This window comes from Medicago sativa, chromosome 7 (assembly GCF_051527215.1).
Source record: "Medicago sativa cultivar Bolivia chromosome 7, Bolivia_mono, whole genome shotgun sequence".
Lineage (NCBI taxonomy): Eukaryota > Viridiplantae > Streptophyta > Magnoliopsida > Fabales > Fabaceae > Medicago > Medicago sativa.
The window spans coordinates 75491504-75625996 of record NC_140755.1 but is presented as its reverse complement, the minus strand read 5'-3'; the positions used below and the strand labels follow the sequence as shown (position 1 = coordinate 75625996).

The 134493-nt window shown below is 33.7% G+C and overlaps 17 protein-coding genes, 1 long non-coding RNA gene and 1 pseudogene across 33 annotated transcripts in view; 6 read left to right on the top strand and 13 right to left on the bottom strand.

Moving 5' to 3' along the window:
- The first annotated feature begins 1279 nt into the window (after window positions 1-1279).
- LOC146908522 (uncharacterized) lies at window positions 1280-3591 on the top strand. Its single transcript, XM_085727858.1, has 3 exons — window positions 1280-1571; window positions 1933-2015; window positions 2163-3591. Exons 1-3 carry the CDS (start codon window positions 1312-1314, stop codon window positions 3485-3487), a joined length of 1668 nt encoding a protein of 555 aa, XP_085583984.1. The 5' UTR covers window positions 1280-1311; the 3' UTR covers window positions 3488-3591.
- A 9522-nt stretch (window positions 3592-13113) lies between these two features.
- Window positions 13114-29071, bottom strand: LOC146908521 (uncharacterized). Of its 7 annotated transcripts, none has more exons than XR_015019946.1 (8): window positions 28893-29071; window positions 28498-28661; window positions 28312-28374; window positions 27885-27920; window positions 14858-14932; window positions 14592-14700; window positions 13990-14381; window positions 13114-13392 (listed from the first exon to the last, which is right to left on the bottom strand). It is a non-coding gene; the product is annotated as an uncharacterized LOC146908521 (long non-coding RNA). The 7 variants fall into 7 exon arrangements; XR_015019943.1 differs by having other exon boundaries at window positions 14637-14700; XR_015019947.1 differs by lacking the exon at window positions 28312-28374 and having other exon boundaries at window positions 13990-14119; window positions 14227-14381; window positions 14637-14700.
- Window positions 29072-50112: 21041 nt separating this feature from the next.
- Window positions 50113-56289, top strand: LOC146908520 (1-(5-phosphoribosyl)-5-[(5-phosphoribosylamino)methylideneamino] imidazole-4-carboxamide isomerase HISN3, chloroplastic-like). 4 transcript variants are annotated; one of them, XR_015019674.1, is made up of 5 exons: window positions 50113-50245; window positions 50362-50725; window positions 54741-54836; window positions 55002-55154; window positions 55924-56289. XR_015019674.1 is itself a non-coding variant. In XM_085727504.1 (5 exons), exons 1-3 carry the CDS (start codon window positions 50206-50208, stop codon window positions 54812-54814), a joined length of 324 nt encoding a protein of 107 aa, XP_085583630.1. In that variant the 5' UTR covers window positions 50119-50205; the 3' UTR covers window positions 54815-54836; window positions 55002-55154; window positions 55924-56289. The 4 variants fall into 4 exon arrangements, 2 of the variants coding, with proteins under 2 accessions (XP_085583630.1, XP_085583631.1); XR_015019675.1 differs by having other exon boundaries at window positions 54989-55154; XM_085727504.1 differs by having other exon boundaries at window positions 50119-50245; window positions 50362-50571.
- A 4385-nt stretch (window positions 56290-60674) lies between these two features.
- LOC146908519 (protein FAR1-RELATED SEQUENCE 5-like) lies at window positions 60675-63589 on the top strand. The gene is made up of 2 exons (XM_085729277.1): window positions 60675-61615; window positions 62070-63589. The coding sequence occupies exons 1-2, from the start codon at window positions 60733-60735 to the stop codon at window positions 63587-63589; spliced, it is 2403 nt and encodes an 800-aa protein (XP_085585403.1). The 5' UTR covers window positions 60675-60732.
- A 2247-nt stretch (window positions 63590-65836) lies between these two features.
- Window positions 65837-67316, bottom strand: LOC146908518 (uncharacterized). The gene is made up of 4 exons (XM_085729276.1): window positions 67153-67316; window positions 66682-66868; window positions 66466-66591; window positions 65837-66373 (listed from the first exon to the last, which is right to left on the bottom strand). The coding sequence occupies exons 1-4, from the start codon at window positions 67197-67199 to the stop codon at window positions 65837-65839; spliced, it is 897 nt and encodes a 298-aa protein (XP_085585402.1). The 5' UTR covers window positions 67200-67316.
- Window positions 67317-67573: 257 nt separating this feature from the next.
- LOC146908517 (uncharacterized) lies at window positions 67574-69521 on the bottom strand. The gene is made up of 3 exons (XM_085730658.1): window positions 68255-69521; window positions 67935-68162; window positions 67574-67827 (listed from the first exon to the last, which is right to left on the bottom strand). The coding sequence occupies exons 1-2, from the start codon at window positions 69401-69403 to the stop codon at window positions 68055-68057; spliced, it is 1257 nt and encodes a 418-aa protein (XP_085586784.1). The 5' UTR covers window positions 69404-69521; the 3' UTR covers window positions 67574-67827; window positions 67935-68054.
- Window positions 69522-70678: 1157 nt separating this feature from the next.
- Window positions 70679-76057, top strand: LOC146908516 (polygalacturonate 4-alpha-galacturonosyltransferase-like). Of its 2 annotated transcripts, none has more exons than XM_085730657.1 (10): window positions 70679-70939; window positions 72516-72550; window positions 72647-72706; window positions 72801-72923; window positions 73021-73084; window positions 73165-73208; window positions 73540-73874; window positions 73950-74307; window positions 74502-75083; window positions 75412-76057. In XM_085730657.1, exons 1-10 carry the CDS (start codon window positions 70819-70821, stop codon window positions 75694-75696), a joined length of 2007 nt encoding a protein of 668 aa, XP_085586783.1. In that variant the 5' UTR covers window positions 70679-70818; the 3' UTR covers window positions 75697-76057. The 2 variants fall into 2 exon arrangements, with proteins under 2 accessions (XP_085586783.1, XP_085586782.1); XM_085730656.1 differs by having other exon boundaries at window positions 73162-73208.
- A 432-nt stretch (window positions 76058-76489) lies between these two features.
- Window positions 76490-77575, bottom strand: LOC146908515 (glyoxylate/hydroxypyruvate reductase HPR3-like; annotated as a pseudogene).
- Window positions 77576-81671: 4096 nt separating this feature from the next.
- Window positions 81672-89881, bottom strand: LOC146908514 (calcium-dependent lipid-binding protein-like). The gene is made up of 11 exons (XM_085725378.1): window positions 89401-89881; window positions 88113-88214; window positions 87825-87875; window positions 86198-86318; window positions 84853-84971; window positions 84670-84768; window positions 84047-84127; window positions 83866-83951; window positions 83362-83587; window positions 82658-82822; window positions 81672-82384 (listed from the first exon to the last, which is right to left on the bottom strand). Exons 1-11 carry the CDS (start codon window positions 89503-89505, stop codon window positions 81962-81964), a joined length of 1578 nt encoding a protein of 525 aa, XP_085581504.1. The 5' UTR covers window positions 89506-89881; the 3' UTR covers window positions 81672-81961.
- Window positions 89882-92205: 2324 nt separating this feature from the next.
- Window positions 92206-93314, bottom strand: LOC146908513 (early nodulin-like protein 18). The gene is made up of 2 exons (XM_085726148.1): window positions 92957-93314; window positions 92206-92851 (listed from the first exon to the last, which is right to left on the bottom strand). The coding sequence occupies exons 1-2, from the start codon at window positions 93222-93224 to the stop codon at window positions 92415-92417; spliced, it is 705 nt and encodes a 234-aa protein (XP_085582274.1). The 5' UTR covers window positions 93225-93314; the 3' UTR covers window positions 92206-92414.
- An 883-nt stretch (window positions 93315-94197) lies between these two features.
- Window positions 94198-95284, bottom strand: LOC146908512 (putative phosphopantothenoylcysteine decarboxylase). Its single transcript, XM_085726147.1, has 2 exons — window positions 94620-95284; window positions 94198-94494 (listed from the first exon to the last, which is right to left on the bottom strand). The coding sequence occupies exons 1-2, from the start codon at window positions 94956-94958 to the stop codon at window positions 94198-94200; spliced, it is 636 nt and encodes a 211-aa protein (XP_085582273.1). The 5' UTR covers window positions 94959-95284.
- Window positions 95285-97074: 1790 nt separating this feature from the next.
- On the bottom strand, window positions 97075-102951 carry LOC146908511 (phosphopantothenoylcysteine decarboxylase HAL3b-like). The gene is made up of 4 exons (XM_085725028.1): window positions 102889-102951; window positions 102675-102747; window positions 97787-98227; window positions 97075-97608 (listed from the first exon to the last, which is right to left on the bottom strand). Exons 3-4 carry the CDS (start codon window positions 98153-98155, stop codon window positions 97324-97326), a joined length of 654 nt encoding a protein of 217 aa, XP_085581154.1. The 5' UTR covers window positions 98156-98227; window positions 102675-102747; window positions 102889-102951; the 3' UTR covers window positions 97075-97323.
- LOC146908510 (uncharacterized) lies at window positions 101198-104208 on the bottom strand. 2 transcript variants are annotated; one of them, XM_085725022.1, is made up of 7 exons: window positions 104097-104208; window positions 103353-103391; window positions 102889-103171; window positions 102675-102747; window positions 101938-102028; window positions 101762-101841; window positions 101198-101606 (listed from the first exon to the last, which is right to left on the bottom strand). In XM_085725022.1, the coding sequence occupies exons 2-7, from the start codon at window positions 103387-103389 to the stop codon at window positions 101472-101474; spliced, it is 699 nt and encodes a 232-aa protein (XP_085581148.1). In that variant the 5' UTR covers window positions 103390-103391; window positions 104097-104208; the 3' UTR covers window positions 101198-101471. The 2 variants fall into 2 exon arrangements, with proteins under 2 accessions (XP_085581148.1, XP_085581147.1); XM_085725021.1 differs by lacking the exon at window positions 104097-104208 and having other exon boundaries at window positions 103353-103491.
- A 2159-nt stretch (window positions 104209-106367) lies between these two features.
- On the bottom strand, window positions 106368-107507 carry LOC146908509 (phosphopantothenoylcysteine decarboxylase HAL3a-like). The gene is made up of 2 exons (XM_085725029.1): window positions 107067-107507; window positions 106368-106921 (listed from the first exon to the last, which is right to left on the bottom strand). Exons 1-2 carry the CDS (start codon window positions 107433-107435, stop codon window positions 106637-106639), a joined length of 654 nt encoding a protein of 217 aa, XP_085581155.1. The 5' UTR covers window positions 107436-107507; the 3' UTR covers window positions 106368-106636.
- Window positions 107508-109149: 1642 nt separating this feature from the next.
- LOC146908508 (uncharacterized) lies at window positions 109150-112491 on the bottom strand. 2 transcript variants are annotated; one of them, XM_085725024.1, is made up of 7 exons: window positions 112369-112491; window positions 111245-111283; window positions 110778-111060; window positions 110565-110637; window positions 109869-109959; window positions 109690-109769; window positions 109150-109534 (listed from the first exon to the last, which is right to left on the bottom strand). In XM_085725024.1, exons 2-7 carry the CDS (start codon window positions 111279-111281, stop codon window positions 109400-109402), a joined length of 699 nt encoding a protein of 232 aa, XP_085581150.1. In that variant the 5' UTR covers window positions 111282-111283; window positions 112369-112491; the 3' UTR covers window positions 109150-109399. The 2 variants fall into 2 exon arrangements, with proteins under 2 accessions (XP_085581150.1, XP_085581151.1); XM_085725025.1 differs by having other exon boundaries at window positions 109358-109494.
- Window positions 112492-122888: 10397 nt separating this feature from the next.
- On the top strand, window positions 122889-124246 carry LOC146908507 (uncharacterized). 3 transcript variants are annotated; one of them, XM_085724961.1, is made up of 3 exons: window positions 122889-123483; window positions 123564-123712; window positions 123873-124246. In XM_085724961.1, the coding sequence occupies exons 1-3, from the start codon at window positions 123030-123032 to the stop codon at window positions 124038-124040; spliced, it is 771 nt and encodes a 256-aa protein (XP_085581087.1). In that variant the 5' UTR covers window positions 122889-123029; the 3' UTR covers window positions 124041-124246. The 3 variants fall into 3 exon arrangements, with proteins under 3 accessions (XP_085581087.1, XP_085581085.1, XP_085581088.1); XM_085724959.1 differs by having other exon boundaries at window positions 123546-123712; XM_085724962.1 differs by having other exon boundaries at window positions 123546-123712; window positions 123859-124246.
- Window positions 124247-124913: 667 nt separating this feature from the next.
- On the top strand, window positions 124914-125273 carry LOC146908506 (secreted RxLR effector protein 78-like). The gene has a single exon (XM_085729275.1). It carries the CDS (start codon window positions 124914-124916, stop codon window positions 125271-125273), a length of 360 nt encoding a protein of 119 aa, XP_085585401.1.
- Window positions 125274-126749: 1476 nt separating this feature from the next.
- LOC146908505 (phosphopantothenoylcysteine decarboxylase HAL3a-like) lies at window positions 126750-127871 on the bottom strand. The gene is made up of 2 exons (XM_085726194.1): window positions 127417-127871; window positions 126750-127235 (listed from the first exon to the last, which is right to left on the bottom strand). Exons 1-2 carry the CDS (start codon window positions 127762-127764, stop codon window positions 126951-126953), a joined length of 633 nt encoding a protein of 210 aa, XP_085582320.1. The 5' UTR covers window positions 127765-127871; the 3' UTR covers window positions 126750-126950.
- Window positions 127872-130504: 2633 nt separating this feature from the next.
- LOC146908504 (uncharacterized) overlaps window positions 130505-134493 on the bottom strand; it is a 4217-nt gene continuing 228 nt past the window's right edge. The window contains exons 2-7 of one of the 2 annotated variants that reach the window (XM_085725027.1): window positions 133248-133286; window positions 132784-133066; window positions 132570-132642; window positions 131671-131761; window positions 131494-131573; window positions 130505-130863 (exon numbers count right to left, since the gene is read on the bottom strand). In XM_085725027.1, coding sequence (XP_085581153.1) covers window positions 130729-130863; window positions 131494-131573; window positions 131671-131761; window positions 132570-132642; window positions 132784-133066; window positions 133248-133284 — 699 coding nt within the window. In that variant the 5' untranslated portion in view covers window positions 133285-133286 and the 3' untranslated portion in view covers window positions 130505-130728. Of the gene's footprint in view, window positions 130864-131493; window positions 131574-131670; window positions 131762-132569; window positions 132643-132783; window positions 133067-133247; window positions 133308-134493 lie in introns of both variants that reach the window. The other variant, XM_085725026.1, reaches the window with a different exon arrangement.

Here is a 134493-nt window from a genome sequence, read left to right as displayed (position 1 = left end):
TGTCCTTGTCCCTTGATTTACTAAGATTCACCTTTTGAGTTAGTCATTGTAATTTGTAAGATGCAACTTTTTCTTTGAACAGTGTTTGCTACTCCATGTGTTTTGCCACTGCCTTGAACACATTGTATGATTGAATGTTTCTTCAAGAAATGTATATAAATTATATTATATAATTCCTTGTGTTTCTTATTTTTATTTTTGTTTTTACGATAAACAAATTTCATTCAATGATGAAAAACAAAGTTTGTACATGACCAAAATGTTAAAATAGCCCACATTATAAATCTAGCACAAATAGCTACGTCAGCCAAGTACATGACAACAATAAACATAGAAGGAATAGAAACTATTATCATACCAAAACATTAATCCTAACAATATTCAAACCAACTTCTTCCTAATATGGCCAAAAAATAAAGAAGGCCGTTTTTTTAGACTTGTACATGCCTTCAGGTATTGATGAAACATAGAGCAACTTTGTTCCATATATCATTTTTACACTACACAAAATCAATCTCAAAAAGGGTCTTGATGTGGTGTATATCAACTATCATGACAAAATAGTATTGTTAAAAATTATGGAGCATTATTTTCATAACACCTTTGTCTCATAACCTCCATGGTAATAATAATTGAAATAATACTTTTTAAGAGAATCATCATAAGAATCTCCCTCCTTGGCATGTGGCTGCAACTTGCACATATTTGTGGTGCCTTGCTTGCAAATCAAAATTGCATTGATCACAATCATCTTTTAATTCCAATTGAAAAAATTTCCAACTCTTGCGGCACTACGAACAAAACAAGCCCTAACAATAAAGATTTACTACAAAGGGTGTTGGAATAGGAAGAGTTGAAAAAGACAAACAAGGGTAAACAAACTGAGTTGTCACATACTCACGTGACAATAAAGTCACTTATATAATATAGTACTCCCTCCGTCCCGGTTTAAGTGACCTACTTTGGTTTTTCACACAGATTAAGAAAAGTGTATAAATGAAAGAGAGAGAAAATATTTGTACCAAATTACCCTTATAAAAGCAATGATTTGTTTCTCTTGTTTCAATAACCTCAACGAGACAAAACCTGCTGTTGCATTTAATTGAAGTCCAATTGCCTAGATAAATATACCATCATTAATGCTATACCATCATTAATGCTATGCATGTGTACAATATTGTCTTGGGCCATTTTTTCCTTAGCCAAATTTGTTATTGCGCCATTTAGCCAAATTTTCATTTTCAAAATAATTTTCCCACCAATTTAATTCTATAAAACCATGAGTTGTAATGGTAACAATACATATCCTATATGCAAAACAAATTCAAAAAAATGTCTCTAAGAGAAATAGATTTAAATGAAAATATTGGCTCTAGTGAAAGCAACCAAGAAAGACAACAATATTACATACCAGATCTGAATGTTAGTATTGAAGAATTAGGTGTTGGTTTTAATCAAAGTCCATCAAAAAATTCTTTACCTTTTGACTTAAACGATGAGCCATTCATTGAAGATGATACACAGATAGAAGAAATATTGCAACAATCAAATTCAAACACCAGTAAGTATATATATATATAGATGAATTCTTGTATTTATGTATGTGTTTGTTATATATAGACACACTTACCGTTTATTTATTATACTCCAGTTGCACCATATTGTTACATATTTTTATTTTTTTAATGTGTAAAATTCAGCTGATTCATTTCCACAAAATTCATCACATTCAATTCCTTGTGACTTCAACAATGAGGTAGATGAGATATCGTCTGCATCAAATTCACATTTGGGTATGTACAAATAAAATTCCTGTAAATGTACACTCAACGTTTTTATTTTTATTTTTAATAGCTGCACCGTAACAAATTTTTTATTATATATTTTATCACTACTAGTAATGTTTATATATAATTCAGATAATTCATTTACACAAAATTCCTCATCGCATTCAATTACTTGTGATTTCTACGATGAGCAAGAAGAGATATTGCCTGCATCAGATTCACATTTGGGTATGTATAAATATATAATTAATTACTAGTAGTATGATTAATTATATAATTTATATGATTAATTAATTTATATGGTATTCGTAAATGACAGCTATAATTATTTGTTTCTTGTTAAAAAAACTAGTATAATTATTTTATTATTTGCAGGAGAAATTAGTGCCAATGATGTGACAAGTTCGCAAGTTTTGGAAGCACCAAGAAGAAGTTCCAGAAATTTGTTGAATGAGAATAGAATGGCAATATTTAATGTTGTTTTAGGTAGGAGTTTTGAGGGAAGACTTATAAAAGGGACACTTGATATGGTGGGGTCACACTTTGGAGTTTCAAGAAGTACTATTCAGCGTATTTGGAAACGAGGAAAAGAGAGTGGTGTTCATGTCAATGTGTCCCATAAAAGAAAAAATTGTGGTCGCAGGAAAACTCAAATTGATTTCGATGGAATTCGTGATATCCCTTTGCATAAAAGGACATCTGTTAGATCTACTTCTTATGCATTGAATGTGAGTAAGAGCACTTTGCATAGGGCTCTAAAGTCGGGTGTTATAAGAAGGCATTCAAATGCTATAAAGCCTTATTTGAAGGAAGAGAACAAAAGAGCTAGATTGCAATTTTGTCTATCAATGCTTGACCCTACTAGTCTGCCACATGATCCAACTTTTGTAGGGATGTATAACATGGTTCATATAGATGAGAAGTGGTTTTATAGGACAAAAAAGTCCGAGAATTACTATTTGCTACCGGATGAAGAAGATCCAATACGCGCTTGTAAAAGTAAAAATTTTATTGAAAAAGTTATGTTCTTAACTGTTGTAGCTCGCCCAAGGTTTGATGCACAGAAACGTGAAATATTTTCTGGAAAAATTGGTGTATTTCCCTTGGTCACACAAGAGCCGGCTAAAAGGAATAGTGTTAATAGAGCATCCGGAACTCTAGAAACCAAACCAATAACTTCCGTTACTAGACCAATTATTAAGTCATTCATGATCGATAAAGTTGTACCTGCCATGAAGGAAATATGGCCAATAGAGGAAAGAGGTTTTCCCATATTTATTCAACAAGATAATGCAAGAACACACATTGATATTAATGATGAGGACTTTCGTCGAGTGGCTTCACAAGATGGATTTGATATACGTTTGATGTGTCAACCGGCAAACTCTCCAGATTTAAATGTTTTAGATCTTGGTTTTTTTAATGCTATTCAATCCTTGCAACATAAGGAGGCGCCTAATTCTATTGATGAACTTGTGAAAGCAGTTGAAAATTCATTTGAAGCATTTTCAACAGTGAAGTCAAATCGAATTTTTCTAACTCTGCAGTCGTGTATGATTGAGATCATGAAGAAAGGAGGTAGCAACAAGTACAAACTCCAGCATTTAAAGAAGAAAAAATTGGAACGTCAAGGAAAGCTTCCTACCCGATTGAAATGTGATGCAACATTAGTGGAGGATGTACTTAAGTATTTAGAGTAATTTTATGTTAATCTTTTCCCTTATTGCTACTTTCCCTTGTCGCTACTGCAACTATGAATGTTTATCTTTTCAAAATTTTATGTTAATCTTCTCATTTACTTGAATTATAAAAATGAATACTCTTGTGCTGCACATTTAATATTCCAATACATAAAGAAAACCATAAACCATACTCCAGTACATGCCTGACAAACTACAAAACAGAACCGTTAACGATAGATTCCAACTCCAGTTACGATTTCAGCATATACTAAGCAAAATAAAAAGCATAAACTTCAACCTTAAAAAAAACTTGGAACGTAAATGTTCAACATGTTCTTCACCTCTTCTTTGATTTCTTCCTCATGCAAGTGAATTTCTTCTAAACCTTCATCTTCTTCCTCATGCAATTGAATTTCTTCTAAACCTTCATCTTCTTCCTCATGCAAGTCTCTTTCTTCTAAACCTTCATCTTCCATCGGCAAATCATTCAAATCAAAATCATGATGTGCAGGCAAATTCAAATCAAAATCATGATGTGCAGGCAACCTTGCTATGTTATTATTCTCAATACCATCATCATCTGTATCACTCTCCATATCTAAAGAGTCTTCTACTCTTTCTACTTCAATACCATCTTCATTTGAATCGCTTTCCATATCTAAAGAGTCTTCTACTCTTTCTACTTCAAGGCCATCTTCATTTGCATCTCTCCCTAAATCTTGAGAGTCTTTCACTTTTTGATCTTCAAAGTCATATTCTTGTGCATCATTCTCCAACTCTACAGAATCTTCCACTCTTTCTACTTCAAAATCATCTTCAACACTATCAATGACTAGTTTAGTAGACATGGTTCTGTAATTAGTTTTTCCTTTTTTTTACAAGTACTCCATAAGCAGGAAATGAGTTACCTTTATTTATTCTATTTTAAACGTCTCTTCATATTTTACAGGTGAAACTTACTCATGTACAGTACTAGTACCTTGTTGTAGTTTCATGTGCCTTTACATTAAATGCTTTACGGCTCCTGTTGGGTGCCCCTACGAAAAGTTTGCATGGGGAGCAACAAATCTAAATTTTTCTTTCCATGTAATGATTGAGTTAAAAGCATTTATAAGGGTTAAAATTGGAAAAATAGTGTTGAAAAGTAAAATGGGTCAGTTATTTTGGGACACTTTTTTTTAGGAAATGGGTCACTTAAACCGGGACGGAGGGAGGAGTATTTATTTTTACTCTTACAAAGTGGGGTCCAAGTTATGCTGAAACAGTGTCCTATTCTAGGTCATAGTGGGGGTCGGGGGATGTTGGAGGTTACCAAATAGAGAAAGTTTTCATGAGTGTCTAAGGTGCATTAATGTCAATTTCCATTTTTGGGTGTGGCCCTCACAGTATACAGTAACTATCAGCCAGTTGAGCCTTTCAAAGCCTCTCATTGTGCATGATCTTGGCTTTATTTCCTTGTAGTGGTGAAGGAACAAAATAGTAGTAATTTTTTGGACTTATAGCTTGTCTCTATTTGAAATTTATTTCATTCTATTTATCATAATTAGAGAAATTTAGACATATTTTATTTTATTAATGATATAAGATAAGTTTGTTTTTGGAAAGAAAAACAAAACATATTTTATGTTATTTTTAAAAATAATTTATTGCTAATTTTTTATATCTTTTAATAGTGTTTAGTTTTTTCCCTTAAACTTAGCAATCATAGAAGTTGTGAAAAAAATGCATAAAGCATGGGTAAGAATGAGATGCATGACATTGACAGTATGCTATCACCATCGTTGAGCGTTGAGCTTTAAAAGATACTCTCATGACACTGCATATATCTCATGTGCAAACCATTATTAATAAACCTGTCATTTTATTTTATTTTATTTTTCTCTTGTAATTGTAAGTTTGAAAAGTCAGTTTTTTTTGGGGGTGGGATTGGAGAATCCTAGAGAATGTGTTTGCCATGGTTATTAGAAAAAAGATGACACCTTGAAGTGGAGTTGAGGGTAAATAAGAAGAACCAATTTGGTGTTGTGTTACTGTTGATTTCTTTCATCACAATTGAATACATGGAATTTGTACATTCAATAGTAAAGATAGAATCATTTTAAATTTAATCCAGACCTTATTACTATAATCAAGACCAAAATCAATATGATATCTCACAACTTGTTAGCGTCTTAATTTAGTCTCTGACAAAAAATAATACACAAATTAATAGGTCTTAAATTTGTCATGAGGACAAAGTAGTCACTCTATTAATTTTGAGTCATATTTGGCCGATTGGTGGCTAACATATTGGTTACTGATGTCACCTTGGAAAAAATTGTTGACGCATAACATTTTTGGGCAAAATTATAGTCCCTCACACTTTTGTTAAAAAAAAAATCAAAATTAGCTACTAAAGAGGCTCAAATTAATCCCTCACTTTTTTAGGTCAAGATAAATCCATGCTTATTTATTTCTACTCTCTCAATCCCCTTTGGCTTCTCATTAGTAAAATAATTTGAAAATTTTACCCTCCACTTCTACATTTGTACCTCTGTCCATACAAACCAGTAAAAATACCAATTTTACTCTTTGTGCAATTTAACTTTTTACACTTTTATTTTTCATACTCATTTTTAACCTTTCCAAACTCTGGATAAGTTTCGGCATGTAAAAAGATTTTCGGTTTGTTTCTGGTGGGTGTTAAAAAACTTTGGAAAACTCAAATTAACTTTACCTTTTTAAAAAAATAAAATAAATCGGAAAAACCCAATTAACAAACTAAAAAAATATTAACAAATTAAAATAAAAAATAAAACAAAAATCAAAACCAGAAACGTTAGTAGGAGTTTTCAGTGTAATTTACAAACTGGAAATGTTAGCATAAGTTTTCAACAATAAATTAGCAAACTAGAAATCTATAAAATTACTATCTGGAAAAAGAAGAAGAAAAAAGGTAAACCGAAAATGTTAGGATGAGTTTCCCGGTACAAATTAGCAAACTGGAAACCTTAAAAGAAGTTGTTCGTTGTGTTTTTCAGACTTACTCTCTCATTCTTTGTTAACAGGAAACCTTTTGAACAAATTTAAACATTTAAATTAGTCAATTTTGAACAAACTTTTGTGTACATACAATAAGTATTGGAAGGGTTACATTAATGTCACTATCATAGGATACAATTTGTTCTTCGATGATTAGAAATGAACACATGTAAGTTACTTTGTGTACATATCACTGCTTACAAACTGTTCCATCTAAATATAATCTAAATTGAATACAAAATACAAATTGTACCATATAAATTGCCCAATTAATGTAATATGCATATGGGGCAGTTTATTCATGCATAGGTAGCTACGATAGTGACATTAATATTAAGTGTTTTAGGATGAATAATACTCCCTCCGTTTCAAAATGAGTGTCGCTTTAGCCAATTGCACACAGATTAAAGAATGAAATGAAATAATCATTAGACATAACACTTTTACTAAACTGCCCTTACTTTATAAGAAAAAAACAAACTTAAAGTTGCATTGAAAATTGTGTGAGAGAGAAATTGGAGAGGGTAAAGTTGGAAGAAAAAAATTAAAGTTGTATTGGAAATGTAAAGTGACATTCATTTTGAAACAAATTTTTTTAGCTAAAATGACACTAATTTTGAAACGGAGGGAGTAATAATAATAATAAATACAATGAGAGCTATATCACATGAGGAGCTTATTTGACCCAGAGTTGTGTGAGATTAATTTGGGTCTTTTTAGTAGTAGCTAATTTCTACATAAAAAAATGAGAGGGAAATTTGGGGCATATGTAATAAACCATCATCAGCTTTATCGGACACGATATCAACTAAAAGGTCAAAATTAATAAAAGAACTAGTTTGTCTCTCTTTGAAAATATTTGTGATTATTCTATAGAAAAAATATAGGTGATTAGTTTGGGTATTTTTTTTTTGTCAATACCGAATGAGTCACTAGTGAATTGGATCTTTAGTCTATATTCAAAGTATAGAAAATCATAACCTTACATAGAATTAATAAGAATTCAATGGTTGATGGATTGATCGAGGTTGAGATGAGTTTCTTCAACTGTGAACCGTTTGCTTCAAACGATTGACTTTGATGGACGAACTTTATCCCTCAATTGTGGGTTCTCTAAATTCTCTAATAGGTAAAATTGTTTTGGGTTTTTTAGCTATACCAAAATATTTATAAAATAATAAAGATAAAAGGATAAGAATGCAAAAATATTGGGACAGAACTAGGTGTAACTAATTTGGGACAACCGCACCCTCAAGTTATAAATATTTATGGTTGCTGGCTTCAGACATACACTCCATGCTCATCTGACTGCTTTTATTAACTGAAACGCGTGTAAATAATAAGCAATGTTTTTTTTTTATGTATAGATGTTTGCGACTTTTAAATAGTAACAAACTATATTTATCTTTTATCAACAATATCACAGGTATAATAAAAATTTCTTATATTTTTCAATAGCGTAAATAATATAACATTTGAAAGCAAATTTGTTTAAGGGTATAATTGGAATAATGAAAAATCCAGCCCAAAAAATTCATGTATTCCCTTTATATTACTATCATTAAGACTGCTCCGCGTGTAAATTATAAATAGGGGAATTAGTCACTTTAGTCTCTGAATGGGAAAGAAATAGTCACTTTAACCCCTGAATGCAGAGAAATTGCAAAACAGTCCCTGAATGTAGACTCTGTTGGTCAACTTCAGGGACTAAAGTGACGAACGGAGTCTACATACTAAATTGACTAACACAGTCTATATTGAAGGACTATTTTGCAATTTATCTGCATTCAGGGACTAAAGTGACGACTCATTTCCTATTCAGTGACTAAAGTGTCTAATCTCTCATTATAAATATATGCCTAGATGTTTATGACTTTTAAATAGTAATAAACTATGTTTCTTATTAAAAAAAAAAAAATTTGGCTATGTTTATCTTTTACCAACAATATAATCTATACTATATATAAAGGGATACTTGATTTTTTTGGGTTGGATTTATAATCTATACTATATCTTAGTTTTAGAAAGCTCATGATTAACATAAGTGATTTGGTCAATGAGTTTGTGATGACAGTCAGTCATACACTGTTTTTAGAGTCTTTTTGATTAAGTTTTTAGTCTATTATTATTAGTTTAGTATTTAATTTAAAGTTATTTTAAATAAATTGTCGTTTTTAATTTATTGAGTCTAGTGGTGTATTATTATTATCATCATTGGTTAGTGGTACATCAAAAGTACATAAGAAACATGTTTTGAATGAAAAGTGGGCAAAGAAACATTTATCATACTGGCATAGGTACACTTTTGGCATTTAAAAATGAAAGAAGGGCAACACATTTAGAGGAGGTGCGCTGGAAATAAAGGGAGTGATGGATGATTAAAAGAAGAATTGGGCTTTGACCAAATGATGGTGTTGACCCGAGAGAAGGAAAACGGCACAAAGAAGGGAGAAATAGCATATAAGCCATGACACATCACTAGAGGATATTATTCACGCTGTGGCACAAAAAGATTGACGTTTTGGAGAAGGCTGGATCACATTTGGAGACGTTTTGGGAAAAAGGTGGAGAACGAGCTACACACATCAGTGGGAAAATAACAATAGGAGAGGAGACCAAGAAATTCATGAGTATTTTCCTTTTGTCTTGTTTGTTTATTCTCATGGATATGATTAGCTAACTTTCTATTGATTAGGTCATATATGATTCTGTTCTAGCTCATGATCATGCAATCTGTAACTCTGAATTATTATGAATGTTATTTCAGTTTATTTAGTATAAATTGTGTGTAATGCTTTTATGATTATGATCCAATATAATTGATCTTAGAGATTATAGGACTGCTGACACCAACTTATAACTCAGACCTATTTATATTGTTCAACTTAACGGATGATCTAGGGATAGAAAATTGTTAGGTTGTGATTGTAAAATTAACGGACATAAAACCTTTGATGATTATAGGTTCACCTAAGGAATTAGGGAATTATAATCAGAGAAGAGGGCTCTGAGTCAAGGGATCGACCTGAGCTATTTTGTTAATTGTCGTAAACTGAATAACATTTGTATGATTTAGGTGCAGATTACTAATGAGTAATGGACAGATGATTCGAAAGATCTAATCCTTTCCCTTAACGTATTTCAAAACCAAGTTTATTTTTCAGTTATTTATTTATCATTGCAACCAAAACCAATTTGTCTAAGGCAACCCCCTATTTACATACATCTTGAATATTAATGAAATTGCCAAGTAGAGATTAGAACAGTCCATGTGGATACGAATTAAATTATTACTTCGATATAAGTTAGTACACTTGCTAAATTTGTAAGCTTGTAAGAAAAACAAGGAGAAAAGCAAGTCCTCCCATCTAAAGTATCTACATAAGATTCCACACATTTACCTTCACTCTATACTTCCAACTTCCAAGTATGAAAGTGTTTGAAAATGTCATTGATGTTAGACCTATGAACCATCTATCCTTCTTCTCAACAAATTGTCTCTCAATCTCAACTACATGATTATGCAACATAAGGTTGAAGCCACCAAAAAGAACAAGATGACTTCTTATGGAATGCCGATCACACTTATCTTCATTGCAAGGTGCCTATGAAAAAAGTAAAATATTATAGAAGGATTATCAAATTTTTGATGACAATAAGGATCTTTGAACCTCAGGAGCTAAAGGAAGCTTGCAAAGTGTTTAAAGGAAAATAAGAAGAAAATAAGAAATAACCTATATGAAGGAAAGTTTTCAAGACTATCATCTTACTGACGATGGAGAAAAGATTGACATTAAAGGTTAATCTAAACAGAAGAAAGAATCAAAAGCTGATGAGATAGTTGCGTCTAAAGATAAAAATTAAACTGATGTTTAGATTGATATTAGAGGAATTTCCAAAAAAAAAAAAATAGGATGAAGTAAGATTAGGGTAAATTTGAATCTCAGATTACTCCTGACTTCTAAGATTGGTGAAGGATCCAATCAACCTCCTACTACTCAAGCAATTGAAAAAGTTAGAGTAGATGTTGCAAATATCATGAGTGAACTCGGGTTTGATGGAAAGGAAATTGTTCCAAGTGATATGGAAAATGACATTAACTATGCCATTAAAGGAGTTAAGTTCAAAAATAAGACTTTTCCAATGACGAGGAGACAAAATCTCTTGTAAAGTAATTAGAAAGGGGAGAAGAAGATAAAGCTACTAATGATCTACCTACTTCAAAAGGTTATGCTTATTTGTGCTTGAAATTCCTCATCGTAAGGGGAAAGAGGTTTCCGAGAAAGAGAAATATGTTTTGTTCATGAATCTCAAAGTAAGGAAACTCGACCAAAAAGTAAATCATTTAAAAACTTTATATTATTTGCAAATATGTAATGTTATGTTATAAATGACTGGATGCTCCTAAAATTACAAATGCATGATAGAATCATTTATAAAAATTTGTGACTTAAAAGTTTAGTTCAATGATCGGTTTTTCTTAATGACTCAGATGAGCTTATGACTCGCTGCATGGTTAAAAGAAATTCATGTGCCAAGTATCTAATTTAGACACTTTTATATTAATGTCCAGTCCATAAAAAAAGCCAACATGTGATTTTGGTGATTATCTTAAATGCATGAAATCTTAGACTTAAGAAAACATATATTATGAATACATATCTTGAGTTCTTTGAATTGCTTGAATAAGGAGCTGCATTGTCAAGGACAATTTCTACACATTATTCCCTCATCTGAACTATCATATTAAAAGTTAAATGAGTTAATGTCATTTTGTGAAAATTTATCTCTTTAGCAGGTGGGGTTTAGTATGGGAAAGGAAAATTGTTTCCCACCATGGGAAAGTAAATTTTAACGATTGGATCAAATGAGGGAACACACTCTTATCATATTCCCTCAATACTAGATTATTTTCTATACTATCTTCCATCCTCTCTCTCTCTCTTTCATGTCCCCACTCGCCCACCGCCATCACCACCAAAACACAGTCTTCTTTAACCTTGCACCGCTGCCCAACTCTCTCTCTCTCTCTCTCTCTCTCTCTCCCTCTCTCTCTCTCTCTCTCTCTCTCTCTCTCTCCTTTGTTAATTCAGAAGTTCTCTACACAGACATGCCAAGTTAATCGCCCTAATGGTTTCAAACAGAGTTCTCACTTCTTCTTTTCGACGTGTTCATCCACGCTTATTTCTACAAACTCATTAAAACACTGTAATTTTCTTTAGTGTTCTCAAGTTCAATTCATTTCAATCCCTATCGGTAAACTTTGTTGATCGCGGATGACTGAAGGATCACAACCTGCAAAACAAGAAAATAAAACGTAAAACCTGAGGCGTGACTATGTCACTGAACTAAGGAATTATCCGCAGAATTGCGCAACTCCCCCAGAGTACAACAGGTTCTTCTCGGCGGTAAGCGTACCGAGGCTATCAAGACACGAGAAAAATACACAGACTCAATGACTCAGGCTCTTAGTATTTTTGTAACACTGAAAGAAGTAGCTTTGAAGAAAATGGTTTGTTACTCAGTACTTCCCGTAGTGAAAATTATGTTCTTATATAATACTGTACTGACAGATTGTTAAGCACGTTTATTTTTTTCACTAAAATGGAAGTGGATGCTATTAATTAGGTAAGTGGGGATTGACCAAAATCAGTTTCTAAAATAATGCCAATGACTCTGAATAATATCCCAATGTTTGTTCAAGGCTTTTTGAATGAAAGCTATTTAATAGCAAGTAAGCAAACAACAATTTTGGACGAATAAAAACGTGTAGCTTGGCTTGAGACAAAACAGGAAGTGGGGTTCATCAGCAAACTCAACAACACGGTTTTAGTTTTAATAAATAACTAGATTGATGACCCGTGCGCCGCACGGGTCTTATGAAATCAAATAAGTATTTAATTATGTAATTTCCCGAAAATGATAAGTGTAAGAGAAAATTAAAGTTTATGGGAAGAAATGGAAAAGTTGGGATAAGAAGTGGAGGGCGGTTTTCGAGGTTTGCTAATAAGGTGTAATTAATTAAAAATTAGTGTCGTGAATATATATTTTAAAAGCGAAATTAATTCAACCAAAACTTTTGTGGCATAATGGCAAAAACAGTAGAGAATGACCATCTGCAACCGGATTCAACTAAAATTACAGTTATGATAAATACGAAACAGTAAGATAATAATTGACATGAATAAAATTATAGGTATGAATTCAACACAAAAACAAAACAAAAATTAATGTGTATTGTTATCATTAAACATTAAAATATTGATCAATATTATCTATTTCAAATTGCAATCATTAAACCTTAAGATATTGATCAATATTATCTATTCAAGCTTTTTCATTTTTTGCAAATTAATAGAAAAGTCAAATGATAAATATGAAACAATGACTTCATGAAAAGAATATTATTACCTTCACCAAATAATCTCTAATAGCCAAAGAAAACAAAGCTAATAAAGTTTTACGAACTACACCTTCAAAAATAAAAGAAAACAAAGCCAATAAAGTTATACGAACTACACCTTCAACGACAGATTGACAAACTCTAAAAAAAAATATTAAAAGTCATCTCTCAAGTTAATTAGCATTTTTTTTTTACTAAAGAAAGTAACTTAACAACCCCGTAAAAATAATGTAACTTATATTTGTTACGTATTCTTCTCTTAATGCAGGTACATATTTCTTTATGGCACAAAAAAAAAATCATATGTAAGTACATAATTCTTTGTGGAAAAACAAAAATAATATTGACACAAAGTTAGGCTAAGTCTCATACTTAGAATCATATTACATCAAAACCACGATATATCAACCAACACTATAATACATCATTTATAAAGCAAAACAACACCCATTCCTTTGACTTGCTCCAGCATTGCTTCTTCTCCTTATGCAACACCCACCTAAAAAGCAAAATATTGCTAATATATTCTGCACAATGTAAAACTTAGTTCCACTAAATGTTCTTCTATACATTTTCATGATACAATCAAAAAGCACAACACAAAAGTACAATTTCAATTTCACTTTTCTCATGTTTTTAGATTCAGCTAAAATCCAAGCTGGCTCAAATAAATTATGCAATCCAAGACACCACCTAGATAATAAAAAAATATATAGTTTTTTTATTCGTCAATGGAATTAGCACTGTTATCTTATTAGAAAAACAAAAATTGAGCTCAATAAAAACCACCTAGATAATAAGAAAAATGAGTTAATTGGCATGCCTCTTGCATTCTAACAATGCTCTTCGAAGTGAAGGTATGACACAAAAATTAGGATTTGAGTTATGTAAAAATAAAAATAAAAAGGTATGAAGTTACAAAGTAAAAAAATTGTCGGAGGAAAATCAAATCAGTGAGTATTTGCCACAAATTTAAAATTAGGTTACTAATCTGCCATATACAACATTGGCAGCAAGTAAGCTACCAATAAACAAATGCAAAACATCAATTGCATGAAAAGATAAACAAAATGTTTGCAGGGAAGTTGTCATATACCACATTGGCCTCTACCAAATCCTCTATTGTCATCATTTTTGTGTTTAGCATATTATTACACATAGAAACAACCATAGTAGAAGAAATTTGGCCAACACCTTGTCTCAATCTAACATCACCACCAAGCATCCTGCAAACGTTATTAAACATCACAGCGCTGTTACGCTAGTTGGTGATTTTATAGTTAGAATGCTGAACAATGGGCATATATGATTAAAATATATAAACTAAGTGTACTTATTCTTATATTCTTCTACTTCGTTTAAAATTCCATTAAAAATCAGCTTTGTAGCAGCACAAATTGAAGATACCACTGAAATACATTGACTGATTGACCTTAAATTTTTGAAGGACTATCAATTTTATGGCCACCAAAATACCTTGAATGAACCCTGAAGATTAGAAAAGAAAAAACAGATTTAGTTCTAACTTTTGGTCCCAAATTGCAATTGAAACAGAAACATAACAATTTTAGAGTTTTCTAGCGTCAGAACTACAATTACGACTGCGCATCAGCCGCAATTTAATAGTTCATAGTGTAACTACGTCACAACCGCATTGTATAACCATGAGTAGAAAGCAATAGGACATAGAATGTTTACATGGAACAGTGAGGGTGATGGCAAAGAAAAGAATCAAGTGGCAACCTTTGATATAACTATTGTAAAGAGCATTCCAATTCATCATGTTTTGACTCCAAAAGAATAGAATCTAGACAAAAAAAAATAACAATAATTATATTGAATGATTCATGTTCATTGTAAATTAATGATAAAAGATATCAAATCCTATCAAACTTATTACCAACACCAAAAATGCAATTCTATCTCTAAATTAAAATGTATATTTGCAAGGTTTGACAACTTACGAAAAATGGCAGAAGAACTTCAGGTGTGGCTACCCCATCTTCAAATGATATGAGAATAGTAGAAGAATAAGATTACTATGGAGGTAAACCAAATAGCAACACAATTAGTATAAGAGATATATCTAAGAAATATATTGCATACTCATTACCAATGATGCAAAAGTTACTAAAGCTAAGTTTCAATCATTGCATAACAGGTGCTACATATGACATAATTCAGTGTTTGAGTTACACATTTTGAAAAAATTCAGTGGTTTTCTCTCTAGTTATAACTTGTTAAGCATAGTGTTTCAAAGCACAAAAGCGAAAATGAAGAAACCATAACATTTAGCAGCAATGAGGATGTTTCTCTACAAACATAGAGTTAACAAATTGAATGCATGGTTTTAAATACATGATCCTCTATGCTATGCATCAGTTATCATTCTTTTCCTTTATCTTCTCCTTATCCCAAATATTGTGATACTGTTGAGGCAAAATCCCTAATTAATTTTAAAGATAATAAACCAATATGATTAAAGAATTAATGGACTTTGATTATTTCCTTGGTATTTAACTTGTGCTCTTGAGTGTTTTACTAAGACAGGAACAAGGTTTAAATCATACCAAGAAACAAGAAATCAAAGGACATTTGAATTCAAGATCTAACACTGAGATCAGAAAGTTAGATCAGAATGTTGCTCAGAGATCAGAATGTTTGCACATAAGATCAGAAGGTTGCTTCTATACAAGCCCAGAATCTCAAGAACATGGATCAAGGTCATGCAAGGCACATATGACATAAATAAATGTCAAGAGAAGTACTTCTGCATGGATCAATCAAGCAATAAAGGCATATACAAGGATTATGTCAAAAAGGATACTTTATGTTCATTTAAGACTATGAACATTAAAGTCCTAGGAATATTCCACAAGGGAATATCATCCTAGATGTTATATTTACTGCTCTTCATTGTGTTTCACTATTAGGATTTGATTACATCAAATGGTAGTCTTACAAATCATCCTAAGTGAAACAAATGGAACATTCTGATGATCAGAATGTTCAGCTCAGCACATGCTTACCTCATGAACAGTACAGTAGGTAAAAAGCAAAAAGCCAAAGCAAATCAAATATGTCTTGCTCAATGAGAGACAGACACGCATGAGAGTTGGTACAGTACAAGGACCACACAATCTCTCAAAGCATGTGTATGAAGATGCAGAATCCCACTATATCCTCCTGCACCAAGTTCCAAGGCAGATCTGGGAAATGAACTTTCTGAAGTATGAAGAAAAGTCCATACTTTGGTTATTGCGCAGAAATTCATATGAAAAGCATATGACACGCCCAGAACTTCATATGTTCATTCATACATGATGAACCCAGATGAAGAACATGATGAACCCAGATGAAGATCATCATGAACGCAACAACATTCTGAAGTTCATCAGAGATCAGAATGTTTGCCCAGAATTTCAAGTAAAAGCTTGTGGGACCCAGGACACGTGGCATAACACCATTGGACACCCCACAACGGCTATATGAGCCCAAGGACTCTATAAATACAGTTCAAAGGCTCAACATTACTTGCACCATTGCAAAGCATACAAGAAAACAACTTTGATTTTGTTTGAAGCTCTTGCAAACTGAAATTGATCAATCTCTAAGGCTTTCATTACTTAGTGCAAATCAATACTCCCTGTTATCTCTAAGATAACTCCTTTCTCTTCTTCCTCCTCTGTTTGATTCACAAACATTCAACTTCCATACAAATTGTAACTAAGTCTCATCTAGCTTTAGGGGTACTAAAGTGTTAGTTTGAGCAAAGGTTGTAAAAGTCTAAGTGGGTAACTTAGCAAGAAGGTGCAAGCCTGCTGAGGCTTAAAGAATACAGGATTGTAATTGTTCAGGTGAACAAAGATTGTAAGGTGCAGGACTTGAGAGGTTATCTCAAGCATCATAGTGGAAACTCTCACAAGATTGTGAGGAGAGGACTAGCCCACATTGGATGAACCTCTATAAATCTCTGTGTGTTCTTTCTTTCTTCCTTATACTCTTTAATTTCAGTATACACAAACACACACTAACACATTTACTTTATCAATCAGTTTCTGTGTATGAACTTCAGAACGTTCTGAGTTCAGAAAGTTAACTTAACCATTCCAAGTAAACTACTTGAGAATAACTTTTAAGTTTCAGGATAATTTTTAAAGGGTCACAATTCAAACCCCCCCTTTCTTGTGACTATTTTATCTACTTCAATTGGCATCAGAGCCCGGTTCTAAGGGTTTGAACACTTTAACAAGTGTTAGAGAAAAGATTCAGGAAGCATGTCTAAAGTCAAGTACATAGCTGAAGGAGGATCATCAAACAGACTACCACTTTTTGATGGCTCAAACTATTACTTCTGGAAAGGCAAAATGGAACTCTTCCTCAGATCTCAAGACAATGATATGTAGCAGGTCATCACAGATGGAGACTTTGTTGCAACAACCAAAGAAGGAGCTGTAAAAGAAAAGAGTTCATGGTCAACAGATGAAAAGGCTCAGGTATTGTTAAACTCTAAAGCTAGACTCTTTTTATCATGTGCAATAACCATGTAAGAAAGTGAAAGAGTTGATGAATGTAAGAATGCTAAAGAAGTATGGGATACTCTGAAAATACATCATGAGGGTACATCTCATGTCAAAGAAACTAGAATTGACATTGGTGTCAGAAAGTTTGAAGTCTTTGAAATGAGTGAAAATGAAACCATTGATGAGATGTATGCTAGATTTACTACAATAGTAAATGAAATGAGATCTCTTGGAAAGGCATATTCCACTCATGATAGAATCAGAAAAATATTAAGATGTCTTCCAAGTGTGTGGAGACCTATGGTCACTGCAATCACTCAGGCCAAAGATTTAAAGTCTATGAACCTGGAAGATCTCATTGGATCACTGAGAGCTCATGAAGTTGTACTTCAAGGAGACAAACCAGTAAAGAAGGTTAAAACACTTGCTTTAAAAGGATCTCAGCAAACCCCATCAGTTGCTGATGATGAGGTACAAGAACCACAAAAATTAGATGAAGTTCATGAAGAAGAAGCTGAAGATGAACTTGCACTAATCTCCAAAAGAATTCAAAGAATGATGTTGAGAAGAAATCAGATCAGAAAGAAGTTTCCAAACAGCAACAATAGCACCAGAACTGAAGCTGACAAAAGCCAAGTCACTTGTTATGGCTGCAACAAAACTGGACACTACAAGAGTGAATGTCCTGACATCAAGAAGGTACAAAGGAAACCTCCCTTCAAGAAGAAGGCAATGATCACTTAGGATGACTTAGAAGAGTCAGAACCTCAAGAAGATGAAGAAGCCAACATGGGATTGATGGCTCAGTCAGATGATGAAGAAGAGGTAATTGTCTATAAAACTGATTCTTTTTATAAAGATCTTGAAAGTAAAATAGATAGTCTCTTATATGACTCAAACTTCTTGACTAATAGATGTCATTCTTTAATCAAGGAACTTTCTGAAATAAAAGCAGAAAAAGAAACACTTCAAAACAAATATGATGAATCTAGAAAAACCATACAAATTTTGCAAGATTCCCATTTTGAAATGTCAGAAAAACAAAAAGAATTAAACAAGAAACAAAAAGGCATTATTTCTATACCTTCTGAGATGAAAAAGGAAAACACACTTTTGAAAAAGGAAGTTGAAACTTTGAAAAATGATCTTACAGGTTTTATAAAATCTACAGAAACATTTCAAAACATCTTAGGATCTCAAAATGAAAGTGCTAAGAAATCTGGCTTAGGTTTTAAGGATCCACACAAAATCATTGAAAGTTTTGTACCTAAAACTAAACCAAGAACTAAATGTTATTTTTGTGATAGGTATGGACATGATGAAAAAATATGCCATGTTAAGAAAAAACTTATCAAAGAAAATAAAATTAATCTTAGTTCAGAACGTTCTCATCTCAATAGATCAGAAAGTTCACAAAAGGCTGAGAAAGCTAAGAAGTCATGTTCCTACTGTAACAAATCTGATCACACAAGACAGAATGTTACAATAAGAAAAGATCTCTTAGAAGAACTAACCCTCAAGGACCCAACATTACATGGGTACCTAAAATTTTTATCTTGTCAAATGTAGGTACTGCCTCAGGGTGCAAGAACAAAGCCATGGTACTTGGATAGTGGCTGTTCTAGGCACATGACAGGTGACAGGAACTGTTTTCTAACCTTTGAAAAGAAGGATGGAGGACTGGTGACATTTGGAAATAATGACAAGGGTAAGATCAGAGGTAAAGGTACTATAGGTAAACCTAACTCTGCTAAGATAGAAAATGTTCAGTATGTAGAAGGTTTAAAACACAATCTACTTAGCATAAGTCAATTGTGTGATAGTGGATTTGAAGTGATCTTTAAACCTAACATATGTGAAATAAGACAAACATCCTCTAACAAACTGTTTTTCTCTGGATCAAGAAGAAAGAACATGTATGTTTTAGAACTAAATGATATGCCTGCAGAATCCTGTTTTATGTCTCTTGAAAAGGACAAATGGATTTGGCACAAAAGGGCTGGTCATATAAGCATGAAAACCATTGCTAAACTTTCTCAACTTAATCTAGTTAGAGGTTTGCCTAAAATCAGCTTTGACAAGGACAAGATCTGTGAAGCATGTGTTAAAGATAAACAAGTGAAAAGTAGTTTTAAAACCATTGAGTTTATTTCAACTCAGAAACCTTTAGAACTTCTTCACATTGATCTTTTTGGTCCAGTTCAAACTGCTAGTCTAACAGGCAAAAGATATGGGTTTGTTATTGTTGATGATTTTTCCAGATTTACATGGGTGCTGTTTTTAAAACATAAAGATGAATCTTTTGAAGCATTTCAACACTTTTGTAAAAGAGTTCAAAATGAAAAAGGTTCTAATATCATTACAGTAAGGAGTGATCATGGAGGAGAATTTGAAAATGCATCTTTCAAAACATTCTTAGATGAAAATGGTATTGAACATAATTTTTCTTGTGTAAGAACTCCACAACAAAATGGAGTTGTTGAAAGAAAAAATAGGACTTTGCAAGAAATGGCTAGAACAATGTTAAATGAATCAAATGTTGAAGATTATTTTTGGGCAGAAGCCATTAACACATCTTGCTACATTTTGAATAGAATTTCAATAAGAAAAGTTCTTAATAAAACTCCATATGAACTCTGGAAAAACATTAAACCTAGCATATCTTATTTTCACATATTTGGTTGTTATTGCTACATTTTGAACAATAAAGAAAAATTGGGTAAGTTTGATCCTAAATCAGATAAAGTTATCTTTTTAGGATACTCTACAACTTCTAAAGGTTATAGAGTGTACAATCTAAAAACCCAGACAGTTGAAATTAGTATGCATGTCATATTTGATGAGTATGATGAACATTCTCAACCAAAAGAAAGTGAAGACACAGAAGTGCCAACACTTCAGAATGTTCCCAGTCAGAACACTGACACTCCAGTTGAGAAAGAAGATGATCAGAATGTTCAGGATCAAACCTTCCAAAGTCCACCAAGAAGTTGGAGAATGGTAGGAGACCATCCTGTAGATCAAATCATTGGAAGCACAACTGATGGTGTAAGAACCAGATTGTCCTTTCAAGATACCAACATGGCAATGATCTCTCAAATGGAACCCAAGTCAATCAATGAAGCTATTATTGATGATTCCTGGATTGAGGCCATGAAGGAGGAACTTTCTCAGTTTGAAAGGAACAAAGTTTGGAACCTGGTTCCAAATAATCAAGAGAAAACCATCATTGGAACAAGATGGGTTTTCAGAAACAAGCTTGATGAAAATGGTAAGGTTGTCAGAAACAAAGCAAGGTTAGTTGCTCAAGGTTACAACCAACAAGAAGGTATTGACTATGATGAGACCTTTGCACCAGTGGCAAGGTTAGAAGCCATCAGAATTCTCCTTGCATATGCTGCACATAAAAGCATTAAACTTTTTCAAATGGATGTTAAAATTGCATTTTTAAATGGTTTTCTAAATGAGGAAGTTTATGTAAGTCAACCTCCTGGTTTCATAAGTAAAGAAAAACCAGATTATGTTTTCAAATTCACTAAAGCACTCTATGGTCTTAAACAAGCTCCTAGAGCTTGGTATGACAGACTTAGCTCATTTTTAATTGAAAATGGTTTTTCAAGAGGAAAAATTGATACCACACTTTTTAGAAAAACACATGATTCTGATTTACTTATTGTTCAAGTTTATGTGGATGATATTATTTTTGGTGCCACCAAAATGAAAATGTGTGAAGAATTTTCCAACCTTATGCAAAGTGAATTTGAGATGAGCATGATGGGTGAACTTGGTTTCTTCCTTGGTTTACAAATCAAACAACATCCAAATGGAATTTTCATAAGTCAAGAAAAATATGTCAAAGACATTCTTAAGAAATATAAAATGAATGAGGCAAAAATCATGGTCACCCCTATGCATCCATCTTCAAGTTTAGATAAGGATGAGAGTGGAAAATCTATTTCTGAAAAAGAATATAGAGGCATGATAGGCTCATTATTATACTTGACTGCTAGCAGACCTGACATTATGTTTGCAGTAGGTTTATGTGCTAGATTTCAAACTTGTGCAAAAGAATCCCATTTAACTGCAGTTAAAAGGATTTTTAGATATCTAGTAGGTACTACTGATCTTGGCCTTTGGTATAGAAAAGGTTCTAGCTTTGATCTTGTAGCATATTGTGATGCTGACTTTGGTGGAGACAAAGTTGAGAGGAAGAGTACAAGTGGATCATGTCAATTCTTGGGACAAGCATTGATTGGATGGTCTTGCAGAAAGCAAAACACCATTGCTCTCTCCACAACTGAAGCTGAGTATGTATCTGCAGCTAGTTGTTGCTCTCAAATTTTATGGGTAAGAAATCAGTTGGAAGACTACTCATTAAGGTACACAAGTGTTCCTATTTTTTTGATAATACAAGTGCAATTAATCTTTCTAAGAATCCTATTCAGCATTCTAGGTCTAAACATATTGAAATAAAGCATCATTTCATTAGAGACCATGTTCAGAAAAAAAATATTGCATTAAGCTTTGTTGATACTGAAAATCAACTAGCTGACATTTTCACAAAACCCTTGTTGAGGATAGATTCAATTTTCTTAAAGAAAAATTGTCAATCATGAAAAATCCCAATAAAGATTGATTACAGATCACTAAGGGCCTTAGACTAAACCCCTTGATGTCATCTGATGCAAATCAGATAGATCTATCTCAATCAGAACATTCATCAGAATGTTCCTGAGCTCAGAATGTTCCTGAGTTCAGAATGTTCATCAGGTCAGAATGTTCATATGATCAGAATGTTCATCCTAACATTCATACAATCAAAACATTCACAAGTTTGTTCATCTATGTTTCATCCTTTCAGGATGTCCACAAAACTCAGTTATGTTCAAAACTTGATTTCTGGGTCAACTATCTCATGCGTGAGATTTTTTGTTGACTTTCTCCAAAAATCCTTCTATAATCTCAAGCATTTAATGTTTGGTTATAAGAAGATGATTTTAAGGTTTAACCACCATGTAAAACCTGAACTATCAAATCAACCAATCCCTTCCATTTCCCACAAACGACTACTTTTCTCTCTCTCTCCTCTGACTGTTACTTTTCTGCAGTTTCCTCCTTCCCAATGCAAACTGCTATCATTTTCTCTCTCTCTCTCTCTCTCTCTCTCTCTCTCTCTCTCTTTCCCTTCTGCATGTTTGGTCTATATAATCAGTAACCACTTCTGATTATTCTACAATCATCTCAATCCAAACTTCTTTCTTCTCAACTCACAAAAATTTACAAACCCTCTGTTTTTCTCTCTCTCGCTTACGAAGAAAATGGCAAGAACAAAAACCACTTCAAAACTCTCTGATAATGAAGTTCCACAAGTGGAATGTTCTCAATCACCACCACTAAACGCTGCTGCTGGTCAATCCTCTGATCAACATCCACTAAGTGAAACCCCTGTTCACACTGTTCTTCCAGATGTAATCTATCCTGCTTTTGATCTACCAAAATCCTCAAAATCAAAAGCCTCTAAGAAACCCATCACCAAACCCAGACCCATTCCTACTAGAAGATCAACTAGGATGAGAAAATCTTCAAAGGAACCTAAGGTCTCACATGTGAATCTCGCCTCTGACGAAGAGAAGAAGACAGATTCAAGTGATGGTGGAAGAGAAGAAGATTCTGAAGAGGATCCAGAAGAAGAAATGGAAGTTCCTGAAAAAGGAAGATGAAGAAAAATTGGAAGAGGACTCTGAAAAAACTCTCTCTGAAATAGTGAAATCCATGAGAGTACACTCAAAGAAAGGTAAGAAAGTTGCCACTCCTTCTCCATCAAAAGGAAGTTCATCTTCTCAGAAAGATGATGATGAGAGTAATGAGGAAGAGTCTGAGGAAAAGACTTCTGAAGAAAAAGAGAAAATTTCTTCTAAGAAGCATGGGAAAGGAAAAGACATTGCCAGAGTTACTGCTGTTCTAAAAGCTCAGAGAGCAGAGAAGATTGCCCTCATACCAATGAGCAGAACTAAGTGTTTTGAGTTTGATAGCTTAAAGACAAAAGGTTGGGATCTGAAGAAATTCACAGATCCACAAGGCTGGACAAACTTTGTGTCTCTACAAGAGCACACCTATGAAGGTTTGGTTAGAGAGTTCTACACTAACTTGATTGTGAAGCAGAACAAAAAGGAAAATGAGAACTTTCTCATCTCTTCTGTAAAAGGAGTACAGATCACTATCACTCAGGATTTCCTCTCTGAAGCCTTGAAAATTCCTAATGAAGGTAACAAATTATTTTCTTGTTCATGGTTTGATGACCTCAAGGTTTGCAAAACTCAACTCATAGCCAACTACACCAAACAAAATCTCACCTTTAACTCCACAAATCTAGTAGATGTTCCAAAAATCCTTCACAACATGATTAGGCACACTCTAGTACCAAAATGTGGATCTTTTGATGTTGTCTCTTATATGGACCTATGCATCATCCACCATCTCATAAGCAAAACCAAAATTAACCTTTGCTTTCTCATCATTCAACACATGATTGACTCATGTTTGGCAATGAAACAAAATGTGGCTGGATTGCCCTATGCAATGCACCTTACTCCTATATTTCAGAAGGCAAAAGTGCCACTTGAGGGAGAACCACGCAAGCTTGACTTCATGAAGTTCACATCAAAGACTTTAGGTCAACTACGCATCACCACCTCAAATATGCCTTCCTTCACAACCTCAGGCACTTCTGGATCTTCTAAAAGGACTTCTAATCAGAATGTTCAGAAAACCAGGAAGAAAAGAAAGGTAGAAGAGATCAGAGATGAATCTCCTAAGAATGCAGAAGTCAGACCTCCCTCTCCACCAGCTTTGGAATTGTTTTCTCAAGTCTCTTAACTTGCCAAGGAGATTGTTCAAGAAGGAAGCTCTCAGTTCAAGGCCTTGATTGGTGAATCAATGACTGAAGATGATGCTCAGAAGGATGATGATGCATCTCTTCAAAGGGAAGCTGAGAATGTTAAGCAAGCAACTGAGACTCATAAAGGTATATCTCAGATGGCTGGTAAGGAAAACTCTATTGATCCAAATCAAAGAGTTGAAGAAAATACTGAGAAGATAGCTCAGAATGTTGATGAAGATACTCAGGAAGTGGCAGAGATTTTAGCTTCAAACATGTCCATGGAGAAAGATGCTCCAGTTGAACAAATGGAGTTCACAACTGGGTTTGATCTCAACATTGAAGATGTCAACACTGACTTCAACAATGAAGTGTTCCAAGATGGTCAGGACACCACTCAACATTTTCAGGAACCAGCTGCAGGTCAGAATGTTGAAGTCTCTGAAGCTCAGAATGTTGAAATTCCTGCTGAAGATGTTCCAGTCAGTCAGAATGTTCAAGTCTCTGCTGGTTTGAATGCATCAAATGAGCCTCTTCTTGCTCAAGTTAGCCAGCTGTCAGCAGATCCAGTGCCTTTGGCCTCAGGATCTTTGCCCTCAGTGGAGGTACAGCTCATGGCTCAACCAGATCAGAATGTTAACATTTCTTCATCCACCATGGGATCTGTTGCTGGTGCAAGCAACTTCTTGGTCTGTGATCTTCCCACTCCCAACATTATTCCCTCATCAACTCCACCACCACCACCAATGAAAACCACCACCACAAGTAAGCTTCCCAACATGGCTGCTCTGTTTGACTCCCTCAATACCTTTGTATCTGCCAATAGAGAGAAGGCTGAAGCTTCTGATGCTGTTCCACCTGCTGCACCTGCCAAGCCTTCAAGGGCTGAGAAGCTGGCCTCAAGGGCACTCAGGGCCTCCACCAAGACACACAAAATTGTTTGTGCTTTGGCTGATTGGACTGTTAAAGTCCATGCTCCTGGATTGGCCATTCCTGGACCAACTTTTGCTGACCAATCCATCTTTGATGCAGAACCATCCTCTGATTCTGGGGATTCTACTCCCTGAATCTTTCTGTGTTATCCTCCCCATCCTTTTTGCAGATGACTAAAGGGGGAGAAGCTTTAGGATTTAAGTCTTAAGTCTTTCTTAGTTTTAGGCCCTAAGTAGGTCTAGTGATCAATAGTTATTGGAGTTTAGAAACTTCATTTTTTGCTTGATCACATGCTTTGAATTTCTTTTTTGTTTTTGAACCATATAATTCATGTAATTGTACTTCATGCTTTACATTAATGAATGATATTGAATTTGGTTCAAATCTGCATATTTTTTTTTATTTTATGCAATGAATTATGAAATTGAGGGGGAGCTTTTTAAAGTTCTTAAAAACTCTGCATAATGGATTATAAAAATGAAGGGGAGCATTAAAATAAATTTTCAAGCTCTGTTACTCTTCATATATAATCAAAATCCTTAATCCTAAATCATAGGTTTATCATCTTCGAAAAGGGGGAGATTGTTGAGGCAAAATCCCTAATTAATTTTAAAGATAATAAACCAATATGATTAAAGAATTAATGGACTTTGATTATTTCCTTGGTATTTAACTTGTGCTCTTGAGTGTTTTACTAAGACAGGAACAAAGTTTAAATCATACCAAGAAACAAGAAATCAAAGGACATTTGAATTCAAGATCTAACACTGAGATTAGAAAGTTAGATCAGAATGTTGCTCAGAGATCAGAATGTTTGCACATGAGATCAGAAGGTTGCTTCTATACAAGCCCAGAATCTCAAGAACATGGATCAAGGTCATGCAAGGCACATATGACATAAATAAATGTCAAGAGAAGTACTTCTGCATGGATCAATCAAGCAATAAAGGCATATACAAGGATTATGTCAAAAAGGATACTTTATGTTCATTTAAGACTATGAACATTAAAGTCCTAGGAATATTCCACAAGGGAATATCATCCTAGATGTTATATTTACTGCTCTTCATTGTGTTTCACTATTATGATTTGATTACATCAAATGGTAGTCTTACAAATCATCCTAAGTGAAACAAATGGAACATTCTGATGATCAGAATGTTCAGCTCAGCACATGCTTACCTCATGAACAGTACAGTAGGTAAAAAGCAAAAAGCCAAAGCAAATCAAATCTGTCTTGCTCAATGAGAGACAGACACGCATGAGAGTTGGTACAGTACAAGGACCACACAATCTCTCAAAGCATGTGTATGAAGATGCAGAATCCCACTATATCCTCCTGCACCAAGTTCCAAGGCAGATCTGGGAAATGAACTTTCTGAAGTATGAAGAAAAGTCCATACTTTGGTTATTGCCCAAAAATTCATATGAAAAGCATATGACACGCCCAAAACTTCATATGTTCATTCATACATGATGAACCCAGAAGAAGAACATGATGAACCCAGATGAAGATCATCATGAACGCAACAACATTCTGAAGTTCATCAGATATCAGAATGTTTGCCCAGAATTTCAAGTAAAAGCTTGTGGGACCCAGGACACATGGCATAACACCATTGGACACCCCACAACGGCTATATGAGCCCAAGGACTCTATAAATACAGTTCAAAGGCTCAGCATTACTTGCACCATTGCAAAGCATACAAGAAAACAACTTTGATTTTGTTTGAAGCTCTTGCAAACTGAAATTGATCAATCTCTAAGGCTTTCATTACTTAGTGCAAATCAATACTCCCTGTTATCTCTAAGATAACTCCTTTCTCTTCTTCCTCCTCTGTTTGATTCACAAACATTCAACTTCCATACAAATTGTAACTAAGTCTCATCTAGCTTTAGGGGTACTAAAGTGTTAGTTTGAGCAAAGGTTGTAAAAGTCTAAGTGGGTAACTTAGCAAGAAGGTGCAAGCCTGCTGAGGCTTAGAGAATACAGGATTGTAATTGTTCAGGTGAACAAAGATTGTAAGGTGCAGGACTTGAGAGGTTATCTCAAGCATCATAGTGGAAACTCTCACAAGATTGTGAGGAGAGGACTAGCCCACATTGGGTGAACCTCTATAAATCTCTGTGTGTTCTTTCTTTCTCCCTTATACTCTTTAATTTCAGTATACACAAACACACACTAACACATTTACTTTATCAATCAGTTTCTATGTATGAACTTCAGAACGTTCTGAGTTCAGAAAGTTAACTTAACCATTCCAAGTAAACTACTTGAGAATAACTTTTAAGTTTTAGGATAATTTTTAAAGGGTCACAATTCAAACCCCCCTTTCTTCTGACTATTTTATCTACTTCAGATACAACACCAAGTTGAGCTAAGTTTGGAAACATAGCTGTAAAGGATAAATTTATATATAAATCCAAATGCATCCTAAACCATAATATGAACATTTGTAACAACCATGAGTAATATTACTACAAACCATATCATAAACCATGTCAAAAACACCACAAACCAAAACAAACAAAACTACATACGCAATACAATTCATTCTAATCGTGTTTTAGTGTATTCCTTTATGAAAGAAAAAAAAACACAACTTGACGAAGATTTAAAAAATGAGTCTAGAAAATAAAAGTGAGAAGTATTTTACCATTGAAAATGTATAAGCAACTTCAACTGGAACAACCTGCAAACAAAATAAGTAGTGAACTTCGACAATCAACATGACAACATAAACGCCCTTCCAAAACTGCAACTTAACAAAATAAATATGACAGAGACACGATTTAATATGAAAATGAAGAACCTATATTTTATATGTTCCCACTTCCCTGTTCAATAATTAGCAACCAAAAAAAGGTATATGTAATATTTGGAAGAACACTATTGTTAAAACTATTAACTCCTCAATGATAGCTGTATAAACAAAAGCAGAACCAATAGACAGTCCTCGAAATATTTTTTAAAGAACAGGGGAAAAAAAGACTAAATAAATTCAAAAGCAAAATAATATTTTCCATAAAAAGAAATAGACAACATAGAAAGAAGAGTAGACAATTGAGGAAGTATGGATTCACCGATATAATGCGCCAATTGCGCTAGTAAAAGGTGGAATGTGCAACCTGAGGTAAATAAAAAACCTTTAATTTCAAAGGGTCACAATTTGTTTTGCACATCACCGGAAAAGTGAAAGATAAATAAACAACATAGAAAACTCATAAGCAACCGGAAAAATGAAATAGAGAATGGAACAATTCACAAACCTTCGATTCTTTCTCTTCCCTCTGTGCCTTAAAACCCTATCTTTTCTTTCCACTGCCGTCACTGGCACGACCTCTGTGGCCGTAGTTCCGTAACCAACTTATGATATCTCCGACGTCACGTTCCTGTCCGGTACAACTCCAACTTCCATTGACGGCTACGATACCTTAAGAACACAATAAAGAAATAATAACATTCAGATTTCCAATTGAAGAGGTAAATTCAACAATCCACGACAAAAATTTCATAAATAAAAAAGCAATATGTCAAAGATCAACATAAAAAAAAACGATGAATAAATTAAGATTCTGGTACCCATGACTATATTGTGAAATAGAGGAGAAGACATAGAAGAGAAAAATGAACAAACCGAAGACAAATAAAAAAAAGAACTTACTTGAAGTTAGAAGACAGTGTCACTTGAGATTGATGTTATGAGGTATGCTATTTGTTCTCGTGAGAGAAAGATATGGATTGGATGAGGGAGAAATGATTGAGATCTAGAAAATGAAGGGAAAAGAAGAAGGAGAAACTGAATAGATTGAAAAAGAAAAAGTAGCGTGTGATGGAAGCAGTAAAGAGGAGCGTGTTAAGGAGAAATATTAGGGTATTTTATTAGGGTATTTTGTTGAGATTGTTGACAGAGAAGATGAGTACAAAATTATTCAAGTTAAAATAGGAAATTTAATCCCTAGGGTTTAAGTTAAAATTAGGGCTAAATTATGCTTCCGTGATAACTTTAATAATATTGTTCTCGTGAGAGAAAGATATGGATTGGATGAGGGAGAAATGATTGAGATCTAGAAAATGAAGGAAAAAAAGAAGGAGAAACTGCATAGATAGAAAAAGAAAAAGTAGCGTGTGATGGAAGCAGTATAGAGGAGCGTGTGAAGGAGAAAAAGATGAGTACAAAATATTAGGGTTAAAACAGGAAATTTAATCCCTAGGGTTTAGGTTAAAATTAGGGTTAAATTATGCTTCCGTGATAACTTTAATAATATAAAGATAAAGATGAAATAGTTGTTTCGGAAAACAGAAGAGATAAATATGAAATAGTTGTTTCGGAAAAATAGGGCTATAGAAAAATATGAAATAGTTGTAGGTCCAATTTGTTTCGGAAGTAGAGATAAATATGAAATAGTTGTTTCGGAAAATAGAAGAGATAAATATGAAATAGTTGTTTCGGAAAATAGAAGAGATAAATATGAAATATGATCAATGACTAAAATTGAATGGCGCCTAAATGTGCAAGATCCAATGACTTAGAAAAGTGGAGGGAAAAATGGGGGGAAAATATTAGGGTTAGGGTTAGCTTTAGGGGTTAAGCTTTAGTAAGTAAGATAATAATAACTAGACCATGGACCCGTGCTACCGCACAGGTCATACCACGTAGAAGTTAATCGAATAAATGAAAATAATGTAACCATACATAGCTGATAGAAGTTTTATATCATACATAACAAAATGAAATGGTAACATACATAACAAAAAGGTTTGAACATTAACCATCAAGATACATTACGAAAGACTTCGTGATAAACAACATTTGAGGTCGTATCAGTGCTATCTCCATCTCCATCAACGATTAGTATTTTCAAACCTTGTTTTGAAGTGACTCTGGAAATTGCAACGTATAAATACCAACATTTTTAAGTGATTCCCCTTGACTCTTGTTATTGTCATGGCAAATGAAACAGATATTGATAAATTAGGCCTCAAAAGATACTTAGTGTAGGGGATATTTGTTGTTAAATTTTCTGTGCATTAACTTACAAATATTGATAAATCACCTTGAAAGAGACTCTTCGTGATGCAATATTTGTTGTTAAATTTTATGTGCATATTGATGCAAAACTCTTCCATATAGCGTGACAAATGTGTTTAACATATTTTTCGTGGTTATTTTTTGTTATTGGAGCATATTTGATATATAGCATATATAATATAATCGATTAAATTCTCCGTGTATTAAGTTTTTCGTGACCAATTGATATAAGTACGTCATAATTGCTTTTAATAGGTAGTAATTGGTAGAGTAATTAGTGCATAATGCATAAAATCAATTCCTATACAAAAATATGCAAGTTAAGAGTTTTCAATTGCTACGATTTCAAGCCATTAACTACGTTCTTAATTGCCATTAACAGTGTGTCATTCGTTTTTAATTTAATTAAAAATGTGTTATTCGTTTTTAATTAGCATTAAGTAAGTCCTATGAGAGAAATGATGAGTTTGAGAATAGAGATTGAATCAACGGGTGAGATTAAAAGCAATTAAAAGCAATTTCTATACGAAAATAAAATTGAATACTGTTAACAGAATTGCACATAGCCCTGAATTGCTTGATATTAAGACACATCATACAGACAAACGGAGAGCATCAAAAAAAGTGTCATTACCGTAAATAATGGAAACAGAAAATTTAAATAAAAAAATATTTTGCATCAATTTTTTTCGTGATGCAATATATTTTTTGTTAAATTTTTCTTTAGTATTTAGATGCAAAGCTTTTCTATATAGCGTGACAAATGTGTTTAACATATTTTCCGTGGTTATTATTTGTTATTGGAGCATATTTGATATACAACATATATAGCATATTCGATTAACTTCTCCGTGTATTAAGTTTTTCGTGACCAATTGATATAAGTATGTCATAATTGCTTTTAATAGGTAGTAATTGGTAGAGTAATTAGTGTATAATGCATAAAAGCAATTAAAAGCAATTCCTATACGAAAATATGCAAGTTAAGAATTTTCAATTGCCATTAACTACGATTTCAAGCCATTAACTATGTTCTTAATTGTCATTAACAGTGTGTCATTCGTTTTTAATTTAATTAAAAGTGTGTTATACGTTTTTAATTAGCATTAAGTAAGTCCTATGAGAGAAAATGATGAGTTTGAGAATAGAGATTTAATCAACGGGTGAGATTGAAAGCAATTAAAAGCAATTCCTATACGAAAATAAAATTGAATACTTGTTAACAGAATTGCACATAGCCCTGCACTGCTTGATCTTAAGTCACATCACAAAGAAAAACGGAGAGCATAAAAAAAGTGCCATTACTGTAAAGAATGGAAACAGAAAATTTAACAAAAAATATATTGCATCAAGTTTTTTCGCGATGCTTTATTTGATGTTAAATTTTCTGTGCATATTGATGCAAAGCTCTTCCATATAGCGTGACAAATGTGTTTAACATATTTTTCGTGGTTATTTTTTGTTATTGGAGCATATTTGATATATAGCATATATAGCACAATCGATTAAATTCTCCGTGTATTAAGTTTTTCGTGACCAATTGATATAAGTACGTCATAATTGCTTTTAATAGGTAGTAATTGGTAGAGTAATTAGTGCATGATGCATAAAAGCAATTGAAAGCAATTCTTATAGGAAAATATGCAAGTTAAAAGTTTTCAATTACCATTAACTACATTTTCAAGCCATTTTCAAGCCATTTTCAAGCCAACTTATGATATCTCCGACGTCACGTTCCTGTCCGGTACAACTCCAACTTCCATTGACGGCTACGATACCTTAAGAACACAATAAAGAAATAATAACATTCAGATTTCCAATTGAAGAGGTAAATTCAACAATCCACGACAAAAATTCCATAAATAAAAAAGCAATATGTCAAAGATCAACATAAAAAAAAACGATGAATAAATTAAGATTCTGGTACCCATGACTATATTGTGAAATAGAGGAGAAGACATAGAAGAGAAAAATGAACAAACCGAAGACAAATAAAAAAAAGAACTTACTTGAAGTTAGAAGACAGTGTCACTTGAGATTGATGTTATGAGGTATGCTATTTGTTCTCGTGAGAGAAAGATATGGATTGGATGAGGGAGAAATGATTGAGATCTAGAAAATGAAGGGAAAAGAAGAAGGAGAAACTGAATAGATTGAAAAAGAAAAAGTAGCGTGTGATGGAAGCAGTAAAGAGGAGCGTGTTAAGGAGAAATATTAGGGTATTTTATTAGGGTATTTTGTTGAGATTGTTGACAGAGAAGATGAGTACAAAATTATTCAAGTTAAAATAGGAAATTTAATCCCTAGGGTTTAAGTTAAAATTAGGGCTAAATTATGCTTCCGTGATAACTTTAATAATATTGTTCTCGTGAGAGAAAGATATGGATTGGATGAGGGAGAAATGATTGAGATCTAGAAAATGAAGGAAAAAAAGAAGGAGAAACTGCATAGATAGAAAAAGAAAAAGTAGCGTGTGATGGAAGCAGTATAGAGGAGCGTGTGAAGGAGAAAAAGATGAGTACAAAATATTAGGGTTAAAACAGGAAATTTAATCCCTAGGGTTTAGGTTAAAATTAGGGTTAAATTATGCTTCCGTGATAACTTTAATAATATAAAGATAAAGATGAAATAGTTGTTTCGGAAAACAGAAGAGATAAATATGAAATAGTTGTTTCGGAAAAATAGGGCTATAGAAAAATATGAAATAGTTGTAGGTCCAATTTGTTTCGGAAGTAGAGATAAATATGAAATAGTTGTTTCGGAAAATAGAAGAGATAAATATGAAATAGTTGTTTCGGAAAATAGAAGAGATAAATATGAAATATGATCAATGACTAAAATTGAATGGCGCCTAAATGTGCAAGATCCAATGACTTAGAAAAGTGGAGGGAAAAATGGGGGGAAAATATTAGGGTTAGGGTTAGCTTTAGGGGTTAAGCTTTAGTAAGTAAGATAATAATAATAATAATAATAATAATAATAATAATAATAATAATAATAATAATAATAATAATAATAATAATAATAATAATAATAATAATAATAATAATAATAATAATAATAATAATAACTTTTGAAATAACTTCTAAAATACAACAAACTTAAACAGGGTTTAAAGACAATTATTCGCTAGAAAGTTGACGAACACATTTACAGTCATATATCTAGGGGTGGGCAAAAATAACCAAAATCCATTTTGAACCGGTTAACCGAACCGAACCACATCAAAATTAACTAAACCATTTAACCAATTCTCGAACCGAACCATTATTTTGATAACAATTCACTAACCGAACTGAACCGTTAGTAACCACAATTATCCGAACCGAACCAAACCGAACCATTAAGCATATCTATTTAAAAACAATTTATTTTAAAAAACAATTTATTCAAAACAACTTATTTTAAAATAAATTCTTTTATGCAAAACAACTTATTTTAAAATTAAATTATTCAAAACAACTTATTTATGCAAAACAACTTATTAGGATCTCATTTTCCAAAATAACTTATTAGAAACAGCTTATTTATGCAAAACAACTTATTAGGATCTCTTTTTTCAAAACAACTTATTTAAAACAACTTATTTATGCAAAACAACTTATTAGGATCTCTTTTTTCAAAACAACTTATTCAAAACAGCTTATTTATGCAAAACAACTTATTAGGATCACTTTTTTCAAAACAACTTATTCAAAACAGCTTATTTATGCAAAACAACTTATTAGGATCAATTTTTTCAAAATAACTTATTAAAAACAGCTTATTTACGTAAAACAGCTTATTATGATTATTATGATCACTTTTTTCAAAATAACTTATTCAAAACAACTTATTTACGCAAAACAGCTTACTAGGATCATATTTTTCAAAATAACTTATTCAAAACAGCTTATTTATGCAAAACAGCTTATTACGATCTCCTTTTTCAAAATAACTTATTCAAAACAGCTTATTACGATCTCTTTTTTCAAAAAAAAAACTTATTCAAAACAGCTTATTTACGTAAAACAGCTTATTAGGATCACTTTTTACAAAATAACTTATTCAAAACAGCTTATTTACGCAAAACAGCTTATTAGGATCACTTTTTTCAAAAAAAACTTATTCAAAACAGCTTATTTATGCAAAACAACTTATTACGATCTCTTTTTTCAATATAACTTACTCAAAACCGCTTATTTACACAAAACATCTTATTAAGATCTCTTTTTTCAAAATAACTTATTCAAAATAGCTTATTTACACAAAACAGCTTATTACGATCTCTTTTTTCAATATAACTTATTCAAAATAATTTGTTTTGAAACAGTATATCCTAATAAGATGTTTTGCATAAATAAGCTGTTTTGAATAAGTTGTTTTGAAAAAAGAGATCCTAATAAGTCGTTTTGCATAAATAAGCTGTTTTGAATAAGTTATTTTGAAAAAAGGGATCCTAATAAGCTGTTTTGCATAAATAAGCTGTTTTGAATAATTTGTTTTAAAAAAAGAGATCCTAATAAGCTGTTTTGGTTAAATAAGTTGTTTTGAAAAATTTGTTTTGGAAAAGGAGATCCTAATAAGCTGTTTTACGTAAATAAGCTTTTTTGAATAAGTTATTTTAAAAAAAGAGATCTTGATAAGCTGTTTTGCTTAAATAAGCCGTTTTGAATAAGTTATTTTGAAAAAAGAGATACTAATAAGTTGTTTTGCATAAATAAGTTGTTTTGAAAAAAGAGATTATAATATGCCGTTTTGCATAAATAAGCTGTTTTGAGTAAGTTATTTTGAAAAAGGAGATCCTACTAAGTTGTTTTTACGTAAATAAGCTGTTTTGAATAAGTTATTTTGAAAAAAGAGATCTTGATAAGCTGTTTTTGCATAAATAAGCTGTTTTGAATAAGTTATTTTGAAAAAAGAGATCCTAATATGCCGTTTTGCATAAATAAGTTGTTTTGAATAAGTTGTTTTGAAAAAAGAGATCCTAATAAGCCGTTTTGCATAAATAAGTTGTTTTGAATAAGTTATTTTGAATAAGGAGATCCTAATAAGCTGTTTTACGTAAATAAGTTGTTTTGAATAATTTATTTTGAAAAAAGAGATCTTGATAAGCTGTTTTGTATAAATAAGCTGTTTTGAATAAGTTTTTTTTTTTTAAAAAAAGAGATCCTAATAAGCCGTTTTGCATAAATAAGCTATTTTGAATAAGTTATTTTGAAAAAGGAGATCCCAATAAGCTGTTTTACGTAAATAAGCTGTTTTGAATAAGTTATTTTGAAAAAATAGATCTTGATATGCTGTTTTGTATAAATAAACTGTTTTGAATAAGTTTTTTTTTTTTTTTTTATAAAAAGAGATCCTAATAAGCTGTTTTGCATAAATAAGTTGTTTTGAATAAATTGTTTTTAAAAAGATATCGTAATAAGCTGTTTTTCATAAAATAAGTTGTTTTGAATAAGCTATTTTTTTTTTCAAATAAAAGAGATCGTAATAAGTTGTTTTGCATATGATAATTTGTTTTGAAGAAATATACTATTCTAGCTTTTAATTCTAATTTGTTATTTTTTTTTAATAAAAGTGGTTTTATTGATTGGATAAAAAATATTTGTTTTGGTTCGGATCGGTTTGGTTAATAGGTAAGAAAATGGTTAACCGAACCATAACTTAGGTTCAGTTCGGATACTTCCAAACTTTAAACGGTTCGGTTCAGTTTTTCCGAACCATTTCAACACTTCGGTTCGGTTCGGTTCGGTTAACATGGTTGTTCGGTTCGGTTAATATGGTTAACCGAACCATGCCCACCCCTACATATATATGCAGAAACATAAATGGCTGAAGAAACAACGGTAGTAATATGATCAATGTTTTGAAACTAGAAATTGAGAAGAAAAGAAAAAGAATTTGAAATAACCCAACCCAGTAAGGTTTGGGTAGATTGGGTTCGTTGTTCTGCCGTAAATTTTAGCTTGGCCATGTTTGTCGTCGTTCACCAAGTCGCCGTCGTGCACCGAGTCGCGGGTACTAAATCCAATCTGCATATACGCGAGTGGGGTTTATCAATCCTTGCTCCCCAAAAAAAGAAGCGTTTTTTGATTCCATAATTACATTTAATATCCAGATTGGGTAATTTAATATCCAGATATTTTTGGTTACAATTTAATATCCAGATTTGGTTCGTTTTTGATTCCATTTTCAATTTTTGGGATAAAAAAAGAAGCGTTTTTTGCCATTTTCAATTTTTTTTTTGTTTCTTTTAGATTTTTAGTTCATGATTCATAATTGATATGTGGAAGTTGTGTTTAGTATGGGAAAGGAAAGAGAGAGAGGGGATGGAAGATAGTGTAGAAAATAATCTAGTATTGAGGGAATATGATAAGAGTGTGTTCCCTCATCCTTATTATCTAATCCTAAGCTACAATGTAAACAAAACTTGGAAACCCTAATCCTAGCATTTGAGCGGGAAAAATGTGTTTACTAACTCATTTAATGTCAAATTCAAAATTCAAATTCCTCATACTATACCATAGGCCGCCGAACCCTTCAAATTTCAAATCTCTTAACTAGGAATAAGTGCAGACCCTTCCTATTCATTCATATACCACAACAATCAATGTTTGCATTTTTCCAATGCTTCTGTTACCAATGGAATGCATCGTAGACAACAACCTCTCAAACCCACCCTCTTCATCATCGTTATCTCTCCTCCCTCTCTTTTCCTCTTCCACATATTCTCACCCCCAAAAACCCTGACCGCCTCCCTCATCCTCCCTGAACTCCCTCTATCCCACCCTAACAACATCCTCGACATCCATTATCTCCTCCAACGTCCTACTCGCCGCAGCTCAAAACCCCACCCCTGGTCATGGCACGTACGTCGTCGCAGAAGTTCTTCTCCACCGTATCACCATCATCTTCTTCTCTGCCGTATCACGACCATCACCTGTGGCGGCACCAACTCTCGCTTTTTCATCTCCGCCGCAACAATCTCTGATTCCGACCCAACACTTTCTTCTTGCTCAAATTAGATCATCCTTTCTTCTCTCTCATGGTAGCTTCGCATCTTTGATAAGTGTTTAAAAGTGATATATTTCATATAGGAGTTTAGGCATTTTAGTGACTTGTTTTGCAAGATTCTCTATGGAAAACTCCAATTATTGTGTAAATATGTCATTTATGCTTTTGAGCCTTATTCTACCCTTTTTGTACAGGAAAATACAAGCAAGGAGCAAGAAACGTCAAAGTTCAATGTCCTACGCTATTAGCGTGTCCTACGCTATTAGCGTGAGAAGAAATGGCCAAGGTCAGAGAGATACGCCATTAGCGTACCTGGGGCGTAGGTTTTGGAGAACTCTTGAAGAGTACGCTAATAGCGTATTCTGAGCTATTAGCGTACAAGCTCCAGAGAGCTACGCTATTGGCGCACCTGGAGCGTAGCTAGTCAAGAAGAACTACGCTATTGGCGTAAACTACGCTATTAGCGTAAATACTCCAGAGAGATACGCTATTGGCGTGGCTGGAGCGTAGCAGCAGGGCAAGGCCAACGTGGCACTCTCCTATTGGCCAGATTATAGGCCGCCTTACCACGCTATTAGCGTGAGTTGCGCTATTAGCGCAGGTGTATAAATGCAGGCCCATTTAAATAGCATTCTTCCCTCTCTCTACTATTATTCACTATTCCATTGAAACATTTTATACATTTCTAGAGAGAGGTTAGAGCTATTTCATAGAGAGAAACACAAAGCAAGTGATTAAGGAGTAGATTCAACCCTAGATTCATTGAGACATCAAGGATCTTGGCATGGAATCTTCATCTTTCCTTCCTTCCTTGCATTAGTTTACATGTCTATATGTAACTATCACCTTCTATGTAGTATTGAGGTAACAATCAAGCTATTATGTAATCTTTTGATCTTTTAATATATAAGGTTCTAGCTTAATGATTCAATATTGTTGTTATTCTTGCTTTTAATGCTTTCAAAGAGATTCAAGATGATTTGGACACAAACCCTTGAATCTAGAACTAGAATAACAATCTATCTTATGTTATATCACTCTTGACAAGTTTGTAAACCTTTGATAATTACTTTTAATCAAGCTTTTAATGCTTTCGGATACTTAATCAGGCTGGACACGGTCGATTAAGTCATCCGATCGACTTTGTTATCGTTTAAGGAATTTGGACACGAATGTTTAAACGCTAACTTGGAAATAACGATGTCGCTTTGGACACGAAGGATATTGAAGAAATGATTGTAATAATATTGGTTATAAAGCTAGAGTCTGTTAATCGATCGAGAGATTGCTGCTGTTATGCTTGCTCGTTATCTTATACCGCAAGCGAAATAGTTCGATCCCCTCTCGTTTTTACTTAAATGTCAAATATGGATATAGTGTTACAAACAAACAAATTATATCCAAACCCTTAATGTGAACGATTGTGTAAATGCTTATGATTAAACGTAACTCCCTGTGGAAACGATCCTATATATACTCACGTGTACATAGTTATATGACATGTAGGAAAATTCTTACATCAAAATGGCGCCGTTGCCGGGGAGTAACGGAAATTTTTGTCATAAGTATTGAAACAATTTTGTCATGTTAAGTCAATTTTGCACAAAATTCTTTCATGCATATACATATACACATATACCATTCATTTTTTTTATATGCTAACCACCTGGTATAGTCTTGGTGAACTTTGTTTATGCGAGGTACCGTTGCTAGCGAAGACCTACAATTTGATCCAGAAATTGAGAAAACTGCTAGGTTACTTAGAAAGCAAGCAAAGGAAGCTAGGAGATTAGCCAGGCTGGCTCAGCCGGAATCTTTACTTTTTATTCCTTCTCCGTCAGGTTCGGTGCATACTATTTCACTTGGTGATTCTTCACATTCTTCACCACATTCATCTCCGAAGAGTGAACCAGAAGTAGTCATGGCTCAAGAAAATGATAATGATGCCCTACCTATGTGGATTAGTCCTAGGAGGCTAGCAAATCTTGGCAATCGTAATGCCAAATCAATTGAGCTGAAGTCGGGGTTGATAAACTTGATAACTCATAACCAGTTTACCGGTATGGATCATGAGGATCCATATAAACATCTTACCAACTTCTATGTTACCGCCGGTACACTTGGTATGAAGGAAGATGAGGAAGAGGGTGTGTTTGTGCAATTGTTTCCTCATTCTTTGATCGGGAAGGCTAAGGAGTGGTATCTTGATCAACCAACTTCTTTGATGGAAAATTGGGGTGAGCTAGAGAAAGCATTTCAAGAAAGGTTCTTTCCGGAGGATAGGCATCTTGAGGCTAAAACTTCAATTACAACTTTTGCTCAAGGCCAAAGTGAGACTCTTTGTGAAGCTTGGGAGCGTTATAAATCATTGCTAAGGAATTGTCCAAAGCATGGTTTTGATAGCCAAATGCAACTATATCTTTTTCGTCAAGGGCTACAAGACATGTCCAAGACGATGCTAGATGCAAGTGCTGGAGGTTCTATTGCTTTGAAAAACCCAGCTGAAGCTGTCAAAATCATTAATCAAATGGCTCTCAACACAAGAAAATCCTCTCACAACCGGAATCCTAATCAAAGGAAAGTCGGTATTCTGGAACTAGAAGCAAATGATGCGGTCTTTGCTCAAAATAAGCTCCTCACTCAACAAATAGAAGCTATGCAAAAGGAGATGAGAGCTATGCCTAAACAAATTCTTGAATCTCTCAAGCAAGAAGGAGGAACCGCTCAAGTCAATACTTGTGGACTTTGTACGGGGGATCATCCAACCGGCTATTGTCCCGAACCCGGTTCTTTTGAAGAGGAAGAGGTCAACTATGTGGGAAACCAACAAAGGCCTAACCAACCACAACAAGCCGGAACCTCACAACAAAATCCGGGTACTTCCAACTTCCAAGGAAGGTATCCGGCCAACCAAAACCAACAAAGACCTTGGAGAACACCGTACAACAATAACTACCAATATCCTCAATCAAATTTCTACCAACAACCTTTCCCCCAATTCCAACAACCCTTCAATAATCAATACCAATTTCCACCACCAAATAACCCCCAACAACCTAACAATTCCCAAAGCACCGAGGAGGTCTTGAAACAATTCATGCAAGTGTCCATGGCTAACCAGAAAAACACCGACGCGTCGATCAAAGGCCTTGAGACACAAGTTGGTCAGTTAGCACAACAAATGGCTCAAGGTCCTCCGCAATTGGGAGCTTTCACCGCTAACACTCAACCAAATCCTAAGGAGCACCACAAGGCATAGCAGTCAAAAGCTATAGCTACAAGGAGTGGGAGAGTAGTAGGTAAAGGGGTAGGTGATGATATTGTTGTTGAAGAGAAGGAAGATGAAGTTGTTAACAAGGAGGACATAGAGAAGTTCGAGGAGGATAGTGTAGAGATAGAGGAGGAAGTGTATATAAAGAATAAAGAAGCATTAGTTGAAAAAGAAAAAAATCAAAAAAGAGATCTAGAGTTACAAGAGGAGATGGAGAGGAAGAATAAAGATGTGGGGAAAGACAAAGGGAAGAAACAAGTGGTTGAGAAGCAAGTGGTGGCTCAACACTTACCATACCCACATGCTCCATCGAAGAAAGACAAAGAGCGGCAATACGCAAGGTTTCTTGAACTCTTCAAGAAGTTGCAAATTGATATACCATTCTCAGAAGCCTTGGAGCAAATGCCGGTCTATGCGAAGTTCATGAAAGATATCCTTTCCAAGAAAAGAAGAATCAATGATGAAGAGACGATCCAAATCGATGCCAATTGTAGTGCTATTATTCAAAGAACAATGCCAAGAAAGAGCAAGATCCGGGAAGAGTCACTCTACCGGTAGCTATTGGCACAACACATGTAGGTAAAGCACTACTTGATCTTGGATCAAGCATCAATCTCATGCCTTTGTCCGTTGCCAAAAGAGTTGGTGACCTTTGTATAAAGCGGACTAGGATGATGTTGCAATTGGCCGACAAATCCTTTGCAAAACCATTAGGTATGGCCGAAGATGTTCTTGTAAAAGTGGACAAATTTATTTTTCCGGCTGATTTTGTGGTTATGGATGTCGAAGAAGATGAGGATGTGCCTATCTTAATGGGAAGGAATTTCATGCAAACGGCTCGGATGATGATTGATCTTGATGATAATATCATGAAGGTCAAGGTAAATGATGAAGAGGTTACCTTCAACATCCGAGAGGCTTTGAAGTACTCGAAAGACAAGGGTGCGTGTTTCAAAATGGATGCAACCGAAGAAGTCATCTTGACTACTCGGAAGCAAATGCACAATAGAACACCCCTTGAGAGTGCTTTGGTGGACGCACTCAATGCTATTGATGAAGACGAAGCAAGTGCCATTGAAGAGTGTTTGAAGGAGCTAGATTCCTTGAAGGAGGTTCTTCCTAATCAAGCCATACTTGAAGATTTGAAAGAAGAATCCAAGGAAGAAGCCAAAGTTGATGACACCAAGGTAGAATTAAATGTTTTACCATCTAATTTGAAGTATGTTTTTCTTGAGAAAGATGGTACAAAACCGGTGATCATTAGTAGCTCCTTGTCCATCAATGATGAAACCAAGTTGGTAGAGGTTCTCAAGGCCAACAAGGAAGCAATAGGGTGGAAGTTATCCGACTTGAAAGGGATAAGTCCATCTTATTGTATGCACAAGATTATGATGGAAGAAAACTTCAAGCCGGTAGCACAACCACAACGCCGCTTAAATCCAAACATGAAAGAGGTGGTGCGAAAGGAAGTAGTGAAGTTGCTTGAAGCCGGAATGATCTATCCTATCTCGGATAGTGCTTGGGTAAGCCCGGTTCAAGTAGTTCCCAAGAAAGGAGGAATGACGGTGATCACTAATGATAAAGATGAGTTGATCCCAACTAGAACCGTCACCGGATGGAGAATGTGTATAGATTATAGAAGACTCAATCAAGCAACAAGGAAGGATCACTTCCCCTTGCCCTTCATGGATCAAATGCTTGAAAGACTCTCCGGTCAATCCTTTTATTGCTTCCTAGATGGTTACTCCGGTTACAATCAAATCGCCATGAATCCAGATGATCACGAGAAGACGGCTTTCACTTGCCCCTTTGGTATTTTTGCTTATCGAAGAATGCCATTTGGCTTGTGTAATGCACCCGCAACTTTTCAACGGTGTGTTCAAGCAATCTTCTCCAAACTTATTGGAAAATGCATGGAGGTGTTCATGGATGATTTCTCAGTTTTCGGTTCGTCATTTGATACGTGTTTGAATAGCTTGGATACCGTGCTGAAGCGGTGTATTGAAACTAGCTTGGTGCTCAATTGGGAGAAATGTCACTTTATGGTTACCGAGGGTATTGTCCTTGGTCATAAGATTTCTGCTAAGGGTATTGAGGTAGACCAAGCAAAGGTCGATGTCATAGGAAAGCTTCCTCCACCGGTAAATGTCAAAGGTGTTCAGAGTTTTCTTGGTCATGCCGGGTTCTACCGGAGATTCATCAAAGACTTCTCAAAGATTGCAAAGCCTATGAGCAACTTGCTCAACAAAGATAAGTCTTTTGTTTTTGATAATGAATGTCTTGATGCATTTGAATCTTTAAAAGAAAAGTTGACCACCGCACCAATAATCATTGCTCCTAATTGGGATTTAAATTTTGAATTAATGTGTGATGCAAGTGATTATGCTGTTGGTGCGGTCTTGGGTCAACGTAAGGATAAAATTTTTCATGCTATTCACTATGCAAGTAAGGTTTTGAATGAGGCACAAATCAATTATGCCACAACTGAAAAAGAGTTACTTGCAATAGTTTATGCAATGGAGAAATTTCGTTCTTACTTCGTAGGTTCCAAAATTGTTGTTTACACTGACCATGCAGCTATCAAGTATCTCCTTACTAAGTCCGACTCAAAGCCAAGGCTCATCCGTTGGATGTTGTTGCTTCAAGAGTTTGACTTAGAGATCAAGGATAAGAAAGGCACGGAGAATCTTGTAGCTGATCACCTTTCAAGGTTGACAAACAATGAGGTAACCAAGAATGAACCGGAGGTTCGTGAAGAATTTCCAGATGAACGGTTGCTAGCAATCAATGTGAGACCGTGGTTTGCCGACATGGTGAACTACAAAGCAACCGGGTTCATTCCGGAAGATTTTGAATGGCAACAACGCAAGAAGTTCCTCCATGATGCTAACCACTTTGTGTGGGATGAGCCTTATTTGTTCAAAATTGGAGCGGACAATCTCTTGCGTAGGTGTGTGGATGATGAAGAGGCAAAGAAGATCCTATGGCAATGTCATAATTCGCCCTATGGAGGTCACTTCAACGGGGAGAGGACAGCCGCAAAGGTACTTCAATCCGGGTTCTATTGGCCAACTCTTTTCAAAGATGCCAATTTACATTGCAAGTATTGTGATGAATGCCAAAGAACCGGATCAATGTCAAAAAGAAATGAGATGCCTCTACAACTCATCCTTGAAGTGGAAGTGTTTGATTGTTGGGGTATAGATTTTGTTGGCCATTTTCCTTCATCATATTCAAATGAGTACATCTTGGTAGCTGTTGATTATGTTTCAAAGTGGGTGGAAGCCGTAGCATCGCCTAAAGCCGATAGCAAGACGGTAGTGAAGTTCCTAAAAAAGAATATTTTCACCCGGTTTGGTACACCAAGAGTTCTCATTAGTGATGGAGGGTCACACTTTTGCAACACCCAACTTGCCAAGGCCCTAGATCATTATGGAGTCAAGCACAAAGTAGCATCACCGTATCATCCGCAAACGAATGGACAAGCCGAAGTTTCTAACCGGGAGGTCAAACGCATACTTGAGAAGACGGTCTCTACATCTCGGAAGGATTGGTCGGCTAAACTTGATGAAGCTTTGTGGGCATATAGGACTGCATACAAGTCTCCTATAGGCCTCACTCCTTTCCAAATGGTTTATGGCAAATCTTGTCACTTACCGGTCGAGCTCGAACATAAAGCATTTTGGGCATTGAAGTTCCTCAACTTTGATCAAGAGAAAGCCGGTGAAAGAAGAAAAGTTCAAATGCATGAGCTTGAAGAATTGAGAAATCAAGCTTATGAATCTTCAAAGCTCTACAAAGAAAGGACCAAGAAGTATCATGACAAGAGGATCATTCTGAGACAATTCATGCCGGGGCAAATGGTATTACTTTTTAATTCAAGACTGAGATTGTTTCCGGGCAAATTGAAGTCTAAGTGGTCCGGACCTTTCATGGTTAAAGAGGTCAAACCGTATGGAGCTGTTGAACTTGAGGACCCAGTCACCAAAGCCAACTGGACTGTTAATGGGCAAAGGCTTAAGCCCTACTTCGGTGGTGAAATTGATCGGTGTTTGACGACGATTTCACTAATCGAGCCTTGATTTCTTCAAAATGCGTCAAGCTAAGGACGTAAAACAAGCTCTTGCTGGGAGGCACACCCAGTTTTGTAAGTATTTTTATGTTTTTTTTGCATATAAGAGTAGTACATATACATTTACAAGCAGAAATGAAAGACTTTGAAAAACTGATCCTGAAGCCTCACGCCAATAGCGAAATTTGCGCTATTAGCGTGAGAGCTCCAGAGAGCCACGCTATTAGCGTGAGTTTGGCGTGGGAGAAAAAAAAATTTGTGGGTCCAGGGGATTAACTCCCCATAACTTCCCACAACCCCTCTTTTTCCCCTTTTACGGTCTCACTCCTTCATTTTCTCACTCTCACACACAAAACAACTTCTCTCTCACATATAACCCTAATTCACAAACAAGGTTTCAATTGGTTTCAAGCATCCATTTTTGCATCTTTTCTTCTTGCATTTGTGTTGCTTCTCTCTGCATTAACAAGGTTTGATCTTCTCTTCCTCTCTTTATTCTTGAATTTAAAAAATCCATGTTTTTGACATGATTAGAGATGGTTAGGTTAGGGTTAGAGTTTTGATTTGTGAATAGAGATTGTTCTTCATTGATAATAGTTGGAAAAGGAACAATAATCATAACCCACATGCAACAAACATTCATCTTTTGATTTTGACCCATTTTGTAAATTTGAAAAATAAGGGTTTTGAATGATTTGTGTACCAATGTTGTGATTCTGATTCCTTTTCATGATTCTATTGTGTTTTAGAGACATAGGATGAAACCTAGGGTTGAAATTTGCTGGTTGGTGTTGTGAAATTGCAGGAACAAAAATTTTGAAAATTTGAAAATTGCAGGTACGAAGAACTACGCTAATAGCGAAATATACGCTAATAGCGCAACTTTTCCAGAAAAATTTCGCTAATAGCGTACCCTACGCTAATAGCGAAAGTTTCCCAGAAAAATTTCGCTATTAGCGTGGCTGGCGCTAATAGCGTAGATCTTCATACTTGCCCAGATTTTCAAAATTTTTGATGTTTTTAAATAACCAATTTTGCTTTGTGCTAATATTTTCTATGCAATATGTTGGTGTTTCCTGGTTTTGTTGCAGATGGCACCGAAAAATGTTGAAAAAACTACCGGGACCAAACGTCCAAGAGGCAAAGGTGCCTCTACCTCTGCTGCACCTGCAATCCCAAACCGTTTCCCCACCCCTGCCCACTCTGCCAGGTTTAAGAAGATGGCACAGTACAAAACCTGGCACGAGAAAACCTTTGACATTCACCCTAGTGGTGAGCATGCTGATATGCTCCACATTTTCACTGGTCGCAAATGGACCAAACTCCTTGTGCCCGCAACCGAGATTAACACCGACCTAATCAAGGAGTTCTATTGTAATGCTGTCCCTGATGCCTCACCTGCTACCTTTGCTGAGACTTTCTCTTGGACTTCTTATGTCCGAGGAAAGCAAATCCCATTTGATAGGGATGCAATCAATGATTTCCTTGAAAATGCCTTAAACCTTGAACCATCTGAAGACCCCACAATGCCCACCTTGTGTACCTATGCTAAGAGAAACGCTCAAGGCAATTGGAAATTTCAGCAAATTGAGCGTGATATCATGAACAAGGGTAGGTGCTTTGTAAAGAATGACAAGGGAGAGATTAGGCATGCACTTACCAAGGAGATGACCGCTACTGCCCGCTTAGTTTTCCAATTCCTTGTCCACAATGCCCTTCCTAGAGCCCATACATCCGATGCCCCAAAAGCCGTTCTACCACTCATCTGGTGCATATTGAAAGAAGTGCCTGTTGATATTGCTCGCATCATAGCCAATGAGATGAAGGCTGTGGCTTTGAAAGTTGCCACGGGTGCTAAGAAGGTGGCATTGTTCTACCCGGGTTTGATTATGGGATTGCTTAAGGCTTATGGAGTGCCTATTTCTGGACCCTATGATGAAGATATTGAAGGGGCCATTACTGACACTCATATTCGCACCTGGGAGAAAACAGAGCAGAGGGCAGCCCAATACCATTTCTCTGATGATGAAGGTGGCCCATCTGAGGGTGCTGGTTCTTTTGACTTTTCAGGTTTGCAGACCTTTATGCTGGAGCAGCAGATGCATAACCAGTACGTGAGGGACCAGAACAGCTTCTTAATGGATCAGAATGAGGCAATTTGGAGGAGCAACATGGGCATACACCAGGACCTCTACAATGCACACATGCATCCGGGAAATGCTGAGTACCCGGTTATGACTCCTGAGCAGTACCAGGCTTATGTTCATTGGCCTGAGGGCAGGCCAAATCCTTATGTGGGGGTGGCTGATGCTGTTGATGATGAGGCGACACCTGATGATGCTGGAGTTGTGGGTGATGATGATGTGTACCAGGATCTTGATATGGATGATGCTGGAGAGGATGATCAGTGATCTGGGTTTTTAGTGATGTTTTTCTTTCTGCTTTCTAACTCTATGTTTTTATTTCATGTTGGAACAGTTGTTTAATTGGTTGTGTTTTGTACTCTTCAAGCACTGTGGTTTTAGTGCTTGATTTGTTACTTTGTTAGTTTATATTTAGTTAATGACTTAGCTTTTTGGTTTAATAACTTATGCTTTGGATGCAATTTTTTGTTACATCTTGCTTGTGTCTCTCAAAAGAAAATTGCTCATGAACAATAAATTTTAAAGTGCTCCATGGAGCCATGTTTGAGCAAAAGCAGGTGAGTGATAATGATATTACTTGTGAGAAAGCGTAAGGCCAAGGTATTGGTTTCCTGTTATTCTAGGTTTTTAATAAGAATTTGAAACTTGTACTTTGCACAAAATATATATCATGTAAGTCTTTTCATAAACATAAATATTTTTGAACCACTTAGTACTTAACCTAAATGTGAGGTAGCTTCAATCTGTTGTATATATGCTGGAGACCGATAATCATCGTCTAACTTGTTTTAGTTATGTTAAATCTGATAATTATTTTGAATTGTTTGAAAGCATGGAAAGGATCAAGGCACTTTTTGAATTGAGAATAACCTACTTGACCACATAAAGCCTACCTGTGAGAAGAGCGAGTATCCGATACCCCAATCTGAGCCAAATGAATCAAGTCCTCAAACATGAACTGTCAATATTCATAAGCACAATGCTTGTTGAATTTGCCTGAAATTTTTCAAAAATCCAGTTCATGGTTGAATCTTATAGGACTTTGATAATTTTACTTTGTTGAACCCTTAACCTTTTTGTACTTTGTCCCTTGCCTTAGGATAGGGGAACATTCAATTAGAGTTTTGTTGTATTCAAGTTGGGGAGGAAAAGGAGGCATTATATGTTAAGTTATGGTGAAGTTGTAAAATAACCTGACAACATTGAATCAAAGAAAAAAAAAATTGTACATTTGAAAAAGAAAAAAAAAAATTGTACATTTGAAAAAGAAAAGAAAAGAAAAAGAAAGAGAAAAATCAAAAATAGAATAAGTTGTCAAGGTTATAAGTTTGATTGTTAATCACCAAAGGTTTTAATTCTTGGTAGGGAAGTATATGGATTTCAAGTTGTGATACAAAAAAATGTTCCTCTTTGATAGGCTTTCTGATCAATTGCCCCACATATGACATTTCTTTTGTAGCCCGGCCAAGTTATAACCCTTGCAAGACCTTTTGATCCATGCTTTTATGCTTTTTGAGACGATATTTGGATGGACACCTAACTTAAATAGGATGTTAGCATGATTGTTGGATGTGTGTTCATTACCTCATTCATTGTTATCATTATATTGCATTTACTTTCAAAGAAGTGTGTTAGGTGTGGTTCATAGATAGATATGTTTATGTTTTGAAGTTTATGATGTATAGTTTGTGCTTAGGACATTTTTCGCATTCTTAGTTTGAACCTAGAGTAGCGGAGGACCTCATGCTTATCCACGCGATCATATTTGAATCACCATTTGTTTATTTTTGTTTTGAATTGTTTGACACCATGTTGAAAACCTTGTCCAAAGCCTTGTTAGTTTCCTTTTCAATTGATTTGTTTGAGGACAAACAAAAAGCCAAGTTGGGGAGAGTTTGATAAGTGTTTAAAAGTGATATATTTCATATAGGAGTTTAGGCATTTTAGTGACTTATTTTGCAAGATTCTCTATGGAAAACTCCAATTATTGTGTAAATATGTCATTTATGCTTTTGAGCCTTATTCTACCCTTTTTGTGCAGGAAAATACAAGCAAGGAGCAAGAAACGTCAAAGTTCAATGTCCTACGCTATTAGCGTGTCCTACGCTATTAGCGTGAGAAGAAATGGCCAAGGTCAGAGAGATACGCCATTAGCGTACCTGGGGCGTAGGTTTTGGAGAACTCTTGAAGAGTACGCTAATAGCGTATTCTGAGCTATTAGCGTACAAGCTCCAGAGAGCTACGCTATTGGCGCACCTGGAGCGTAGCTAGTCAAGAAGAACTACGCTATTGGCGTAAACTACGCTATTAGCGTAAATACTCCAGAGATATACGCTATTGGCGTGGCTGGAGCGTAGCAGCAGGGCAAGGCCAACGTGGCACTCTCCTATTGGCCAGATTATAGGCCGCCTTACCACGCTATTAGCGTGAGTTGCGCTATTAGCGCAGGTGTATAAATGCAGGCCCATTTAAATAGCATTCTTCCCTCTCTCTACTATTATTCACTATTCCATTGAAACATTTTATACATTTCTAGAGAGAGGTTAGAGCTATTTCATAGAGAGAAACACAAAGCAAGTGATTAAGGAGTAGATTCAACCCTAGATTCATTGAGACATCAAGGATCTTGGCATGGAATCTTCATCTTTCCTTCCTTCCTTGCATTAGTTTACATGTCTATATGTAACTATCACCTTCTATGTAGTATTGAGGTAACAATCAAGCTATTATGTAATCTTTTGATCTTTTAATATATAAGGTTCTAGCTTAATGATTCAATATTGTTGTTATTCTTGCTTTTAATGCTTTCAAAGAGATTCAAGATGATTTGGACACAAACCCTTGAATCTAGAACTAGAATAACAATCTATCTTATGTTATATCACTCTTGACAAGTTTGTAAACCTTTGATAATTACTTTTAATCAAGCTTTTAATGCTTTCGGATACTTAATCAGACTGGACACGGTCGATTAAGTCATCCGATCGACTTTGTTATCGTTTAAGGAATTTGGACACGAATGTTTAAACGCTAACTTGGAAATAACGATGTCGCTTTGGACACGAAGGATATTGTAGAAATGATTGTAATAATATTGGTTATAAAGCTAGAGTCTGTTAATCGATCGAGAGATTGCTGCTGTTATGCTTGCTCGTTATCTTATACCGCAAGCGAAATAGTTCGATCCCCTCTCGTTTTTACTTAAATGTCAAATATGGATATAGTGTTACAAACAAACAAATTATATCCAAACCCTTAATGTGAACGATTGTGTAAATGCTTATGATTAAACGTAACTCCCTGTGGAAACGATCCTATATATACTCACGTGTACATAGTTATATGACATGTAGGAAAATTCTTACATCAATCTTATCCATTCCTCCGCCACAATCATCTCCCTTTTCTTCGCTTCAATCCTCTCTCCTCTTCACCAACACGAAAATCTCCACCTTCTATTCAATGTTTCGTTCAATTCCGCCCCTGCATCGATATTCACAAGGTAACCCTTTCAATCAATATTAACTTCTTGCCAATTCATGTCAAAAAGGTACGAATTTTACATGTGGGTTTTTAGGCCAATGAAATTTTAAGACGTGGGTCATTGTGTTTTTGTAGGGAAAAGTGAAACAAATTGTTGGGTCAACCCAAAAGATTTGAAAGAGGATGATGGGTCTGATCCAATTACCAATTTTGAGCCTGATAAATCTGCAGCTGAGTATGCTACTCTTTTCAAACAAGATGGACTTAAAGGTGGTCATGTTATCATGCTTGGTACTGATCCTTTGAGTAAAGCTGCTTCTCTTGAAGCATTGCATGCTTATCCTGGTATTTTAGTTTGTTTACACCATTTTTTTACTTTTCTGTTCATGCTTATCCTGGTATTTGAGCGCAAGATGCAATACATTCGGAGCTAGAACACAAGGTTCAGACTCTGCAGACGGAAGCCACTACACTTTCTGCACAACTAACTTTGTTGCAGGTGGGAACATTTATTTAAGTTTGTGAAACCGTGTTTTATTTTAGTAATTTGATCTTAGTTTCTTTTTTTACTAAGCCTTCAATTGATATTGTGGTGTGTTTTGTAAAATTGCGGTGGAAATCCACGCTGACATGAAAGCTACTTATTGTAGCTTCTTTGTTTCCACATTGATAATGTTTTGGAACTAACCAGAACTAGACTATTCACCCGTGCTACCGCACGGGTCATATACATTGTACATGTAGTAGTACAAAGCAAAGTTTAATAGATCAATTACAACTTATAATTTTAACGTCATCATTTTTCTTACTTCTTTAAACAGGACGTTCAAAGTACTATTAATGCAAAGACTATTCTTTGAAGTAACTCTTGATATTGCTACATAGAGTTGACCATGCGAGAAAATTGGCTTTGGAAGATATATGTCATTTTGTTTGAGTGACTGCCCTTGACTTTTGTTAATAATCATTGCAAAACATACACAAATTGGAAATTGTCTACGTTGAAATTTAAATGGAATTCTTATATTAGATTGTGTCAATGATAGTCGAGGTATACATACCTTATCCCCAATTTTGCTGCGTGTTATCACCTTTCCTTCATGTACATATCCACCAATTATTGTGATTGTCAACCTAGTTTCGTTGCACAGGCCTGCAGTTGGGTCCACGTTTCTACTCCCTCTATTTTTAATTATAAGCAAATTTTGATTTTAGATTCATTCAATTAATGATGTACTCCCTTCGTTTCAAAATGAGTGTCGTTTTAGCCAAAATAAATTGTTTCAAAATGAATGTCAATTTCAGTTTCCAATGCAATAATAACTTTTTCTTTTCAATTGTACCCTTCAATTAATACTATGTTACACTACTTCCAAAGTATTATTATTTATTTAATGAAAAACAAACCAATAGTTGATTTGGATAATTTGGTAAAATTGCTATGACATTTGACTACTTTATCTCATTCCTTAATCTGTGTGCAATTGGCTAAAGCGACACTCATTTTAAAACGGAGGGAGTATGTGGTCTATATTACCTAAAATTCAAAATTTGTTTATAATTAAAAACGGAGGGAGTAATTAACATTATAGGAACTCCAACTTTCAATCTTATTTTATGATTTGGGAGACCCGAAGCATTGATGGTGTCCAAGAATTCGCCTATTGTTGGGCAGCATTGAGATTGATATATGAGTCTAAATACCTAGACGACCTTGCACATCTTACGTAATGGATTTGGTTGTATCTTGCTAAACACAAACCTCATTATGCATATTGATTAGAACAACCTGCCTCGTTATTACATTACGCTTCCAAGGCATGGGATAGCTAACTTAAGCTTTGAGCACAGTAACAATTAAAGAAACAACTTCTACCATTAATAATAATGATCCTATGTAAATCTCATTAAAGCGGTTCAGTATGAGCTACCTATAAGACATTTGGTATAGACGCTCAGACACAATATTAATTATTCTCATATTTCAAAGGTGTAGTTGAGCCCCAACTTATCTTGAGCACCGTACACAATAAGTGCTTTCAATAGTTACACCTACTATGTCCCATATTAGTTTTGATGTAATTTATTTTTTCTTCTTGAAGCTATGAAATTTATCAGTTATATGAACTGCCTAATATTGGATTAATGTTGCAATTTTTTCTTCTGGGTATTTTAGATTATCTTTCTATACAGAGGCCTAATTTAGCACGATCTAAGAAGGGAACTTAAACTTCAAGCATGCTGTCAACTTTGAGGATGTATGTCAAACATGTTGACTAAAATTGTAACCTGATGGTTGGCATGATTATGTATTTGAGATTGACATGTTGCAAGATTAGCGTTTACATGTTGCAAGATAAGGTACCCAACATAGTAACTTTTTGTTGGAATGTGTGCATTCAATTTAATTTTTGAATTTATAATAAATATAATGCACAAAATTTAAAGGAATATTTCTACTTTTAGATTCCTTATCTTGTGCCCTAAGGGCACAAGTTAACATGACCCTTACTTGTATTCTTAGATGTCCTAATAGGAATTTTTATGTGAAGCTCTTAATCTTAAATACCATTTTAATCAACTAACTTAATTTGAGGTGTAAGTAAGTTTTTTTTTTTTTTTTGAAAGATTGAGGTGTAAGTAAGTTGATCATTAACTTTTAAAAGTTTCAACTTTCTTTATGTCAAAGTACACAGAAATACATTAAAAAAAAGGAGTACGCTTAAATTCATGATTTTACGTGATGAATTAGTTAATCCATGAAAGAAATGCATTTCTTGAATTTTCTGGAGGCAAGAGATATATGAGGATGTATGTGGTAAAATTATGTGGTCAAAGTATGTTCTGAGAGGCTTTAAAAAAATTCATCAGAGATTAACATAGCTTGGTGAACGTTGCAACAATGATCACAATAACTATAATAGGATTAAGTAACATATTTGAAGTGGGCAATGAATATAAGTTGGTGCACCATTCAACGCAAAAAATGATAACACGGTTCACAACCATGTGATAGGAAACATATAGTGCACAACAAAGATGAAAGCATAGTAGACTTAATATTCATACAACCATTGAAAGACAACGGAAAAAAAAGAACAAAATGAAACATAGGTCACAGAAAGCTGTCTTCAATTAAGCGAGCTCAATCTTGACAGCTTTGAGTTTAAGGGGTTTGTTGGTAGATTGAGCATAGTAGACTTAACATGATTCTTCCCCAGCTAATTGTCCAGCTTATCTGATCCCACTTCATTTGCGGACCTTTTTCCAATCACTTTGCTGCAAGGTGTTTGTTTGCCATCTACCAGGTTGATTACATTGTTGCAGGACACTTGTTCATTGTCATTATGATTGATTGTGAAGCCAAAGAAGCACACGACAAAGGAGATCCAAGCCAAAGTGGACGCAACGTTGATGAATCGCGACGGAGGAAAAGCCGGTTTGCTTGGTCTGATCATTGTTGAAAAGAGAGGAGAGTATTGTGATGGATGTGTATCAAATACCAGTCATGTTGTGGTATGCTAGGAGAGTATGAACATTGTTATGATCCATTTTTGTTTCACGTAAGAATAGATATGCGGGTGAGGAAATGGTTGTGATGGAAGACTATTAAATAGGCAGAGGATTTGGAAGATATGAATGGTTGCATGCTTTGGAATTACAAACTATAATGAATATTGTAGTTGGAAGTTGTAAAGGCATGAAGCTGTTTAGTGGGATTGCTTTGCGGGGGGAAATTTGAATTCTGAAAATGATTACCCAAGTAGCTTTGCATTAAGTGTGGTTAGGTGGGGCAACATGTGTTTAGCGCCAAATAAGAGAGTTTTAGGGTTTTGGTAGAGTTGTTTGCAAAGGTACCTTTGGATTAGATATAAAGATAGTGAGTTGAAGTTAACATTGAAGGCTGTAGTTGCATGGAAGGTTATCTTTAAGGAACAACTTGAAAAGTACAAATTTCACCAATACTTCTTAGATATACCTTCGATACGTATTTCTGACTGACGACACATTTGTCATCTAGATACGATACATCTTTGATACACATATTTCAAACTAAAGGCATATTTCTAACCAAACACGTGTGATATTTTGTGATTTGTACACAAAAAGCATTCAGTATTTGTTTTAATATCTTCGATACGTATTTCTGACTAAAGACACGATTGTCATAGTTTTTTAGTCAATGTATCTTGCCATGTCCTATATTGATTTTTGTAAGTTTCTCATATCACCATATATGTGTCGTAAAGTATCTGTATCATACCATCTATCTGGACTTCTTTGGAAGTATGATATGTATGTGATCATTTTAGCAGTTGAGATAATTGTAATGACATGCTATGAAATATGGATTACAGAGAAACTGAAAATTTGATTTGAAACTACCATGTTTTTCACAATGTATGTTATATTCTACCATTCTATGCTACTTATAATTTTACTCTTTCCTTTTGTAGCAATTCTTTGTATTATATTGAATCTTACTTAGTTTATTTCAACTTTGAAAATTTTAGTACATTTTAAGCCTCACGGAAGCATTGACATATTGTCACGAGAACCATGTTATTCACAGAGATATCAAGCCTGAAAATTTGTTGCTTGATCACGAGGTATCTTTCTATTATTTTACTTATATTTGAACTGCTCTTCCAATTATGCTGATGATCTCATCGCCATTTTAACATCTCTTCGACTACTAAATTTTGTTTTCTTTTTGATAGTGTTTCGATCCATTGCCCATAGATGAAATAATTGTTTTTAGTTGCCTCATACAGATCACAAAGTTCTCTCCCATGTCACCGGCGAGCTGAAGTGGAAGCTCTATGAGAGAAGACGAAACATTGCAAGACAGTTGTTTGGAGCTGTTTGTATAGTAACAATTTTTTTAAGATTTGACTTCTGTCTAATTGTCATTTAACTCCACATAGGTATTGAAATCAGAATGAGAATAACACTCTTTTAGCTTTTATTTTGTCTATCAATTCTGTGTGCTTCTTAGTGTTTGTTCACTGATACTTATTGGTTCATGAAACAACATACTGGTTGATAGCTATATTATTTGTAACTATCTGTTATTGAAAGTAGTTCACTGATAGGAATGCTTAAATTGATTTTGTTTCTAAACTTCAATTTGATTATAAGCGGTAAAAATAGTTTTTGCTTTGAATTGGAAAATTACATCAATATTTATATTTGGTGATTGGTGCTGTCCTTTGTACTACTCATGCATAATTATGTTGTACATATATCTCTGTTTTGATTGTATATTTTTGTTCAGACTTCCCTCCCTTCTTCCATAGGCTTTATAGTTCTAGGACAATTTATCAGATTAACATTAGATTTCTTATCATTGATCAAACTTTGGGTTGAGTGAACTTTGTCTTGAGGATTAATAAGTGCTACAAATGAAGCTAAATGCACCATAAGATGGTAAGATTATATATGTCGCAGCCTCCTTGCATAGGTTAATTTTATGGCACCTCAAAGACTCAAACACACTTCAGCTTAAACCTTCCCCCCCCCCCCCCCCCCCATTGCTTCCATCCAGCCATGGCTCACAATAACATCCAGACCTTTTTGACGTACAAGTTGTTGATGGGCATGGATACTCTTATCTCTGATGTTGTGTTATGTTTCAGTTTGTTTTGATTCAAGACTATCTAACATATTGTTGTTATCATTTTTCTGTATCTGCAGCTCCTTTGGAATTTTACCCTTGCATTTGTCCGTTCCCGTGAACCGCATTACAAGATCAAGGGTGAATGGAAGCAATTTTGTTCAAGCCGAAGACTAACTGTGGAGTCATTTATCAGGATTGGTGTACCGAATATTGGAGATAATACTTCTTTCTTTATCACATTGAATTTTTATATTATGCATTTGGTTGTCGAAGTGTATATATTCTGAGCGTTTATTGTCATTTTCATTCAGATGTGATAAATTATGTACTTTGCCCTCATGCACTGATCCCAGCATGGCTTATGTTATTGGACTATTCTACTTTTTAAATTGTACTGCATGAGAAATTGACAAGAAGGATATGGAGTTTCTGAATTCGCTTCATTTTCTTATTATGAAAATATGCTGCTCTATTTGAACTATATACAATGTAGCGTAAAATGATTTTATAATTGTTGATTTACAGTGACTTCAAAATGTGACACTGTTGATTTCAACCGTAATTATAATATGATTTACTCACTAATAGATGAGAGTTATGAATTGTACAGGTTATGATCAATTGTAGAAACACCGTGATTTCAAAGCTGCTTTTTACTGTGCTATTATTCAATATAGAATCACCTCTATTTAGAACGATATTTTTGCAGCGAAATTGTTCGATTTATAGTCACCGCTGTTTAGAATCGTAGCTATTTAGGACGAGATTTTTATTGTTCTGTTCTTCATTGTAAAATCACCGCTTTTTAGAACCAACTGTCTTAAATTTGTTATTTTTTTTTCACTGTACAATCAGAGATAAGATGAATACAGATTTTTAATTGTCATTGCACAGCTATTTAGTAAAATGTTTTACCTGTTGTGTTCTTCAATGTGGAGTGACTGCTATATAAGACGGGATTTTTTGCACAGCTATTTAGTAAAATAAATTTTCCTGTTGTGTTGTTATTTTTCAATTGCAGATCAACACTAAGTTCCTCAATTTTCCGACTGTGTTATTATTAAGTGAAAAATCACCGCTATTTAGAAACATATTTTCACTGTGTTACCGTATAGTTCAAATCTGTTACCAAGATTATAATCATCAAGCATATCATAAAGGTGTGAAGAATTCATTTTACATAGGCACATTTAAAATGTTCAGGGAAGCATAAAAAATGCACCAGCACAACTACTCATTTTATGGCACGCTCAAGCATAAAAAATGCACTATTTTTCGCAATATCGAGAGTTACCTCAAGGAGTGGTCTGAAGATTCTAATCACCGATGAGAATGGTGTTAGCATGGATTGTATTTTTACTATTAACATTGTATTTGCACCAAAAGCACATTATTTTCTATTTATTTGATTGTTCTATTTGCCGTCAATATGACCCGTGCGGCAGCACGGGTGCATGGTCTAGTTTGATCCAATCGTTAAAATTTACTTTCCCATGGTGGGAAACAATTTCCCTTTCCCATGCTAAACCCTACGCATAAGGAAAGCAACCGTGCATTTCTGACCAAATTATGTTATGTCATAAATTGAATATTTTTTCATTGATAAATATAGTTCATTGAAATATTGGGCTTTGTTCCTTAATGTTAAGTCATGATAGATCTAAGACTTGGAACATAAAAATATCTTAACGGTTAGACTTCACACTGATCTAAAATGTGAAGTTGTTCATGTGATCTGATCATTTTTAAAAATTTGCATAAATCTTAGTTGAGCTTTTAAAATATCACACTTCATAATTCTACTAGACTTATATTCATTCTCTTGTCTCAAATAATTTTTTTTGGATAAATCTAATGTCATGCTTATCTTCATCAAGCTTATACTTTGCTTGATTCTTACGTAAAACATTTTTGATTTGAGTTTTGCAAAAAACTGTGATTTTGAAAATTATCATTGTTCAAATATTATTTCTAATGGATCCTAGTTTTGAATTTATCTTTGAAATATTTTTCAACAAAGCACAATCCACATTTGATCTTCATTCTAATGTTGTGTGTGATTTTACTATAGTATTCAAAATTGATCTAAGTAAGATAAGATCTGCATATTTTGTTTCTAAACTCATATTTGACTTGATCTTAGCATGAAATTTTTGTTTTATGAATTTATGAATAACTACTTTGCTTCATTTAAAAAAAATTAGAGACAAATATAGAGGTGTAAACATCAATGACATATCTATATACATTTGTGTATAAATGTATTGCATAATACTATGTTGTCATATGAGATTAAGTGTTTAAAATACTTTTTAAGCATGAAAACCTTAAAGATAATCCCCTAAAAGGTATCACTCACACACATTTACAAATGAAAATAAGCATGATCATGTACTTGATTGTGAAACATGTGTCTTTTCCATAATTTTTGTGAAAAACTCAACAATATTCCCAACATGAGAATATTCCAATGAGAGATTTATTTATTTTTTACATAATTTCAAAAAACTCTAATTTCACTGCTTTTGCAAATACTTAATTTTCTCTATTTTAAAACTTGTTGAATAAGATCAACTAATATTTTCTCTTTCAAATGCTACAATCAAGCTTAGTTGATCATTTTCTAAATTATGAGAATGATTGTGTCCAAATAAAAAAAGTTGATGTCGGCAGAGAATAAAAGAAAAAGAATTAGCATCTAGAAAATCAAAAAATTTGAAATGGAATAGGACATCTATCTCTAAAAATTAGGGGGAGTTATCTATACTTATAATACTCTTTGACTTACGGCTTACATTAGAATCGATAACAAAAACACTTTCTCAAAACTGAAGAAAATGACTCAAATTTTGAATGTGTTGAAATGGTTAAATATATATATTTTGTTTACAAAACCATTTCAAATTATGATTGATCATGATCCATGCTATGTGATTTAAGTCTTAAAATGAAAACTATGAGTTTATATGTTAATGCAGACTTGCATGCAATTGCAATCTATACGTGATATCTTGTTATTTCTTCTCTGAATTGTATTTCGTTTTTCTTCATATCTTCTTCAATACTTTTCATTTTTCTTCCTATCTTCTTCAAATACTTTTTTATAGATGGCAAAAGGGAGGGAGAGGGTCTTCCATTTTTTTTTTTCATATTTGTATCTATAGCGCGTTTGATTTGCTAAAAAATGAAAGATATGACATGACAACTCAAGTAGTACAATATTTAATTTGTAAAACTGTTCTAGGGACATGACAAACTAGAGGCAATGGACATGACAAAAACATAAATTCTTGTCCCTCATCAAACCACAATACAATATTTTATCTCTCGTACAAGTTGTCTAAAACAACAAAATAATATTTTATAAAAAAAAACGTATAAAATAAAAAATTATTCAATATTAAAAAAATTTATTCTATGTTATTCCGCCTTGTCTGAAACTTAATGTTTTGCATATATGCACCCAGCGAAGATAAATTAGAGATTTTTTTGAAGGAGGATTAATTAAAGATGTTACTAAAATAGAGTAGTAAGTAGTAATAATAAAAAGGGTCCTGTTAACCTGTGCCCCGGGGCACTGGTTAAGGAATCTAAAAAAGGAAAATTTTAATTAAAAGTAACACTTTTTTTGACTTTTAAGAAATTCATTACACAATTTCCAATACAAAAGCTACTATATTTGCTTCCTTAACCAGTGCCCCCGGGACACCGGTTAACATTTTCCTAATAAAAAAGGCAAAAGTTATTATGCATAAGGATTTCCTTATGCATGGTGCATAAGCAAATCAGAACCATTAGATCAAGGACAGGTGTTATAATCTGGTGCTTCAGCTCAAACATATCACAACCGTCCGATATTGCACACGTGTTCTAATCTTGAGCTTCAGATGCTACAGTGTTTCGTCCCTAACAAGATCGCTTTTCTCACCGTTTCCGTCGCCGACGCCGTTTCACGATCACGGTTCTCACCGTTTCTTGCCATTCCGACGTGATTCTCAACCTCGCTCGCTTCTCCGACGTTATTTTCACCCTTCTCTCCGACGTGATTCACCCTTGATTCGTGCGATTCAGGAATTCATCTTGATTCATCTTGATTCGTGCGATTCAGAAATTCATCGCCGGCACCTCGATTCTCACTGTTTCTCGCTGCTGCAACTTGATTCTCATCCTTTCTTCGTTTCTCCGACGTGATTCTCACCTTTCTCTCCGACGTGTTTCTCACCTTCCTCCGACGTTATTCACTCCGAGGTATTTCTCCGGCGAGTTATTCATTTATATGATTCAATCTGTTAATTCGATGCAATCTGTGATATTTTTGGTAAATGCTACGAAACTGATGGTTGAATCATTGAAAATCATTGTTGATTATATGAAATTACTGTTGAATCATTGAATTGAAAACTGATGCTTTAAAATTGAAGTTAAGGATCATTGAATTGAAAACTGATGCTATAAAACTGAAATAAACTGAATCATTGCAAATTATTGTTGTAGTAAGAATTTTACTTGATTGAATCATTGCAATATGTGATATTTTAGTTCAGTTGATTACATCAGTTGATTACATCAGTTAATTTGATTCAATCTGTGAGTTTTTAATTCAATGTGAATATTCAACTGTGAGTTTTTAACTCAATGTTATAAAACTGATGATTGAATCATTTAAAATAACTGTTGGAGTATGAGTGTTAGGGATAATTTGATAGCAATTTAGCTTATTACTCACCAAAACCATTTCCACAGGCCAATGGTTTTGGAGTACAACTCACCAAAACCATATGCACAAGCCAATGGTTTTAACATAGTTTTTCAGAGTTTTTCAGTAGTTTCAATTTATCATATCTAATGGTTTTTTTTGTTCTTAATAGTGTTTGTTGCTGTTTTCAATGGATTTGATATCAACTTCATCTGAAAGTGGACAATTGACGGTTGAAAATTCAGTTATTGATGCGGATAGTTCTCAATGTTACTCCTTTAGTGATAAAGAATCATGGAAGTCTTTGGTCTTTAAATCTATAAAAGAGATTGAAGATTTTTATTTTAATTATGCATATAACACTGGATTCTCTGTTAGGAGTATGTTGAAGTCCAAGAACAATTCACAAAATAAGAAATCGGATAAGGTACATTATGTGCGTTATGCTTGTAATAAAGAAGGTTTCAAGAAGGGAAGTCTGCTTAATCCTAAAAACAGGCCAACATGTGACAGTCCAGTTCTTGTTGAGTATGAGAAAGCTAAAGAAAAACCAGAGGAAAGGGTTGGTTGTAAAGCTGGAATATATTTGAAGTTGGATGAAGCGTTGAATGTCTATAAGATATATAGGTGGGTAGTTGATCACTGTCATCCATTACATAAAGCAGAGCATTTGCGCTACTTGAGATCATTTCGAGAAGTAAATGAAGTTCAAGGACAACTTGCTTTAATAAATTCTAAAGCTGGAATGTCGATGAGAACATCTTATGAAGTGATGGGTGAAGGTGTTGGAGGCACGGAGAATCTTCCTTTTCGATTTTCGGACTTAAAGAACTATCTAATGATGACTCGTCAAAAGGAGATGGTGGCTGGTGAAGCAACTGTTATTCAAGAATTCTTTAGAAATGAAGCTCTCTCGAAACCAGGTTTTTACTATGATATCCAAGTTGATGCTGCAGAAGACATATCTAGTATTTTTTGGGCAGATGGAATTATGCAACAAGATTATGCTCTATTTGGTGATGTTGTCAGTTTTGATACAACTTACCGAACAAACAATAAATATCGGCCATTAGGTTAGTATTTTGTACTTCTCACAGTTTTTAATTCTTATATTCTTGAAATTTGAATGAATGTTCTGGTTTAGAATTGAAGGCTCTGGTATATGTGTGTTAATTTGGCTCTTGTGTGTGTTTAGAATTGAATGTTTATATTGATTGAAGGTTTAGAATTTAATGTTCTGGTTTATTGGTGATCCTATCTTGACTTAGAATTTGTGCTCTGTACAGCCATGGAAAGATCATATGTGTTTTTTTATCGATGATAAATAAATAGCTCTTTCCGTGTTTGCGAGTTTAGACATCTCGCTTGAGAAGTTGTGCTATGTCCAGCTATGCAAAGATCATAGGTGTTTTTTTGTGTTTTTTTACAGTTGTTAAATGAATAGCTTTTTCTATTTACACAGCTCAATGGTTTTATATTTTTTAAATATGTTGTATTTTGTTCTGATTTGGTTCATTTACATTTCAGCTGCCTTTCTTGGTTTTGACAATCATCGTAAGAGTGTGTTATTTGGTGCTGCGCTACTGTATGATGAGACATCAGCTACTTTTGATTGGTTGTTTACAACTTTTTTGAAGTGTATGTCCAATAAGAAACCTCAAACCATATACACAGACCAGGCTGGTGCGTTGTTGAAGTCAATTCCGAATGTTTTTCAAGGTGTTTTTCATGGTCTTTGCTCATGGCACATGGGAGAGAATGCAAAGAAAAATCTCGGCTCTCGTGCAAACAGTGCATTTTTCGATGAGTTAACTAATTTGGTTTCAAATGTCGAAGATGAATCAGATTTCGACTACAATTGGGATCAGATGATGAAAAACTGTTTTAATGGAAGGCCTACTTCAGACTTTAAGTGGCTTGTTCAAACTCATTCAAATCGTATGCATTGGTCTTCAGTTTGGGTGAGGTCACATTTTACAGCTGGTTTGAAAACGACTCAGTTAAGTGAGTCTTTCAATGCTTTTCTTCGTGGATTTTTGCAGCCAGACCATTCACTTGTTCGATTCTTTAGTCATTTCAACATTATGGTTCAGAGAATGAGGGATAATCATGCTGATTTGGACTTCAAGGCTGCAAACACTAGAACAAAAAATAATTATCCCAACAGTCAGCTTATGCGGTCCGTAGTAAACAAGTATACACCATCTTGCTTTTCATTTATTCACAGTCAGTATGACCTTTCCTTCAAATACTATTTTGAGGAGGACACAACAAAAGGGTCTGAATTGAACAAGTTCTTCAAAGTTTTTACAATTGAGAAGGTTGATTATAATTACGACGATGTTGATAATGATAATGAGAGGGTTTCAAATGTTGATGTTTTAGATGCAGAACTTGAAGGAAACCTTTCCCCAAGGTTTGAAGATCATAATCGACTTGATGAAAGGGTTGTCACAGTCGACATTAGGAGCAAAAGTTTTACTTGTTCATGTCGTATGTTTGAGAACCGGGGTTTCTTATGTCGACATGTTTTCAAGATTTTGGAGTTCTTAGGTGGTCATGTGCAATATCATTTTTTGAAGACTATACCTGCACAATATGTTTTAAAGCGGTGGACTAGAGATGTGCGTCCGTATGTCGATAAGCTGAAATCTACCATGAATGTTGGCACTAAAGACAACACTCAAGCACAACGATATCAACAAATTTGTGCTGTTACAGTCCAGCTTTCTACACGTGTTTGCGCAGATGCGGAGGCATCTGAAATATTTCTCAACGGTGTTCTTGAGGCAGGGAAAAAGGCAGAGGAGTTTCTTATTTCTAAAGGTATTCATACAGATCGATCATCCGTTACGCCTTCTAAGTCTTCAAAAGCAGTTGCTGTCTGTGAGCCATCTGTTGGGACTGCACCAAAGTTCAAGGAAAGACCAAATCCAATTAGGTCAAAGAAGCGACTTAAAAGTGATTATGAAAAAGCTAGGGCAAGACAGAAATTCCTTATAGCTCGGAAGAATCAAAAGAAAGATGATGAGGCTTTAACAATTTAAGCGGGCACTGATTGTTTTTTTTGTTATAAGTTAGGAAAGATGATGAGGCTTTAACTAAAAAAGCGGTCACTTATGTTATATGTGATAAGTTTGTACTAGATTTTATATCAAATTCTTGATTGTTATGTATTGGTTTGAATATTATATTATCTTCTGGAAACTATACATTTTCACGTTTGTTGGTTTTTACGTATTTATTATTATATCTTGGTACAAAACCATTAGATTGTTAATTTGGTTTCATATAGTACACTATCAAAACCATTAAACCATAATTATGGTTTAGTTAAGATTTTCAATTCTGAGTTAAGTGGATAAATTACTGAGTTTTGCAATTTGCTTCAATATATTCAAGTGATAAAATTAATAGTAAATGATGTCAATTCTGATGTAATGCGCGGTGACAATATTACTATGTTTTCGAAATTGAAACCACTCATTCCTTGAATTCTTTCATGATGTGGCATGTTGAGAGCAAAGAGGAAACAGATGATATAAATTAAAGTCATAATCAAACAAGGCATTTTTAAACAATGTAGCATTATTGGAAAAACATACTAATATTATAGTTCCAAACATTACAAACCATACTAACATTATAAATCCAAACATAACAAAATTAAAAATACTTATACAGAAATATTATGAAAACATAAATATGATTACTAATAAATACTAAGATTACTTTTTTCTTCATCCATAGAACGCCCTGATTTTTGTCCAGCAATCCAACACTTTCTCTCTCCATACCACAAGTTGATTGTACTTTTGCTCCCATTGCTCAACCGCATTCTGCAACGTTGTGTGTAATTCAGTTCCAGCCATAATCCTCCCCGCCAGCTGCGAGTGATGAACCCTTGATGCCTCAAATTTTGTCCCGATCAATTTCCCTTTTTCTTTTTCTTCTGCAAGTGCCTTCTCCAATACTTCGATTCGAGTATCAGAGGCATGCTTTTGCAATGATAGTTCTGTCATTGCTTTTTCAGCAGCGACAAAATCATCATTGAGCACCTTCCATTGTCGTTCGAACACAGCAAGTTCCTGTCTTGCGATGTTTGCATTTAGGGTATCAGTTTCAATGATTGGTAAACCTGCAGCAAACATGTTTTCCAGCTGAAGACATGAACAGACTAATCCTGAATGAACAGGATTGAGGAGGTTTCTTAGTGGACGGATTTGGCTTAAAAGTTGGGAAAATTGGTTTCTAATATTGGCATCGGAATAGAATACTTCAAATGTGTTGTTTACGATGATTTCTCTTATCTGATTTGCAAGATCTGTTGCCCTTGCGATGTCTCCGTTTACAGCAACTGGAAACGAATTTGCAGTAGTGACGTCTTACATTTTTTGTTTTTGAAATCTAAGTGACACAAGACCTTATTCTGAAAATTTGTATGGGAAGCTGATAAAAAATGATTGACAATTATGGTACTAATTCTGAAACATTCTCTAAAGCAACCTCATTATATATAGGAATATGTTAATCCTTATGTTTCAACTTCCCATCCTAAGCAGTTTAATAACCATACTAGGCAGTTTCATTTAGTTTCAACTTCCCTACAAAACCATAGTTAACTCCTTTTTTTAAATTAATTGCATTTTTCAACTGTCCATGACTCTGACTCTTCCATTCTAACCGTTATTATACCTTTTTCCCGTATTTATCTTGGTGGGGCCGTGGAAATTTATGTGTCTCTAATATTTTGTTACAAAACCATTAGGCAGTTATATTGGTTTCACATAGAACACTTTCAAAACCATTAAACCGTATTAATGGTTTCAGTAAAGGTCGTTATTTAAAATTGTTTCTCAATAATAATTTTCATTATTCTTTTATTTTATAAACCATTAAACCACAATTTTACTTAGACAAATGCAGAAATTTGTTTTACAACGGAAGAAACAAAAGAGAGATGATGAAGCTTAATAAATAAAAAAGTGATTACTGATTGATTAATTCGTATTAAGTAATTGTTTTCTATGTTATAAGTTTGCACTATAACACTAAAAATAATTAAACCAAACTTATTGTTTCAATAATAATTCCATCTTTTAAAACCATTTGACAATGATTTTGGTTTCACAATTAAAGCTATCAAAACCATTAAAACAGACATATGGTTTCAGTAATAGTCTCATCATTTAAAACTCCATAAACTTGACAGAAATATATAAATTCATCAACATCTGTGTACAAACTCCTTAAAAAACATTAAAACTCCAAAAAAAAACATTAAAATTAATTCATTATTTAATCGGAGATGCTAGCTTTTCGAGCATTTCTTTGTAGTTTGAAGTTGCTGCCTTCTCCACATGTTGTCTTTTGCTATTGCTTGAGTCAGTTAATATTGTTGAACAGATTTCAATTCTCATATCCATAATTCTAGCAACCTTTCCATTCTCCCCACGCTTTTTCAGTTTGGTCCAACCTTTGAAAGATTCCATTTGTGGATTGCCATCCTCCCATTCAGCAAGAAACTTCATGCAAAACACTCCACAACTGTCTTTATCAGTTTGAATAGGCACCTTTGGTGTTTCCCATGTAAATTTGCTAAACTGGAAAGGCATTGTGATGTTGCTTTTCTTGTACAATTCTTTCACGAATGCTTCCACCTCCTTCAGCCATACATCAAACATTCGTTTGTACACAGTTGGGTCTCCATTCTTCATGTGCAGTGGATCTCCTGCCAAGCTATTCAGGAATTGTAACTTTTGGCTCTTGAGATTCACTACGAAGGATACATAATGACTACCCGGATTTCCAATTATTGCTGGTGTCATTATCTATTTCATCAGTAAAAAAAACAATCAACATCATATAATTCAAACAATTAATGTGTAGAAATCTTTCAAAAATAAAATGAACGTAGTCTCACATATTCTAGACATGAAGGGTCAATAGCTTTCCAATCCATGTATTTGAACTTTTTCAGCTTTTGGATGAATCGTTCAAATGCAACCTTTTCTGTTATATTCAGGGCATCAGGTCTTTCCAAGTCAACCTGTTTATATAAAATGAGTCAAAATCAATTTCAAAAAGAACTAAACATTATGTATTTAAAATTTTAACATTCATGAAATGTAATGCATACATAATTCATGAACGGTGTGACCAGTCTTGTCATTTTGTCAGCTGGTTGTTGATTCCAGTTCAAGCAATTCACCCAGGCATTTATAACGAAGCATGACACCCATTCATCTTTTTTAAGTGTGCACAAGTCTCTTCTTTGTAGAGCGTAAGCATGAGCGTTGTTTTCCGAGCAGTACAAAAACTCCTCCCTACATTATTATAAAGCATTTAGCGTTTGTACTAATACGATATTATATGATATTAGAAACTGTAGTATAGCCAAATAAACATTAACAGTGTGACTCATCATCTTCATTATCACCTGGATGATCAAATAAAACCATTAAATACAGCCAATGGTTTTGGAGGACAACTAACCAAAACCATTTACACAGCACAATGGTTTTAGCATAGTTTTCAGAGTTTACCAAAGTGCTAACGAAGTACTAATTCATATAATATGCCAATAAATATTTAAAATGGTTTTCCTTACTCATTAAGTGAATTGCTCCATGCAAATGTTGATATGTCCTTTTGCATCTTATTGCATTTTGACTCGTAGACAGCTTCATCATAAGGGCTTTCAAGGTATTTCGATTTCTTTACAGCTCTTCTTTTACGCTCAGGGGCTTTTCCAGATATGTCATGCTTGGTCTTTCTTTTGGAACATCAAAAAACTCTGGAAACCTCAAGATTGTTTCCTGTGTAACGAAAATATTGCATGCTTTACTCACTGAATCATCAAGGATTTTGGCATCAATCTCATTCTCTCCATCATCATCATCAATATCATATGATACATCTTTGTCATGATTTTCTTCACTGAATTAAACATTTTCTTATATGTGTCAATCTTATGCAGATATCAAACATTAAATCATGTTAAGACTTAAAATTACATGCAGTACCTTTTTTCCCTTCCAGTGCTTCCATCCCCTCTATTTTCTTCACTATCAGGTGCTTCCATACTTTTTTCATGACTTGAACTGTTATTCTCGTCGTGTTCAGGTTGAACTTCAATTGGACTGTCGTTGGTTGTATCTTTTGGAACATCATCATTTTCCCCAGAAGTTTCAACATTTCCCTCAGCTATTCTTCTTTCCAAGGTTTCAGCAGTTGTAGTGTAGATTTGTATGCAAGACCTACAATGATTAAGATGCATCTGTGCCTGCAAAATTTTTATGTATATGTACTATTAGTATTTTGAAAAACATATGTCTGTTTCAATGGTTCTGATTAGCTTTAATTGTGAAACCATTTTTATGTATATCTCACCTTAGAGAGTGGGCAAGTATCTGCATCAAAACACAATACAAGGGGACCTTCAATTGTGTTGTGCAGTCTGGTTACGCCGGCTGTCAGTCCATGCTCGAGTCCCATAATGTCATAGACCTTCTAAAGTTCTTGGTTTGCCGCCATGACATCCCAATCACGAAGTGATGGCCGCTTGTATTGCCCTGTCAGAAAAGGACTTCTCTTCCCCATTTTGTCCATGTAATTAATCTGCACAATAAAAACATGCACATACATAATTTAAAAATCTAACACTTATTTTTTTAAAAAATACAAATATACAGAATATATAATATGATCACCATTAGGAAGTGGAAGTCCGCTAATGGATTTGCAACTTCCGGATTTTGCAGGCCTTCTTTCATATATTCAAGAACATGGGAACACCAGTTATAAGATGATACCCCAGCTGGATCTTCAAATATGTGTGCATATTGGAGAGATACAAAGCTACTATTAGTGGGGCACAAAATATTGTGAATGATATAACAGATTGCACCTTTCACCCACGCATTTGGTTTCTCAAGTGTCTTCAGTATTCTCTCCAATTCTGTCACCCTCACAGAAGCCGAATAAGTTCCAGTCAGACCTAATTCTTTCCTTAATTTCTTTATTGCTTCCTCAGAACAGAGATCCACGTTAATCTTCTTCCCTGCCACTGGAAGCTCATACACCCTATGTACATCTTCCTCTTTCAATGGAAGTACCTCATTCTTGCTTAATACAATCCACATGTTATCTTTGTCAAAGTTTTTAACAACCCAATCCACAAAGAAAGTGTGGATTCTTTTCCAGTTGCAGATATGCAACATTCCACCAAAGCCAGACTTATTCAAAACCTCAATGATCTCTGTTTTGTTTCTCTTTCGATATATTGAATTCATAATTTCATATACCTTAGGTATACTCAGCTTGTGCCTCAGTCTGTGCTTTGCATTTTCCTCATTCAAACTTCCTTCATCAGAATCTTCACCATCATTTTGTTGTTTCCTTTTCTTATGCCTCTTTTCCTTACTTCTAGCATCTTCTTTCTGCTCCTTATGTTTATCACCACCGGATGATGAACCAGTGACCTTTTTCTTTGCCCTTAGCCTCTCTTGTTCATCCTCCAATTGTTCTTCATTCTCTTGTTTCCTTTTTTTATTCCTTGTTATGTGATGCTTCTTTTCTTTGCCCTTAGCCTCTCTTATTTTATGCTCCTTACTTTTATCACCACCGGATGATGAACCAGTGACATTATTTTGTTCATCCTCCAATCGTTCTTCACTCTCTTGTTTCCTTTTGTTACTTCTGGTTATGTGCTCCTTATTTTCTTTGCCCTTAGCCTCTTTTTTTTTTATGCTCCTTAGCCTCTCTTGGTTTATGCTTCTTCTTTTTGCCTTTAGCCTCTCTTTTTTTATGATCCTTATTTGTATCACCAACAGATGATGAGTCATTGATATTCTTTTCATCCTCCTCCTCCATTTGTGTAAGTCCTAAACTGAATGATGGCAATGTACCTTCCTCTGTAGTTTTTTCCACCTGGATGATCAAATAAAACCATTAAATACAGCCAATGGTTTTGGAGTACAACTCACCAAAACCATTTGCTCAGCACAATGGTTTTAGCATATTTTTCAGAGTTTACCAAAACCATTTGCTCAGCACAAGTGCTTACAAAGTACAACAACAATACTATAATTGAACCAACTTATATCATGAACAAGATCTACATGATCAATTTTCCAATAGTAACAAGATCTACATGATCAATTTACATCATGAACAAACAAACAACAACAACACTATAATTGAACCAACTTAACACTTTGAAACCATTTCCACAGCAAAATGGTTTCATAGTGAAACTCGCAGAAACCATTTACACAGGCAAATGGTTTTGACATAATTTTTAAACAAAACATTCTATAATAAGCACATTTAATCACTCTGAAACCATTAATTTGACTTCATTTTCCCTAATTCGAAATTAGAATGTCAATTTAGGGTTACACAGATGCAGTTACTTTCCAACTAAACAGAAATGGTTACACAGATGCAGTTACATAATTGTAATAATTTCAAAGCACAAGATAAGTTCAAACCTGTTTAAACCTCATTTTTGATGAGTTTTGTTGAGTTTTGTTGAGTTTTAAAGTTCAGTTTCAAACAACCGTAATGATGAAGAAGATGCTTGCGTGAAGTTGAGAATGCTTGCACGAAGGTGATGTTGACGATGATGAAATGCGGTGCTGATGATTATCGTGAAAGACGGTTACGGTGGCGGTTATGGTGTAGAAAGTTGGAAATGCGAACGATGGTGACGAAATCTGCAGAAAACGACGACGGTGATGATGATTGTGAACTATGACGGTGATTTTGACGGTGGAAAAGGACGACGGTGATGAAGTTGGTGAACGCCGGTGCCGGAAACTGTTACAGGCGACGATGAGGTTGTTACAGGCGAGAATGTTATAAAAGTTTCCGTTGCAATTTGGTTTTGTTTTGCTCTTAGGTGAAGAAAGCAATTTCAGTGGTGTAGAAAGCAATTTTCGCTTGGGCTTGGTTTAGTGGGCCGGATCCGGTGTAGGCTTATGCATGGTGCATAAGTTTTGCTTATGCACCATAACCACTCCCAATAAAAAATAGAAAAGGAAAATGACAGCTAGAGAAAGTGTTTTGTAAACAAAACAAAAAAAAGGTAGAGAAAATAAAATAAAAGAAAAAAAACAAGAGAGAGATAGATCATAGAAGATTTAGATTGGCATTCACATTCACACATAGTGCTTGCACTTTCAGCGTTAATCATGGAATCGGATTTGTACTAACCATTACGCCATAAACCCTCTTTCTCTCTCTTCTCAATTCAGATCCATACACACATACAATGCCGCTCAACAACAGAACCAAAGGAGGATCTTCTTCTCCTCTTCTCGCTCTTGTTCTTCTCTGTCTTCTCGCTCCTCTCATCTTCTTCTTCGCTTCATCTCTTCACACTTCTTCTTCCGGTTCATACTCTCTCTCTCTGATTTTATTTTTATTGAATTTTTCTATACCCATTTCGTGTTCTGTTTCTATTATGCTGATCCTTGATTAAAATTCAGTAATGGGTATTCGTTAATTTATTGTTTTTGTTCAATTTGGTAGTAGTGTAGTAGAAGGTTTCTTGATTTCAATTCATTGATAACAAAATGTTATTTTTTTGGTTGTAAGATCTGTGCTTGCTATGGAAGTGTTAAGTAGTGCAATTGGGTTTTGGTGATTTAATTAAACTTTGCTTTGTTCTAGATGTTATCTCTTTTCTTGATTTTTTATTTGGAATCTCTCTCTATGTTGTAGTGACCATTGATGATAGTGTTAGTGTGTGTTTTCATTTGTTAATCAACTGAATTTGGCTACTGTATTGGATTTAGATGCTGGGGTGGTTTGAAATTTGAAGCACTGTGTGGTTAAGTTCACTTTAGGAGGAAATTAGTTTAAGGTTCTAGTGATTCTGAGATAAAAAACACATTTGCAGGGTTGAGTGTCGAATGGTGGCAAGAGTATATACTTAGCTTAAGTTCATTGGCATCATCATTATTATAATTTTGTAAATGGAATTTGGAAGCAATACTTGTAAATTAAGAATTTTGTAGATCAGTGCACTATTGCGGAATGACCTACCAGTGGTAGGATTCTCTGTGATGCCATCTCCCTATGAGCCAGCTCGCCTTCAGCAGTGGCAGTTGTCACGGTCGCGAATTGTGGCCATCCCGCTATCCGATATACTGCTATAGAGTTTATAGGGTTCGGCACGACACGTCGCTATCTGGGATTAACAAAACTAAAATAGAAATTTATTAATATTTTTTTCTTTACTTTAGATACCCTAGGACTTTGTGAGGTTAGCAAAGAGAGAAACTGCATTGTGATGTATGCATTGTATTAAATGGGAACAGCCGATAGGGAATGGCTACAATGGTTGATAGAGGAATGCTAGCAACACTTACTTTTCAACACTCTCTCCAACACTCACTCTATTATTGCATAAAATCAATATATGTCCCACCACTTTGTGTGGGTTCAATTTTCAAAGTGTAGACCCACAAGGATTTAAACCAATAAGAGAGTGAGTATTAGAGAGAGTATTCAAAAGAGAGTGTTGCTAGCATTACTCATGGTTGATATGATAAGTCGTACCTTTGCTACTCATTAATGATGTTTTTCATGAAATGTATCTCACTTTGCTTATGCCTCTGTTGCTGTTTCGCTCTTGTACTTCCTCGGTTTAGAACTCATTGGTGTTTTTAACTGAATCAACATTGTGTTTCAAACATATGATCCTTCTATTATATGGATGCTCTAGAAAGTATTGATCTTGTCCTGTTTAAACACAAATATGGCTCAGTTTGTTTGTGAATCCTCATCTTTTGTTGTTAAGGACTTTTAATTATGAAAATTAAGAGATTTAGTGTAATGTCCTTGATGTGAGGAGGAAGAAATAGGAGTAGCATTCTAATAATATAATTGGCATCGCTATGAATTTCTCTTACGCGCATATACATGAGTTTATGTTATAGTAATTACTTCATTTACATTATGCAGATCACAATGATATCTCCGATGTTACAAGCCAACAGGTAGCTCGTTTTATACATTTTCAGGTTCATTGGTTATACAGATGAATGCATACAATATCTAGCCATTTTTTTACCCTATGTTGTTGGCTGTTGCAGGCTACCAAATGGAGAGAACAGAAGGCACTACACGACCTTAAATCTCTTTTTCCAAAAGAGGTAAGCACATGCTGACATCACTCTTGTTTTGTCTTTCGTAATATTTTCATGCAAGAGTTATCCTCCCAACCTTCTAATCAATACCATATTGTAGGTTCTTGATGTTATTATGTCCAGCACGAATGATATGGGGCCTTTGAGTCTAGAAAATTTCCGAAATAATCTTTCTGCTTCTTGGAGAGTTGTTGGGTCAAAGACTTCAAACGCAACAAATCAGGTTAGGATTACTGATGTGCTTCTGCTTGAAAGTTTGATTTCCCCTCGAAAGGCATTATTGTCCTATTGCTACTGATTTTAATGTTTTTTAATTAAAGCTAAACAACCCAGAAACACATCTTAGACAAGAAGTTCAAAAGGAGAAGGAAGGAAGATCTTCAGGTTGTATCAGATACTATCAGTTAATATCCCCATGCTTTATTTTATTTCACCTTCTCATTAATTTTTCATTAATGCAGCAGGTCTTCCTCAGTGGACTGATAGTCCCGTAAGGCTAGCCAGAAGGGTGAGCATCATTCTTGGATATTTATCTTTTTTCACTTAGCATTTTAGATACCATTAACTAAATTGTGTTTGTAGTGAAGAGTAATCTCCCATACCTTTTAATGTGGTGCTTGTGATAGTGACAAAAAAAAAGCCTTATCATATACAAATAGCATGATATAATAATATAATTCTTAGCAGACCCCAACCTACAATAATAGTAGCCTTGATGAAGTATGATGTTCTGTTTGAAAATATTGTTTGACCTGTGGAGCGAGTTTTCTTTATTTAGAGAACAACAAATATATTCTTAAAGTAAACTTTGTTTTGCTCTTTTTTAATATCTTCTGCAGCAATTAATAGAGAAAAGGATGGCAAAGCGGGCTGCTGAGTTGGTACAACAGGATGATGAAGTTATTGTAAAACTTGAAGATTTAGCTATTGAACGTTCAAAATCAGTTGATTCAGCAGTTCTAGGTAAATACAACCTTTGGAGGAAAGAAAATGAAAATGAGAATGCTGATTCTACCGTTCGGTTGATGCGAGATCAGATCATTATGGCTAGGGTATACTTGAGTATTGCAAAGATGAAGAACAAGCTTGAATTGTACCAAGAACTGCAAACACGGCTTAAAGAGAGTCAGCGTGCTTTAGGTGAGGCAACTTCTGATGCTGACCTACACCAGAGGTATGCACAATTTTCTGAAGTGTATAAATATCTGCATCTGTTTGTATATACACTAACCTAATTAATTATCTTTAGTGAACATGAAAAAATCAAAGCAATGGGCCAAGTTCTTTCTAAGGCGAAAGATCAATTGTATGACTGCAAGTTGGTTATTGGGAAAGTAAGGGCAATGCTACAAACTGCTGATGAGCAGGTTAGAGGCTTGAAGAAACAAAGCACATTCCTTAGTCAGTTGGCTGCCAAGACCATACCAAATGGAATTCACTGCTTATCGATGCGCCTTACCATAGATTACTACCTCCTCCCACCTGAAAAGAGAAAGTTCCCTATGACTGAGAATTTGGTTAATCCCAGTCTTTATCATTATGCCCTATTCTCAGACAATGTTTTGGCTGCATCTGTTGTTGTCAACTCAACTGTTGTGAATGCAAAGGTAAAGAACTAACAGTCTTTTATGATACATGTGCTGGTGTGTATGTTTTTCAAGCACATTCCTTTTTAAAGATGATGGATTTGAGCTTGGATCCACGTGTTTTGCTTGCAACAGTCCATCTATTATTTGATAAATAATATTATTAAACCCAACCCTTCATTCATTAACTTATGTTGTTGTCTTTGACATTGCAGGATCCTTCAAAGCATGTGTTTCACCTTGTTACTGATAAACTAAATTTTGGAGCCATGAATATGTGGTTTTTATTGAATCCTCCTGGTAAAGCTACAATCTATGTTGAAAATGTTGATGAATTTAAGTGGTTGAACTCATCTTACTGCCCAGTCTTGAGACAGCTTGAATCTGCGACAATGAAAGAGTATTATTTCAAGGCAGGCCACCCATCCACTACTGGTGCTTCTAATCTCAAATACAGAAATCCAAAGTATCTTTCAATGCTCAACCACCTGAGGTTCTATCTTCCACAAGTTTATCCGAAATTGGATAAGATTCTTTTTCTTGATGATGACATTGTTGTCCAGAAGGATTTGACTGGATTATGGAATGTGGATCTTCATGGAAAAGTTAACGGTGCAGTTGAAACATGTGGTGAGAGCTTTCACCGATTCGACAAATATCTTAACTTTTCAAATCCACATATTGCAAAAAACTTTGATCCCAATGCTTGTGGTTGGGCATACGGAATGAACATGTTTGATTTGAAGGTGTGGAAAAAGAAGGACATTACTGGCATATATCACAGGTGGCAGAATTTGGTGAGCAAATTGAACATAACATCGGTTTACATCATGTTTCTATTCTCGGAATTGGCTTCTCTGCAACCACATAGTACTGCACGCAACCACGAATCTCGAATCTCGGCTGTTGGATATCAGATGACTCTTATTCCAATTTCTATTTTAAAACTAATTTGAAGAAGTCAGAATGTGAGCCGTCTGATCCTCAGCCAACAGTCTAGATTCCTTGGTTGCAGGACTGTGTGCTTGCCCTAACTGTAGGGAATCATGCTCTGTCTATCTTCACATAAATAGACAAAACAAATGTGATCTTTCACTGACCATTTTTTTTCATGTTTGATTTCAGAATGAAGACAGGGTACTATGGAAATTAGGGACATTACCTCCAGGGCTAATGACATTCTATGGATTAACACATCCGCTAAATAAATCATGGCATGTACTCGGTTTGGGTTACAGTCCAAGTATAGATCGTACGGAGATTGAGAATGCAGCAGTTGTACACTATAATGGTAATATGAAGCCATGGTTAGAGATAGCAATGACAAAGTATCGTCCTTACTGGACCAAATATGTCAAGTATAACCATCCTTATCTTAGGAACTGTAAGCTAAGTGAATGGTCTGGATAACACCAATTCCTAAGTACAAAGAACACTCTTTTTCCTCCAGAATATACATACCCCAGCCTTCTGTCTCCTTTTTAACCTGGCAATCTCAAGTGAAGTGCCTTGTTAGAGTATGATTGAATTGTCCAAGTGATAGAGTCAATGCTTGTGTTCTATCTGCCCTTGCTTCGCCATCTCTATCCCACGCCATTGCCATTGATTTTTGCTTTTCATTCATTTAATTTGTTTACACCATTCTCACTAATTTGAGACAAGGTACAATAAATAGTATACCTTGTTTACTTATAAAGATCCTTCATTGTATACTCTGATGCTACGGATGGACTAGAAATTGAATTATATAATTTTATGTATTCTTTCAGAAGTAGCTTTCTTGTATGGTTTTGAAGGAGTAAATTAAGGTCCTCCAAGTAGCTTTCTTGCAGTTATTTTAATTTATGAGTTAATGATCAATCAACTAAATTAAATTGAGCAGTAACTTAAGCTCTGTTCGCGAGGATTTTTGAAGTAATAAAATGCATAATTCAAAATAATTTACATTAGCCATCATATGAATCTAGCTACTCCAATAGATGATATTTTATGTTGTTCATTCCATGCAGATGTTAAGATATTTTAGAAAGTAATAGCTCAGTTGGTAAGGACAATGCATAAAATATGCAAAGGTCCGAGGTTCAAACCCTGGCCACTACAAAAAAAGATATTTTAGAAAGTAATATAACAACGTAGCACAATGACAAAACACATAATTGTAGTGCATTTTTTAGTACAAACTCTTCTAAATGCCTAAGTTTGTTCAGTTCAATTTGACTGGTGTGACTAGGGACTTGTTGGAGAAGAAGGCTTCTAGATTATCTTCCACAAGTTGAGTCACAGCCATGAATGTTTCATTAGTAAATGCAGCATTGTAAGATGACAAAATCGCATTGTCCAATCCTAAAAGTTGTTGAGGAACATTAGGCTCATTCTCAAACACATCCAAACCAGCACCACCGATATGTCCTTCCATCAAACATTTCACCAACTCCTCCTCATCAATTAGAGACCCTCTTCCAACATTGACTATAATACCTTTGTTTCCCAATGCCAACATCACTTCCTTGTTAACCATGTGCCTTGTTTCTTCATTTAGTGGACAGCATAGAACTAATGCATCACTATTAGATGCAAGTTCAAGCATGTTTGAATAAAAAGGGTATGTAATGAAGGGCTTTTTCTTAATGATATCTTGTAATCCACCAAATCACAAAGATATTTTAAAATTGGTTTGTATGGTAGGAAAGATTAATGGGTTCCTATTGGATGACAATGTAAAATCATTTTACGCTGTTAGTGTATGTCTAAATCAAACTCTAGAGTATTTACAGCAAAAAGAAAAAGAAGTAAAGTCAACAAACAAACCAACCTTGGAGTTAGAAGACTGTGGAAAGTCAAACTGCATGGTTGCTCTAACAAATCTATCTGCAGCTACAATACTAGTTGGCACACCAATGAGTAAAGCTACAGCCACATCCCTACATTGGCAACTTGAATACCTCGACATTGGTACTCACTAAGGTCTATGTGATTCACTCCTGAGCTTGTGGTGACAACAAGTTTCAAACAAGGGAGAAGTTGGAAAACCATCTTATTGATGGGTAGTGGACTGTGGACATAATGGCCAGCAAATAAGGGCTTGAAACATTGATGGTTCATATTGGTTTTCAACCATAAACTGCTCTAGTGTTAGTGAGTTAACATTCCATGGTTTTGATCAATTGTAGTAATTTTGAGGATGTTTGGGTTTGAGGACTCCTATGTTACTTGGAGGACCAATCACAAGAACATTTGGAACATTGTCTTTGGTTTGTTTATTGTTTTGGTAATCATTCACCTTCCCCATTGTGATAATGACCTTTTGATAATTGGTATGGTGATGATAAGAAGATTGTACTTAGATATGGTATATTTATGTTAGGGGGAGAAGCAGAGATAGTATTAGTAAGCTCTATACATTGAACAATATTTTTTTCACGTGTGCAAAAACATAAGCACAAGGACAATATCAATGACATAAATTATAAATTAATGAGAGAAATCAAATTTTAATATAGAAAATTCCTCTTAATATAGAAAATCACGAGATTAAATTGAACAAAAAATATCACCATATAAACCCTTGGGAGTTGGCCTTGTGAGGTAAGGCGTGAGACTTGAAGAGTCTGTTTCTCTATGCTCTCTCCGTTTCAAAATATAAGCAAAATTCACTTTTTAGGTTCATTCATTTAATGATGTATATGGTCTATATTATGAACCACATACATCATTAAATGAATGAACCTAAAAAGTGAATTTTGCTTATATTTTGAAACGGAGGGAGTAGGTCTCAAGTTCAAATCATTCGTGTGCTTACCATTGGCCTTCTGAGGTAAATAGTGTTTTGTTCTTACTTTAATTGCCACCCCCGTTAGTGGATAGTGTGATTGGTTTCTCGGATCACTCAGACCTTGGATCGAATACATAGTTTAAAAAAAAGGCCATATAAAATAGGCAAAGTTACAGAATTTGTCATTTAACTTAATTTTAGGTAACACTTTCGTTTTTTTTGTCCCGATTTAGTCCTTTATGTTATAAAATGTCAACATAATTATCTTTTTTTTTTTATCAAAAAAATAATAAAAAATTCCAAAAAATTCATCAAACTCATAAACAAACCTAAATTTTCATCATACAAACCTAGAAAATCATATTTCATTGAAAAAAATGATAAGATAATGTCATTTTATATCATAAAGGACTAAATCGGGACAAAAAAAAAAGATAAAGGACGAAAATGTTACATGAATTTAAGTTAAAGGACGAATTAGGTAATTTTGTCAACTATAAAATATTAAGGAATATGGGGTGTTTGCACTGTGGTTTTGATCAATTATGGAGCACAAACTCATCTGACCCAAGATAAAATTATGCGTTTGATTCGATGTTAGATGACTAATTTAAAAAAATCTGATCGGATCCAAGTTAATATGGTTCAATTTGATTTTTGGATAACCAACTAAATTATTTGTTAACATTCGTATTATTTTTTTTTTTAAAAAATCAACAAATAATAGATTAATGCAATATATATATATATATATATATATATATTACCCATTTTAATTTTAGAAGGTACTTCTCTTTTTTTAATTGCCACTAAAAACATGTCCTTTATAGTAATTGGCTAATTGCTACCAAAAATAAATAGGTGTAGATGCTAATGCACACCTTCTAAAATATATGAATAGTTTTGTCCCCGTGAGCTTAGCTCAGTTGGTAAGGACAATGCATATTATATGCAAGGTCGGAGGTTCGAATCCCGGACACCACCAAAAAAAAAATATATGAATAGTTTCGATTAATATATGAATAGTTTCATATATGAATAGTTTCGATTTTTTTCAAAATAACATTCAACACGTCTAATAATATTTGATTTTTCGATTTGAAAAATTTGAACGCTTTTTCAAAATAACATTCAACACGTCTAATAATATTTGATTTTATGTTTTTTTTTTAGATCGATTTACGATTTTATTTTAGATTCGTACCGAACGAGAAGATAAAATTATGTGTTTGGTTCGGTTTTGGATGACTAATTTTATAAAATTTATCATTGTGAGCTTATTTCAATTGGTAGAGACATTTTATAGTATATGCAAGGATACTGGTTTAAACCTCAAATACCTCATTTATTCACCTTTAAAAGGTGAATTTCTAACCACTATACTACTTGACCAATTTTTTTGATTGGATCCAATTTATTTTTGGATATCCAAATAGCTGTAAATTTTTTATCAACATTATAATTATAAATACAAGTTTGATACAAAATATACCATGCATGTATATAAACAATTAATATCACAGTGATAATGACCGACTATGTGTTCAAGTAGAATATATTTGAGATCGTAACCATGCGTTTTTTATTAATGTAATGGAACCTACCTTAGCTACGGAAGCATGCAAAATTTTGAATGTCATGTCTGTCTCCTCCAATCTAAAAAAAAGTACCTTGGCTGGTTGGTATGGATCCTTAAGATACCAAACATAGCAAGGAGACGTATACATATACCAAATATGATATTGATACCTAAGTGGTGGTACTTTATTCATTTTATGTGTTTCAATTGTTATCTTTGTTACACGAGAAAAAAGACAACACAGAAACAAAAATTAAAATTAGAGTGTTGTAAAATTCCTTTTTGTAACACTCGCTCTAAATTTACTCTATTATTGGATGAAACTCATGTGAATTTCATAATTTGAGAATGAGTTTTACATAAAGTGGTGAGACTCACATAAGTTAAAAAGAGCGTCAGAGAGTGTTTTTAACATTTCTCATCCTAAACTAAATCTTAACAAATGACACTCCTACACTATAACATGATCTAGTAAGGTTGGAGAGAGACAAGGCAATGATTCATGCACCATCACAAAAGACTCAAATGATTAATTAGGACCCAATTGAGAGAGCACATCCACGCAAAAGTTTCCTTCTCAAAAAATCTGATGAATGAAAAGATCTCAATCCTTAAACAAATAAACTCCAATGAACTCCAAAGAGAGTAAGAAAAACATATCAATTTCTTGTAACTAGACTCCCAACAAAGTTTAATTTCAATCATAAGGGTAAAAATTTCTGCATGCAAAATATTGGACAAACTCACACTCACGTAGAAGTCACACTTAAAGTTTACCTCAAAATTTCTAACAAGTTCATCATCATTGCCTATTTTCATGGGTTAGTCAAAGCACTTCCATCTACATTAACAACAATTGTGTCACTGTCACCATGCTATACCATCAGACTTCACGTGGCCTAACTGAAGAGAATGAAATAAGGTTGCTGAATGCTCACTTGGTGGCCTGCAGTTGAGCAAAAGGTGTTGAAACTGTAGTCGGGACTATCTGTCGAACATCATCAAACGTTAATTTATTACGAGTGAACCACAAGTTCCACGTTATGATAGAGACCACATTTCGTAGCTTAACTCAGTTGGTATGGATGCATAAAATATGCATGGTCTGGGGTTCAAACTCCGGTCACCATAAAAAAAAGACTACATTTTCAATCTCACTAATTAACATTTATAATATATCTTCCACATTATTATTCAAGAGAATCATAGCGCACAATGAAGACACGTTCGAGAATACACACAGCCATGCCACACTGCTACCGTGGACAAAAGATGAGGCAATGAAGAATAAATTCATCCATAACTCTATTACAAGCTATCCGGAACATAATTTTCTTCCGGTAAACTCAAAATTTGGATTGGTCAGTACATAATTGTAAAAGTAAAAATAGCTAGGTGATTAAATATATTAGGAAGTTTTTATTGTACTTGTTTGTAGGGATAGGGGACCAGGTGACATGGTATGTAAAAAAAAATCTTTTTAACTGTTATGGAAAGTGTAGAATAAATAAACTCTCATTTCTCATAGATGGAAAAGCAAGTACATAGAGTATTTATATGAATACAAAGCTCTTAATTACATGTTAATCTCAATTAGGAAGCATAAAGAGAATATAAATCTTCAAAATAATTCTCAAATTTTATTTGTATTTATTTTTGAAAGATTTTGTTTTAAAGATGACTTGATATATTTGACGGTATATATTTTCTCAAAAAACATAATCATAAAATGATTGTTATGTTAGCAACTGTTAAGATGACTTTTATGGTGAAGAAAAGATGACTTTTACAGTGAAAGAAAATATGAAACGTATAGATGATATTTTAAGCTACACAAATGCTTTTATTAACCAACACTCTAAAAGTCACTTTTATCGTAGAAATGCAGGTTTATTTTGGTCTTTCGGGCGGTAAATTTTGAAGTACCCATAAAGGTATCGGGGGGGTACACTTAAAAAATCTGCAACATAAACTTAGATTTCAGAAAACAGGATAAGATAAAACTAATGGAGCAAGAGTTTGCCTAACATCATGTTTTTGTTTTGAAACACTTTCACCTCCAATATATAAGAACAGTTTTTACAATTTGTTCAGTTTTATTACACATCCAGGTTAAAATACTTTACAGATAAAAGATGGGGTAAAACTAAAACTAAATCGTAATTCCTGCTATTAGTGTTCAATCTATTTCCAATGGAAAAAGCATCATATTATGATGCAAGAGAACAAGCAACAAAAGAAATCAACATATCTACTGTAAAATCCCAAAAACTAAAATATTCAGGTCATTTCATTACTATCTTGACGTGTCCACGAAGAAAAAATTACCGTGGCTTTGCGCCACCCCCACTTTCCTCCACATTAAAGACAGGAGTAGATGAACCGCTGGCACTCCTTCTCGATACAGTTTGCCCTGTGATTGTCCTGCCCATGAACTTTCCTGCCTTGCTCAGTCCACTGCCAACGGCACCAAGCCCACTGCCAACAATTCCAGCTCCAGCACCGAATCCACTTCCCACCATTCCAGCTCCAGCACCAATTCCACTTCCCACCATTCCAGCTCCAGCGCCGATTCCAGTTCCAACGAGTCCAGCACCAGAACCAACTACTGATGCTGCTCCGTCTAGCGCGTCCATTGTACTTCCAATAACTCCTTCCTCTTTCAGTTTCTTCCTTTGTTCTAGTGTCATTTTCTCTGCTTCTAGTGCAGCCATCTGTTCTTCCTTGTTAAATTCATGATAGAAATACTGAAATTCAAATGAGATTATAACTTTCAATCAACTGAGACAACACGTAGTAAATGAATACAGAATAGCAAGGAACTAAAATATGTCGGCGTAAGCACGATTAGAAAAGAAATAGAAGGTTTCTTTACTGTAGTTTTGGTTGTATAAAGGCACAAATTTCAAACTTGTGATGTAATTAGGCTTTTATACACTCAAAATCATAGTAATAGAGTCATCTATTTCTTTTGAGAAATGAAGAGAAACTCTACTCAACAAATGGATGTCTATTTATACCTTTATTCTCAAGGTTCCTCGATCCTTCTTATCTTTTACTTTCAATGTATCAAGCGATGACAGAAGCCTCAGTTCAATTTCCTTTTCAGTTTCTGCTTCCACGTTAATAAGTGGCAATTTTGCTACTCCCAATCGTTTATCTTGCCCAATGTCTTTATCAAAAACCTATTTGCAGAGTCATGAAAATCGTTTATTTTAATCTTATTGAATCAATCATGGCATAGAAACAGTTTGACGAGAGCTGTGTAATTACAAGAAAAATAAACCAAAATATTAACATGTGCTGTGTAGAAACAAATCAATAAAAAATTAAGGGGAGAGATAAGCGCTTCTTTGGTTTGAGAAAACACTTTGACTGTTTTTCATAATAGAATAGTTTTGGTAAATGATTTGTATCTACTCTAATTGTTACAAAAACTTGTACAAGAAAAACTCAGAATAACGTGATAGTAACTGAACGGTAATTTTGAAAAACTTCAATTACGTGTCAAACCAAAACATTTGCACAGACTAGATGTAGAGTATTTTCATGTTAATATACTTAACGTATCCTAAAAAATAAATTCCTAATGAATTTCTTATTTCTTCCGTAAGCATAAGTGAGGAAGATATATTCTACTTCCTAGAATTAATGAAAGCAAAATGTAAGTAATGCCGTAGGATAAACTAGCACAAGAGAAAGCAAAGTATTAGTTGTGTCAAACCTCGACAGTGAGTGATTGGGTCTCCTTGTCTTCTGCAATCAAGTCGAATTCCTCATTCCAAATTGGATTCAAGTTGTTATCAATAACCTTTGTTTTGACTTTAAAGAGTGGTCGAATATGCACAACTACGTAAGGGTCAGACTTCCCAATCATTTCCATATTCTTTAGATCATTTGCTTTCATTACAGTCACTTTAAGTATTCCCTGGGGTTTAAGCTCCAGATCACTGCAAAAGACAAAGTCCTTAAGTAATTTAAAATATTTGAGCATTAACATCAAAATTGGCATATTGCCAAATCAGAATTTGTTTTCCCTTCTTTCAAAGTGACAGAAGAGACAAAAACATTAAAACGGAAGCATTTTTTTTTATGAATACTTCCACAAAAATTTCAAATTCGATTTGAAATATTGATTATCAAATATAGGAGTAAGTAACCCCAGATACGTTTTGATCGGCATTCAGGAAGAAAAGTAACAAACAGAACAAAATAAGATTCACACTACCTAGTATCCACAGGAGTACCACCAAGTGGAACAACAATCCGATGAGGCCATTGGAGCATATCGGTAACAATTGAGTTCACAGTATCCTATGAAATGGTGGGTAAAATACAGTGTGGATTGTGAGTGTTTCTTCAAAATCAGTTTAAGAGGAAAAAGGGCAAGCTCACAAATTAAAACTTACATCAATCATATCTGAAAGTCCAGGAAGTGCCGTCAAACTTCCGCCAACTGCCTTCAGAGTGTAATCAATTCTAGGCTTTGGCTGATTAAATGTTTCATGGAAAAGTCAGTAATTCTAAGAGAGATAATTAAAAATTAGTGTCCCAAGTAATTCCGAATAAAGTCATGTAGAATTCAATTAGAATATTGGATAAGGCCAAGGGAATAGAAACAGAAATTGTAAAGAATCATGTCCCAGTCCACTTAATTCAAAATGTAAGGGCATTGCCCAATTAGTGTTGGCCCTAACAACATCCTACAACGGTAAATCAGTAAACCACAGAAGCAGATAGTTAAATGTGGTGAACATAAGTTCCATATGAAGGGCTCAATTATCCAACTTTTCTAGTTTTTTGCTTAAACAATTGCTCTAGTTCTTATATCAACTTCATCTTGTGGGAAAACAAGTAATTAATGCCACACAATCATGAAGTGAAAATATGCATATCCAACTTCAAGTCAATGTTCAGTTCACTAATTTTAGATTGATTTACCCTGGTTCCCACAAAAGGGTTTGCGCAAATAAAACTGTAAACAGAAAATTGAGAAACTCAGGTAGATCAACCCCCCACCCTCAAAGGTTACCTCAGCAAGTAGGGCAACAACAACAGCAGAAATGCAAGGGATCTCTTCTGCGAGTTGGAATATAACACGGATAATGGTGAAAACCTGGAGATCCTTCAACTGAAGCGAGAAACAATAACAATCAAAATTTTGAAAATGCCTCAGTGACATGAAATTCAACATAGAAACACAGCTTAGTCTAACCTGAATAGGAATTGACGCAACAAGTGCTTCAACACCCAAAACAATATTAGGATCACCACCCCAACGGAAATCAATGTCCATTATGATTTGACCTTTTTTAAGACTCTGAACACGAATGCCTGAATGGATTAACAAATTATGCATATGTATTATTTCTTCATATACAAAAAGACGCAACAGAAAAATTGATAGAAATGACAAGGGGTATAAAAATAGCATTTCGTGACATTTTTGTTCTGCCTTATTGAACAATACTGACGGGGGTAACTCGTAAGTAAAACATTTTAATAACAATCCTATTAATGCTGTCGACATTTTCATATATTTGTAGACCCTAAGAAGCAAAATTTTTGTTACAAGGCTTATGTTGCATATAAGAAACCCTAAGTATTTTATCATAAAACTACAAGCTCCAAATTTTATTTATCCATTTCATCTAATAGTATTTTATCATAAAGATACAAAATATGGTGTTAGTTTAAAAAGAACATAGCCTTTATCCTTTAAATACATTAAAGAGTAGTTTCCACCATAAGAGGACATACAGTTGATGGTCAGAAGGTTTTCTTCAAAAAAGACCGAGTTTCCTTCTCATTATGAACTACAATTGATGATAGAGATTTTGTTTCCTCGAGGAAGATTAGGTTATAGTTGTGCATTGGTTCTAGTTCATTTTATATGTATGCATGAACTGCTCTCTAAAATTTAAAAACAGAATCAAAAAAATTCTTATCAACTATTATTATTTATTGATCATTAACTGGATTAAACAGAAAATGAACTCGTAAGTGAACTGAAACTCTCCAATATCATTGGATATCAATTATAAAATCAACTTCAAGCAACCATTGAGAGAGTACCCACGCACGATAAGCCACAAGTATAACATAACAAGGCCAAAGGTAGGGTCAAATAACAAAAATATGGGCTTTCCTCTCCAACCAAATTAAGTTACAAGAGACAAAAGGAGAAAGGAAAAACATCGTACATAATGATAATGTCATGTTTTCCCCCTTTTGATTTTTGAAGAAACAGGTGAAAAAAATAAAAAACATGTATATAAATATCTAGATAACTTGCATCGGTGAAAATCTTGTTACACGAATCAGGCTTAAAGAACTGTGGTTAAAATCAAAATAAATGACATGTCAACCACATTATCTGACTTTATACACAGCACTCGTAAATTCAGCAGGGAAAAGAATCAAAATCAACAACAACCGAAGCCTTCTTCCAACTGGGTCGATTAAAAAAAAATAAAATGCACACACGCGCGCGGATCAAACAACCCCATAATGTGCAAACAGGAAAAGCAATGAAGACAGGAATCTGCGTGGATTGGTACCTTCAATTTTTGGAGCGACAGTTCCAAGGGACAGCTTACTGAACTTCAACGAAGAAATTCCAGGAGGTCTATACTCTTCTAATAGCGGTTCAACAGATTCTCTTATCACCATAGTTGCTGCCTAAAAAAGCAAACACAAACAAAAACAAGATAAAGCAAGTTATTTATGCCAAGTATGAATACCCTTCCCAAAGGAAGATTAGGAATGAAAGCCAAATTTTAAAGGTCTCCTGGAGCTTGAGCACAAGAGGATTTTCGTTTAAGGAATGCAAGGTGCATATTGCAAAAAACATACACTGTGTTTTTCGAACATACAGTGTTTTCAAAAGAAAAAAAAAATGCATTGCTTCCTTACGACCAAGGGGTCACGAGTTCTACTTAGTAGTCACAGAAGCTGCCTCTCAAATCAAGGTTAGAATCCTTCTGATGTCTCATGCACACTACATGTGCATAATACATTGACCTCCTTAGCATAATCGTAATCATACATATATTACCGTATTGTTCATTTCAGTGTAAATCTACATCTCTACATGTGCATCAAAAGGGAAAACTATAATATTGTTACAAATTACAATCATGTCAACTACGTTAGGTTTATTCATGTTATCTGGTTTGTGACTTCGTTTATGCTGGGAATGGGATTAATACTCAATAAAGCACCATTGACCTGCTTAGTACATGGGGGCCGTTGGGATTGTAGACGCATTTATGGAGTTGAGTATTGCAACTTGTAACTGAGGTTAATGTCTTATGCACTACAAAGCCTTATCATTCATCTGTTGCATTTTGGGTTTTTAAAAATTCTAAGCTGTGCATCTTAGGCGTGTCTGATGGAAAATAACCATTATATTTTAGACTCGATCAATCATCCTCAAATTCGAAATTATGTGCAAGTCTGTCTGAGTGATACACAAACAATTTGTAAGCCAGTTAACTCGATTTTAATATCTAGAGTAGTAAGGTTGTACAATTTTATTAGTTAACTAGAGTTTTTGACAATGAGGATGACCCATGTATTGCAATTCCTCCTCCATTGCATCTGTGTTTCTTCGCCCTAATCTAGATCATTGTGGCCAGATCAATCATTGTAGCTGAATACCAAAACATTGCTTCAAGTATACAGTAGAGAAGCGGAGTTAGTTATTAGTTACAATGTTAATTATCAATTAGCAAAGTAGTTAGTTGTAACTGTCTCAAGTATGTTGTAATAGTATCAGAGTCACAGAGAGGCGACCATATAATGTATAATTAGATACTAATACTGAACTGTGATGCAAATCAATCAATTCAGAAAATCATTTTCTGATTTCTTTCTCTCTTTCCCCAGCATAGACTTTATCAGAATCCAGTTTTCGTGGTTTTGATTTGGGTTTCTGAACTATATTGGTAATCAATTACGAATCCGGGATTTAGTGTCTACCCATAATCAACAGATCTAATCTACTTTCTCTCGTTCAAACTGAACAATTGGGGTGTTTGAAGCAATGTAATTCATACCTTAACAAATAAACAAACTAATCTTAATTATTGAAAAAATATATATTAAATAGAAAATAAATCTAGTAAGAAATCAATAAACATCACACAAACTGCTCTAGATTATTATACAAACAAGTTTACTCACATCTGCCACAAATGGCCACAACTTGGACAGCTGCTTGTTTAGCCATTTCACCTGAAAAAAACCCATCAACAAGGGTCAAACATTTTGCAATCCACTTTTTGCTTAAAAATATAGGAAGGGTAGTAGAAAGAACAGACATAGTATAGGAACCAAAAAAAACAATAAATAGAGTTTCTAAACATAAATTTAGTAGCTTCATTTGATGTTTTGCCAATGCCTATGATAGGATCGTTTGTAAAATCATTTCAGCATAAAGCTAAGTACGACAACAACAGATGATAGGCACACCTGCTCATATACAGGGAAAGATATCCATTCAGGTAAATTTTCACCACAGATTTTCTTTAAGTCGTCTCTATTAAGGGATCCAAGGAGTTTAACGTCAACTGCCTGCAGAGAAAAATGAATAATGTTAAGACAAGAAGAAAAAGTATATCCACAAATTAATACATGACATTTCATTTGTTAAATAAAATGGCCACAGCTCACACAAGCCCACAATTATAAAATTGTTGCTAGCACTGTAATATTTAAGTCCTACTAAGTTTCCCTTTTCATTTTTCTTTTTCATTCCCCTGTTTTTCATGTTTTCTTCGTGTGAATAGATTCTCTTGAATAATGCCACACGTTTGAGAGTAGTGAACGGACAAACAAAATAGGCATTGAAGTGCTTTTCAGCTTAAATGGTCCACCTGAATTGACTAGCATTAATCAGGGTGTAATGTAGCTTTCGAGTAGCAACAGTCTAAGACCAAAGAGACAACAAAGTCAAAGAATTTGTAAGAAATTAAGAATTGTGAAAGAAAAAAACTATTTTCTTAAAAAGTTCAAATTTTGATTTTACAACTTTTCAGTTTTCACCGAGTCATAACTATATGTGATCTTCATATAAGTCTTCTCAAATAGGTGTTCCTTCTGTGTGTGATCAATGATCATTATTATAAATCTTTGAACGAAAAGTTTCCAATACCAGGTTTGTTTCAGTCCGTTAACAGAGGACGTCAATAATCCTTTCACAGCCCTATATGTTTCTTTTTCACATAGATTACACACTCTTATATCACATGCCTTACTAATAAGTCAAATTCCACTAATAGGTGATTGGTTGTTCAAATCTAATGAATTTCCAGTTACTGGTTATTCCATTCTGCTTATGTTTGATTCCATGTTTGGAGCAGGTAGAATTGATTTTGATATGTTTAGTTTTCTCGAGTAGAATTGTTATTTCTTCCAGAATTAATTCTAACTTGAAGCTATGATGTGTAGCTTTTGAGTCTGAAATTTTTATTGTTAAACTCACTTTTACTTAAAGTTTCACCGCAAAACCAATGTGATCAATTCATATAAAATTGAAATCAATTTTTGTCATGTGCAGAACCAAACATGCACTCCATGAACTATGCTTGGTATCATATCATCGTAGGTTTGCCAAAATGAACTAGGTAGCTTTTGAAAAATTAAGATGACTCACTCTGATTTCGACAAACACTAAGTATGATAAATAATTCATCAACTTTATATCCACATTGCGAATTGTAAGAAAATACAAAACATTAATGAATGTAACATAACATACCTTTGCAATTCTCTTACGGCTTCTGTATCTCATCATTCTCTCCCATCCAGCCATCAATGCTACGCCGAATAATACTCCCAGAAATATCCCAAAAAACAAACCCATTTTCCCAAATTCTAATCACAGCTACCCCTAATTCAATTTTCAATATGAACAGAATAGAAATGAAACTAATTTAGAAACTTACAATGGTGTTTAAGAAAAAGATCACAAAAAAGAAAGAAAGTTTTTAATTTCGATTTTATTTATGAGTATCGTGATTTTGTTTCTCTCTAACTCGATGTGCTTTATAACTGAAAAATCTTGTTTTCATTGATTGTAACGTCGAATTGAAGGTTCGTTCTTTTTGTCTCTTCAGACGTACGATTTTGATAAAAAGTGTTGAGATCGGTCAGCATCAATGAAAAGTGTAACTGAAATCGTGCACATTTATGGCCTTTTCACTTTTTTCTTATTTTTTAAGGTAACAAGCTTCAACATACTCCCTCCGGTCCTAAATATAAGCAAATTTGACTTTTTACATTCATTCAATTAATGATGTATGTGGTCCATAATATGAACCACATACATCATTAATTGAATGAACCTAAAAAGTGAAATTTGCTTATATTTAGGACCGGAGGGAGTAAATGCCATCCTCGTCTCTAACCCATGCTGTTTTATTAGACAAAATTAATATAGATCAAACCATTTCATTTTTTTTTTTTAGTAATCAAACCATTTCATGTTGATTACATTTTTAAATTGTAAGATCCATATTGATTTGATATTAAAAAAAAGGGTCATGTTAACTTGTGCCCAAGTTAAGAAACTAAAAATGGAATTAAAAAGTAACTTTTGTATTGAAAAGATAAAATTTCAAACTTTTAACATATTGAGTGCACAATTTCCAATATAAAGTTTCTATGTTTAGTTTCTAAACTTGTGCCTCAAGGGCACAAGTTAACATTTCCCTAAAAAAAAAATATGAATATTAGAAAAAAAGTGTATAAAAAGAGAGTATTATTAACACAACTCAAAGTAAAATGGGGACTAGTTAGGAATGTGACAACAAACACAACATATCATTATATTAAAAATGACATGATATCATGATAATTAATAATTAACGAGTGAATTTCTAATCACATCATGATCATTTTTAAAAAATCATGATAATAATTAACGAGTGAATTTCTAATCATATCATGATCATTTTTAACCTAACATATACTTAGGATAGAAAATACAAAGACGAGTTAGGATAAGATTAAAAAATAGTTTTTATTTTATCCTATTTTTTTGGTGTATCAAACATAAGATTTAAACATGATAGGATAAACTTTGAATTTCGATCACTGATTCACTTCATCACTGTCCAGATTGAGATCTAATAATTATATTGGAGATTATATGATTTTATTGTTTTGTGTTTCTTGTGTGTTCTTTAATGTTATTTTCATCTTGCTTTAAGTGTCCCCATGAGCTTAGCTCATTTGGTAAGGGATAATGCACAATATGTGCAGGGGCTGGGGTTTGAACCCCGGACACCCCACTTATTCATCTTTAAGGTGAATTTCTCTAGCCACTAGGCTACTTGACCAAAAAAAAAAAAGTGTGCACTCGATGTGTTTGCTAAAACAAACGTTGAGAGAGGTTCATTTTATTGGTACGGTAGTAATGGTCTCAACGTGGCTATCATCAACTTCAACATGATTTCAGACATAAAAATAAATTGCCAATATGTGGTAGAATTGGTCATTTCAAAGACCATTTATAGTTGAGATGAGCAAACACCGACAACAATTTTTTTTATTCGAGGATGGATTTAATTAAAGATTGTGGTTCTTTTATTATTCTTAATCTTAACCATTGATCATATGTGGGAGGATTTAGTCTGGCTGGTAGGATTAAAACTTTGGTTTGTTAATTTACCTTTTTGCTTATGAAATTATGTGTATTGATAATATGTATTTGACTTTCAAAATGTGTAAGGGAAATATCCCAGTTGTGTAGACAATTTGATTATACTCTCATTGTTTTAGTATTTGAATGAAGTTTATTTTATTGAATGTGTTGCCACATCAATTTATGAATACATCATTAAATACACGTATAAATTTTGTATACACCGATGATCTATATAAATTAAACTCTAATATTAATCATTAACTAGTTAAACTATGCCTTAGGTTAAATTGTTCATTGCGTCAAAAAAAAAAAAGGTTAAATTGTTCATATATGTTTAATGTACTGGTGGGGAGGTTGAGAGGATCACATTTTTAACTGAAAGTTGCTACCCCATAATACATTTGTCGCGTATTAAATTGAAAATAATTCTTTTAAAAAACTTGTTCTCTCAAAAAACTTGTAATGTGCCAACCTTTTTGATTGAATTTGAGTGATATTACTTAGGTCGAGACGAGATTTGATGTAGACCAACTCCCAAGTCGATTGCACACATTGGCAACTACATGAGGTATCAACTTATCTTATTTAAAAAAAAAAAAAAAAAAGAAGCCTATCTCAACTTATAATACTGGAATTGCTAAATTGAACACCTTCACCAAGTAAAATATCATTCAAAATTAAGCTAAAAATTAGGGAAATGTTAACCGGTGCCTCCGGGGCACTGGTTAAGGACCTTAAATGGTAACCTTCTGTGGAAGTTTGTGCAATAAAGTGTATTGAAAATTGAAAACTTTGACATTCTTCTAAAATAATTACTAAATTTAGAATGCTTAAAAAGTGTCCCGAGGGCATCCGTTAACAAGACCCTACAAATTATTATAGACCCATTAAAATTATAAACTAAAAATTATTATAGACCTAATAACATTATCATTCAAAATATAAATACCAAAGAAAGGTAATAATAATAATAGTTAAACTCAAATAAAATATATAAATAAATAAAATAAAATAAAATAAAACAAAAAAGAGTACAATCAAGTGATTCTCTTCCTTGTCCATCTGAAGATGAACTAACCTGTAATAAAAAGCTAAAAGTGAAAAACTTTTTCTAATCCAATGCATCACCAAAATTGCACAAGTAGCATCGTCACACAAAACCCATAAACCACCACGCGCACATCAACGCGTCTCGAAAACGCGCCAGTGCTAGGTGTCTGCGGGATCGTAATCGGCGGAGAATCAACACTATCGGCACCAGGCGGCTCGGCGTACGGCGGCGGAGGAGGTTGATTTAGACTCGGCGGCAATCCTATACCACGCTGAACATCGATCTGAAATGCTAAACCGTGTTCACACTGAACACCTTCGTTGGTATCGGAGAAGAAGTAGTTGGGTCCCACAATGGTCAACGGAATGGGAATAGTCAACGATTCGCTGAAGTTATTCGTTCCACCGTTGTAGATGAATGTTCCGTCGTCAGAGTCGTCGGCGGTGCAGCTCGTGTAAGCTGTTTTGTTGTACGTGAGAATCACACTCTGATTCGAATTCGTGTTGAAAACTGCAAAAAAAACAAAAAGAAAAAAAATTAGATTAATCTATGATTCTCAATATGATACTGATTTACTACAATGAATTTAAAGATCTAGAGAGAGATTGAGCTTACTGAGATAGTCGCCAAGGTTGAAAGATTGAGAGGAAGCCCAAGAAGAGTAATTGGTGGCGGAAGTGTTGGTAGTGGAGTTGAAAAGCCAGCCGGAGGTGCCGCCAACTGTGTGGTTTTTGTAACCTGTTGCGGCGGTGGTGGCGGAGATGGTGGTGAATAGAAGAAGGAGCGTGAGGTACGGCGCCATTGGTGGTGGTGTTTTAGACATTTTGTGATGAAGGTTGTGCTTGTGTGGATGTGATTGATTAGTCTTAACATATGTGTACATTTGTTTTGAAGACGTGGGAGGGAAGTGAGTGGTCCCTAGGAATCATTTTTCTCTTTCTCACCTGCTTAATGCATTAAAAAAAGTTCATACACTCTACAGGAAAATAAGATCTACTTTTGAATCATAGTTAGGTCGGCATGGAGATATGAGTAATGATATTTTGACATCATTTGATGACAACTTTGTTGACAATCTTGTTTTTCTCACTTCTTATTTGTCAAAAACAATGGAGAGAGAAAAAGGAAGAGAGAGAATAACAACATCATGTGAGTATGAGAGAGAAAGTTGTCCAAAAGTTGTCAAAAAGTGGTTGTCAAAATATCATTTCTCTGGAGATATATAGAGTTGGAGTTCGATCTCAACACTTCACTTGTTCATTTTAAAGAGTAAATTAATAGACATTAAGCTATTTTACCAAAACAAAAAAGATCCAACGTATTATAAATTGACTGTCTAATTTGTTTATTAGAAGTACAACTCAACTAATAGTTACAATGAGAATAATTTGTCGATATTGGAGTTTAAACTTTTGAATTTTACTTCTCTGCATTTAAAGTAACTTGCTACAAACAACTAATTTAAATGATAGAGTAGACTCTATTGTTGACAAATGTTAGTAACTACTAGTTTCTAATTTATAATTTATTAGAAGAGGGAAAAATGTTAGTAGCAACCAAGAATTAAAATTTTATAAATAGGTACACTCTGCATTCCTACCCAAATCACTGCAGTCTTCAGTAAACTCAACTTGCATTTCGCTCTTACTTATTTACTCAACTCAAAATTCGTTACAAAAGATATTTGAAAGTATCATTTTACTGTTACATAATTTCTGATTCATAACTACAAAATATCCATCATGTTTGCTACCACTAAGTTCACACCTAATAATATATACTACATGTATCAACACATTCCAATGTGTATAGATACCAGGTCAATAAGCATACTAGAATACGGTACAGTTGATATGTCAACAATAAACCACACCAGGTTTCTTCTTGAGAATGTTGGAATCATAAAAGAGTCTAACAGTTGAGTAAATCTTAGAAGGATCAGCCATTGCACCAGTATTAGTATATTCTCCATCACTTGACTCATGTGGTGGGATGAGAGTAATGCCAAGCTCATCAATTCTCTTCAAGTGTTTTTCTGTCAAAGGATTTCTCCACATAGCATCATTCATTGATGGTGCTACAAACATTGGCTTCCTGTAGTCCCATGATCTCACAATGCTTGTCAATAAGTTGTCACACAATCCTCCAGCAATCTACAACACAAACAAGATTGTATAATAGTTAATATAAGATATAAACGAATTCACTCAAGATCGAACGAACTTAATTCTAGACTTTCCGATCTTAATTAATCGGCCACCACGGATAAATTGATTACCTTGGCAAGAGTATGAGCAGATAAGGGAGCAATGAGGAAGATATCAGCCCAATTAGCAAGCTTAATGTGAGCAGCAGTATCCCCTAATTGTTTCCAAGCTTGCCATTCATGTTCATCAGAAAATACAGTCACACCCTTTGGGATTGAAGCTTCAGTAATAAAATGACAAGATGGTTTTGTGACAATTGCATGTACTTCTGCCCATTCCATGAAAGCACGAAGAACAAGTCCGAATTTCATAGCAGCTACACTTCCACAAGCACCAATAACAATCCGTGGCTTCCTCTTAGCATCAAATCCATGCGTAACAGATTTTCCAATTGCACTTGTAGAAGCCATATTCAACAAAAATCTTTTAGTCTCAACTTTCTATCACACCACCTCAAAAGCCTGTAACATACATACATTATTCCTTGAATGTGTTACAATAAAGATTCATTCTTTTTACACAACCATATATAATTACATCTCAATAATATGCAAAGTATATCACAAGCATATTCTCAAGGAGTTACCATCAAGAAAGTGCATATCTCATAGAGCATTTATGGTCACACACACACACAGAAAGAAGAAAGAGAGATGAATCTTGAATCACAAGAAATTATATATTCTCTTAAACACTTGCAAACCGTTGAAAGAATAAGAATAAAAGAGAAGAAGAAGAATGAGAGTGAAAAAGAAGTTACATGACCTTGTTGTGAGTTCAGAAACAAAAGAACATGGGTCTTGTTAACGAGTGCCCCCGGGGCACTCTTTAAGCATGCTAAATAAAGTAATTATTTTTTCAAAATTTAAAAGTTTTCAATTTCCAATGCACTGATTACACAGACTTTTATAAAAAAGTTACTATTTTTGGTCCTTAACCAGTGCCCCGGGGGCACTAGTTAACATTTCCCAAAGAACATAGACTAATCTTTCTCTCTTTCTCTCTTTCTCTTTCTTGTAGCTATGCAGCATTTGGAAAAAAGACTCCTATTTTTTTTAATTAGTTTTCTAAGACCAATTGCGGGACTTATATGCCTTGTGAGTTGTGTTATTGTCTTGGAACTTTATAAAATGAAGCGTGCTACTCAAGCTATTCATCATACCTCACAAAGCTATAAAATTATGTATAAAATGTCATTTTTTTTTTATCCAAAGCCTGTATTATCAGTTGTGCTAGGCCTTACTGATTGCAAAAAATATGAGATTTTTTGATAGAGAACATGTGACATTTTATTTATGTATTATATATTTTTTAAATATAAAATTATAGAATTTTGATTTCAACCATTACGTTTAAACATTTTATATTTTCCTACATCAATTTAACATCTTATTTTATTTTTTATTTCTCTATTCTTAACGCACATCATTTTCTCTCATATATTTCCCTCTCAAAGTCTATATACCCATATGAGTGTACATTAAGCATTTCTACTAGGTATCTATCCTGTATGAGAAACTCTTGTGTGAACCAGGACCAAGAAATTTGGTTTGGTCACACATAGAGTTTTTTCCTTCTCTCTCTCTTCACAAATAAACAAATACTTTCTGTTTTCTCTCTCTTCTCTCTTCTCTCTCTTCTTTCTTTGGTTGTGACCAAAGAAAATTTCTTGGTCCTAGACCACCTAAGAATTTCTCCTATCCTGTTGTACTTACTAATCACTTATTGTCTATGCCTATATTTGTTTCTAATAAGGTGGAAGTGCATTAAACACACATCTAGTTTGAAGTAACAATTTATAGCTTTTGTATTTTCACGGTGAGAGTGCTTTGAAGCATGAGAAATAATGGTTGGATGTCAAACCACCATTACGAATAAAATTACCTTGAATTTTTTAGGTAATATCTTTATGACGGTGCTTGTTAGCAATAGTCTTTTTTTTTTTTTAATTTTTTTTATTTTACTTTGAAAAACCACTTTATACCATGTCTAGGAAAAGCCATATTTTTAGTTGAAAGTGTCTAATGTGTTCTTCTTAAAGTTTCAAGTTTAATTTTATACGGTATCAATTTTAGTGAGCTAGTTTACCTTCTTAAAAAAACATTAAAATGGTATGAGTGGAACTTTTGAAATATGACTTCGATCATTAAATGTCTTAAAAAAGAATAATATTTACAAGTTTTATATAGATCAAACATGACATTTTAATATAAAATGATAAAACTAGGGAGCATGAAAGGGTGTGCTACACTCTAAAATATCAAAATTAATGATAGACTAAGAAATTATTACCATGATTCAAGTTGGCAAGAATATTAACACAACTATTGACTTCACTATAAATGTAAGAAAGAGAGACATGTAGTCCATGGCATAAGATCCATTGTTCACAAAACTTGCTACATTCTTGGAGTAAAACCTCAACAAGAACAGAGGGAGTAATGATCTGGTGGGAAAACTTTAGGCAATGGTACAAACTCCAAAAGCTAAGCATGGAGAGGAGTGGAGGTTTTAATGATATTTCTAAAATTAAACTGAAGTTGTTTATATTTGGATCAATGTTTTACCTATGTCATAAAAAAAATTCTAAGCAAAACAAAAGAGATAACTTGTAAAAGAAGTCAAGAGCATGCTACAAAGCAACACACTCATATTTACAGTTTCAAATCAAAAAACGTGTACATGAACATATTCCAATGTGTACAAGAGATCAAGAGCATGCTACTATCCAAGACAATGATATTCTTCTATTTTTCAGTCATTATAACATTCCTCCTAAGCCTCACCAACTTTATTTTCTTTCAGAAGCTTTGAAACATAAAAGTTTTTGACGGTCGAAGAAATGGTAGAAGGATCAGCCATTTCTCTCATATTAGTTGGCATGTGTTCCACAGGTGGGATAAGAGTAACACCAAGCTCTTCAATGCTCATGAAGTTCTGTTCTGTGAAAGGATTTCTCCACATACAAGCATCCATTGATGGTGCAACAAACATTGGCTTCTCGTAGTCCCATGCTCTAACAATACTTGTCAACAGATTGTCACACAACCCTCCAGCAATCTACAACACAAACAAGATGTCTCTAATAGTTAAGATATGGCCATTGTTAATGTATTTGAAAATTTTTCAGTCTAATGAAATTGACAAAAATTGCTTTTAGTGTGTTAAAAAAGTACTGAAACCCTTCAATTCATCGATGAACCATAGAAGCTTGCAAAATAGTATATAGTTTAGTTACCTTGGCAGCAGTATGTGCTGATAAGGGAGCAATGACCATGATATCAGCCCACTTAGCAAGTTCAATGTGAAGCACAGAATCACCTATCTTTTTCCAACTTTTCCAGTCATATTCGTCACAAAATATTACGGCACCCTCTGGGATTAATGATCTTGCTTCACCATTAGAAAGAAAATGTAAAGCTGTTTTTGTGACAACAGCTTTTACTTCTGCCCATTCTGATAAAGTACGAAGAACAAGTCCAAATTTCATGGCAGCTACACTTCCACAAGCACCAAGTACAATCCGAGGCTTCCTCTTAGCATCAAATTCATAATCATATGTAACAAACTTTCCGATTGCACTTTTTGAATCTGAGTTAGTCATCATCGCCAATATATTTTTTTAACAATGTCTTCAATCTTGATTCTTATATCACACGCAGCTCAAAATTTCAGACTCCTGTAACATAATACAATTATGTGATTTTAATAAGCAATATCATCATAGATCACCTTAGATGGGGGCATTAACTAATAAAGATTCATTCTTTTTACAGAACCATAATATGCAAATTCATGAAAAATTAATTTTCTAGGAATCAAGCGAATATATCGGGTTATTTCTGATGAGTTTTGGACGAAATTATCATATGAAATAACGTTACTAATGCCAGAAAAGGTATAGCATGAAGTATACTACTTTTATATAGTTTCTACATTTTTTACATGAAAACAAAATGAAGCAAAATGAAGTAACACAAGCACATTCTCAATCATATAAAGAAAACAAGGGAGGATTGAATTGCTTGTCAAAATCACAATCACAATGACTAGCAAATAGAAATAAGAAGTTAAAAATGGTGCAAGAAGAAAGAGAGCTAAATCTTGACCTACAATAACTGATTCAAAGAAAGAATAACAACAGAAACAGAAGAAGAATGAGAGTGAAAAAGAAGTTCCATGACCTTGTTGCGAGTCAAGAAACAGAAGAACAAAGACTCTCCAAACTTTTTTTTAATTAATTTTCTCAAACAAAGATTAATCATACCTTGTTTGAGATTTATATATGCCTTGTGAATTGGGTTGAGGGAGTTTGTCTTTGAACTTTATAAAATGAAGCTTTCTTGCTACTCAAGCTAGCCATCTTACCCCAAAAAGCAACTCAAATTATATATATATATATATATATATATATATATATATATATATATATATATATATATATATATATATATATATATATATATATATATATATATATATAATGTCACTTTATGAAGAAAAAGTTACTCTGGATTTTTAGTTTTTGAGAAATACGTACTGTAGTCTTGTTAAGGGTGGCTTTATAGGTGTTTGTTTTTTGATTTTTGTCCTTTGATGTGCCGCATATATACGGTACCGTTGTATTTTTCTCCTTTTGTTTTCTATCCGTGAGATATACAGGTTTTTGTATACCTCGTCGTGAATAATATTTGCCGATTAAAAAAAAATGTACTGTAGTCTTGTTCTGAATTTTTGTTTTTAACAATTTTAGATTTTTCATAAAATGAAATATAAAAGTGAAAAATCTTATAAAATTAACTTAATTTAAGCCCATCCACTTGATATTAGCACCCTTGGTTTTTTCTAATACACTCCCCTACATTCTATTCTTGCTTTAAAATTAACTTCTTTTTCTCTTTGTTAAGAGAGGTGGCACTAAGAGATCCGAAACTTAAACCTCTTATGTGATGAGAAGTCTATAACTTCAACGAGGTCTCCAAATTGTTGCACTTATCAATCACTTGTCGTCTTAACCTATGTTTTTGGTTGGAATTGCATTAAACACAAGTCGAGCTTGAAGTGACAATTATGGTTTTTTTTATCTTCATGGTGAGGGTGCTTTAAAACATGACAATTTATGGTTGTTGGACATCAAACTAGGTCAATTCTATGACGTACAAGAGACAAAAATCTCGCACCATACACAAATTTATATTTATCATTGTATCAAGTTTTATTGTTGAATCAAAGATGATATATGATGTGACTTATTGATCCAATAGTAAAAAGCATATTTGTGCATAGATAGTATAAGACTAATTTACTTGTGCACTTTAGACAAAATCCCTCAAACAAAACATATTTTATGGTACACACTCCCATTCCAAATAAAATTACCTCATTTTGAATTTTTAGCTAATATCTTTACGACACTTGTTAGCAATAATTTTTTTTTTTTACAAAAGCAATAACTTTTTTTAAAACATTGAAATACCACTTATACCATGTATAGGACAGCCATAACTTTACTAGTAATATAATTGGGGAATTAGTCACTTTAGTCCCTGAATGGGGAACGATTCGTCAATTTAGTCCCTGAATGCAGATAATATGCAAAACAGTCCCTGCATGGTCAATTTCATGGACTAAAGTGACTAACGAAGTCTACATTCAGGGACTAAATTGACTAACGGAGTCTGCATTCAGGGACTAAATTGACTACCAAAGTCTACATTCAGGGACTATTTTGCAATTTATCTGCATTCAGGGACTAAATTGACGAATCGTTCCCCATTCAGGGACTAAAGTGACTAATTCCCCTAATATAATTTGAAAAACAAAAATATCAAAATGGTTTGAGTGGAACTTCTCGAGTACGACTTCCATCTGTTAAGTTTTTTTGTTTTTGACGCAGTCTGTTAAATATTTTTTAAAAAAAAAATTACAAGTTTTATATAGAAAATAGGGCATTCTTTTTTAAATAATAAAACCACGAAAACAACTAAGAAACAATTCCTAAAAAAACGAACAAAAAAGAAAGGGTGTCCTAAAACATCAAAATAAAGGCACAATTTCAAAGGGTCAACTAAAAGAAATTATTACATTGAAAATAATACAACTACCGGCTTCCTGTAAGTGTGAGAAAGAAAAACATGTACTCCATAGTAAGAAGAAAAACATGGTGGCAACACACTCATATTTAGAAAATCAGAGATAACACCACTATACATAGAGATAACACTGGCCACTTATTCCATCCTCATCCTCGCTCTATGCTATGGTGAGTTTTTTTCCTCTTTCCCAACCCTTCCCATACATGCGGCTCTACACAACCCATCAAAATAAAAGATTTATGTTTATGTAAAACTAAATTGCAAAATATGACATTATGAGGAAACTACTAGGCATGTGTTTGGAACCGCGGTGAAGATGAGGCTAGACACGCATTTTGGAGATGTGGCTAGACACGCATTTTTTTAAAGCTATTATTCTTAGCTTCTTGTTTTCACAACAAATGGGACACTAGATGTGTGGTGAGTGCAAAAAGAATTGAAACCAACATTGGAGCATCAACCAACATTGACCGCAACGTTGCCTTACATCAACCAACATTGACGGCAAAAAGAATTAACCGACATTGGAGCATTTCTTCTCCAGTAAAACATTGCATGAAGGAAAATAGTATATTCTAAAATAATAACAAATTGTTGGGGGCATTTCTTATCCCAAATATATATAGTTTTTCTTAGTCTATGAAATTATAAACTAATGGCTATTGTTTCTACAGCAAGAAGGAAAATTGTCTATTCTAAAAAAAAAAAAAAATCCAAACTCAACCAATTTGAACATGGTTACCAACTAAGCACTAAAAGGAAATATATTATCTGTTTACCATATTAGAAAAAATATACATAGAAAATGGGTTTTCTTTCAGAGGAGATTCATACTGGGATATCATTAGTAGAGACCTGAAGTCTCCGATTCACATGCTTGATATACATATAATTGATTCCCATTGCAATTCCAAAACCTACAACTGATGAAAGTGGTATGGAATAAATTGGCGCCAAATGCAACTGCAACAAAATAGATAAAAGCAACGTTGCAAGAAGCAATAAGCATCAACTCAGGAGATTAAGTAAGGCAAGAGTTGTTGCCGTTAGTAGGCATGTGATTTATCTAGCCTTAATCTTGGGAAATTATAACAAGAAATCTCAGCATGCTAACTCACCAAAGTATAAAACAGTAGGAAGGTTACATCCACAAGTCCAAACTCAAGAAGAGCATATAGCCACATATACTCTCTGATTGCTGCAACCAATATGAGTAAGCATTCATTTAACATTCAAAGAAGGAACAATATTATAACAAAAGAAAAAGAAACCAGTTCTGTTTTATAGTTTATACCAAGGAAAAATGCAAAAACAGATGCCAGGAGACTCAATGTAAAGGAAACTGCTGCTGCTATAATGATACCTCGAGTCTTCAAATCACGATACTAAATAGTGGGACAAAACTATGATCAGAGTATGGAGAAATTAGTTTTTTCTTTACTTTTATTCAACTAATTAAACAATACATATATAGGCTAAATAAAGGAAATGTAAAAGGAAACAAAAAATAGGCAATTCATATTTGTTTGGGACCCTAGACCTCATTCTCAACAGGGTGTCTCAGCTCAACCACTTGAGCTGTGCAGAAATTTCCTGTGAGATTCAAGATTCTCTTCCAACTAAAGACATGTAAAATCAACTATTATTGAGTATAGAAATGTCTGAAAAGGAAAGCTATCTTAATAGCACCTCAAAAATCAGAACATTGGTTGATCTAATTTGTTTTCAGAAAGGGAAGTATGTGATCTTGGTAATGCAAGGGTAGTTACTGCTTATGGTATATGGAGAAAAGGGTGTCCATGAAACATTATCCAATAGGATATATTTGTGCTATCAACATTTACATGAATGTATTTGAGGTTCTTTCCGGTATATATGAATTGTAATGCTTATAACTTATAAGCAACCTAACGAGTTTAATAATCAAGTAGATGCCAGAAAGTAAGAATAACATTCAAACAATCAAGTCAGCTAATTAATACACAAAGTATTGCTTTGGAATTATTTCGAAAGTAAGCAAAATAGGCATACCAGTAGCTGTCCAATGAAATGAAAATACCATAGTATGCTTATCAGAACAAGAACCACAAAATTTTGCCAAGCACTGTAAAAAAATAAAGCAAAATTAATACCAAACAAGTTAAATAAAAGGATACCTATAATCAGGTATGGAAAAACTATCCGTGCTAAAAGCACAGAAAGTAATATTTATAACTTAATTTGAAAGCATGGATTTCAAAATCACCTTAATTGTATGTTTCTTAGTTGTACAGAGCGGGACACATGGACCAAGTTTGCTGGTAAATTCTGAACCTCTGTCAAGCATACATCACATTTTTTGTTTCGCTTTGTGCTGAACCATTTGATTAAACATTCTTCATGCACCAATCTCTGGTCACCTTTGCAACTGCATTCCATTTTAAAGATATTTCTTTCATCGAACACATCAAGACATATCCTGCACACTGCTGCCTCTTCGGTAATTTCTTCATTGGTAGTAACTTCTACTGGCGCGGGAGTTATTTGATCTGATTTTCCAAGAAATTTTGTTTTCATATGAAAACTTCAAATAAGATTAAAATATTTGCAAAAATAAAAGGAAAATAACTCAATCTTGATAACAAGTGAACAGGTCAAAAATAGTCCATCAACTTGATACACATGCAAATTGATGTCGTTTTGTCTATTTAACATACAACGTTTTCAAACCTTGCTCATTGGTCTCGATAATTTCTGCTGACATCATTCCTGTATGATCATCCTTAAATTTGTCAGTATAATAAATAAATAAATAACTCATTTATCATATATCATATACAATCATGCCTCATCTTGCTCTGTCCCTTTAAGTTATTTCACATAGACTAAGAAAATTGTAAATTTGAGGCAGAATCGGAATAATAAAATAACTAATGTTGCTTTGAAAATATAAACAGTGCTTAATGTACTCCAGATTTCTTTTGCTAACATGACACTCAATACTAGAGGAAAAGAGTACAAAATTTGTATCCACATGTCAAAAAACCAACCATCACAAGTTCTTTCATATACACACATGCAATTGTTCTGAGAATACAAAAGACTAACAACACACTCTTTTTTACTCCATTCGGTCCTATTTATATCAGAAATTTGGGTCATCAAAAATTGATGCATTTGTTGAAAAATTGGACCAGATATATCAACTTTTGTGGACTAAAATGTCTCCTATAAAGCCAAGAACAAATTTGGTGGTTTGCTCTAAACACAAATAGCAAGAACTAAGAGAATCATTAATTTTCTGAAATCATAATAAATTAAAATCTAACAAATATACAAATGCATAAACCATTTGTTAAGAATCAAAGGAATAATTAGTCATTTATGATGAGTTTGGATGAAATTAAGAAGATATGAAAGTGAAAAAAAAATGAAAGAGTAGAATGGAAGTGAAAAGGAAGGAAAATTGATAACCTTGTAAGCTCTATGAACTGTGAAGCATTCAGAAGAATCAGAAGAACAACAGAGACACGCCAACGCCATTTTGAAAGTCATACGCTTTTCTAATACGAATCGCTGCTTGCTTTTTATGGCTTGTGTTGTGGGACCTTTCATTAATTCACTCAAATTAAGTCAAACCACTTTCTTTCTTTATTTTCACAAAAAAACTCCAACTACTTCCCACCCATAATAACAAAATTAGGTGAGTTAAACTAACAGGTTAGAGACTTTAAAATTTAAAAAACACTTACAAAAATTAAAAAAAATACTATAACTTATAGGTGAATTAACAATATTATCGTTGTTGCAATATGTATTTGTTTTTAGACAAAAACAAATATGAAAGTAATTATGGGACAAAAAGATCTTGCGTGACAACACCTCAATTATAAACATATAAATTCTATGAACGTTCTTTTGATAACAATCATTTTTTGAATAAGAATCAATCACATTTAGTTCATAATTAAGTAGAATGTACATGTGTAATTTAAAAAGAAAATATACATATACATTTTTTTGGATACAATTACACATGTACATTCTATTTATACTTGCAACACATGTTGTAATTACTTGTTATACAAGTCAACTAGTTATAACTAACTATTCATTTAACAATAACTAACAAAAATAGTTAGTTACTATCCTAACAACATGGTTGAATCAACATCACTTGCATATGCTTTTCTCAACATGGAAGAGGAGTTTTGGACGGGATAGAGGAGCTGATTATTTAAGGAGATTAAGGAAGAGGAAATGGGTGGGGTGGTAGTGATCTTGTACTCCATCAACCTTTTGAACTCTATTACTTGTTATTATGTTTTTATATCGAGTTCAACTTAATTTTGCAAAATCGTTTAGTAAAAGAAAAATGTCACATTGTTTATAAACTATATTTAGACATCATTTGTATTTTATGTGAAATTTGTGTTTTCTTAATACACTCGTTCACGCTGTAACAAACAAAACTGATAACTTTAAATTGAAATAGATTTCCTATAATTTTGATGTAAATTTAAATATGAAAAATAATTGAATTGTAAAGAATAATTTTGTATATAAAAAGGTCCGATAAAAATTTATAATAACTGTTTTTTTGACAAAAATTTATAATAACTTATGAGTTGCGTTTATCTATACTATATATAAAGAAAACAACCCCTTTCAGATCTTTTGGACTGAATTTTTCTTTCCAAAAAATAAAGAAAACAACCTCTTTCAGCTCTTTTGGGCTGAATTTTTATTTCCAAAAATGACCTCAATTTTCAATAGAAATAACACATGTAACAAATAGATAAGAATAAATTTAAATATTAAAAAAATATAATAAACACGATACGAATATATATATATAAGTCTAGTTTTTTTCCTTTATCATTTAAAAAGTGTAACAAACTAGATTAGTATAATTATACTTACTTTTGATAACAATCATTTTTCAATATGAATCAATCACATTTAGTTCATAATCTCTCTTGCTTAGGATGTAAGTAACTTCTTACACTAACAACTTCATATCGAGAGCCTTAAGGTTCGCATGTGTGAGCGCAACACATCATTTAATATTCATACAAATAAAGGACAGTTTAGTAATATTCACAAATAAAATAGACACATTAATTGTACTAACAATTTATCATAAGAAATGTGAAAAAGGCAAAAAGAGCTTATATATAGGGACGGAGGGAGTAATAAATTAGCATTAGGTAATAAGTTTCAATTTTATTGTAAATGTACTATGCAAGTATTTATATATTAATAAAATGAGAATTAGTATCATCTTTGTCTCTTTATTTTTGTGTCTATTTAATTTATTTTATGTTTTTGTCATTTTTAATTATGTCATCGTAATAATATGCATCATTGTTTTTCTAAAAATCTAAGCAATACATAAATTTGGATTATATAATTCGTATTGCATAATTCAAACAAATGATATTTTTGGAGAAGAAAAAAAAATAGGGCGTGTAAGTAAGAAGAATGGGACTGCATTATATAACCCTTGCATGATGTACACTTGGATATATATTTGTTTGGTGGAACTACATTAAACACACATCAAGTTTGAAGTGATAATTTTGTATCTTCTCGATGAGAGTGCTTTGAAACATGAGAAAAAATTGTTTTATAAAAGGATAAAACCACGAAAACAACTTAAGAACAAGAAAGGGTGTACTACACCTTATCATGAACAAGCCTTAGGCTATAGTACAAACTCCAAAAACTAAGAATGGAGAGGAGTGGAGGTTTCAATGATATTTCTAAAATTAAACTGAAGTTGTTTATATTTGGATCAATGTTTTACCTCGGTCATAAAAAAAAAAAGAAAAAAGAAATTCTAAGCAAAACAAAAGAGATAACTTGTAAAAGAAGTTAAGAGCATGATACAAAGCAACACACTCATACTTACAGTATCAAATCAAAAAAGTCTACACAAACATATTCCAATGTGTAGATGAGATCAAGATCATCATGCCATTTCTTTTTCACAGTCGGTTAAAACATTCTTCCTAAGCCTCACCAACTTTATTTTCTTTCAGAAGCTTTGAAACATAAAGGTTTTTGACGGTCGAAGAAATGGTAGAAGGATCAGCCATTTCTTTCATATTAGTCGGCATGTGTTCCACAGGTGGGATAAGAGTAACACCAAGCTCTTCAATGCTCATGAAGTTCTGTTCTGTGAAAGGGTTTCTCCACATACAAGCATCCATTGATGGTGCAACAAACATCGGCTTCTCGTAGTCCCACGCTCTCACAATGCTTGTCATCAGATTGTCACACAACCCTCCAGCAATCTACAACACAAACAAGATGTCTCTAATAGTTAATGTATTTGAAATATTTTCAGTCTAACGAAATTGATTAAAATTGCTTTTAGTGTGTTAAAAAAGTACTGAGTGCTTTTAATTCATCAATGCAAAATTGTATATAGTTAGTTACCTTGGCAGCAGTATGTGCTGATAGGGGAGCAATGACCATGATGTCAGCCCAATTAGCAAGTTCAATGTGAAGCACAGAATCACCTATCTTTTTCCAATTTTTCCACTCAGAATCATCGCAAAATATTACTGCACCCTCTGGGATTAATGATCTTGCTTCACCACTAGCAAGAAATTGTAAAGCTGTTTTTGTAACAACAGCTTTTACTTCAGCCCATTCTGATAAAGCACCAAGAACAAGTCCGAATTTCATGGCAGCTACACTTCCACAAGCACCAAGTACGATCCGAGGCTTCCTCTTAGCATCAAATTCATAATCATTTCTAACAAACTTTCCAACTGCACTTGTAGAATCTGAGTTAGCCAGCATCACCAATATATTTTTTTAACAATGTCTTCAATCTTAATTCTTATATCGCACGCAGCTCAAAATATAAGATTCCTGTAACATAATACAATTATGTGATTTTAATAAGCAATATCATCATAGATCACTCTAGATGAGGGTATTAGCCAATAAAGATTCATTCTTTTTACAGAACCATAATATGAAAATTCATGAACAATTAATTTTCTAGGAATCAAGCGGATATATTGGGTTATTTCTGATGAGTTTTGGACGAAATTATCATATGAAATAACATTACTAATGCCAGAGAAGGTATAGCATGAAGTATACTACTTTTATATAGTTTCTACATTTTTTACATGAAAACAAAATGAAGCAAAATGAAGTAACACAAGCATATTCTCAATCATATAAAGAAAACAAGGGAGGATTGAATTGCTTGTCAAAATCATATTCACAAAGACTACCAAGAAATTTGATAAATGAAGCAAATAGAAATAACAAGTTAAAAATGGCGCAAGAAGAAAGAGTGCTAAATCTTGAACAACATGAAATTATTCTCAGAAAGAATAACAACAAAAACAGAAGAAGAATGAGAGTGAAAAAGAAGTTCCATGACCTTGTTGTGAGTTAAGAAACAGAAGAACAAAGACTCTCCAAGCTTTTTTTTAATAAATTTTCTCCGAAAAACAAAGACTAATCATACCTTGTTTGGGATTTATATATATGCCTTGTGAATTGGGTTATGGGAGTTTGTCTTTGAACTTTGTAAAATGAAGCTTTCTTGCTACTCAAGCTAGCCACCATACCTCAAAAAGCTACTCAAATTATACATCTAAAAAAAATGTCACTTTGTAAAATGTAGTCTTGTTCCGAATTTTTGTTTTTAACAATTTTAGATTTTTCATAAAATGAAATATTTATTATTTTTTAAAAGTGAAAAATCTTATAAAATTAACTTAAATTAAGCCCATCCACTAGATATTAGCACCCTTTGGTGTTTTCTAGTACACTCCCCTACATTCTATTCTTGCTTTTTCCTTTACAAAAATACATCGATTTGATAAAGTTAATTTTGTAACACCATCTTCTTTTTCTTTTTGTTAAGAGAGGTGGTAAGAAGAGATCAACAACTTATACCTCTTATGCGATGAGATGTCTATAACTTCGACGAGGTCTCTTACTTGTTGCACTTATCAATCACTTGTCGTCTTAACCTATGTTTGTTTTTGCGATGGAATTGCATTAAACACAAATCAAGCTTGAAGTGACAATTTATGGTTTTTGTTATCTTCACGATGAGAGTGCTTTAAAACATGACATTTATGGTTTTTTTTATCTTCATCAGAGCGGGCAAGGACAGGGATTACTTTACTTATCCCCAACTTACCCCATCCTCTTCCTCACTTTATGCCATGGTTTTTTTCCCCTTTCCCAACCCTTCCCATACATGAGACTCTACAAAACCCATCAAAATAAAAGATTTATGTTATGTAAAACTAATATGCAAAATATGACTTTATGACATTGTGAGGAAACTAGGCATGTGTAACATGTGTTTGGAACCGCGGTGGAGATGACGCTAGACACACATTTTTTTAAAGCTACCATTCTTAGCTTCTTGTTTTCACAACAAATGGGACACTAGATGTGTGATGACCGCAAAAAGAATTGAAACCAAACTCATGCATAAACTATTTAGTTAACGATGGATAAATTAATCGACATTGGAGCATTTCTTCTACGGTAAAACTCTGTATGGAGGAATACAATATACTCTAAAAATAATAATTTTTTGGGGCATTTCTTATCCCAAATATATATAGTTTTTCTTAGTCTATGAAATTATAAACTAATGGCTATTGTTTCTACATCAAGAAGGAAAATTGTCTATTCTAAAAAAATATTCCAAACTCAACCAATTTGAACATGGTTACCACTAAGAATAAATATACATAGAAAATGGGTTTTCTTTCAGAGGAGATTCATACTGGGATATCATTAGTAGAGACCTGAAGTCTCCGATTCACATGCTTGATATACATATAGTTGATTCCCATAGCAATTCCGAAACCTACAACTGATGAAAGTGGTATGGAATAAATTGGCGCCAAATGCAACTGCAACAAAGTAGATAAAAGCAACGTTGCAAGAAGCAATAAGCATCAACTCAAGAGATTAAGTAAAGCAAGAGTTGTTGCTGTTAGTAGGAATGTCGTTTATCTAGCATTAATCTTGGGAAATTATAACAAGAAATCTCAGCATGCTAACTCACCAAAGTATAAAACAGTAGGAAGGTTACATCCACAAGTCCAAACTCAAGAAGAGCATATAGCCACATATACTCTCTGATTGCTGCAAACAATATGAGTAAGCATTCATTTAACATTCAAAGAAGCAACATTATTATAACAAGAGAAGAAAAAGAAATCAGTTCTGTTTTACAGTTTATACCAAGGAAAAATGCAAAAACAGATGCCAGGAGACTCAATGTAAAGGAAACTGCTGCTGCTATAATGATACCTCGAGTCTTCAAATCACGATACTAAATAGTGGGACAAAACTATGATCAGAGTATGGAGAAATTATTTTTTTCTTTACTTTTATTCAACTAATTAAACAATACATATATAGGATAAATAAAGGAAATGTAAAAGGAAACAAAAAATAGGCAATTCAAATTTGTTTGGGACCCTAAACCTCATTCTCAACAGGGTGTCTCAGCTCAACCACTTGAGCTGTGCAGAAATTTCTTGTGAAATTCAAGATTCCCGTCAAACGAAGACATATAAAATCAACTAATATTGATATAGAAATGTCTGAAAAGGAAAGGTAACTTAATAGCACCTCTAAAAGGGAAGTATTATTGGTCGTTCTTAGTAATGCAAGGATAATTGCAGCTTCTTTTCTGCTTACACCCAGCATCTAGTACGGGATATATATTTGTGCTATGAATAGCGTTAAGATATATATAAACTTTACATGAATGTATTCGAGGTTCTTTCCGGTATATCTGAAATCTACTTAACGGGTTTAAAAATCAAGTAGATGCCAGATAGTAAGAATAACATTCAAACAATCAAGTCAGCAAATTAATACACACAAAGTATTGCTTTGGAATTATTTTGAAAGTAAGCAAAATAGACATACCAGTAGATCTACAATGAAGTGAAAATACCATAGTGTGCTTATCAGGACAAGCACCGCAAAGTTTTGCCAAGCACTGTAAAAAATAAAGAAAAATTAGTACTAAACAAGTTAAATAAAAGGATACCTATAATCAGTTATAGAAAAAGTATCCGTGCTAAAAGCACAGAAAATAAGATTGATAACTTAATTTTAAAACATGGATTTCAAAATCACCTTAATTGTATGTGTCTTGGTTGTACAGAGCGGCACTCATGGACCAAGTTTGGTGGTAAATTCTGAACCTCTGTCAAGCATACATCACATTTCTTGTTTCGCTTTGTGCTGAACCATTTGATTAAACATTCTTCATGCACCAATCTCTGGTCGCCTTTGCAACTGCATTCCATTTTAAAGATATTTCTTTCATCGAACACATCAAGACATATCCTGCACACTGCTTCCTCTTCAGTGATTTCTTCATTGGTAGTAAGTTCTACTGGCACAGGAGTTATTTGATCTGATTTTCCAAGAAATTTTGTTTTCATATGAAAGGTTCAAATGAGATTAAGATATTTGCAACAACAAAAAAAGGAAAATAACTCAATGTTGATAAAAAGTGAACTAGTCAAAAATAGTCCTTCAGCTTGATACATATGCAAACTGATGTCGTTTTGTCGATTTAACATACAACGTTTTCAAACCTTGCTCACTGGTCTCGATAATTTCTGCTGACATCATTCCTGTATGATCATCCTTAAATTTGTCAGTATAATAAATAAATAAATAAATAAATAAATAACTCATTTTTCATATATCATATACAATCATGCCTCATCTTGCTCTGTCCCTTTAAGTTATTTCACATAGACTAAGAAAATTGTAAATTTGATGTAGATTTGTAATTAAATCTTTGAAAATATAAACAAAGCTTAATTTATTCCAGATTTCCTTTGCTAACATGACACTCAATACATGAGGAAAGGAGTACAAAATTTGTCAGAAAACCAACCATCACAAGTTCTTTAATATACACACATGCAGTTGTGTTCTGAGCATACAAAAGACTAACAACACACTCTTTTTTATTCCCTTGGTCCTATTTATAAGAGAAATTTGGATCAACGCGCATCTGGTAGAAAAATTGGACTGAATACATCAACTTTTGTTGACTCAAATGTCTCTTGTAAAAAAGACCGGAGAGAGTATTTGTTAAAATTTACATGGGTCCCACCAAATTTATATGAGACCCACATTATTTTGTGGAACCTATATGAATTTTAATCACTTAAAGAGAATATGGTGATGACGCTCATAAAAACAAGAGTAAACCATTAAATTATTCATATTAGTCCCTAATTTTGTAGGACGCTCTCAAATAGATCAATGAGATTATGAATATTTAAAAAAGATATAGATTCTGTTAAATTGTGAAGTGGGTCCCTATATTTAACCACTAACTATCAATTAGGTCTCTATGTTTTAACAACTTACTATCAATTTGGTCCTCATATTGTACTAATGACTATCAATTGAGTCCGATATGAATAAAATTTGAGAGTGTCAGACTTTTTGAGACATTTGTAATCTCCCAGTTAGGAGTGTCCTATAAAGCCAAGAACAAATTTGGTGGTTTTCTCTAAACACAAATAGCAACAAGTAAGAGAATCATTGTTTTTATGAAATCATAATCAATCAAAACCTAACAAATATACAAATGCATAAACCATTTGTTTAATGAGTAATTTGCGATGAAATGAAGATATGAAAGTGAAAAAGAATGAAACAGCTAGCAGAATGGAAGTAAAAAAGAAGGAAAATTGATAACCTTGTAAGGCTCTATGATCTATGATGATGATTAATCTCTTTTTCTCGTAGCAAGCAGCATTCAGAAGAATCAGAAGAACAACAGAGACACGCCAACGCCATTTTGAAAGTCATACGCTTTTCTAATACGAATCGCTGCTTGCTTTTTATGGCTTGTGTTGTGGGACCTTTCTTCATTAATTCACATAAATTAAGTCAAACCATTTTGACAAAATACTCCAACCACATCGTACCGACATTAAAAAATCTAGGTGAGTTCAACCAGTGGATTAGAGTAACTAGTTCCCTAACAAGGAATCCTTAAATGGACCCCACGTGACACATCACTTGTTTATAATTTTTTTAATAAAAGTACATATTAAGGACTCAATGACTCCAATGGCAATACACTAATAAGGACTCCAATGAAAAGTACTTAAATATGTCCCACTATATTTACATATTAAACAAAAATAATTTATCTATTACTCATTTTTACAAAAACAAAAATAATTTATCTATTACTCATTTTTACAAGTGGGACCAAGTAGTACACATTTTATTACTTCTTTATGCAAGTGGGACCAAGTAGTACACATTTTATTACTTTTTAAACCTGGGACTCGTTAGTTACTCAGGAGAGAGAGTCCTTATATAGTTGCTCGTTCCTTAACGGGGACTCAATTTTTCTTCCTCCAATGGAGGGTCCTTAACGGGGAATGGTCCTTGTTAAGTAAGAACTCCTCATTAGAGATGCTCTTAGAGACTTTAAAGTTTAAATAACACGTACAAAACTATTCACATAGGGAAATGGTAACCAGTGCCCCGGGCACTGGTTAATGTAACGCCCTAATTCTATTAAAGCAATAAAACATGCGAATATATCAAATATTCAAGAATTAGACGCTACGTCTCACATAATCCAAAATCTCAACATGCATATATATAAATCTCAACAGTCGCATCGGATATAAAATTATACATCTCCATATCAAATCAATACATATACCATAGTCAAAATACATCAACATAAAGTTCTTCAAATCTCAACAATGAGTACATCTTAAGTAAATAAAATAAGTCCAACTCAACTAACAGACACTGACTCAACCTAATCAGAGTCTGTCCTACTCTAAGACACGACAGCGGAGAAAGCTCCCGCTATCCAAACACTCACCAAAGCAACTACTCCTGCACAACGTCTACCCATCCATACAGACAGGTAGGCAGCAAAAACCACTGGGGTTAGTATTACATCAATCATAATCAATATATAAAAACTTGATTTAGATAAAACAGTTCAATTCACAATTAATCACCATAAACATTTAACCTCCACATCCACATTCATATAACAACTTCAATCATTTGCAATAATGTATTCAATAAGCACACTCATCATCAACATTCACCATTCAATACAACAACCAAGACTCATGCAATGTGATATGCCTAAACTCAACACATGCATGCATGTGGTACCAAATCTCCTCAAGGTCGTCACCCATGATGCAACAAAAACATCATAATCACCTCAATTGGAATATAAAATCCGCCACCATCAGTCATGAATGCATGAACATATGACTCGACTACAATGCATATGTTCACACAACCAATAATCACCTCAACATCACCAACATTTAGTATATATGCAACGACAACAATTCACCATCATACAAGCAATCACCAACCACATCCATAATTCAATCAACATGCAGTTGTCACATATATACATCATCATCATCTCCACATAAATTATATCAACCATCCAAAAGGATTCATACGGCAATCGACTCTTAAAATCATTTTCAACAAGGTTCGTCTCTCAAAACGACAACATTGGAAATCATTGAGGAATTGAGCCAAAACCAAGTAGATCAGTTCCAATGCCTCAACTAAGTATACCTCTAGGCCACATAGGAGTGCAGTAGAGAATACCTTGGCGTTTCACCGGCCAAATACGACGAAATCATGAAAATCACGAAGTTCGTCTCACTTTATCGTTTTTCAAGAAATTTCCATTTTCAAATCAAAACAAGTTAGATCCATCACACCATAGTTTAAATACCATTAAACACCTTAATTGAACTTAGAGAACATAAGTTTGAAGTTAAGAAACATTCCATAAAGTTTGGGTTGACTTACAAATAGTTATGCGGAATTTTCGTAAAATTTCCCTAAGACCTCCTTGGAGTATTTTCCTCATAACTCACAAACCAAAAATCATTTTCAAGTCAAACCAAAGCCTCTGGAAAGCTAACAAAATTATCTACAACTTTCATGTTTAAGTCAAAGCCAAATCAAAACATAAATGTGAGAAAAAGACACAAGAACACAAAACAAGTGTGTTGTCTGGACAGTAGCAGCTTCTGAACAGTAGCAGCTCCTGAACAGTGGCTGCTTCAGTTCAGAAAATTAAACTTTCGGGTTTCAACCCATTTTCACCCAAAAACCCCAATTTTGATCATTCCAAACCCCAAAACTTAATCCCAAAGATGTTTATAGGTCATATAACATTCAAAACACTTAAACATACACAAGTTGTGAGATTAAAACATCAACACAACAAAATTCATCAAATCACCAAACTTCCACAACTTTCAACAACAACAATTCTCATCACCAATTCATCAATTCATGATACCCAATGCATCAATTCATCAACAACACATGTTAAAACAACAACAACAACATTTGAACATGAATTCATCAACAATTCAACAACCACACTTCATTCATCATCAATTTCATACAAAAACATATAATGTTCATATCTACCCATTTTGACATACAAATTCAACAACAACAACACAATTAACATTCAATTCATGTACATAATCATGTCAACAAAATTAAGCACGAAATTCTACAACCAAAAATCAAATTAAGCACTTAACCACAATTATGCAAATAATTAGGGTAGAATTAAACTAAAGGATTATGATTAAAGACTAACCCTCTTACCTCAATTCTTCACAATCAACACTAAGGCTTCACTTTAACTCCAATCCTAGCTCCAATCATTGAAGCTTGACCTCTCTCTAGCCTTCTCTAAATCTCCTCTTCAAACCATTGTCTTCTCTCTATCTCTATCTCTATCTCTTCTCAATTGAAAATGAAAATGTTGGCAAAAACCCTGTTTCCTCTTCCAACTAGAGCTTATATAGGTTCACCTAATTGGGCTTAACTCACCACACCTTAATGGGCCTAACCCACTTCTATTCTAACCCAACAATGTTACTACCCACTTAACGGTAAAATGTAATACTAACGGTCACCTACCGGTAGCAAAATTACAAAATTACCCCTACTCTCAAAATGACCGAAATACCCTTAAGTCCAAAATGACTAAAATACCCTTCTAACACTGAATTCTACAATTCCCGACCAAAAATACACAGAGGAAATTAATCACATAAGAGCACATATAACACACATAAATAAATTAAATAAATAAATCTAGCAAAAAATCGGGCTGTTACAGTTAAGGACCTTAAATGATAACTTTTTATAAAGGTTTGGGTAATCGATGTATTGAAAATTGAAAATTTTGACATTTTAAAAGAATAATTACTTAATTTAGCATGCTTAAGGAGTGCTCCGGACACTCATTAACAAGACTCATTCTCATATCATTCCTTAGAGATGTTCTTCCATCAACAATGGAAAAAATATACTCCCTCTGTTCCTTTTTAACTGTCATATTTTGACTTTTTACAGAAACTAAGACAACAAATATTTTTACTACTTTTGATACAACAATTTATCTTTTTCCTATAATAACCTTAATCATTTAATACTTCATTTCATATATTTCTCTCTCTGAATAAATATATAAGGGTAATATAGGTAAGACAACATTTAATGATACATTGAACTTTGAAAACGACAGTTAATTGGAAACAAATTTTTTATGCAAAAGTGACAATTATAAAGGAACGGAGGGAGTATATATATATATATATATATATATATATATATATATATATATATATATATATATATATATATATATATATATATATATATATATTGTCTCCGTCTTTAAATATAAGACTCTTTTGAAGGAAAAAATTTCTCTTTTTTTATAAGATTTTTTTTTGTATTTCAAAGTACATTAATTAATTGAGTAAATAGTCACTTTAGTCCCTGACTTTGCACCTCGCTGTCACATAGGTCCCTGACTCAGGATTAAATACAAACAAGTCCCTGACTCTACACTTCCGCTATCACTTTAGTCCCTGCCGTTAAAAAAAACTGTTAAGTGATGATGTGGCACGCGGACAAGGAGTATGAAGTGTCACAGGGACTAAAGTGAAAGTAAAAAATGGTCACTTTGGCCCCTGAATCAAAAATCAATATCCTCAATTTACTGTTAGATCCCTGACTGTGTATACTTACTGTCAGTTAGGTCCCTGAATCGAAAATCAATATCCTCAACTTACTGTTAGATCCCTGACTGTGTATACTTACTGTCAGTTAGGTCCCTGACAGTAAACACGAAATTTCACTAAGATCCTTGGCAACTTGTTAGTTTAACATGCTACTTACTGACAACAGTAATGTATTTGTGCTAAATACCAAAATATTATTATAACACTTATAAAAATGATTCCATAGTTTAATAACAGATGTTTCCATAAACATAACTATCAATCAAAAGATTGCATCATATTTGGGCATATAATTCAACAAGTCATTACATAATGATTCAGCAAAATATTAAACAAAATATTGCACCACAGTTATGCTTATAATTTAGCAATTTCGGTACATAAATAAACTAAGAAACATCACATAGTTGACCTCGGACACATAGTTTAACCATTAATATTTCTATGAAATAAGCATAAAATAAGCACTAATAAGTAGTTAAGGATTAATAAGCATAGGATAAAAAGTAACATGCTTTTTTTTATAAGAAATACTGGAGGTAGTAATATATTATACCAAAATCTCATTTCTTGGTATGCAGACTCACTTAAATCAAATAAGCATTAATAGCAAACTTAAAGATGCATAGAACTCAGTGAAGACACTGCTCTGTAACTATCTTAAAGATAAAATCCCTTATATTTCTATGAAATCCAATATAGTTTAAGGGATATACAGTTTGTTTTTTAACTGCAATTGACTTTGTTTTAGTACTTTACAAGTCCCTGAATGTGTCTGATATTGTTAGTTTAAACTATGGAATCATTATAAGCACAACTATGTGTCCGAGACCAACTATGTGATGTTTGTTAGTTTATTTATGCACCGAAATTGCTAAATTATAAGCACAATTGTGGTGCAATATTTTGTTTAATATTTTGCTGAATCATTATGTAATGACTTGTTGAATTATATGCCCAAATATGGTGCAATCTTTTGATTACTATGGTTGACATTAATGACTTAATAGTGATGTTATGGAAACATTTGTTATTAAACTATGGAATCATTTTTATAAGCGTTATAATAATATTTTGGTATTTAGCACATATACCTTAGTGTTGTCAGTAAGTAGCATGTTAAACTAACAACTTGGCAAGGATGTTAGTGAAATTTCGTGTTTATTGTTAGGGACCTAACTGACAGTAGGTATACACAGTCAGGGACCTAACAGTAAGTGGAGGATATTGATTTTCGATTCAGGGACCTAACTTGTAATATCCCGCTGAATTTATAATAAATTGTCGTATCAATTACATGTCAAAACATAAGTAATTGTTAAAGGGGTTAATTATTTATTAAGAAATGAGACATTAGTCTATAAATATCTCGCTCATTATTCCAATGAACTCGAAGAATTTAATGGTTACGTATTAACGGAGGATAATTATGTCTTTTCACTTAAAGGGCATTATGGTCTTTTGGAACTCAAGATTTTTTTTAAGAAAGAATTTGGACCATTTCTCTCATTTTTTCTCCAAGTTTCTAAACACTTCCAAAGCATTCTTCTCTTCTCCTTCCCTATCAAAATTTTCGGTCATCATCTCCATAACATTTCCACCCTAAATTCTTCAACTTCTTCAAAGAAATATCAAGCTTAAGCATCAAGTAAGCAAGTGGTGTTGTAATCAAGAAGTAAGTTTGAAATTCTTTCCCCCTCTATGTTTGGTCTTAACCGCCCTTTCCCTCCATGACTTTTCCAAATCTTCAATCTCACTTTAATCTCATGGGAATTCATTTGTAAGAATGATTTTGAGGCACACATGAAGGGTTAATCACAAGGTAAATGGCATAATCATTTTTTTTATGGAAATTTATTCAATTCAAGTTGGTGTATGTTGTATGTGTTTTTGAAGATAGATATGTGTAGTAATGGTTTTAGGAACATGGTATGAAGAATGATAATAAGCTAGGAGCATTGGTGTGAGAATTTAGGACTTAAAGTGTGTAAGTTGTTTCTATAAATTGTTACAAGTGATTATTGAGCATAGCATGATGGAATTTTGTAGAAATGGGTTAGGAGATATGTATTCATGTTTGCTTTGATTCTGGAAAATTGGAATAGAAATTGAATTGTTTAGAGGGCATAAGCTGTCAGTTAAGCTGTTTTGAGCAAAATGCCTTAAATGACTAAGTTGTGGTTTAAGCTGCTGTACAAGTGATTCATAGGGCTGATTATTCACGTTGGAACTGTTGTGTCAAAGGCTGGATCGAAATTTTATGATAAAAGTCATAAGTTGCGAGTTAAACCATTTGGATAATAGCTTAAATTGCAATTCAAGTTGTGTCAGGTATTACCTTGCGATGAACAGTTTAGGCGAGATATGTTGAATTGGTATATGAGCAATGGAAAAAGAATAAGGTGTTCTAATCATGGTAAAGGTGCTTAAATGGTAATTAAGCTGTTTTGGAAGTGCTTAAATAGCCAAACGGTGAACTTCGGGTGCAGGGACTGGAATGGAAATTTTTGTATATGCTGGTTGATGAAGTAAGAGTATGTCACAAATGAGTTGAGCTGTTTCAGAAAGAGTAACACCTATGAGCCAAGACATAAGCTATTTTGGAAAATGGATTATGGAGTTTTGGAGCTAGCAAAAGCTGAAAATTTTGGATAAGCTGCTTGCAATTTCGGGACTAATGTCAAGGTGAGTTCCTTTAGTTTAGAACCCACCTTTGGGGATCAATTATGATTATGTTAGATTATTGAGATAATATGAATAATTAGACCATTTTTATGATTATTGGCCGACTGTGCAAGCATGACTATCATGCCATATGATTGGTACATTTGAAACATAATAAAAATGAGATAGTAGAATGATTATTTCTGAATTAGGTTTGGGGTATTTTGATGATGAGTATGAACATTTGAATTAGAGATTGAAATTGATGAATTAAGATGTTGGGCAAATTAATAATGAATTTAAAGAACTCACACATGAGTCTTTATAGCTGAGGAAATAGTGCAGTCATATGCATATTATATGTTTGATGTTTTGATTGTTAGAGAATTAAAGTTATTAATTTATTGGTATGTTAATGGTTGATATTAGTATGTGCTAGAAAGTAAATTAAATTTGTTGTACCGAAACTAACTGTGATTGATGTGGTTTACTGAATTCTTGAAGTGGTCTGATGAATAAATGCTAGGTAAGTTAAACCTAGAAAGTTATTATGTCCTAATGGCATATGAAATGATTTGAAAGAAAATTTGAAATGCACCCTATGAGTAATATGCTCACATTGAATTATAGAAAATCACAGAAAAATGGAATGAGGAGAAAAATTGAAATGAGTAACATGCTCATAGAAAAAGAAAGAAAGAAAGAAAGAAAAAATGAGAATATTAAGAAAAAAAACTCCGTTTGCTGCAACGAAGAGATAATGCAGCCTATGAACAAATTGTTCATAGTATTTTAAAATTTATATTCCGTTCGCCACAACGAAGAGACAATGTGGTATATTTCCGTTTGCCACAACGAAGAGATAATGTGGTATATTTCCGTTCGCCACAACGAAGAGATAATGTGGTATATTTCCGTTCGCCACAACGAAGAGATAATGTGGTATATTTCCGTTCGCCACAACGAAGAGATAATGTGGTATATTTCCCGTTCGCCACAACGAAGAGATAATGTGGTATATTTCCGTTCGCCACAACGAAGAGATAATGTGGTTTATGTACAAATAATGAAAAGAGATAAATGATGAAATAGTTTATATTGAATGGTACAAATGAGAAAATATTTTATATTGATGAAATAATTTATATTGAGTTGTATAAATGAGAAAATAATTTATATACTTTATTGATAGTAAATTCATATCATGAGATGCGAGGATAAAGTATACGAGAAGTGTATCAATAGGAAAAATTATGTTTGGAATGAATTAGCTACGAAGCAATATTTTAGGGAATTTTGCAAATCGTTGGAAATGAGGAATTTTAGTTATGGACCTCCGGCTTAGTTAGCCAAAACTAGTTGTTATCGGAAAAAAAATTAGTTATGCAAATCGTTGGAAATGAGGAATCGTTGGAAATGAGGAATTAAGTATGTTAAGGTATAAGTTATACCAGAATACGATAGATCGGATATATGTTTATGATTATTATTATGTTTATGATTAAAATTATAAGTATGATTATATTTATTATATGATCAAAATAGTATTTCAAACAGCGATTTTAGTTATCCCTTGATCGCTCAGTTATGCATAATGAAATTGTATAAACCCAAATGGGTTGAGGTTAGAAACAGATGGCGATCCTAGGTTCCCCGAGGTTGCCTACAACCTAGGATAGATGGAACTCACAGACATCTTGTCTCATCCAAATTCCTTTTATTTATTTCAGATATACGAGTTATTATACGACAGGATGGTACTTGATGAAGGAGCGGAAATAGCTGGACCATATAAAGTACACGTCAGTGGTACTATTTCTGAGTTAACAGGTGAGAAGTTCTATAAATTGTTCAGAGAATTTTTATTTATTGTAATTTTAATGTACCCGATGCCGATTTTAACACTCATGCTAGATATCCTAGGTAATTTTCTAGTAGGGGTGTTTCATAACTGACAGTAAGTATACACAGTCAGGGATCTAACAGTAAATTGAGGATATTGATTTTTGATTCAGGGACCAAAGTGACCATTGTTTACTTTCACTTTAGTCCATGTGACACGTCATACTCCTTGTCAGCGTGCCACATCATCACTTAACAGTTTTTTTAAACGGCAGGGACTAAAGTGATAACGGAAGTGTAGAGTCAGGGACTTGTTTGTATTTAATCCTCAGTCAGGGACCTATGTGACAGCGAGGTGCAGAGTCAGGGACTAAAGTGACTATTAATTAATTCATTACCAACATGCCCCTATTTATTTTATATCTTTTTCTTCAATCAGCATTAAATATTATGTTGAAAATATACAATAATCCTCTCTCTTAAACGATAAAATTGTAAAAGCAATATTAATTACAAATAAATTTATTACCACTTTCAATTTTCTTAGTTCTCGTTATTTTTTTCAAAAAGACCCTATAATTAGGGACGAAGGTAGTATAACTTTACAGGTGAATCAACTTTTTATCGCCTCCTCTTCTTTATTCTAATACGCTATCTATATTCGCATTTTTTTAGATTTATTCAATTAATGATGTGTGTGATTTAAATTATGAACTACATACATCATTAATTTGTTTATAATTGACAACGGAGATAGTACGATTTACTAATTCAACTCCTTCCCGAATAAGTGACATTTTCTTTAGGGGAAGTGACACATTTGTTCAATTTACTCATATTGAAAAAATATTATAATAGTGACCGAAGGGTATATATTTTAAGAAGTTACTCCCTCCGTTTTTAAATATAAGCAAAAGTCATTTTTTATGTTCATTCATTTAATGATGTATGAACCACATCCATCATTAAATGAATGAACCTAAAAAATGACTTTTGCTTATATTTAAAAACGGAGGGAGTAGTTAGTATGCAATGTTAGAGCTGCACTAAGTAAAGTCAACATTGAATGTATGCGTAAAATAATTATATGGATTTTTTTTCTCTAGATTACCCTTTACAATTAAAATGAACAATGTGAATTGCACTAAGTAAAGTCAAACAAATAACTACATTTTACGTATTTTGAATATAGTTTTGATATTATTTACATATTCACCCCACATTCAATTAATGTGTCTTTATGTTTTAAATAAAAAAATCTAATGAAATCTTTCGTTACCTCATTTCAATCTTGGTTCTTCTTCTTCTACAAATTCACAAAATTCATTACTTTTCTACCTAGAAAGATCTAAAAAAATAGCATAAACATTATTTTCTTTTATAGCAGTTAGATTACTTGTACCCAAAAAAGAATATATATTCTCATGTGTTTATATATCAATACTAGTTTAAACGTTAGTTTTTTGACATGATGACTAAACATTATTTTTTCCCAAGATATAAATATATTAGTCTAAAAAAAATATTTTCTTTGATAAGAATAAAAAAATTGGTGAATAAAATATATTTCAAAACACCTAAATTTCTTAAATCAGAACTTGATTTTGATATATATCGTTGTATACCATACTCGTTTCTGAAACTAGCTAGTCTCAAATATAAAATCACAGACAAAATCTTCCATATCACCGATTCTCTCACACACACTGGCTCCCGACTAACATTCCTCACCGGCGACAGTACAATTTTCCACCCAAACCCATTCGGTGTTCCTTTGATAATGGATGCTTCAGAACCTATCGTCATTATCTTCAATCGCATCAAAAAACTCCGTATGAAATCCGACCAAATCGAATCCATAGAAGCTTTGTCAAAAGATAAAATCAGCAAAAAAGAACAAAAACTTCTCCATTCAAAAGCTTTGGTTAACGCTCGCCTTGATGAATTGGTCAAGCTTTGTCAACTTCTTTACCCAACCCTAACCCAAGATCTCGACTTATATGAGAATTCCGAATCTGAATCCGATAATTCCGAATCTGAATCTGAGGATTCCGCTGCTGAAATCCTACGTGATACAAATTTTGGTAATTGGTTTCTATCTGAGAACGATATGGGCCTGATCCTTGATTTGGTTTCTCGACGTCAAGATTCCACCTTTGTGGAGGAGGTGCTTGAGGAAGCTGCGATTGAATTCCGTCAACAACACCCTTATTATTATTACCCCTGTGTTCAAGGTATATCATCTAGTTTTTTTTTTTTTATTTTTTTATTTTTAAAACTTCTTTTGTTGGTGTAGATCCTTCTTTGATGACAGAGAAGTTGAAGAAGATTATTTCTAGATCGGATGATCGTTATTCTTCTCGCCAGAAGATTATTTCTAGATTGCTTCATTTTGGATTCAAGCGTGATTCTCTCAACGAGATTAGTTCTAGATTGGATGATTATTTTGCTCGCAAGCTGAAGGTATAATCCATGTCAGATCCTTTAATTGCATTTGGGTTCATGTTCTAGGCAGGCATTGCTTGGTTTCATGTAACCATGCACTGATCTTTTCTTAGGTTTCTTTTAACATGCTAGCAGGTTAATGTTTTAACCAACTCATTATTTAGTTCTTTCTATGAAGGCTGACGTGGAAGTTGAGAGACTTGGCCAGCTTAAAATAAGCGGGATGAAGGAAACTGATTTCAAGAAGCAAGCAGAAGTCGATGAGACAATAGCCCATGCTCATATAGAAACAGATAAAGACCATGCAACAATGACGATCACGACGAAGGGCCACGTTGAGAAGTGAATCAAGATAATTCTTTTATGATAGAATGTTTGCTATTCAATTTTGATTACAACTATACTAAGTTCTTATTCAATTTTGATAGAATGTCTTGGGCTGATGTTTGACTCATTTCTCTTTGATTTTCTGAATCAAAATCTAACTAAGCACTGATCTAGCCATTGAATTTGAGAATCCATACATTTAATCTAAGATTTTCATTTTCTGGATATTTGTTGCATGCTGTGTATATAAAATCTTGTGATTTTCTAATGGCATGGACAAAATACTTGTTTGTACTGTCTAATCTGAATTATAGACGAATCTCTGAATATTTGCTTAGAGATATTCAAATGCAGAGAATGGTGACGAGAATGCCAAGTACTTTTATAGATGTGTAAAGGCAAGGGCGGTGAAAAATGCTATCAAGGCTATCAAAGTGGGAGGCGTTTGGGTAGATACACCCTTGGAAGTGAGAAGGGCGGTGGTTGATTATTTTCAAAGGCAAGTGGCGGATGAGAGGTGGGAGAGGCCAACTTTGGATGGAGTGCCTTTCTCCATGCTTTCCGATGAAGAAAATAGAGATTTAGTTGCAATTTTTTCTCTAACGGAGATAGAGGCGGTTGTGAAAGGTAGTGATGGAAACAAAAGTCCGGGTCCCGATGGTTTTAATTTTTCCTTTAAAGAATTTTGGTATCTTATGAAGCATGAGATCCGTATTATGTTCGATCAATTTCATGCTAATGAGAAAATTCCGAAGAGCTTCCTCTCCTATTTTGTGACTCTTATTCCAAAGGTGAAGGATCCAACGTTGTTGAAGGAATTCCGTCCAATTTCTTTCTAGGAAGCCTATACAAAATCCTCTCTAAGGTGTTGGCTACTAGGCTCTCTAAGGTGATGAATTCCATTATTTCCAAGTCTCAATCCGCGTTTTTGAAAGGTAGACATTTGGTGGATGGTGTGTTGGTGGTGAATGAGGTGGTTGATTTGGCGAAGAAATCCAAACGGCAATGCTTAATTCTCAAGGTTGATTTTGAAAAGGCATATGATTCCGTGGATTGGAGTTTTTTGGAATATATGATGAAAAGAGTGGGTATGTGTGACAAATGGGTTAGATGGATGAAGGCTTGTGTGTTTGAAGGTAATATGTCTATCCTTGTTAATGGTTGTCCAACGGAGGAAATCAATGTGCAAAGGGGTTTAAAGCAAGGTGATCCGTTAGCTCCATTCTTATTCCTTAGTGGCGGAAGGTTTTAGTGGTTTAATGGTTAATGCGGTAAACCGGAATTTATTCAAAGGCTTTGAGATTAAAGATGGTGGCTTGGTGATATCACATTTACAATATGCCGACGATACTCTTTGTATAGGAGAGCCCACGGTGGATAACCTTTGGACGTTGAAGGCTATGTTGCGGGGTTTTGAAATGGCGTCCGGTTTAAAAGTCAATTATGTGTTCGTTTTTTTGGAGCTGCTGCTGTTTGGTCAGTAGGGCCGAGTGCCTTTAGGTGTGCAGCGGTTGGTTTTTTGGGCTTGGTGGCTCTGTTTCTCTGTTTTGTATCTTCTGGTGTTCAGCTAGCGATATTGCCATGCTGTTTTTCTAGTTCCTTTTCTGTTTTGGAATTAGATATTAGGGGGTTTTTTATTGAGTTGGTGTTTGGTGTTGTAAGGTCCTTTGTTTTTTGGCCTTGCTTGTACTCTTTTTCCTCCTATTGCGGGCTTTGTGCGTCTTGCACTTGCCTTGCTTATATATATATATATATATATATATGATGTTTAAAAAAAAAAATGCAGAGAATGGTCGAATGCTTGTTGGAGCACGCTTGGTGAAAAAAATAAGTTGTATTCAAGCTAAAACAAATTTCTTATGTGTTCATATTAAGACCACTCCATTCCTCAGGAACTATGATTTTGGAACATTAAATAACTCCAAATTTTCAAAACAAAGAAAAAAGGCGGTGTGTTTAGAAAAAAAGGGTGATGTTAACCGAAAAGTGGCAGGCAGGCATAAATCAAAACACTTATAACTAAAAAAAGAACATATCGTTAGGCATAGGAATAGGCCAGGTCGACCTCGCCATCAGGTCAGGCTGCTTTTTTTTTTAAAGAGAAAATTTGCATTTTTAGAAGCTTATTTAGCTAAAAAGATCAGTTCAAGAGCCATAAAAAAGCTTCTAAAGCCTCAAGTCACATCATACAGAACTATTAGAGACATCTTTAAAAAAGGATAAAACCATGAAAACAACCGAAGAACAAGAAAGGGTGTAGTGTACTACACCTTATCATGAACAAGCTTTATAGTACAAACTCCAAAATTAGCTAAAAATGGAGAGGAGTGGAAGTTTCAATGATATTTCTAAAATTAAACTGAAGTTATTTATTTATATATATATATATTATATGGGGTTTGCTAGGATACACCCACTAGTTTTTATTAAGGTGTGTTTTAGCAAAGATATAACTAAAAAGTTGTTAAATACACCTTAAGGTGAATGTTGCTAAAACACACCTTATAGAAAATAAGTGGGTGTATGTTAGCAACTCCTATAGGCATTTGCTAGGATACACCCACTTATTTTTTAGAAGGTGTGTTTTAGCAAGTTATAACTAAAAAGTAGTTAAATACACCTTAAGGTGTAGCTTGCTAAAACACTCCCACATAAAAACTAGTGGGTGTGTTCTAGCAAACCCCTATATATATATAGATCAATGTTTTACCTATGTTATAAAAAATCCTAAGCAAACCAAAAGAGATAACTTGTAAAAGAGGTCAAGAGCATGTTACAAAGTACAACACTCATTTTTAAAATTTCACATCAAATAACTCTGCATGAACATATTCCAATGTGTGCATGAGATCAAGAACATGCATCTGTCCAAAGCATCACTCTAGAAGACAATGATATTCTTCTGTTTTTCACGTTTGAAACATTCTTCCTAAGCCTCACCAACTTTATTATCTTTCAGAAGCTTTGAAACATAAAAATTTTTGACGGTCGAAGAAATGGTAGAAGGATCAGCCATTTCTTTCATATTAGTCGGCATGTGTTCCACAGGTGGGATAAGAGTAACACCAAGCTCTTCAATGCTCATGAAGTTCTGTTCTGTGAAAGGGTTTCTCCACATACAAGCATCCATTGATGGTGCAACAAACATCGGCTTCTCGTAGTCCCATGCTCTCACAATGCTTGTCAACAGATTGTCACACAACCCTCCAGAAATCTACAACACAAACAAGATGTCTCTAATAGTTAAGATATGGCAATTGTTAATGTATTTGAAATATTTTCAGTCTAATGAAATTGACAAAAATTGCTTTTAGTGTGTTAAAAAAGTACTGAAACCCTTGAATGAATCCATCAATGCACCATAGAATCTTGCAAAATTGTATATACTTGGTTACCTTGGCAGCAGTATGTGCTGATAAGGGAGCAATGACCATGATATCAGCCCACTTAGCAAGCTCAATGTGAAGCACAGAATCACCTATCTTTTTCCAATTTTTCCACTCAGAATCGTCTTTATATATGCCATGCCTGTGTGTGAACAATGATTCTGCTTTCTCATGAACAAGAAATTGCAAAGATGTTTCTGTAACAACTGCTCTTACTTCTGCCCATTCTGAAAAAGCATTAAAAACAAGTCCAAATTTCATAGCAGCTACACTTCCACAACAACCAAGTAGAATTCGAGGCTTCCTCGGAGCATTAACATGTCCAATTGCACTTTTTGAGTCTGAGTTAGCCATCATCACCAAGATATTTTAACAATGTCTTTAATCCTAGTTTTTATATCATACGTAGCTCAAAAGACCTTATGCCTGTAGCATCATGCCCTAAATTTGTTAGTATCCACATGAATGCAATGCAACATATGACAAAATCAACTGTCACAAGTTCTTTAATATACACACTGGTTCAGATAAAACACTGCAATTATCTTATTGAGTATTGAACATTAAAAAATTGTCCTGAGAATAAAATGGAATAAACTATGACCTTAGAGCATCAAGATCAAAGGAAACATCTTTATTATACAAAAGGGAGTACATAAAAAAAAAAATATCAAGAACAAGAAGATACATTCTTTTCAAGGATTCACAATCAAAATCTCATCTCATAAATTTAACAATGCATAAACTATTTCTTACAAATCAAATGAATATTGTGTCATTTCTGATGATCAAGAAATTCTGTTTATGATGAGTTTGGGCTAAAAGAACATCAATTCATATTATAGAAGATAGCTGAATCAAACAGAAATAAATACTAACACAGTAGAGTTGAATCTTGAGCCACAAGAACCATGATTGGAAAAGATAATAAATTTCTATAAAAGAATCGGTTTTGAAATTTTAACCATAATGGGGTGCTGGAAAACTCGTCAACAAAAAACCAAAAAGAATGAAAGTTTCATAACCTTGTGATTGTGATTGTGAGCTCTTTCTCTTAGCATTCAGAATCAGAAGAACGTAGACACACCAAGTTGAAACAAGCAAACTTTTAGAATTTTCTTAGAAGAACCTATGAAATAGAGCGGCTTTTTATAGCCTTGCGTTGGACCTTTCATTAATTCCAAGCAATTCATATTAGCACTCCTACTTTTTCTAATACACTACCCATACTAATTCTTTTTTTCTTCACATGACAAGATCATAATGAATGAGACATTTGTTCATTTCACATATATTTAATTAAATACAGTAAATGATGTTAATTTTAATAAATTAATTGTATCAAGTATTAATGTAATAACCATGCATGTCTTATTTAAGGAAAATGTTTGGTAGACACTTCTAGATGTGTATATGTCTTGAGAGAGATAAAGAGACTGATATGATAAATGTGTTAAATTGATGATGTGATACGAAGAAAGATAGAGAAAAATATACGTGTTGAATGCATTATAAAAAAACATAAAAGTGTTGAATGAATGTTTGAAAATAAAGCGCTAACAAATATCATTATTGATTATAATGTATAAGGAAAAAAAACTAATAGTATTATATTGAAAATAACATTTATTTTAAGATAATCTACTTTTTGCAATTGTGTCACTCATTGTGAGACATTCATTTTTATAAATGTGATCAATCTTTATTTGTTGTTATTTGTCCACATGTTCCTTAGTTAATCTTTCTCTTCATCATTTACAATATGTTTGGAGAGAAAGAGGTCGTGTGTGACTAGCATTTGCAAATGTTTGCAGAGGTAACACACGATAAATTTCTCCAACGTGGTTATTCCACCAACAACTTTCTCTAGTGATCTTTAAGATCCTACCGCAGATGATAGGTGAATCTTGAATAATGACCAAGAAATTAAGACAGCTTCTTTGAAAAAATATGGGATCAGTATGCTCTCATCTTGAAGATTAAATCTTGTACGAATGCATCAAGGTGACTTGTCTTGGATGCTTAAAGGGTCTGAAGACAACATCACACTTTTTTTCTGAATGCTCTTATTTCTCAAAGATTCAGTCACTAGACACTGTGCTTCAAGTAGATTGGAGTGCAAGCTACTTTAAATAGAAGTAAAATGTAGACGTTGAAAATAATTGCCAACTAATTGTAAAGGTTTTAGCATCCTTTTGAATGATTTTTTATAATTACCTCTAGGCTTGATGTTTTATGTTTAATGACGAAATCAAAGTTGATTGTGACACCTAATATTTGGTGTATGTATGAAAGAAAAGAGATCTGCGGTTGATAGCTGAGGCAATAGAGCAAATTTCTCCTCACTTTATTTGAGATATCTTTTAATCTTGGAGAATTTGAAGTGGAGACAATGTGTTTAATTTTTATGAATGCATTGTCTTTTTTTTTAGTTAAATTGAGCCCTCAAATCCTGTTGAATCTAAGAACTAGTCGATTTACGGTATCAAACAAACACATGTACATGTAATAGTAGATATTCATTAGTTATATATGACCATCGATCTAAATGTGTCCCGGTACTACTGTAAATTTAGGTGGGGATTCAAAAAAATAAGAGCCCTTCCATTCCATATAATTGTGAATTGAATATTGAATTACTAATAAAATGAAATAAAGAAAAAGAAATAACGAATAATTAAAAGTAAGGTTCAAAATTATGACCATTTCACAACAGTCCTTAGTTCCCGAGGGAACGTCAACAAAACGGGCAGGGCAGGGAGTACTTTACTATGGTGAGTTTTTCTCCCCTTTCTCAACCCTTCCTATACATGTGGCTCTACACAACCCATCAAAATAAAGATTTATGTTTATGTAAAACTAAATTGAAAAATATGACTTTATGACATTATGAGGAAACTACTAGGCATGTGTAGCATGTGTTTGGAACCGCAGTGGAGATGAGGCTAGACAAGCGTTTTTTAAAGCTACTATTCTTAGCTTCTTGTTTTTGCAGCAAATGGGACACTAGACGTGTGGTGGCCGCAAAAAGAATTGAAACCAAACACATGTATAAACTATTTAGTTAACGATGGATAAATTAACCGACATTGGAGCATTTCTTCTCCGGTAAAACTATCCCAAATATATAGTTCTTCTTGGTCTATGAAATTATAAAATAATGGCTATTGTTTCTACAACATCAAGGAAAATAGTCTATTTAAAAAAAAAAAAAAAAAAAAAATCCAAGGTCAATCAATTTGAACATGGTTACCAACTAAGCACTAGTTTACCATATTAGAAAAAATATACATAGAAAATGGGTTTTCTTTCAGAGGAGATTCATACTGGGATCTCATTAGTAGAGACCTGAAGTCTCCGATTCGCATGCCTGATATACAAATAGTTGATTCCCATAGCAATTCCAAAACCTAAGACTGATGAAAGTGGTACAGAGTAAATTGGCGCCAAATGCAACTGCAACAAAGTCACAAAGCATTAGCACATCAAGGGTACACTTAAAGAAGACAGTCAAATTAATAATCAAAACATAAAGTATTTAGAACTAATTGCATTCGATTCAAATAGGATGCCAATAATGTTATTGTGGCTATGATTTACTAAATCTATCATTGTTGTCGAGCCATAATATACAAAGGAGTGAGGGACTAATCACTATATGTGTGAGTTAAATAAAATGGTTGGATATGTTTTTACTCAATTTTCAAGTTTAGTTCCTATACAAATCTGTTCATTGTTAGACTCGCCGTAGGAACTACAAGCACCCTGTTTTTATTGAGTGACTAAAATTTGTTAAATTTTTTATAGGGACTAAAAACATATTTAACCTTAAATAAAATTGGTAAATGTGAGGATTAGACTGTAGACAACATGTTAGCATCTCCATTGTCAAACAATATATGTTTTCTCCACAATGACACAATGTTTCCACTCCAAGGAAACGCATAGGAATATTAATGCATAAAGTAGATACAAGCAACATTGCAAGAAGCAGTTAGCACCAATTTAGGAGATTGAGTAAGGCAGGAGTTGTTACCGTTAGTAGGCATGTGATTTATAACAAGAAATTTCAGCATGGTAACTCACCAAAGTATAAAACAGTCGCAAAGTTACATCCACAAGTCCAAACTCAAGAAGAGCATATAGCGCCATATACTCTCTGATAGCTGCAAACAATATGAGTAAGCATTCATTTAACATTCAAAGAAGGAACAATATTATAACAAGAGAAGAAAAAAATCAGTTCTGTTTTATAGTTTATACCAAGGAAAAATGCAAAAACAGATGCCAGGAGGCTCAATGTAAAGGAAACTGCTGCTGGTATAATGATGGATCGAGTCTTCGGATCAGGATACTAAACAGTGAGACAAAACTATGATCAGAGTATGGAGAAATTATTTTTTTCTCTACTTTTATTCAACTGTTCAAACAAGACATATATAGGCTAAACAAAGAAATGTAAAAGGAAATAAAAAATAGGCAATTCCTATAATTAACTTAGATGCACTGATGTTTAAAACTCTCACGTTTGAAATATTTGTTTGTCTCATATTATCAGTCATTTTAAAATACCAATAATGCATTAATTATCATTTTATAAGGGTACTATACTGAATGAAGCTTATATTATCATAGAAATTAGTACATTAAATGTTTTCTTAAGCAGTGTGCATAACCTTAAACCACACTTAACATGAGACAGAGGGTAATTTTTTATACTATAGGAAAATGTTAGTAAGTTATGTTTGTAGGGGAGCCTAGACCTCATTCTCAACAGGGTGTCTCCACTCAACCACTTAGCTGTGCAGAAATTTCTGGTGAAATGCAAGATTCCCTTCCAACTATAGAAATGTCTGAAAAGGAAAGATATCTTAGTAGCACCTCAAAAATCAGAACATTGGTCGTCCTAAATCCTAATTACTTTTCAGAAAGGGAAGTATGTGATCTTTGTTTGTGCTATATATATAAACATTTGCATGAATGTATTTGAGGTTCTTTCCAGTATATCTGAATTGTAATGCTTATAACTACGGAACCTAACGGGTTTAAAAATCAAGTAGATGCCACAAAGTAAGAATAGCACTCAAACAATCAAGTCAGCTAATTAATACACACAAAGTATTGCTTTGGAATTATTTCGAAAGTAAGCAAAATAGACATACCAGTAGATCTACAAGGAAGTTAAAATAGCCTATTGTGCTTATCAGGACAAGCACCACAAATTTTTGCCAAGCACTGTAAGATAAAAAGGCAAAATTAATACTAAACAAGTTAAATAAAAGGACACCTATAATCCGTTCTAGAAACAGTATCCGTTTTAAAAGCACAGAAAATAACACTGATAACTTAATTTGAAAACATGGATTTCAAAATCACCTTAATTGTATGTTTCTTAGTTGTACAGAGCGGGACACATGGACCAAGTTTGCCGGTAAATTCTGAACCTCTGCCAAGCATGCATCACATTTCTTGTTTCGCTTTGTGCTGAACCATTTGATTAAACATTCTTCATGCACCAATCTCTGGTCACCTTTGCAACTGCATTCCATTTGAAAGATATTTCTTTCATCGAACACATCAAGACATATCCTGCACACTGCTGCCTCTTCAGTAATTTCTTCATTGGTAGTAACTTCTACTGGCGCGGGAGTTATTTGATCTGATTTTCCAAGAAATTTTGTTTTCGTATGAAAAGTTCAAATAAGATTAAAATATTTGCAAAAAAAATAAGGAAAATAACTCAATGTTGATAAAAGTGAACAGGTCAAAAATAGTCCATCAGTCTGATACACGTGCAAATTGATGTCTTTTTGTCTATTTAATATACGATGTTTTCGAACCTTGCTTGCTGGTCTCGATAGTTTCTACTGACATCATGCCTGTAACATCGTGCCTTAAATCTGTCAGTATAATAAATAAATAAATAAATAAATAAATAAATAACTCAGTTTTCATATATCATAAACAATTATGCTGTATCTTGCTTGGTCACTTTAAGTTATTTCATATATACTCTGTTTGGAAAAATTTAAAATCACGGTAGCAACGTACGTCTATCAAACTCTACACTTTCAAGCTTCTTGAATTTTGTGGTCATAGTGGCATTAGGACATGAATTTTGCAACCAAAACATGTATCCAAACATGCTAATAGACTAAGAAAAGTTGTAAATATGAGGTTGATTTGTAATAAAATAACTAATGTTGCTTTGAAAACATAAACCGTGCTTATTTTACTACATTTTTCTTTTGCTAACGTGACACTCAGTATGAGAGGTAAGGATTACAAAATTTGGATCCACATGAATGCAATGTAACATATCAGAAAACCAACCATCACAAGTTCTTTCATATACACACATGCAATTGTTCTGAGATTAAAAAGGACTTAAACACTTTCCAAAACACACTTTTTTATTGATCAAAAGTTATATGGATCCCACCAAATATAAACAGGACGCACATTATTTTGAGGGACAATTACGAAAAGAGAATGTGTTGTTGGCATTCATAAAAACAACACAAAGAGACCATCAAATTAGTTTCTAACTTTGTAGGACGCTTTCAACTAAGTACATGAGATTATGAATATTTTATAAAGGTCTTTGACTCTATTATACCGTGAAGTCGGTCCCTCTTTTTTATTTTTTTGGAAACTCGTATCCACACCAAATACCGACTAATATGGGGGACTAATCCCACTGTACACTAGTAAGGGCCCCAGTTAAAGTCATAACAAAGAGGAAAGTCTTGTATGACACTTAAAAGTCTTGTTAGCGTCATGAGGATTTAAACCTGACACTTAAAAGGAGCACACTTCAAAATCTCAAACCTACGCCATCAGGCCAACTAGGTGTTCAATTTAGTCTTGAGTTTTTGAAATATTATAACCTCAAAAAACTATTTGAGAGTGCCCTACAAAGCTAGCTAGGAGCTTTACTCTAAAAACAAATAGCAACATAAATAAATAACGCAGTAGAGTTGAAACCAACAATGCAAAGGTACATTCAAGCCATTTATGATCAAAACAAGAAGAAATAGAGTTGAATCTTGAGCCATTATCGGAAATCATACTCATCAACAAAAA

Bases quoted from the DNA above. Each gene is read 5' to 3' on its own strand.
- LOC146908511 (XM_085725028.1), bottom strand. From the start codon at position 98,155: ATGATGACTAACTCAGATTCAAAAAGTGCAATCGGAAAGTTTGTTACA. The intron at 97,609-97,786 runs GTAACTAAACTA...TTTGTGTTGTAG, and splicing joins CAGCACATACTGCTGCCAAG to ATTGCTGGAGGGTTGTGTGA.
- LOC146908510 (XM_085725021.1), bottom strand. From the start codon at position 103,443: ATGAGTTATTTATTTATTTATTATACTGACAAATTTAAGGATGATCAT. The intron at 102,748-102,888 runs GTGATTTTGAAA...ATTTTTTTACAG, and splicing joins CTAAGAAACATACAATTAAG to TGCTTGGCAAAATTTTGTGG. The intron at 102,029-102,674 runs GTATGCCTATTT...CCCACTATTTAG, and splicing joins ATTTCATTGGACAGCTACTG to TATCGTGATTTGAAGACTCG.
- LOC146908522 (XM_085727858.1), top strand. From the start codon at position 1,312: ATGCAAAACAAATTCAAAAAAATGTCTCTAAGAGAAATAGATTTAAAT. The intron at 1,572-1,932 runs ATATATATAGAT...TAATTCATTTAC, and splicing joins TCAAACACCAGTAAGTATAT to ACAAAATTCCTCATCGCATT. The intron at 2,016-2,162 runs GTATGTATAAAT...TATTATTTGCAG, and splicing joins TGCATCAGATTCACATTTGG to GAGAAATTAGTGCCAATGAT.
- LOC146908506 (XM_085729275.1), top strand. From the start codon at position 124,914: ATGAATTCCATTATTTCCAAGTCTCAATCCGCGTTTTTGAAAGGTAGA.
- LOC146908516 (XM_085730656.1), top strand. From the start codon at position 70,819: ATGCCGCTCAACAACAGAACCAAAGGAGGATCTTCTTCTCCTCTTCTC. The intron at 72,707-72,800 runs GTAAGCACATGC...ACCATATTGTAG, and splicing joins AATCTCTTTTTCCAAAAGAG to GTTCTTGATGTTATTATGTC. The intron at 72,924-73,020 runs GTTAGGATTACT...TTTTAATTAAAG, and splicing joins CTTCAAACGCAACAAATCAG to CTAAACAACCCAGAAACACA.
- LOC146908505 (XM_085726194.1), bottom strand. From the start codon at position 127,764: ATGATGGCTAACTCAGACTCAAAAAGTGCAATTGGACATGTTAATGCT. The intron at 127,236-127,416 runs GTAACCAAGTAT...TTTGTGTTGTAG, and splicing joins CAGCACATACTGCTGCCAAG to ATTTCTGGAGGGTTGTGTGA.
- LOC146908513 (XM_085726148.1), bottom strand. From the start codon at position 93,224: ATGTACACATATGTTAAGACTAATCAATCACATCCACACAAGCACAAC. The intron at 92,852-92,956 runs GTAAGCTCAATC...TTTTTTTTGCAG, and splicing joins CAACCTTGGCGACTATCTCA to TTTTCAACACGAATTCGAAT.
- LOC146908514 (XM_085725378.1), bottom strand. From the start codon at position 89,505: ATGGGTTTGTTTTTTGGGATATTTCTGGGAGTATTATTCGGCGTAGCA. The intron at 87,876-88,112 runs GTGTGCCTATCA...GGTTTTTTTCAG, and splicing joins CTTTCCCTGTATATGAGCAG to GTGAAATGGCTAAACAAGCA. The intron at 84,128-84,669 runs GTAACCTTTGAG...ACATTTAATCAG, and splicing joins TTGTTGCCCTACTTGCTGAG to CCAAAGCCTAGAATTGATTA.
- LOC146908517 (XM_085730658.1), bottom strand. From the start codon at position 69,403: ATGAAAAGAATATCAATGACTCATCATCTGTTGGTGATACAAATAAGG. The intron at 68,163-68,254 runs GTGATCATATTA...TTTATTGTGCAG, and splicing joins CGGACTTCCACTTCCTAATG to ATTAATTACATGGACAAAAT.
- LOC146908512 (XM_085726147.1), bottom strand. From the start codon at position 94,958: ATGGCTTCTACAAGTGCAATTGGAAAATCTGTTACGCATGGATTTGAT. The intron at 94,495-94,619 runs GTAATCAATTTA...TTTGTGTTGTAG, and splicing joins CTGCTCATACTCTTGCCAAG to ATTGCTGGAGGATTGTGTGA.
- LOC146908520 (XM_085727504.1), top strand. From the start codon at position 50,206: ATGTTTCGTTCAATTCCGCCCCTGCATCGATATTCACAAG. The intron at 50,246-50,361 runs GTAACCCTTTCA...GTGTTTTTGTAG, and splicing joins CCTGCATCGATATTCACAAG to GGAAAAGTGAAACAAATTGT. The intron at 50,572-54,740 runs GTATTTTAGTTT...TGAAAATTTTAG, and splicing joins AGCATTGCATGCTTATCCTG to TACATTTTAAGCCTCACGGA.
- LOC146908508 (XM_085725024.1), bottom strand. From the start codon at position 111,281: ATGATGTCAGCAGAAATTATCGAGACCAGTGAGCAAG. The intron at 109,960-110,564 runs GTATGTCTATTT...CCCACTATTTAG, and splicing joins ACTTCATTGTAGATCTACTG to TATCGTGATTTGAAGACTCG. The intron at 109,535-109,689 runs GTGAGTTAGCAT...ACTTTGTTGCAG, and splicing joins TCCTACTGTTTTATACTTTG to TTGCATTTGGCGCCAATTTA.
- LOC146908509 (XM_085725029.1), bottom strand. From the start codon at position 107,435: ATGCTGGCTAACTCAGATTCTACAAGTGCAGTTGGAAAGTTTGTTAGA. The intron at 106,922-107,066 runs GTAACTAACTAT...TTTGTGTTGTAG, and splicing joins CAGCACATACTGCTGCCAAG to ATTGCTGGAGGGTTGTGTGA.
- LOC146908518 (XM_085729276.1), bottom strand. From the start codon at position 67,199: ATGCAAAAGGACATATCAACATTTGCATGGAGCAATTCACTTAATGA. The intron at 66,592-66,681 runs GTATGCATTACA...TTATATAAACAG, and splicing joins TCACACCGTTCATGAATTAT to GTTGACTTGGAAAGACCTGA. The intron at 66,374-66,465 runs GTGAGACTACGT...CTGATGAAATAG, and splicing joins ACCCTTCATGTCTAGAATAT to ATAATGACACCAGCAATAAT.
- LOC146908507 (XM_085724959.1), top strand. From the start codon at position 123,030: ATGGATGCTTCAGAACCTATCGTCATTATCTTCAATCGCATCAAAAAA. The intron at 123,484-123,545 runs GTATATCATCTA...TTGTTGGTGTAG, and splicing joins TTATTACCCCTGTGTTCAAG to ATCCTTCTTTGATGACAGAG. The intron at 123,713-123,872 runs GTATAATCCATG...CTTTCTATGAAG, and splicing joins ATTTTGCTCGCAAGCTGAAG to GCTGACGTGGAAGTTGAGAG.
- LOC146908519 (XM_085729277.1), top strand. From the start codon at position 60,733: ATGGATTTGATATCAACTTCATCTGAAAGTGGACAATTGACGGTTGAA. The intron at 61,616-62,069 runs GTTAGTATTTTG...TTTACATTTCAG, and splicing joins CAATAAATATCGGCCATTAG to CTGCCTTTCTTGGTTTTGAC.